This window comes from Tachypleus tridentatus, unplaced genomic scaffold (assembly GCF_004210375.1).
Source record: "Tachypleus tridentatus isolate NWPU-2018 unplaced genomic scaffold, ASM421037v1 Hic_cluster_1, whole genome shotgun sequence".
Lineage (NCBI taxonomy): Eukaryota > Metazoa > Arthropoda > Merostomata > Xiphosura > Limulidae > Tachypleus > Tachypleus tridentatus.
In genome coordinates, this window is record NW_027467777.1 from 23,885,253 (window position 1) to 24,029,431 (window position 144,179).

The window sequence follows — 144,179 nt, forward strand, 5'->3', positions numbered from 1 at the left end:
CAGGTCTACATCAAAACACCTACATTAACATTACTATATTCTACAGGACTAACATCAAAACACCTACATTAACATTACTATATTCTACAGGACTAACATCAAAACACCTACATTAACATTACTATATTCTACAGGTCTGACATCAAAACACCTACATTAACATTAAAACTATTACTATATTCTACAGGACTAACATCAAAACACCTACATTAACATTACTATATTCTACAGGTCTCTAACATCAAAACACCTACATTAACATTACTATATTCTACAGGACTAACATCAAAACACCTACATTAACATTACTATATTCTACAGGACTAACATCAAAACACCTACATTAACATTACTATATTCTACAGGTCTAACATCAAAACACCTACATTAACATTACTATATTCTACAGGTCTAACATCAAAACACCTACATTAACATTACTATATTCTACAGGACTAACATCAAAACACCTACATTAACATTACTATATTCTACAGGTCTAACATCAAAACACCTACATTAACATTACTATATTCTACAGGACTAACATCAAAACACCTACATTAACATTACTATATTCTACAGGTCTGACATCAAAACACCTACATTAACATTACTATATTCTACAGGACTAACATCAAAACACCTACATTAACATTACTATATTCTACAGGTCTAACATCAAAACACCTACATTAACATTACTATATTCTACAGGACTAACATCAAAACACCTACATTAACATTACTATATTCTACAGGTCTAACATCAAAACACCTACATTAACATTACTATATTCTACAGGTCTAACATCAAAACACCTACATTAACATTACTATATTCTACAGGACTAACATCAAAACACCTACATTAACATTACTATATTCTACAGGTCTAACATCAAAACACCTACATTAACATTACTATATTCTACAGGACTAACATCAAAACACCTACATTAACATTACTATATTCTACAGGTCTAACATCAAAACACCTACATTAACATTACTATATTCTACAGGACTAACATCAAAACACCTACATTAACATTACTATATTCTACAGGTCTAACATCAAAACACCTACATTAACATTACTATATTCTACAGGTCTAACATCAAAACACCTACATTAACATTACTATATTCTACAGGACTAACATCAAAACACCTACATTAACATTACTATATTCTACAGGTCTAACATCAAAACACCTACATTAACATTACTATATTCTACAGGTCTAACATCAAAACACCTACATTAACATTACTATATTCTACAGGTCTGACATCAAAACACCTACATTAACATTACTATATTCTACAGGACTAACATCAAAACACCTACATTAACATTACTATATTCTACAGGACTGACATCAAAACACCTACATTAACATTACTATATTCTACAGGACTAACATCAAAACACCTACATTAACATTACTATATTCTACAGGTCTGACATCAAAACACCTACATTAACATTACTATATTCTACAGGTCTAACATCAAAACACCTACATTAACATTACTATATTCTACAGGACTAACATCAAAACACCTACATTAACATTACTATATTCTACAGGACTAACATCAAAACACCTACATTAACATTACTATATTCTACAGGTCTGACATCAAAACACCTACATTAACATTACTATATTCTACAGGTCTAACATCAAAACACCTACATTAACATTACTATATTCTACAGGACTAACATCAAAACACCTACATTAACATTACTATATTCTACAGGACTAACATCAAAACACCTACATTAACATTACTATATTCTACAGGTCTACATCAAAACACCTACATTAACATTACTATATTCTACAGGACTAACATCAAAACACCTACATTAACATTACTATATTCTACAGGACTAACATCAAAACACCTACATTAACATTACTATATTCTACAGGACTAACATCAAAACACCTACATTAACATTACTATATTCTACAGGACTAACATCAAAACACCTACATTAACATTACTATATTCTACAGGTCTAACATCAAAACACCTACATTAACATTACTATATTCTACAGGACTAACATCAAAACACCTACATTAACATTACTATATTCTACAGGACTAACATCAAAACACCTACATTAACATTACTATATTCTACAGGACTAACATCAAAACACCTACATTAACATTACTATATTCTACAGGTCTAACATCAAAACACCTACATTAACATTACTATATTCTACAGGACTAACATCAAAACACCTACATTAACATTACTATATTCTACAGGTCTAACATCAAAACACCTACATTAACATTACTATATTCTACAGGACTAACATCAAAACACCTACATTAACATTACTATATTCTACAGGACTAACATCAAAACACCTACATTAACATTACTATATTCTACAGGTCTAACATCAAAACACCTACATTAACATTACTATATTCTACAGGTCTAACATCAAAACATCTTCATTAACATTACTATATTCTACAGGACTAACATCAAAACACCTACATTAACATTACTATATTCTACAGGTCTAACATCAAAACACCTACATTAACATTACTATATTCTACAGGACTAACATCAAAACACCTACATTAACATTACTATATTCTACAGGACTAACATCAAAACACCTACATTAACATTACTATATTCTACAGGTCTAACATCAAAACACCTACATTAACATTACTATATTCTACAGGACTAACATCAAAACACCTACATTAACATTACTATATTCTACAGGTCTGACATCAAAACACCTACATTAACATTACTATATTCTACAGGACTAACATCAAAACACCTACATTAACATTACTATATTCTACAGGTCTGACATCAAAACACCTACATTAACATTACTATATTCTACAGGTCTAACATCAAAACACCTACATTAACATTACTATATTCTACAGGTCTGACATCAAAACACCTACATTAACATTACTATATTCTACAGGACTAACATCAAAACACCTACATTAACATTACTATATTCTACAGGTCTAACATCAAAACACCTACATTAACATTACTATATTCTACAGGACTAACATCAAAACACCTACATTAACATTACTATATTCTACAGGACTAACATCAAAACACCTACATTAACATTACTATATTCTACAGGACTAACATCAAAACACCTACATTAACATTACTATATTCTACAGGACTAACATCAAAACACCTACATTAACATTACTATATTCTACAGGTCTGACATCAAAACACCTACATTAACATTACTATATTCTACAGGTCTGACATCAAAACACCTACATTAACATTACTATATTCTACAGGTCTAACATCAAAACACCTACATTAACATTACTATATTCTACAGGTCTAACATCAAAACACCTACATTAACATTACTATATTCTACAGGTCTGACATCAAAACACCTACATTAACATTACTATATTCTACAGGTCTAACATCAAAACACACCTACATTAACATTACTATATTCTACAGGTCTGACATCAAAACACCTACATTAACATTACTATATTCTACAGGTCTAACATCAAAACACCTACATTAACATTACTATATTCTACAGGACTAACATCAAAACACCTACATTAACATTACTATATTCTACAGGTCTGACATCAAAACACCTACATTAACATTACTATATTCTACATTCAAAACACCTACATTAACATTACTATATTCTACAGGACTAACATCAAAACACCTACATTAACATTACTATATTCTACAGGTCTGACATCAAAACACCTACATTAACATTACTATATTCTACAGGACTAACATCAAAACACCTACATTAACATTACTATATTCTACAGGACTAACATCAAAACACCTACATTAACATTACTATATTCTACAGGTCTAACATCAAAACACCTACATTAACATTACTATATTCTACAGGTCTGACATCAAAACACCTACATTAACATTACTATATTCTACAGGACTAACATCAAAACACCTACATTAACATTACTATATTCTACAGGTCTGACATCAAAACACCTACATTAACATTACTATATTCTACAGGACTAACATCAAAACACCTACATTAACATTACTATATTCTACAGGTCTAACATCAAAACACCTACATTAACATTACTATATTCTACAGGACTAACATCAAAACACCTACATTAACATTACTATATTCTACAGGACTAACATCAAAACACCTACATTAACATTACTATATTCTACAGGACTAACATCAAAACACCTACATTAACATTACTATATTCTACAGGTCTAACATCAAAACACCTACATTAACATTACTATATTCTACAGGACTAACATCAAAACACCTACATTAACATTACTATATTCTACAGGACTAACATCAAAACACCTACATTAACATTACTATATTCTACAGGTCTGACATCAAAACACCTACATTAACATTACTATATTCTACAGGACTAACATCAAAACACCTACATTAACATTACTATATTCTACAGGACTAACATCAAAACACCTACATTAACATTACTATATTCTACAGGACTAACATCAAAACACCTACATTAACATTACTATATTCTACAGGACTAACATCAAAACACCTACATTAACATTACTATATTCTACAGGTCTGACATCAAAACACCTACATTAACATTACTATATTCTACAGGACTAACATCAAAACACCTACATTAACATTACTATATTCTACAGGACTAACATCAAAACACCTACATTAACATTACTATATTCTACAGGACTAACATCAAAACACCTACATTAACATTACTATATTCTACAGGTCTGACATCAAAACACCTACATTAACATTACTATATTCTACAGGACTAACATCAAAACACCTACATTAACATTACTATATTCTACAGGTCTAACATCAAAACACCTACATTAACATTACTATATTCTACAGGACTAACATCAAAACACCTACATTAACATTACTATATTCATCAAAACACCTACTTAACATCAAAACACCTACATTAACATTACTATATTCTACAGGTCTAACATCAAAACACCTACATTAACATTACTATATTCTACAGGTCTAACATCAAAACACCTACATTAACATTACTATATTCTACAGGTCTGACATCAAAACACCTACATTAACATTACTATATTCTACAGGTCTGACATCAAAACACCTACATTAACATTACTATATTCTACAGGACTAACATCAAAACACCTACATTAACATTACTATATTCTACAGGTCTAACATCAAAACACCTACATTAACATTACTATATTCTACAGGTCTAACATCAAAACACCTACATTAACATTACTATATTCTACAGGTCTGACATCAAAACACCTACATTAACATTACTATATTCTACAGGTCTAACATCAAAACACCTACATTAACATTACTATATTCTACAGGACTAACATCAAAACACCTACATTAACATTACTATATTCTACAGGTCTAACATCAAAACACCTACATTAACATTACTATATTCTACAGGTCTAACATCAAAACACCTACATTAACATTACTATATTCTACAGGTCTGACATCAAAACACCTACATTAACATTACTATATTCTACAGGACTAACATCAAAACACCTACATTAACATTACTATATTCTACAGGTCTAACATCAAAACACCTACATTAACATTACTATATTCTACAGGACTAACATCAAAACACCTACATTAACATTACTATATTCTACAGGTCTAACATCAAAACACCTACATTAACATTACTATATTCTACAGGACTAACATCAAAACACCTACATTAACATTACTATATTCTACAGGTTAACATCAAAACACCTACATTAACATTACTATATTCTACAGGTCTGACATCAAAACACCTACATTAACATTACTATATTCTACAGGTCTGACATCAAAACACCTACATTAACATTACTATATTCTACAGGTCTGACATCAAAACACCTACATTAACATTACTATATTCTACAGGTCTAACATCAAAACACCTACATTAACATTACTATATTCTACAGGACTAACATCAAAACACCTACATTAACATTACTATATTCTACAGGACTAACATCAAAACACCTACATTAACATTACTATATTCTACAGGTCTGACATCAAAACACCTACATTAACATTACTATATTCTACAGGACTAACATCAAAACACCTACATTAACATTACTATATTCTACAGGTCTGACATCAAAACACCTACATTAACATTACTATATTCTACAGGACTAACATCAAAACACCTACATTAACATTACTATATTCTACAGGTCTAACATCAAAACACCTACATTAACATTACTATATTCTACAGGTCTAACATCAAAACACCTACATTAACATTACTATATTCTACAGGTCTAACATCAAAACACCTACATTAACATTACTATATTCTACAGGACTAACATCAAAACACCTACATTAACATTACTATATTCTACAGGACTAACATCAAAACACCTACATTAACATTACTATATTCTACAGGACTAACATCAAAACACCTACATTAACATTACTATATTCTACAGGACTAACATCAAAACACCTACATTAACATTACTATATTCTACAGGACTAACATCAAAACACCTACATTAACATTACTATATTCTACAGGTCTGAACATCAAAACACAAAACTACATTAACATTACTATATTCTACAGGACTAACATCAAAACACCTACATTAACATTACTTTATTCTACAGGTCTAACATCAAAACACCTACATTAACATTACTATATTCTACAGGACTAACATCAAAACACCTACATTAACATTACTATATTCTACAGGTCTAACATCAAAACACCTACATTAACATTACTATATTCTACAGGTCTGACATCAAAACACCTACATTAACATTACTATATTCTACAGGGACTAACATCAAAACACCTACATTAACATTACTATATTCTACAGGACTAACATCAAAACACCTACATTAACATTACTATATTCTACAGGACTAACATCAAAACACCTACATTAACATTACTATATTCTACAGGTCTGACATCAAAACACCTACATTAACATTACTATATTCTACAGGACTAACATCAAAACACCTACATTAACATTACTATATTCTACAGGTCTGACATCAAAACACCTACATTAACATTACTATATTCTACAGGTCTGACATCAAAACACCTACATTAACATTACTATATTCTACAGGACTAACATCAAAACACCTACATTAACATTACTATATTCTACAGGTCTAACATCAAAACACCTACATTAACATTACTATATTCTACAGGACTAACATCAAAACACCTACATTAACATTACTATATTCTACAGGACTAACATCAAAACACCTACATTAACATTACTATATTCTACAGGACTAACACATCAAAACACCTACATTAACATTACTATATTCTACAGGACTAACATCAAAACACCTACATTAACATTACTATATTCTACAGGTCTAACATCAAAACACCTACATTAACATTACTATATTCTTACATATTCTGGGTCTAACATCAAAACACCTACATTAACATTACTATATTCTACAGGTCTAACATCAAAACACCTACATTAACATTACTATATTCTACAGGTCTGACATCAAAACACCTACATTAACATTACTATATTCTACAGGTCTAACATCAAAACACCTACATTAACATTACTATATTCTACAGGTCTGACATCAAAACACCTACATTAACATTACTACAGGTCTAACATCAAAACACCTACATTAACATTACTATATTCTACAGGTCTAACATCAAAACACCTACATTAACATTACTATATTCTACAGGACTAACATCAAAACACCTACAAACATTACACCTACATCAAAACACCTAACATTACTATATTCTACAGGACTAACATCAAAACACCTACATTAACATTACTATATTCTACAGGACTAACATCAAAACACCTACATTAACATTACTATATTCTACAGGACTAACATCAAAACACCTACATTAACATTACTATATTCTACAGGTCTGACATCAAAACACCTACATTAACATTACTATATTCTACAGGACTAACATCAAAACACCTACATTAACATTACTATATTCTACAGGTCTGACATCAAAACACCTACATTAACATTACTATATTCTACAGGACTAACATCAAAACACCTACATTAACATTACTATATTCTACAGGTCTAACATCAAAACACCTACATTAACATTACTATATTCTACAGGACTAACATCAAAACACCTACATTAACATTACTATATTCTACAGGACTAACATCAAAACACCTACATTAACATTACTATATTCTACAGGACTAACATCAAAACACCTACATTAACATTACTATATTCTACAGGACTAACATCAAAACACCTACATTAACATTACTATATTCTACAGGACTAACATCAAAACACCTACATTAACATTACTATATTCTACAGGTCTAACATCAAAACACCTACATTAACATTACTATATTCTACAGGTCTGACATCAAAACACCTACATTAACATTACTATATTCTACAGGACTAACATCAAAACACCTACATTAACATTACTATATTCTACAGGTCTGACATCAAAACACCTACATTAACATTACTATATTCTACAGGACTAACATCAAAACACCTACATTAACATTACTATATTCTACAGGACTAACATCAAAACACCTACATTAACATTACTATATTCTACAGGACTAACATCAAAACACCTACATTAACATTACTATATTCTACAGGACTAACATCAAAACACCTACATTAACATTACTATATTCTACAGGTCTGACATCAAAACACCTACATTAACATTACTATATTCTACAGGACTAACATCAAAACACCTACATTAACATTACTATATTCTACAGGACTAACATCAAAACACCTACATTAACATTACTATATTCTACAGGACTAACATCAAAACACCTACATTAACATTACTATATTCTACAGGTCTGACATCAAAACACCTACATTAACATTACTATATTCTACAGGACTAACATCAAAACACCTACATTAACATTACTATATTCTACAGGTCTAACATCAAAACACCTACATTAACATTACTATATTCTACAGGTCTGACATCAAAACACCTACATTAACATTACTATATTCTACAGGACTAACATCAAAACACCTACATTAACATTACTATATTCTACAGGTACATCAAAACACCTACATTAACATTACTATATTCTACAGGTCTGACATCAAAACACCTACATTAACATTACTATATTCTACAGGTCATCAACATCAAAACACCTCTGACATCAAAACACCTAATTAACATTACTATATTCTACAGGTCAAAACACCTACATTAACATTACTATATTCTACAGGTCTAACATCAAAACACCTACATTAACATTACTATATTCTACAGGTCTGACATCAAAACACCTACATTAACATTACTATATTCTACAGGACTAACATCAAAACACCTACATTAACATTACTATATTCTACAGGACTAACATCAAAACACCTACATTAACATTACTATATTCTACAGGACTAACATCAAAACACCTACATTAACATTACTATATTCTACAGGTCTGACATCAAAACACCTACATTAACATTACTATATTCTACAGGTCTAACATCAAAACACCTACATTAACATTACTATATTCTACAGGTCTGACATCAAAACACCTACATTAACATTACTATATTCTACAGGACTAACATCAAAACACCTACATTAACATTACTATATTCTACAGGTCTAACATCAAAACACCTACATTAACATTACTATATTCTACAGGACTAACATCAAAACACCTACATTAACATTACTATATTCTACAGGTCTGACATCAAAACACCTACATTAACATTACTATATTCTAACTATATTCTACAGGTCTAACATCAAAACACCTACATTAACATTACTATATTCTACAGGTCTGACATCAAAACACCTACATTAACATTACTATATTCTACAGGTCTAACATCAAAACACCTACATTAACATTACTATATTCTACAGGTCTGACATCAAAACACCTACATTAACATTACTATATTCTACAGGACTAACATCAAAACACCTACATTAACATTACTATATTCTACAGGTCTAACATCAAAACACCTACATTAACATTACTATATTCTACAGGACTAACATCAAAACACCTACATTAACATTACTATATTCTACAGGACTAACATCAAAACACCTACATTAACATTACTATATTCTACAGGTCTGACATCAAAACACCTACATTAACATTACTATATTCTACAGGTCTAACATCAAAACACCTACATTAACATTACTATATTCTACAGGTCTGACATCAAAACACCTACATTAACATTACTATATTCTACAGGACTAACATCAAAACACCTACATTAACATTACTATATTCTACAGGTCTAACATCAAAACACCTACATTAACATTACTATATTCTACAGGTCTGACATCAAAACACCTACATTAACATTACTATATTCTACAGGTCTAACATCAAAACACCTACATTAACATTACTATATTCTACAGGACTAACATCAAAACACCTACATTAACATTACTATATTCTACAGGACTAACATCAAAACACCTACATTAACATTACTATATTCTACAGGTCTAACATCAAAACACCTACATTAACATTACTATATTCTACAGGACTAACATCAAAACACCTACATTAACATTACTATATTCTACAGGACTAACATCAAAACACCTACATTAACATTACTATATTCTATTAACTACAGGACTAACATCAAAACACCTACATTAACATTACTATATTCTACAGGACTAACATCAAAACACCTACATTAACATTACTATATTCTACAGGTCTGACATCAAAACACCTACATTAACATTAACATTACTATATTCTACAGGACTAACATCAAAACACCTACATTAACATTACTATATTCTACAGGGACTAACATCAAAATTACTATATTCACCTCAAAACACCTACATTAACATTACTATATTCTACAGGTCTGACATCAAAACACCTACATTAACATTACTATATTCTACAGGACTAACATCAAAACACCTACATTAACATTACTATATTCTACAGGTCTGACATCAAAACACCTACATTAACATTACTATATTCTACAGGTCTGACATCAAAACACCTACATTAACATTACTATATTCTACTACATCAAAACACCTACATTAACATTACTTTATTCTACAGGTCTAACATCAAAACACCTACATTAACATTACTATATTCTACAGGACTAACATCAAAACACCTACATTAACATTACTATATTCTACAGGACTAACATCAAAACACCTACATTAACATTACTATATTCTACAGGACTAACATCAAAACACCTACATTAACATTACTATATTCTACAGGACTCAAAACACATCAAAACACCTACATTAACATTACTATATTCTACAGGACTAACATCAAAACACCTACATTAACATTACTATATTCTACAGGTCTAACATCAAAACACCTACATTAACATTACTATATTCTACAGGTCTAACATCAAAACACCTACATTAACATTACTATATTCTACAGGTCTGACATCAAAACACCTACATTAACATTACTATATTCTATTAATCATTAACATTATATATTCTACAGGACTAACATCAAAACACCTACATTAACATTACTATATTCTACAGGACTAACATCAAAACACCTACATTAACATTACTATATTCTACAGGTCTAACATCAAAACACCTACATTAACATTACTATATTCTACAGGACTAACATCAAAACACCTACATTAACATTACTATATTCTACAGGTCTAACATCAAAACACCTACATTAACATTACTATATTCTACAGGTCTGACATCAAAACACCTACATTAACATTACTATATTCTACAGGTCTGACATCAAAACACCTACATTAACATTACTATATTCTACAGGACTGACTCAAAACACCTACATTAACATTACTATATTCTACAGGTCTAACATCAAAACACCTACATTAACATTACTATATTCTACAGGACTAACATCAAAACACCTACATTAACATTACTATATTCTACAGGTCTGACATCAAAACACCTACATTAACATTACTATATTCTACAGGACTAACATCAAAACACCTACATTAACATTACTATATTCTACAGGACTAACATCAAAACACCTACATTAACATTACTATATTCTATATTCTAGGTCTAACATCAAAACACCTACATTAACATTACTATATTCTACAGGTCTAACATCAAAACACCTACATTAACATTACTATATTCTACAGGTCTAACATCAAAACACCTACATTAACATTACTATATTCTACAGGACTAACATCAAAACACCTACATTAACATTACTATATTCTACAGGACTAACATCAAAACACCTACATTAACATTACTATATTCTACAGGACTAACATCAAAACACCTACATTAACATTACTATATTCTACAGGTCTGACATCAAAACACCTACATTAACATTACTATATTCTACAGGACTCAACATCAAAACACCTACATTAAAACATTACTATATATTCTACAGGTCTGACATCAAAACACCTACATTAACATTACTATATTCTACAGGTCTGACATCAAAACACCTACATTAACATTACTATATTCTACAGGACTAACATCAAAACACCTACATTAACATTACTATATTCTACAGGTCTAACATCAAAACACCTACATTAACATTACTATATTCTACAGGACTAACATCAAAACACCTACATTAACATTACTATATTCTACAGGTCTAACATCAAAACACCTACATTAACATTACTATATTCTACAGGGTCTGACATCAAAACACCTACATTAACATTACTATATTCTACAGGTCTGACATCAAAACACCTACATTAACATTACTATATTCTACAGGTCTGACATCAAAACACCTACATTAACATTACTATATTCTACAGGACTAACATCAAAACACCTACATTAACATTACTATATTCTACAGGTCTAACATCAAAACACCTACATTAACATTACTATATTCTACAGGTCTAACATCAAAACACCTACATTAACATTACTATATTCTACAGGACTAACATCAAAACACCTACATTAACATTACTATATTCTACAGGTCTAACATCAAAACACCTACATTAACATTACTATATTCTACAGGACTAACATCAAAACACCTACATTAACATTACTATATTCTACAGGACTAACATCAAAACACCTACATTAACATTACTATATTCTACAGGTCTGACATCAAAACACCTACATTAACATTACTATATTCTACAGGACTAACATCAAAACACCTACATTAACATTACTATATTCTACAGGTCTGACATCAAAACACCTACATTAACATTACTATATTCTACAGGTCTAACATCAAAACACCTACATTAACATTACTATATTCTACAGGACTAACATCAAAACACCTACATTAACATTACTATATTCTACAGGTCTAACATCAAAACACCTACATTAACATTACTATATTCTACAGGTCTAACTATCATCAAAACACCTACATTAACATTACTATATTCTACAGGTCTAACATCAAAACACCTACATTAACATTACTATATTCTACAGGACTAACATCAAAACACCTACATTAACATTACTATATTCTACAGGACTAACATCAAAACACCTACATTAACATTACTATATTCTACAGGACTAACATCAAAACACCTACATTAACATTACTATATTCTACAGGACTAACATCAAAACACCTACATTAACATTACTATATTCTACAGGTCTGACATCAAAACACCTACATTAACATTACTATATTCTACAGGTCTGACATCAAAACACCTACATTAACATTACTATATTCTACAGGTCTGACATCAAAACACCTACATTAACATTACTATATTCTACAGGTCTGACATCAAAACACCTACATTAACACCTACATTACATTATTACTATATTCTACAGGACTAACATCAAAACACCTACATTAACATTACTATATTCTACAGGTCTAACATCAAAACACCTACATTAACATTACTATATTCTACAGGACTAACATCAAAACACCTACATTAACATTACTATATTCTACAGGTCTAACATCAAAACACCTACATTAACATTACTATATTCTACAGGTCTAACATCAAAACACCTACATTAACATTACTATATTCTACAGGTCTGACATCAAAACACCTACATTAACATTACTATATTCTACAGGTCTAATCAAACATTACTATATTCTACAGGACTAACATCAAAACACCTACATTAACATTACTATATTCTACAGGTCTGACATCAAAACACCTACATTAACATTACTATATTCTACAGGTCTGACATCAAAACACCTACATTAACATTACTATATTCTACAGGGTCTAACATCAAAACACCTACATTAACATTACTATATTCTACAGGACTAACATCAAAACACCTACATTAACATTACTATATTCTACAGGTCTAACATCAAAACACCTACATTAACATTACTATATTCTACAGGACTAACATCAAAACACCTACATTAACATTACTATATTCTACAGGTCTAACATCAAAACACCTACATTAACATTACTATATTCTACAGGTCTGACATCAAAACACCTACATTAACATTACTATATTCTACAGGTCTGACATCAAAACACCTACATTAACATTACTATATTCTACAGGTCTAACATCAAAACACCTACATTAACATTACTATATTCTACAGGACTAACATCAAAACACCTACATTAACATTACTATATTCTACAGGTCTGACATCAAAACACCTACATTAACATTACTATATTCTACAGGTCTAACATCAAAACACCTACATTAACATTACTATATTCTACAGGACTAACATCAAAACACCTCAAAACATATTCTACTACATCAAAACACCTACTTAACATTACTATATTCTACAGGTCTAACATCAAAACACCTACATTAACATTACTATATTCTACAGGTCTAACATCAAAACACCTACATTAACATTACTATATTCTACAGGACTAACATCAAAACACCTACATTAACATTACTATATTCTACAGGTCTGACATCAAAACACCTACATTAACATTACTATATTCTACAGGACTAACATCAAAACACCTACATTAACATTACTATATTCTACAGGACTAACATCAAAACACCTACATTAACATTACTATATTCTACAGGACTAACATCAAAACACCTACATTAACATTACTATATTCTACAGGTCTGACATCAAAACACCTTAACATTACTATATTCTACAGGACTAACATCAAAACACCTACATTAACATTACTATATTCTACAGGTCTGACATCAAAACACCTACATTAACATTACTATATTCTACAGGTCTGACATCAAAACACCTACATTAACATTACTATATTCTACAGGACTAACATCAAAACACCTACATTAACATTACTATATTCTACAGGTCTAACATCAAAACACCTTACATTAACATTACTATATTCTACAGGGTCTAACATCAAAACACCTACATTAACATTACTATATTCTACAGGTCTAACATCAAAACACCTACATTAACATTACTATATTCTACAGGTCTGACATCAAAACACCTACATTAACATTACTATATTCTACAGGTCTGACATCAAAACACCTACATTAACATTACTATATTCTACAGGTCTGACATCAAAACACCTACATTAACATTACTATATTCTACAGGACTAACATCAAAACACCTACATTAACATTACTATATTCTACAGGTCTGACATCAAAACACCTACATTAACATTACTATATTCTACAGGTCTAACATCAAAACACCTACATTAACATTACTATATTCTACAGGACTAACATCAAAACACCTACATTAACATTACTATATTCTACAGGTCTAACATCAAAACACCTACATTAACATTACTATATTCTACAGGACTAACATCAAAACACCTACATTAACATTACTATATTCTACAGGTCTAACATCAAAACACCTACATTAACATTACTATATTCTACAGGGACTAACATCAAAACACCTACATTAACATTACTATATTCTACAGGTCTACATCAAAACACCTACATTAACATTACTATATTCTACAGGACTAACATCAAAACACCTACATTAACATTACTATATTCTACAGGTCTGACATCAAAACACCTACATTAACATTACTATATTCTACAGGTCTGACATCAAAACACCTACATTAACATTACTATATTCTACAGGTCTGACATCAAAACACCTTCATTAACATTACTATATTCTACAGGTCTAACATTACTATATTCTACAGGGTCTGACATCAAAACACCTACATTAACATTACTATATTCTACAGGACTAACATCAAAACACCTACATTAACATTACTATATTCTACAGGTCTGACATCAAAACACCTACATTAACATTACTATATTCTACAGGTCTAACATCAAAACACCTACATTAACATTACTATATTCTACAGGACTAACATCAAAACACCTACATTAACATTACTATATTCTACAGGTCTAACATCAAAACACCTACATTAACATTACTATATTCTACAGGTCTGACATCAAAACACCTACATTAACATTACTATATTCTACAGGTCTGACATCAAAACACCTACATTAACATTACTATATTCTACAGGACTAACATCAAAACACCTACATTAACATTACTATATTCTACAGGACTAACATCAAAACACCTACATTAACATTACTATATTCTACAGGACTAACATCAAAACACCTACATTAACATTACTATATTCTACAGGACTAACATCAAAACACCTACATTAACATTACTATATTCTACAGGTCTGACATCAAAACACCTACATTAACATTACTATATTCTACAGGACTAACATCAAAACACCTACATTAACATTACTATATTCTACAGGTCTAACATCAAAACACCTACATTAACATTACTATATTCTACAGGACTAACATCAAAACACCTACATTAACATTACTATATTCTACAGGACTAACATCAAAACACCTACATTAACATTACTATATTCTACAGGACTAACATCAAAACACCTACATTAACATTACTATATTCTACAGGACTAACATCAAAACACCTACATTAACATTACTATATTCTACAGGACTAACATCAAAACACCTACATTAACATTACTATATTCTACAGGACTAACATCAAAACACCTACATTAACATTACTATATTCTACAGGTCTAACATCAAAACACCTACATTAACATTACTATATTCTACAGGTCTAACATCAAAACACCTACATTAACATTACTATATTCTACAGGACTAACATCAAAACACCTACATTAACATTACTATATTCTACAGGTCTGACATCAAAACACCTACATTAACATTACTATATTCTACAGGTCTGACATCAAAACACCTACATTAACATTACTATATTCTACAGGACTAACATCAAAACACCTACATTAACATTACTATATTCTACAGGTTCTTCTACAGGTCTAACATCAAAACACCTACATTAACATTACTATATTCTACAGGACTAACATCAAAACACCTACATTAACATTACTATATTCTACAGGTCTAACATCAAAACACCTACATTAACATTACTATATTCTACAGGTCTAACATCAAAACACCTACATTAACATTACTATATTCTACAGGTCTGACATCAAAACACCTACATTAACATTACTATATTCTACAGGTCTGACATCAAAACACCTACATTAACATTACTATATTCTACAGGACTAACATCAAAACACCTACATTAACATTACTATATTCTACAGGTCTGACATCAAAACACCTACATTAACATTACTATATTCTACAGGACTAACATCAAAACACCTACATTAACATTACTATATTCTACAGGTCTGACATCAAAACACCTACATTAACATTACTATATTCTACAGGACTAACATCAAAACACCTACATTAACATTACTATATTCTACAGGACTAACATCAAAACACCTACATTAACATTACTATATTCTACAGGTCTAACATCAAAACACCTACATTAACATTACTATATTCTACAGGACTAACATCAAAACACCTACATTAACATTACTATATTCTACAGGACTAACATCAAAACACCTACATTAACATTACTATATTCTACAGGTCTGACATCAAAACACCTACATTAACATTACTATATTCTACAGGTCTGACATCAAAACACCTACATTAACATTACTATATTCTACAGGGTCTAACATCAAAACACCTACATTAACATTACTATATTCTACAGGTCTGACATCAAAACACCTACATTAACATTACTATATTCTACAGGTCTAACATCAAAACACCTACATTAACATTACTATATTCTACAGGTCTAACATCAAAACACCTACATTAACATTACTATATTCTACAGGTCTAACATCAAAACACCTACATTAACATTACTATATTCTACAGGTCTGACATCAAAACACCTACATTAACATTACTATATTCTACAGGTCTGACATCAAAACACCTACATTAACATTACTATATTCTACAGGTCTAACATCAAAACACCTACATTAACATTACTATATTCTACAGGTCTAACATCAAAACACCTACATTAACATTACTATATTCTACAGGTCTGACATCAAAACACCTACATTAACATTACTATATTCTACAGGTCTGACATCAAAACACCTACATTAACATTACTATATTCTACAGGACTAACATCAAAACACCTACATTAACATTACTATATTCTACAGGTCTAACATCAAAACACCTACATTAACATTACTATATTCTACAGGACTAACATCAAAACACCTACATTAACATTACTATATTCTACAGGTCTAACATCAAAACACCTACATTAACATTACTATATTCTACAGGTCTGACATCAAAACACCTACATTAACATTACTATATTCTACAGGTCTGACATCAAAACACCTACATTAACATTACTATATTCTACAGGTCTGACATCAAAACACCTACATTAACATTACTATATTCTACAGGACTAACATCAAAACACCTACATTAACATTACTATATTCTACAGGTCTAACATCAAAACACCTACATTAACATTACTATATTCTACAGGACTAACATCAAAACACCTACATTAACATTACTATATTCTACAGGTCTGACATCAAAACACCTACATTAACATTACTATATTCTACAGGACTAACATCAAAACACCTACATTAACATTACTATATTCTACAGGACTAACATCAAAACACCTACATTAACATTACTATATTCTACAGGTCTGACATCAAAACACCTACATTAACATTACTATATTCTACAGGACTAACATCAAAACACCTACATTAACATTACTATATTCTACAGGTCTGACATCAAAACACCTACATTAACATTACTATATTCTACAGGTCTGACATCAAAACACCTACATTAACATTACTATATTCTACAGGTCTAACATCAAAACACCTACATTAACATTACTATATTCTACAGGTCTGACATCAAAACACCTACATTAACATTACTATATTCTACAGGACTAACATCAAAACACCTACATTAACATTACTATATTCTACAGGTCTGACATCAAAACACCTACATTAACATTACTATATTCTACAGGACTAACATCAAAACACCTACATTAACATTACTATATTCTACAGGTCTGACATCAAAACACCTACATTAACATTACTATATTCTACAGGACTAACATCAAAACACCTACATTAACATTACTATATTCTACAGGTCTGACATCAAAACACCTACATTAACATTACTATATTCTACAGGACTAACATCAAAACACCTACATTAACATTACTATATTCTACAGGTCTGACATCAAAATAGCTATATTAACATTACTATATTCTATATTTCTGACATCAAAACACCTACATTAACATTACTATATTCTACAGTACTAACGTAAGAGAACCATATTCCAAAAGTCATAGATCTAAGATTAGATGTTTAATTTCCATAACTATCATGATATTAGATTCGATACATACTTTATTGTCTCGTACGTATTGTTCACTGATATTGTCTTATAGTAACATATATATAATAACCATAAGTGACATAACATAAGATTCGATATCTAGTTAGTGGTTTGGTATTTGACTTTTTGTAACTCTCAGATAATTAACCGTCATATGTTGCATATTTTGTTCAAATTTTGTGGTAAATGTCTTAAGGTCAACCGTTACAATAAACTACGTTTTATAACATTCCGGCGTAGTAATGGTGTATATTTGATTTTAATAAGAAACACAAGCTCAAGTTTAGCTTGGAAAGACTGACAGAGTTTGAATAGTAACATGTTATATGTTGTTCAACAGGGAAGCTTATTACACATCGGTATTGTTTTTGACTTGCATAGTGTTTAGCGTATCTGGCTGAGAATGCGTTATCAGAATTACAGTCCGCCCGTGTAATTGATTTAGAGTAGCCAACTTAAAGGCCAGCATAATTACAGTAATAACTAAGCTATTGAAAATTATTGTATTCAAACATCAACCTTGGCTAGTATTTAACAAGAAGGAATAACCACGTAAAATTATATAAACTAAACAAACACAAGATATTTAGAAACTACGTGTTACTTATTACCCGTGAGAACAGATGGAAACAAACTATTGTGCTAAAACTCTTTTAAAGATAATTCACTATAATAATAATATACTACAATATTTCTGAAAATAATGTTTTATTACCACCAGTAATAAAATAAGTAAATACATTTGTAGTAGAGGATTTTACACAAACAAAATTTTAGTGTAGATTTGTTACTTGTTAACCCAGGTCTAAGTGTATACAGAGGCCGAGTTAAGCCATATCCAAGTCTTAAGCGAGTCTTGTTAGGAGACTTAGAAACCAGTTGATGTGCTGTTGAACGATCTATTGCTCTGTGCTCGAGATATTCAGTGGCTTCTTTGGCTGAGACGTAGATTTTACGTTGTAAAATAAGAAATAAAAACGTTGATTTGAAACATGAACTTTTAAAGAGGAATAGTTCTACTGGTGTGTTTACTGGAACAGCATGGGGTGAATGGGTGTGTCTACCTTTATCCTAAAAAGGTGGGACTGTCACGTGCTACCTGTCCCATTGTCTCATTTTAAAATTATGTAACATTGAAATAACGAGTTCAAATAAATATTATTATAATTAATTTAGGTTATTATGTCATGAAATCAAACGGACTCAATGAAAACACCAATCATATAATTCACAACTGTAAGAAGTCTAATGGTATTTGTTTTGTTTGATGACGTAAGCTGTGATGATGATTCTGGCGAAACTGCAGTCCATAGAACGGCCCACCAAAGTGTTAACTAGGTCTTTACTTCGCAGAGTTGATTTTAAGTTTCACCTCTGATGAAACAGAACAAAATAAACAAATACAATTCGTGGCAGGTATTTAACACTTCTCAAGAAGAGATGTAAAACAATAGAGGTCGCTCAGAAGAGACCTTCTCTTCGCCTTACTCGTGAAGTTATATTTTGGTGGAATGATGATTAATAGCTGTACTTAAAAAATTTAAAGTTAACGAGATTATGCAGTCAACTGGTGGCAAAGGTCCATTGGTGTTTCGCGAGAGGTTAAATATTGACTCCATAAAAACAAAACACAACACGAGGGTAGGGATCTGTAAATCCTAATACCCGGTAATTTAACTGTGGGAGAAAACGGGAGTACCCGAGAAAAACCCACTTTCACCAACCAGAAAAATATATCTGGTTAGTGCCTGAGCTGTAAACAAAAAAAGGATAATTAGACATGATAATCATAAATAAATTGAGATAAAATACATTAGCGAATAGAGTTGAGTGTATTAAAGGGTGAAATGTGCTTTTGCCAAGAGGAGGGGGTGATGAAACAGAATATATATACATGTGTATATACACACAAACCGTGCTGTTTCCGTTGCAGATACGTGTATATGCACACCCACAAACTGTGTTATGTTTCCTTTGCAACTCTGAGTTAATTGTTATTGTTTAAGTTTTAAATATCCACAAGTTATTAACGACCACAAAACAACAACAAAAAGTACGTGCTATACACGATAAAAGCAGGAACGTATTTCGAACCATAACAATAATCGTTTTTATAATTTTATCAAGTTTCTTTGAAATAGATTTTTGCACAATCTGGACCAAGATGATAATGAAAACTCAGTAACTTTTTCGAAGAAGTTCGTTTCATCTTTTATTAGTTGTTTTAGAATTTTTTGCGCAAACTCATCACCAACTCTACTGCTGTCTGTGTGCCCAAATAGTTTGATCTGTTTTTTTTACAGAGTAGTGTGTTTTTTCTTATATAGGAACTCGAACCATGCATCCTTGTACTAAGAGTCCAACCATACTAACTAATAAGCCTTGCTGGGTCAGGTTTGGTCATATGAACCTTGAGAACGTCTGAAGACACGGGATATTCTCCTAGAAAAAGTTATTGTAGCTAACTACACAAGTTCATCAGAAAGTTTCAAACTGTCATGGATATTTTATTTAGTCAGTCACAAGATTAACATGAACTACACACTCAGACAGTTGTCACTTTGTACTGTTAGAACTGACTCATACAAACCCAGTTATTGTAGTGATGAGAAGAGATTAGAAACTAAATACAAACTGTCACCACATCTCTTATGAACATCATCCCACAGCTGGAGAGGGGTAAGAAAGGAACACATGATATTACTCACCATACCACAGCTGGAGAGGGGTAAGAAAGGAACACATGATATTACTCACCATACCACAGCTGGAGAGGGGTAAGAAAGGAACACATGATATTACTCATTCTAAACGTTTGATAAATTACATTGTTTTAAACAGATAATAAATACTTCGCAAGACATTTGTGTAAATAAGTGAACGAATGGGGTTTTGAGTTTGTTATTTATTTATAAAAACGAACTTCACACCAAGTTTATCAAATAATTTAATCAAACAGTTTCTTGACAAAACTTGTTTGTTGTCATTACTAACAAAAAAAAAAGGATTTATATCACACTAAAGATATATTACTTGTAGATGTGTGTATATCATCCTGAAGATGTTTTATTTGTAGATGTATTTATGTCACCCTGAGAATGTTTTACTTAAAGATGTATTTATGTCACACATTGTATCATAGAATGTAATTGGTCTTTCTTGTACAAAATAACATTTTCTGTATTACAGATTATGTTATAGAATGTCAGAAGTCTTGGTCTTTCTTGTACAGAATAACATTTTATGTATCATAGATTATATTATAGAATGTCATAAGTCTTGGTCTTGATTTGTTTACTGGGTAACTTCATACAAAGGACTGTTTTAACACTTTAAATTGGTTTGATTGATTAACAGCGTCACTACATACAAGAGAACTGTTTTGACACTTCAAGTTAGGTTTGATTTGTTTACTGGGTAACTTCATACAAAAGGACTGTTTTGACACTTCAAGTTAGGTTTCATTTGTTTACTGGGTCACTTCATACAAGAGGACTGTTTTGACACTTCAAGTTAGGTTTGATTTGTTTACTGGGTCACTTCATACAAGAGGACTGTTTTGACACTTCAAGTTAGGTTTGATTTGTTTACTGGGTCACTTCATACAAGAGGACTGTTTTAACACTTCAAGTTAGGTTTGATTGATTAATAGCGTCACTACATACAAGAGGACTGTTTTGACACTTCAAGTTAGGTTTGATTTGTTTACTGGGTCATTTCATACAAAAGGACTGTTTTAACACTTTAAATTGGTTTGATTGATTAACAGCGTCACTACATACAAGAGAACTGTTTTGACACTTCAAGTTAGGTTTGATTTGTTTACTGGGTCAGTTCATACAAAAGGACTGTTTTAACACTTTAAATTGGTTTGATTGATTAATAGCGTCACTACGCACAAGAAAACTGTTTTGACACTTCAAGTTAGGTTTGATTTGTTTACTGGGTCACTTCATACAAAAGGACTGTTTTAACACTTTAAATTGGTTTGATTGATTAATAGCGTCACTACATACAAGAGGACTGTTTTGACACTTCAAGTTAGGTTTGATTTGTATACTGGGTAACTTCATACAAAAGGACTGTTTTAACACTTTAAATTGGTTTGATTGATTAACAGCGTCACTACATACAAGAGAACTGTTTTGACACTTCAAGTTAGGTTTGATTTGTTTACTGGGTCACTTCATACAAAAGGACTGTTTTAACACTTTAAATTGGTTTGATTGATTAACAGCGTCACTACATACAAGAGGACTGTTTTGACACTTCAAGTTAGGTTTGATTTGTTTACTGGGTAACTTCATACAAAAGGACTGTTTTAACACTTTAAATTGGTTTGATTGATTAACAGCGTCACTACATACAAGAGAACTGTTTTGACACTTCAAGTTAGGTTTGATTTGTTTACTGGGTAACTTCATACAAAAGGACTGTTTTAACACTTCAAGTTAGGTTTGATTTGTTTACTGGGTCACTTCATACAAGAGGACTGTTTTAACACTTCAAGTTAGATTTGATTTGTTTACAGCGTTAATTTATTTAGGTTTGGTTTTAATCACGTGTAGGATAAAATACACTTCACTAATTTTGTTACGTATATCCAAAACTCTAGATTTCTAGTGATTTTTTCTAATATTATATATCCGTCCATGATATTCGAACACGTTTGAAGAGTCCAAGAAATGGACGAAAGACCTCCTTCGCTCTGAATATAAAAGATATACTATTATCCCCGCTGTTCACTGTCACTCGTTATTGTTTGATAGTTTTGGATTGATTTTGAATTTTTAATGGACTTCTAATCCGCTTATATATTTTATCTCCAGAAATACTCATTATAATGACTTGTTATTCATAGGGCTGATAAGACATTAGAACTGATGATTTGTGTGTTTGTTTATTGTATACAGTTACGTCAGAAAGTGTTCGTACACCTGCGTCGTGAGTATTGTTTTCCTCATAACTTAAAAAGTATCACGATTAGGATAACGAAAGTATAGTATATTATAAATATTATACTAACACACATCTACATAAACTTGTATGTAAATTAAACGACAAATAAACTGTTTATAAACAAATAACCAAAAATAGGAGGGGCAGAAAGTATTCGTGCGTCTACTTTAATGGTCAGTTGTGTAGCCTTTCAGGTGAATTACTTGGCGCAGTCTCTCCTCATAGCCCTCCATGATCGTTTGACAGAACTCGACTGGTATTTTCTTCCATTCTTCTTTACAGAAGGCCTCCAACTATTGCAATTTTTTCGGATGACGCTGATGAACCCTGGTCTTCAACTCATGCCAAACATTTTCAATTGGGTTGAGATCGGGTGACTGCGATGGTCACTCCAGAACACTTATATGATTCCTCTGCAACCAGGATTGCACATATTTCGATGTGTGCTTAGGGTCATTGTCGTGCTGGAAGATCCGACGATGCCCAAGCCGAAAGTTTTGAGCATCAATTTTTGACATAAGTGCCTAATATATCAACGTACTCTTCTTTTTTCATGATTCCGTTGATGCAGTGAAGGCTGCCAACACCAGAAGAGCTGAAGGAACCCCATAGCATGATCGAGCCACCTCCGTGTTTAACTGCAGGGACGGTGTTCTTTGGAAGATTTCATTCCCCCTTCTTACGGAAAATATAGCGAACATCGTTGTGGCCAGAAAGCTCGATTTTAGTCTTGGTTGACCAAAGAATACTCTTCCAATAGGTAAAGGGTTTATCTACATGTTTCCTTGCATACCTCAATCGTGCTTCTAAATGAACAGGTTTTAAATATGGAGTTTTACGAGGACATCATGCTTTGAACCCAGGAGAGCGTAACATGTTTGTAGTTGTAGAGGTGCTTACTTCAACCCCAGTTTCCCTTACCAGTTTCTGTATGTCATTACGTGTTAAACGAGGGTTCCTATTAACTTCTCTGAGAACCTTCCTCTTGGTTCTCTCTGGAATTTTGGTGGGGCGTCCGGAACGAGGGAAGTTAGCAGTTGATCCTGTAAGCTTAAACTTGGCAAATATGCTTTGAACATTAGATTTCGGCACATTAAGTTGTGTAGCAATACCGGAAAGAGACACACGAGACTTATATTTTACAATAATTTGGTTTTTTAAGTCACTGGACAGTTGTTTCCTATTTGTCATGATGACCAAGCAGATAATGACGGAGATGGTGCTAAAATGCCGGAAGTAAATTTTTTGCTGGCTAAATTCCAATAATTATGAACCCAGTGTCTAGTTCTGGAATGGTATAATGTAGTTTATTTGCCAAACTAAACAAACGTTTTACGGGAATATCAGTTTTTTCACACGTTCTGAACTGTACGAACACTTTCTGCTCCTCCTATTTTTGGTTATTTGTTTATAAACAATTGATTTGTCGTTTAATTTACATGAAAATTTATGTAAATGTGTGTTAGTATGATATTAATAATATATTATACTTCTGTTAGCCTAATCGTGATACTATTTAAGTTATGATCAAAAAATCACTCGTGACGCAGGGGTACCAACACTTTCTGTCGTCAGTGTCATAATAATATCAGAGTGCACTTGGATAGGTTTATGTCCACTATTCGTGTGAACTTATTCATGTTTCGTGTTTAAATTATGTGTCACTTTTCACCACATTAATCTGTTCTCAAGACGATTGGTATGGGTATTAAAATAAAGCACAGAACAATCTTTCGACCCTAATAGGTCATCTTCAGGTTAACAAAGAGGTCATGCCAGCCGTCTTAAAAATACATTTTTATTTGAAGTGGGTTCTTCGTCATCACGAACATTCACAACGTTTCTCTTGTTGTAGATTTTTTGTAGAAAGCATCGCCCACCTTCGTGATAATTCAACAATTGAAACTTACTACGACCAAGCTAAACATCTGATCTTCCAGGTGAGTCTTAACAGAATCGTTATCCTCCAATAAGAACTATTTTAACAAAAGTGTTTCGGGTTCTACAACAGAGTAATAATTTACAGATTGAAAAACAAATGTTTCCATTGGCTGTTACATAAAGAAGAATTTGTTCATTTATGTTTGTGTCAAGTTAAGAACTTTTATTTACTATACTCTAAATCTCATATTTCAGTTTGTTTATTTATGTTTGTCTCAAGTTAAGAACTTTTATTTACTATACTCTAAATTTCACATTTCAGTTTGTTTATTTATGTTTGTCTCAAGTTAAGAACTTTTATTTACTATACTCTAAATCTCACATTTCAGTTTGTTTATTTATGTTTGTGTCAAGTTAAGAACTTTTATTTACTATACTCTAAATCTCATATTTCAGTTTTTTTTCTATCTACAGTAAGAATAAACAGTTTTCTACTGACAGTAATTGTATGATATAATCAAATATTTTCGTACCATTAATTACGTGAAATGTTCTGTGGTGAATAAAATGTGCAGATAGGTACTATTGTTGACGTAACTAGGGTATTTTTAGTGTTGAACCAGAAAATATAATTTATTAATTAGAAACAACAGCAAATGTAACCCATCTAAAGAGCTGTACTTTCCAACTTGTAAATAAATCCGTTGCATGATGTAGAAACGTATTGTTTTCTTGCAATATACATCTGTAACTTGAATCTGTTAGTCAGTCATTAGACACAAAAATTACATCACATAAAGGATGCTTACCTTTGCAGTTTATACTGTTATGATGTCAGTAAGACATGCGCATGCCATGAAACACGAGAAGAATCATGCACTCTGTAGGCTACAATATATCATGACGTAAACTTCAAATAAGAATAAATATAGCTTTATTTATTGCTATTTATTGTGAAGGGTTGACAACCCCTGGACTATATGTACTTTCACAGAAAAAGAGCAATTTTTCTTTTTTGTATAAACCGAAACATTTTGAGAGCCTTAATGTACCCTACCAATCTAAAATAAAGATAAAAGTTTCCCAGAACGTTAAAATCAAAGGTTGAATTCCCGGCGTTGGACACAGCAAATAACTCCAGAGCCGCAGGTTACCAACCTCTAATCTATTCGATAGATACATATTTGTAAACCTATTTTAAAACAGTGGACTTAACATTAAATGTTTGCATATGCAACGGAAACAAAATGTTGAACTACATTATTGTTACCGGTGGAGACATAGCAATATATGGCTATACTAAAATAGCTGACATGTCAGTAGATATGTTGATATGGTGGACATAACGCTGGGGTAGTGTACTAAAATAGCTAACACGTCATTAGATACGTTGATACAATGGGCATAATACTATAAGGCTGTACTAATATGCTGATATGTCATATACAAATGACGTAGATAAACTAAACCAAAAACTCCTGTCTTTAGTGAACAGTCACATTATGTATAACACAGTATTACTGTACAAGTCACGTACATAAACTAAACCAACAACACCTGTCTTTGAGAGGAATCAGACTGTGTGGAACACAGTATTACTGTACAAGTCACGTAGATAAACTAAACCAACAACTCTCGTCCTTAATGAACAGTCAGACTGTGTTTAACACAGTATTACTGTACAAGTGACGTACATAAACTAAACCAACACCTCCTACCTTTAGTGAACAGTCATACTGTGTATAACACAGTATTACTGTACAAGTCACGTACATAAACTAAACCAACACCTCCTACCTTTAGTGAACAGTCATACTGTGTATAACACAGTATTACTGTACAAGTCACGTAGATAAATTAAACCAACAACTCCTACCTTTAGTGAACAGTCATACTGTGTATAACACAGTATTACTGTACAAGTGACATACATAAACTAAACCAAAACCTCCTACCTTTAGTGAACAGTCATACTGTGTATAACACAGTATTACTGTACAAGTCACGTAGATAAATTAAACCAACAACTCCTACCTTTAGTGAACAGTCATACTGTGTATAACACAGTATTACTGTACAAGTCACGTAGATAAATTAAACCAACAACTCCTACCTTTAGTGAACAGTCAGATTGTAAAAACACACAGTATTACTGTACAAGTGACGTAGATAAACTAAATTGACAACTCAAGTCCTTAATGAACAGTCAGACTGTGTTTAACACAGTATTACTGTACAAGTGACGTACATAAACTAAACCAACACCTCCTACCTTTAGTGAACAGTCATACTGTGTATAACACAGTATTACTGTATAAGTCACGTAGATAAATTAAACCAACAACTCCTACCTTTAGTGAACAGTCAGATTGTAAAAAACACAGTATTACTGTACAAGTGACGTAGATAAACTAAACCAACAACTCTCGTCCTTAATGAACAGTCAGACTGTGTTTAACACAGTATTACTGTACAAGTGACGTAGCTAAACTAAACCAACAACTCTTGTCCTTAATGAACAGTCAGACTGTGTTTAACACAGTATTACTGTACTATTAACTCAACACACAGATACACTTGTGGGGCTGGACACCTACTGATAAGGTAATATATAATACAGTATGGGTGTTGTAAAGTTTCCTCACGCTGTACTTACTATTAAATATTGTTTTTATTTGTTTATTTTTTGATGTGAAGTGTGTTTGTATATGTTTATTTTCTGATGTGAAGTATGTTTGTATGTTTATTTTGTGATGTGAAGTATGTTTGTATATGTTTATTTTGTGATGTGAAGTGTGTTTGTATATGTTTATTTTGTGATGTGAAGTGTGTTTGTATATGTTTATTTTGTGATGTGAAGTATGTTTGTATATGTTTATTTTCTGATGTGAAGTATGTTTGTATATGTTTATTTTCTGATGTGAAGTATGTTTGTATATGTTTATTTTGTGATGTGAAGTGTGTTTGTATATGTTTATTTTCTGATGTGAAGTATGTTTGTATATTTTGTGATTATTGTTTGTGATGTGATGTGAGTGTGTTTGTATATGTTTATTTTGTGATGTGAAGTGTGTTTGTATATGTTTATTTTGTGATGTGATGTTTGTATGTTTATGTTTGTATGTTTGTATATGTTTATTTTGTGATGTGAAGTATGTTTGTATATGTTTATTTTGTGATGTGAAGTGTGTTTGTTATGTTTATTTGTGATGTGATTTTGTGTGTTTGTATATGTTTATTTTGTGATGTGAAGTGTGTTTGTATATGTTTATTTTGTGATGTGAAGTATGTTTGTATATGTTTATTTTGTGATGTGAAGTATGTTTGTATATGTTTATTTTGTGATGTGTATATATGTTTATTTTCTGATGTGAAGTATGTTTGTATATGTTTATTTTCTGATGTGAAGTGTGTTTGTATATGTTTATTTTTTGATGTGAAGTGTGTTTGTATATGTTTATTTTCTGATGTGAAGTGTGTTTGTATATGTTTATTTTCTGATGTGAAGTATGTTTGTATATGTTTATTTTGTGATGTGAAGTGTGTTTGTATATGTTTATTTTGTGATGTGAAGTATGTTTGTATATGTTTATTTTGTGATGTGAAGTGTGTTTGTATATGTTTATTTTGTGATGTGAAGTGTGTTTGTATATGTTTATTTTGTGATGTGAAGTATGTTTGTATGTTTATTTTGTGATGTGAAGTATGTTTGTATATGTTTATTTTGTGGTGTGAAGTATGTTTGTATATGTTTATTTTGTGATGTGAAGTGTGTTTGTATATGTTTATTTTGTGATGTAAAGTGTGTTTGTATATGTTTATTTTGTGATGTGAAGTGTGTTTGTATATGTTTATTTTGTGATGTGAAGTGTGTTTGTATATGTTTATTTTGTGATGTGAAGTATGTTTGTATATGTTTATTTTGTGATGTGAAGTATGTTTGTATATGTTTATTTTGTGATGTGAAGTATGTTTGTATATGTTTATTTTCTGATGTGAAGTATGTTTGTATATGTTTATTTTGTGATGTGAAGTATGTTTGTATATGTTTATTTTGTGATGTGAAGTATGTTTGTATATGTTTATTTTGTGATGTGAAGTATGTTTGTATGTTTATTTTGTGATGTGAAGTATGTTTGTATATGTTTATTTTGTGGTGTGAAGTATGTTTGTATATGTTTATTTTGTGATGTGAAGTGTGTTTGTATATGTTTATTTTGTGATGTGAAGTGTGTTTGTATATGTTTATTTTTTGATGTGAAGTGTGTTTGTATATGTTTGTTTTGTGATGTGAAGTATGTTTGTATATGTTTATTTTCTGATGTGAAGTATGTTTGTATATGTTTATTTTCTGATGTGAAGTATGTTTGTATATGTTTATTTTCTGATGTGAAGTGTGTTTGTATATGTTTATTTTTTGATGTGAAGTGTGTTTGTATATGTTTATTTTGTGATGTGAAGTATGTTTGTATATTTTTTTTGTCATGTAAATTACTACATCGGTCGTGCAGTGTTATTATACAATGAATAACAGTTTACTATTGATTGTAGTAATATCCATTGTTATATTCTGTTATTTTATCAGTTATGTTGATTGTAGTAATATCCACTGTTATATTCTGTTATTTTATCAGTTATGTTTACCAGAACAACACGTATCTCTACCGTACCTTAGTGAACCGCTTGTTTGTGGGCTTTATTGTTCGAAGGAGAACACCGTAGTTCCTGGGCTGTGCTGATTCACCCTTTGTGGAATTCGAAATATTAGTGTTCAACGCTTGGATAAGTGTTGAAGAAATGTGTCTTTCAGTTGACCGGTTTCACTTTGATTAGTCCTATAATACTTTTCATCTCTGCTGCTGGTAACCCCGCACGTGCCCAGCGACGTATCAACCACGTGTGATTAGGCACCTTCTTTAAGGGATTTCCCGCAAGATATATATATATATATATATCCAACCGAAGTAATGTGAAAACAGGAAATTATTAAATGTGTAATGGTTTTATTTTTAAAAAGTTGACTTAACATTAAAAGGAATGAATGTAAAAATTACAACATTAACTTACCGTAATGGTATGAAATTACCGAAATGCAGAAGACATTATTATGTACATTATATGTTGTCCGTAATGGTATGAAATTACCGAAATACAGAAGACATTATTATGTACGTTATATGTTGTTTCTGGACGCTAACAGTGTCAGAGTACTCTGATGTTTTTGTAATTACGAAACTTAATCAGACATTTCAAGAGGTGTTCTTTCTCTCGGTGTACACAGCAGATGACCCACTGTGACTTTGCTGTAACAAAACTCACACATGCTTTCTCAGTTGAGTCTCCTGAAGGCTAAGTGGCAAGCCTTTGGGCTGACACTACTAAAAATTGGGTTTAGATACTTGTTGTGGACACAGCACAGATTGCCCACTGTGTAGCTTCATGCTTAACAACAACAAACAATCAGGTTGATTTAAAGAAGAATTGATATAGTGTTCACATATGAATATTTCTGTGCATGGAGCGCAGGAAGCATTATACAGTGAACCATTTCTTCTGCACAAGGAATCTAAGTGATTTACCTGAAAACTGTAAAACAAAACTATTGCACGTTTCAAAGCTTGACAGAGAGTGGTTAGACAGCACTGGTGGTGTTGCTTCTTGTTTACTGTGTCGTCCTGCGCAACAATGTCACTAAACATGATCAGAATTGTGAGTTGTGAAAAAACAAGTGTGACGGTCAGTCCTGTCCTTCGTAACTTTGTTTAGCACAAACCAGTTACCACGTTGAAAGCGAAACAAAATCTTTGTGGCCGTTGACTGGCTAGCTTCTCTCTTATCAGTAATTCGAAATTAGGGATGACTACACATGATCCAGGTGTCTTTCACCAGAAACGTCTACGAATGACCCAAAGATTTGTCATTATAAACAGATATACATGACCCACAGGTCTGTCATTAGACCGGGTTAGGTTTTTCATCAGGGACAGTTACAATGATCCAGGAGATTTTCATTAGGGACGGTTACATATGATCCAAGAGTCTCTCATTAGAAACGGTTACATATAACCCAGGAGTCTCTCATTAAGAACGGTTACATATAACCCAGGAGTATCTCATTAAGGACGGTTACATATAACCCAAGAGTCTCTCATTAGGGACGGTTACATATAACCAGGAGTATCTCATTAAGGACGGTTACATATAACCCAGGAGTCTCTCATTAGGGACGATTACATATAACCCAGGAGTATCTCATTAAGGACGGTTGCATATAACCCAGGAGTATCTCATTAAGAACGGTTACATATAACCCAGGAGTATCTCATTAAGGACGGTTACATATAACTCAGGAGTATCTCATTAGGGACGGTTCCATATAACCCAGGAGTATCTCATTAGGGACGGTTACATATAACTCAAGAGTCTCTCATTAGGGACGGTTACATATAACTCAGGAGTATCTCATTAAGGACGGTTACATATAACCCAGGAATCTCTCATTAGAGACAGCTACATGTAACCCTGGGATCTCTCATTAAGGACGGTCACATATGACTCCCAGGTATCTGGCTACGAACGTCTACAAACTTCTAGAAATATTAAAAACGAATAATTCACTGTTACAGGCAGACATTTCTAGAGGAGCGTTTAATACAACCAGACCATCATTTTAAAGTCAAAGAGTAATTCACTGTTACAGGCAGACATTTCTAGAGCGTTTGATACAACCAGACATCATCTTAATGTCAAAGAGTAATTCACTGTTACAGGCAGACATTTCTAGAACGTTTAATACAACCAGACCATCATCTTAATGTCAAAGAGTAATTCACTGTTACAAGCAGACATTTCTAGAGCGTTTGATACAACCAGACATCATCTTAATGTCAAGGAGTAATTCACTGTTACAGGCAGACATTTCTAGAGCGTTTGATACAACCAGACATCATCTTAATGTCAAAGAGTAATTCACTGTTACAGGCAGACATTTCTAGAACGTTTGATACAACCAGACATCATCTTAATGTCAAAGAGTAATTCACTGTCACAGGCAGACATTTCTAGAGCGTTTAATACAACCAGACATCATCTTAATGTCAAAGAGTAATTCACTGTCACAAGCAGACATTTCTAGAGCGTTTAATACAACCAGACCGTCATCTTAATGTCAAAGAGTAATTCACTGTCACAAGCAGACATTTCTAGAGCGTTTAATACAACCAGACATCATCTTAATGTCAAAGAGTAATTCACTGTCACAAGCAGACATTTCTAGAGCGTTTAATACAACCAGACCGTCATCTTAATGTCAAAGAGTAATTCACTGTCACAGGCAGACATTTCTAGAGCGTTTGATACAACCAGACATCATCTTAATGTCAAAGAGTAATTCACTATTACAGGCAGACATTTCTAGAGCGTTTGATACAACCAGACATCATTTTAATGTCAAAGAGTAATTCACTGTTACAGGCAGACATTTCTAGAGCGTTTAATACAACCAGACATCATCTTAATGTCAAAGAGTAATTCACTGTCACAGGCAGACATTTCTAGAGCGTTTAATACAACCAGACCATCATCTTAATGTCAAAGAGTAATTCACTGTTACAGGCAGACATTTCTAGAGCGTTTAATACAACCAGACCGTCATCTTAATGTCAAAGAGTAATTCACTGTCACAGGCAGACATTTCTAGAGCGTTTAATACAACCAGACCGTCATCTTAATGTCAAAGAGTAATTCACTATCACAGGCAGACATTTCTAGAGTGTTTGATACAACCAGACATCATCTTAATGTCAAAGAGTAATTCACTGTCACAAGCAGACATTTCTAGAGCGTTTGATACAACCAGACATCATCTTAATGTCAAAGAGTAATTCACTGTTACAGGCAGACATTTCTAGAGCGTTTGATACAACCAGACATCATCTTAATGTCAAAGAGTAATTCACTGTCACAGGCAGACATTTCTAGAGTGTTTGATACAACCAGACCGTCATCTTAATGTCAAAGAGTAATTCACTGTCACAAGCAGACATTTCTAGAGCGTTTGATACAACCAGACATCATCTCAATTTCAAAGAGTAATTCACTGTTACAGGCAGACATTTCTAGAGCGTTTGATACAACCAGACCATCATCTTAATGTGAAAGTTTCTTTGATATATCCACAGAATGAAACTTAGGAACTGACAACTGGAGATGAAATTTACAAACGAAGGCAGAAAGGCATGTAGATGCTTTCTTTAGTTGAAACAGCGGGCGTATTTAAAAATATTTCACTACCTTTTTATCGTGAGTGTGTGGGTCAACCATAATACTTTTCGTATCCTATAATATAACTAGTTCTTCTATTAATAATTCAAATATATAAGTACTATCGTAAACACACTTAGAAAATTAACGCTAACGGCTACAAAGGCAGATTATTGTGACCAGCATTAGGACCTCTTGAGACCATGTGGTATTCTAACCCAGACTAAGGCACTTCACATGAAGTATTCTAGTGACCAGTTTTAATCGATTTTTAAGAATTCATTGTTACTGTAACTTAGCTTTGCAACTTCGTTATAGTGAAACAAACACTACATTCAAGGTTAACATAGGAACTCTTTAAATTCCTGAAGGTTTAGTTGGAAAAGACCATTAGAAAAAATTAGCAAATGTGTTTTGTTTCATTGTAGAGAAAACAGTGAAGTTGGATGAATAGAGATAGTAGTGAAGTATTTAAATATTGTGAAGTTAGATAAATTGGGAAATTAGTGGAGTTAGATGAATAGAAAAACTTGGGAAATTAGATGAATAGAGAAATTATTGAAGTATTTAAATATAGAGAAGTTTTGTGAACAGAGAAACTAGTATAATATTTAAATATAGTGAAGTCACATGAATAGAGAAACTAGTGACATATTTAAATATAGAGAAGCTAGAGGAATAGAAAAACTGGTGAATCATTTAAATATAGTGAAGTCACATGAATAGAGAAACTAGTGACATATTTAAATATAGTGAAGCTAGAGGAATAGAAAAACTGGTGAATCATTTAAATATAGTGAAGTTTTGTGAATAGAGAAACAAGTGAAGTATTTAAATATAGTGAAGTTGACAGATGGATAGACTAGTGAATTATTCAAATATATATGAAGTAGACAGATGTAAGGAATAGTTAAGTATTGAAATATGGTGATGAAGACAGATGTAGAGGCTAGTGCAGTCCTTAAATGTGGTGAGGTAGACAAATGTAAAGACTGGTCAATTATTTATATGTAATGAAGTGTTTAAATATAGTGAAGTTAGATTAATAGAGAAACTAGTGTAGTGTTTAAATATAGTGAAGTTAGATGAATAGAGAAACTAGTGTAGTGTTTAAATATAGTGAAGTTAGATGAATAGAGAAACTAGTGTAGTGTTTAAATATAGTGAAGTTAGATGAATAGAGAAACTAGTGTAGTGTTTAAATATAGTGAAGTTTACAGAAGTAAATACTAGTGAAGTATTTAAATGTTGTGAAGCCAGATGAATATAGAAAGTAATGAAATATTTAAATGTAGTGAAGTAGACAGATGTAGAGACAGGTGAAGAAGATATTAGTATCCTTTCCAAAGTGTTACATGTGTTTTTTTTCTAAACTTCCATAAAGTACATTATGTTATTATCTTTTCTGAAGTTACAACGTGTTCTTATCTTCCATACTTCCATAAAGTGCATTATGTTATTATCTTTTCTGAAGTTACAACGTGTTCTTATCTTCCATACTTCCATAAAGTACATTATGATATTATCTTTTCTGAAGTTACAACGTGTTCTTATCTTCCATACTTCCATAAAGTGCATTATGTTATTATCTTTTCTGAAGTTACAACGTGTTCTTATCTTCCATACTTCCATAAAGTACATTATGATATTATCTTTTCTGAAGTTACAACGTGTTCTTATCTTCCATACTTCCATAAAGTACATTATGATATTATCTTTTCTGAAGTTACAACGTGTTCTTATCTTCCAAACTTCCATAAAGTACATTGTGTTATTATCTTTTCTGAAGTTACAACGTGTTCTTATCTTCCGTACTTCCATAAGGTACCTTATGTTATTATCCTTTCTAAAGTGTAACACGGCTTCTTATCTTCCGTACTTCCATAAGGTACCTTATGTTATTATCCTTTCTAAAGTGTAACACGTCTTCTTATCTTCCGTACTTCCATAAGCTAAATTATGTTTTTATCCTTTCTAAAGTATATGTGTTCTTATCTTCCGTACTTCCGTTATATACCTTATGTTATTATCTTTTCTGAAGTTACAACGTGTTCTTATCTTCCATACTTCCATAAAGTACATTATGTGTTCTTGTCTTCCGTACTTCCATAAGCTAAATTATGTTTTTATCCTTTCTAAAGTGTAACACGTTTTCTTATCTTCCATAAGCTACATTATGTTATTACAAGCTATATTATATTATTATCCTTTCTAAAGTGTTACTTGTATTCTTATATTCCCTAAGGTACATTATATTATTATCCTTCATAAGATATATTAGTGTTTAGATTTAGTTCGACTACTTGTTTGAATCAGTATTTCTCTTGTCTCCTTTCTCCACGTTTTGATATTAAATATTAATCTATGTCTAAATGTTTTGTTTGGAAATTTGGTTATTTTCCAAATTATAACATCCTTGAAAAGAACGTTTAATTACGTCTTCGAACGTTTGGGGCTAAATAATAGATTTATAAAAAAACACTGTGGTTAACCTCTTTGTATTGATAAATGTTGTATTTACTGATAGTTTTATTAAACATAAATATTTGGCATGGCAAGTTACCAAGACAGTTTCACTGACGGACGAAAATCTCCAACCTAATATAAATATTATCAAACTGAGACAAAAATAACACATTCTGCAATTAGAATAGAGACCCCAGAAAAACGAATAGACTCTTCCACTAGAAGCAGCCAGATATCGCGCACGTGTAGTTCTCTAGCGTTTTAAACTTGCTTCTTGGTAGCGGACGTTTGTAGAAGATAACGGTTTTAATATCTTGGTTCAGTGTCCCAGTCAATCTCTGTATTACAGCGGAAAGAGAGAACCTTAGATCTGTCTGTGAAAAACAGTAATCATTGAACACATAAACCTAAAACAGTTATATAAAAACTGTAAACTCGTATAGCTTACTCCAGAAGATAAACTGACCCTGTCAACTAATTACTAAGGTAAGCTTTATTCCAGTTTGGTACAACGATTAATGATTCTATTGTGATTCCATTTTATCATTATTTAATCGCAATCCTGGATCTATGTGACCACGAAGGGGTTGGATTTGGTGGTTTTGTTAACTGGACGTGATAGGTGAATTACAATTTTGAGTGTAGTACTTAGACTTTTAGGCTTGGAAGAAGGGATATCTGGTCCCTTTCCAAGGAACTAATGTGCTGAAACTAACAGTAAGTTGTAGACTCAACTAAACGTTTACATAGCTGTCTAGTCCTAGATTTTCCCACCCACATCACTTGTCTTTAATCACTTAAAGGATGGTACCATGAAACTGCTATATAAATGCGAGATGTTTGTCTCTGTTTCTTGTTATAAATAACGAAATTCTATGTCTACACATCTTACAGTTACAAAAGTGCATAATTCTTACTAGCACGAAGTTACGCTCTAAACATATTGTCGCTAGTTAATTAACAAATTGAAAATTGTTAATTGTTACCGACATTTATAGCTTAGTGTAACAAGCAACTGGTTCATTTGTAAGAGTATTGTTACCGACATTTATAGCTTACAGTGTAACAACAAAATGGTTCATTTGTAAGAGTATTGTTACCGACATTTATAGCTTACAATGTAACAAGAAACTGGTTCATTTGTAAGAGTATTGTTACCGACATTTATAGCTTACAGTGTAACAAGCAACTGGTTCATTTGTAAGAGTATTGTTACCGACATTTATAGCTTACAGTGTAACAAGAAACTGGTTCATTTGTAAGAGTATTGTTACCGACATTTATAGCTTACAGTGTAACAAGAAACTGGTTCATATGTAAGAGTATTGTTACCGACATTTATAGCTTAGTGTAACAAGCAACTGGTTCATTTGTAAGAGTATTGTTACTGACATTTATAGCTTACAGTGCAACAAGAAACTGGTTCATATGTAAGAGTATTGTTACCGACATTTATATCTTACAGTGTAACAAGAAACTGGTTCATTTGTAAGACTATTGTTACCAACATTTATAGCTTAGTGTAACAAGCAACTGGTTCATTTGTAAGAGTATTGTTACCGACATTTATAGCTTACAGTGTAACAACAAAATGGTTCATTTGTAAGAGTATTGTTACCGACATTTATAGCTTACAATGTAACAAGAAACTGGTTCATTTGTAAGAGTATTGTTACCGACATTTATAGCTTACAGTGTAACAAGCAACTGGTTCATTTGTAAGAGTATTGTTACCGACATTTATAGCTTACAGTGTAACAAGAAACTGGTTCATTTGTAAGAGTATTGTTACCGACATTTATAGCTTACAGTGTAACAAGAAACTGGTTCATATGTAAGAGTATTGTTACCGACATTTATAGCTTAGTGTAACAAGCAACTGGTTCATTTGTAAGAGTATTGTTACTGACATTTATAGCTTACAGTGCAACAAGAAACTGGTTCATATGTAAGAGTATTGTTACCGACATTTATATCTTACAGTGTAACAAGAAACTGGTTCATTTGTAAGACTATTGTTACCAACATTTATAGCTTAGTGTAACAAGCAACTGGTTCATTTGTAAGAGTATTGTTACCGACATTTATAGCTTACAGCATAACAAGAAACTGGTTCATTGTAAGAGTATTGTTACCGACATGTATAGCTTACAGTGTAACAAGAAACTGGTTCATATGTAAGAGTATTGTTACCGACATTTATAGCTTACAGCATAACAAGAAACTGGTTCATTTGTAAGAGTATTGTTACCGACATGTATAGCTTACAGTGTAACAAGCAACTGGTTCATTTGTAAGAGCATTGTTACCGATATTTATAGTTTACAGTGTAACAAGCAACTGGTTCATTTGTAAGAGTATTGTTACCGACATGTATAGCTTACAGTGTAACAAGAAACTGGTTCATTTGTAAGAGTATTGTTACCGATATTTATAGCTTACAGTGTAACAAGAAACTGGTTCATATGTAAGAGTATTGTTACCGACATTTATAGCTTACAGTGTAACAAGAAACTGGTTCATATGTAAGAGTATTGTTACCGACATTTATAGCTTACAGCATAACAAGAAACTGGTTCATTTGTAAGAGTATTGTTACCGACATGTATAGCTTACAGTGTAACAAGAAACTGGTTCATTTGTAAGAGCATTGTTACCGATATTTATAGCTTACAGTGTAACAAGCAACTGGTTCATTTGTAAGAGTATTGTTACCGATATTTATAGCTTACAGTGTAACAAGCAACTGGTTCATTTGTAAGAGTATTGCTACCGACATTTATAGCTTACAGCATAACAAGAAACTGGTTCATTTGTAAGAGTATTGTTACCGACATGTATAGCTTACAGTGTAACAAGAAACTGGTTCATTTGTAAGAGTATTGTTACCGATATTTATAGCTTACAGTGTAACAAGAAACTGGTTCATTTGTAAGACTATTGTTACCAACATTTATAGCTTAGTGTAACAAGCAACTGGTTCATTTGTAAGAGTATTGTTACCGACATGTATAGCTTACTGTGTAACAAGCAACTGGTTCATTTGTAAGAGTATTGTTACTGACATTTATAGCTTACAGTGTAACAAGCAACTGGTTCATTTGTAAGAGTATTGTTACCGACATTTATAGCTTACTGTGTAACAAGCAACTGGCTCATTTGTAAGAGTATTGTTACTGACATTTATAGCTTACAGTGTAACAAGAAACTGGTTCATATGTAAGAGTATTGTTACCGACATTTATATCTTACAGTGTAACAAGAAACTGGTTCATTTGTAAGAGTATTGTTACCGATATTTATAGCTTACAGTGTAACAAGAAACTGGTTCATTTGTAAGAGATTTGTTACCGACATGTATAGCTTACAGTGTAACAAGAAACTGGTTCATTTGTAAGACTATTGTTACCAACATTTATAGCTTAGTGTAACAAGCAACTGGTTCATTTGTAAGAGTATTGTTACCGACATGTATAGCTTACAGTGTAACAAGAAACTGGTTCATTTGTAAGAGTATTGTTACCGATATTTATAGCTTACAGTGTAACAAGAAACTGGTTCATTTGTAAGAGTATTGTTACCGATATTTATAGCTTACAGTGTAACAAGAAACTGGTTCATTTGTAAGACTATTGTTACCGACATTTATAGCTTAGTGTAACAAGAAACTGGTTCATTTGTAAGAGTATTGTTACCGACATTTATAGCTTACAGTGTAACAAGAAACTGGTTCATATGTAAGAGTATTGTTACCGACATTTATAGCTTACAGTGTAACAAGAAACTGGTTCATATGTAAGAGTATTGTTACCGACATTTATAGCTTACAGCATAACAAGAAACTGGTTCATTTGTAAGAGTATTGTTACCGACATGTATAGCTTACAGTGTAACAAGAAACTGGTTCATATGTAAGAGTATTGTTACCGACATTTATAGCTTACAGCATAACAAGAAACTGGTTCATTTGTAAGAGTATTGTTACCGACATGTATAGCTTACAGTGTAACAAGAAACTGGTTCATTTGTAAGAGCATTGTTACCGATATTTATAGCTTACAGTGTAACAAGCAACTGGTTCATTTGTAAGAGTATTGTTACCGACATGTATAGCTTACAGTGTAACAAGAAACTGGTTCATTTGTAAGAGTATTGTTACCGATATTTATAGCTTACAGTGTAACAAGAAACTGGTTCATTTGTAAGACTATTGTTACCAACATTTATAGCTTAGTGTAACAAGCAACTGGTTCATTTGTAAGAGTATTGTTACCGACATTTATAGCTTACAGTGTAACAAGAAACTGGTTCATATGTAAGAGTATTGTTACCGACATTTATAGCTTACAGTGTAACAAGAAACTGGTTCATATGTAAGAGTATTGTTACCGACATTTATAGCTTACAGCATAACAAGAAACTGGTTCATTTGTAAGACTATTGTTACCAACATTTATAGCTTAGTGTAACAAGCAACTGGTTCATTTGTAAGAGTATTGTTACCGACATTTATAGCTTACAGTGTAACAACAAAATGGTTCATTTGTAAGAGTATTGTTACCGACATTTATAGCTTACAATGTAACAAGAAACTGGTTCATTTGTAAGAGTATTGTTACCGACATTTATAGCTTACAGTGTAACAAGAAACTGGTTCATTTGTAAGAGTATTGTTACCGACATTTATAGCTTACAGTGTAACAAGAAACTGGTTCATTTGTAAGAGTATTGTTACCGACATTTATAGCTTACAGTGTAACAAGAAACTGGTTCATATGTAAGAGTATTGTTACCGACATTTATAGCTTAGTGTAACAAGCAACTGGTTCATTTGTAAGAGTATTGTTACTGACATTTATAGCTTACAGTGCAACAAGAAACTGGTTCATATGTAAGAGTATTGTTACCGACATTTATATCTTACAGTGTAACAAGAAACTGGTTCATTTGTAAGACTATTGTTACCGACATTTATAGCTTAGTGTAACAAGCAACTGGTTCATTTGTAAGAGTATTGTTACCGACATTTATAGCTTACAGCATAACAAGAAACTGGTTCATTGTAAGAGTATTGTTACCGACATGTATAGCTTACAGTGTAACAAGAAACTGGTTCATATGTAAGAGTATTGTTACCGACATTTATAGCTTACAGCATAACAAGAAACTGGTTCATTTGTAAGAGTATTGTTACCGACATGTATAGCTTACAGTGTAACAAGAAACTGGTTCATTTGTAAGAGCATTGTTACCGATATTTATAGTTTACAGTGTAACAAGCAACTGGTTCATTTGTAAGAGTATTGTTACCGACATGTATAGCTTACAGTGTAACAAGAAACTGGTTCATTTGTAAGAGTATTGTTACCGATATTTATAGCTTACAGTGTAACAAGAAACTGGTTCATATGTAAGAGTATTGTTACCGACATTTATAGCTTACAGTGTAACAAGAAACTGGTTCATATGTAAGAGTATTGTTACCGACATTTATAGCTTACAGCATAACAAGAAACTGGTTCATTTGTAAGAGTATTGTTACCGACATGTATAGCTTACAGTGTAACAAGAAACTGGTTCATTTGTAAGAGCATTGTTACCGATATTTATAGCTTACAGTGTAACAAGCAACTGGTTCATTTGTAAGAGTATTGTTACCGATATTTATAGCTTACAGTGTAACAAGCAACTGGTTCATTTGTAAGAGTATTGCTACCGACATTTATAGCTTACAGCATAACAAGAAACTGGTTCATTTGTAAGAGTATTGTTACCGACATGTATAGCTTACAGTGTAACAAGAAACTGGTTCATTTGTAAGAGTATTGTTACCGATATTTATAGCTTACAGTGTAACAAGAAACTGGTTCATTTGTAAGACTATTGTTACCAACATTTATAGCTTAGTGTAACAAGCAACTGGTTCATTTGTAAGAGTATTGTTACCGACATGTATAGCTTACTGTGTAACAAGCAACTGGTTCATTTGTAAGAGTATTGTTACTGACATTTATAGCTTACAGTGTAACAAGCAACTGGTTCATTTGTAAGAGTATTGTTACCGACATTTATAGCTTACTGTGTAACAAGCAACTGGCTCATTTGTAAGAGTATTGTTACTGACATTTATAGCTTACAGTGTAACAAGAAACTGGTTCATATGTAAGAGTATTGTTACCGACATTTATATCTTACAGTGTAACAAGAAACTGGTTCATTTGTAAGAGTATTGTTACCGATATTTATAGCTTACAGTGTAACAAGAAACTGGTTCATTTGTAAGAGATTTGTTACCGACATGTATAGCTTACAGTGTAACAAGAAACTGGTTCATTTGTAAGACTATTGTTACCAACATTTATAGCTTAGTGTAACAAGCAACTGGTTCATTTGTAAGAGTATTGTTACCGACATGTATAGCTTACAGTGTAACAAGAAACTGGTTCATTTGTAAGAGTATTGTTACCGATATTTATAGCTTACAGTGTAACAAGAAACTGGTTCATTTGTAAGAGTATTGTTACCGATATTTATAGCTTACAGTGTAACAAGAAACTGGTTCATTTGTAAGACTATTGTTACCGACATTTATAGCTTAGTGTAACAAGAAACTGGTTCATTTGTAAGAGTATTGTTACCGACATTTATAGCTTACAGTGTAACAAGAAACTGGTTCATATGTAAGAGTATTGTTACCGACATTTATAGCTTACAGTGTAACAAGAAACTGGTTCATATGTAAGAGTATTGTTACCGACATTTATAGCTTACAGCATAACAAGAAACTGGTTCATTTGTAAGAGTATTGTTACCGACATGTATAGCTTACAGTGTAACAAGAAACTGGTTCATATGTAAGAGTATTGTTACCGACATTTATAGCTTACAGCATAACAAGAAACTGGTTCATTTGTAAGAGTATTGTTACCGACATGTATAGCTTACAGTGTAACAAGAAACTGGTTCATTTGTAAGAGCATTGTTACCGATATTTATAGCTTACAGTGTAACAAGCAACTGGTTCATTTGTAAGAGTATTGTTACCGACATGTATAGCTTACAGTGTAACAAGAAACTGGTTCATTTGTAAGAGTATTGTTACCGATATTTATAGCTTACAGTGTAACAAGAAACTGGTTCATTTGTAAGACTATTGTTACCAACATTTATAGCTTAGTGTAACAAGCAACTGGTTCATTTGTAAGAGTATTGTTACCGACATTTATAGCTTACAGTGTAACAAGAAACTGGTTCATATGTAAGAGTATTGTTACCGACATTTATAGCTTACAGTGTAACAAGAAACTGGTTCATATGTAAGAGTATTGTTACCGACATTTATAGCTTACAGCATAACAAGAAACTGGTTCATTTGTAAGACTATTGTTACCAACATTTATAGCTTAGTGTAACAAGCAACTGGTTCATTTGTAAGAGTATTGTTACCGACATTTATAGCTTACAGTGTAACAAGAAACTGGTTCATATGTAAGAGTATTGTTACCGACATTTATAGCTTACAGTGTAACAAGAAACTGGTTCATATGTAAGAGTATTGTTACCGACATTTATAGCTTACAGCATAACAAGAAACTGGTTCATTTGTAAGAGTATTGTTACCGACATGTATAGCTTACAGTGTAACAAGAAACTGGTTCATTTGTAAGAGCATTGTTACCGATATTTATAGCTTACAGTGTAACAAGCAACTGGTTCATTTGTAAGAGTATTGTTACCGATATTTATAGCTTACAGTGTAACAAGCAACTGGTTCATTTGTAAGAGTATTGCTACCGACATTTATAGCTTACAGCATAACAAGAAACTGGTTCATTTGTAAGAGTATTGTTACCGACATGTATAGCTTACAGTGTAACAAGAAACTGGTTCATTTGTAAGAGTATTGTTACCGATATTTATAGCTTACAGTGTAACAAGAAACTGGTTCATTTGTAAGACTATTGTTACCAACATTTATAGCTTAGTGTAACAAGCAACTGGTTCATTTGTAAGAGTATTGTTACCGACATTTATATCTTACAGTGTAACAAGAAACTGGTTCATTTGTAAGAGTATTGTTACCGATATTTATAGCTTACAGTGTAACAAGAAACTGGTTCATTTGTAAGACTATTGTTACCGACATTTATAGCTTAGTGTAAGAAGCAACTGGTTCATTTGTAAGAGTATTGTTACCGACATTTATATCTTACAGTGTAACAAGAAACTGGTTCATATGTAAGAGTATTGTTACCGACATTTATATCTTACAGTGTAACAAGAAACTGGTTAGTTTGTAATATTATTGTTACTGACATTTATAGTCAGTAATTTATTCTGATTGTTCAATAACGAACAGTTAGGTAAATGAAATTAACAAAAAACATATGTTGATTAAAAACCAAACTTTTTCAACAGGGTTTCTATAATTATGGAATGCAAAGCTGTGAAAACGGAGAAAAAGTCGTCTTTAAACGATTATTTCTCAGGGGCTGTCTGATATTCCCAAAGTGTAGTGTAGTGAGACAAGTATTCCAGAATGAAGTTTTGTTATTGTTTTATTATGAGGATAATATTTCGACAGATCAAAAAGCTTTAATTACGAATAACAATAATGTAGGCTCCCGAAATGGTTATCAGTTTATATCCCTGACAAAACCCTATACAAATACTACTTATTAAAATACGAGCAAATAACACGAAAGAACATTAGGCCTACATGTGTGATTGCTTTTCTTACCAGCTTTTGGACATACGACCGTTTAAAATATCGGACTGTTACTATTATGGCTTTCTGGAATATCTCTTTGCATGTTTTTGAATTTCACTTACTTAATTTAGCAGTGTGAGACTAGAAAGGCAGCACCACCAACTCTCGGGCGAGCCTTTTACCAACAAATAGTGGGATTGACCATACACATTATAACGTCCTCACGGTAGAAAGGGTAAGCATGTTTGATGTTACAGGGATTCGACGTGTTTTTTTTATTATTATAATTTCTTTGATACAAATCTCATACAAAGTAGTTTTTGTTTTGTTTCTTAAGACAAATAGCTCATGTTCTGGAGAGTATAATATTCGTGTTTAAGACAAACAACCCCCGTTCTAGAGAGTATAATATTCGTGTTTAAGGCAAACAACCCCGTTCTAGAGAGTATAATGGTAGTGTTTAAGACAAACAACCCCCGTTCTAGAGAGTATAATGGTAGTGTTTAAGACAAACAACCCCCGTTCTAGAGAGTATAATGGTAGTGTTTAAGACAAACAACCCCCGTTCTAGAGAGTATAATGGTAGTGTTTAAGACAAACAACCCCTGTTCTAGAGAGTATAATGTTAGTGTTCAAGACAAACAACTTCTGTTCTAGAGAGTACAATGGTAGTGTTTGTTTCTTAAAATAAATAACTTTTGTTCTGGAGAGTATAATGGTTGTGTTTGTTTCTTAAGACAAACAACCTCTATGCTAGAGAATAGAAGACAAACATTTTATATTTTGTTATTTATTTTTACTAAATGTATCTTATTATATTCATATTTCCAACCATCTATGGATGCTCGGCTCTTAGCCGAGTGTGGAAATTGATTGAATACACGACTGGCTTGGGAAAAGTATGTTTTATTCTGTCCAATACTAAAGAAAGTAGTTAATTTAACGTGAAAGGAATCTTATATTTGTCCAACGGTAAACTAGACTAAAGTGAGTGAAGCCATAATACTAATGTAGTCGACTTTTACTTGTGACAGTAAAACAAACCTAACGTTTCACGGAAAACAACCAATATTACGTCTGACCAGGCGTGGTGATGCACATAGCGTGTTGGACTATGACTCTGAAAGTCCAAGTGTTGAGATGGAAACACATGATCCTCAAAATGATAGTTATGAGTAGCGCAAGAGGTGGAGGTGCCGACAATACCCCAAGCTCTCAGTTGTGGTTTTATAACTTTTAAAATTGGGTTTCTGTCCCCATAACAGACACAGTACAGACAACAAATAAACAATTTGTTCTCCATTTCCAAACTAAGGACAGGTATCACATATAATCCAGAATATTTTATATAGTTTTGCACACATTTCAGAAAACAACAAAAAATTACGTCACTTTCTCCAGTTGCACGTGACTGATACTAAAAAAAAAAGTGACGTCATGCTCTTAATAAAATTGGACGGGCTTAATGTTCGTGCGCGTAACCTTCCATACATACTTGTATTTTATGTCAATATTTATTTAAGTTTTAGAGTATGCAAAAACAGCTTAATCAAAAAGAAAAAATATTGTGGTACTTGTGGTTTCGTTTTCGTTTATTTTAGGAGATAGAGGTATGTATTCTCCTTTACTAATTCAGTGTCGTGTACACAAAACTTAGACAAGAAAAGTTTGCTATGGTACTTGTGGTTTCGTTGTTAGGGGTGGGTGGGTTCGCTGCCACTCTGTATGTAATACCTTACTGATCATTCAATCTCCAACTGTTTGTCTCATGATAAATATTGATTACGACATCACCACTACATTCGTGAGGCTTGGTGATTACATTTCTCAGCCTACCTAGATCCCACGCGGTTCGACCCCCGCTCTACCTTGGCCGCCTGACTTAAAACATGCCTCTAAAAGGACCAGCACTGTCTTCCGTTACGTGCTTGACCTATTATGTTGGTAACCCGGACAGTGTGCAAGAGCTTATGCGATTGAATAACCATATATCGTGTGTGCATGACAACGTATACCGCTAGAGGGCGTAAGTCTTAAGCTCCTCTACCATCATACACTTTGAATACACTAGGTCTTGTTTTATATACAGACTATACATCGTAAGTATTGTGTTATATAGACAGAAGGTACAGTATAACATAGGTGTTGTGTTGTGCAGACTATACATCGTAAGTATTGTGTTATATAGACAGAAGATACAGTATAACATAGGTGTTGTGTTATGCAGACAGAAGGTACACTATAACATAGGTGTTGTGTTATATAGACAGAAGGTACAGTATAACATAGGTGTTGTGTTATGCAGACAGAAGGTACAGTATAACATAGGTGTTGTGTTATGCAGACAGAAGGTACAGTATAACATAGGTGTTGTGTTATGCAGACAGAAGGTACACTATAACATAGGTGTTGTGTTATATAGACAGAAGGTACAATATAACATAGGTGTTGTGTTATGCAGACAGAAGGAACAGTATAACATAGGTGTTGTGTTATGCAGACAGAAGGTACAGTATAACATAGGTGTTGTGTTATGCAGACAGTAGGTCCAGTATAACATAGGTGTTGTGTTATGCAGACAGAAGGTACAGTATAACATAGGTGTTGTGTTATGCAGACAGAAGGTACAGTATAACATAGGTGTTGTGTTATGCAGACAGAAGGTACAGTATAACATAGGTGTTGTGTTATGCAGACAGAAGATACAGTATAACATATGTATTGTGTTATACAGACTAAAGGTCCAGTATAACATAGGTGTTGTGTGATAAAGACTGAAGGCCCCATATAACGTAGGTGTTGTGTTATAGAGACTAAAGGTGCAGTATAACACAGGTATTGTGTTATAGAGACTAAAAGTGCAGTATATAGCATAGGTATTGTGTTGTACAGACTAAAGGTCCACTATAAAATGGGTATTGTGTTATACAGAATCAAGGTCCAGTATCGCACGTCTGGTGTTATAGTTACACGTTATCTATTGCTTTCAATACCGTGCAAATATCATAATCAATAATGGGAACATTATGACGTCATGGTCACATCCACTATTCGTTGGTAAAGAACAGTTTAATAATTGGCGGTGGGTGTTGTTGATTAGGGACAACTACCGCAGATAACCCATCAGTAATTCAACACAACATTAAAGAGAAATAAAGCTTTAACCAGATACAGTGTAGTTGAAATACTCTTGAATAATCTTAACTTTTAGTACCTTTAACTAGATATAGTGTAGTTGAAATACTCTTGAATAATCTTTACTTTCAGTACCTTTAACTAGGTATAGTGTAGTTGAAATACTCTTGAATAATCTTTACTTTCAGTACCTTTAACTAGATACAGTGTAGTTGAAATACTCTTGAATAATCTTTACTTTCAGTGTCTTTAACTAGATATAGTGCAGTTGAAATACTCTTGAATAATCTTTACTTTCAGTACTTTTAACTAGATATAGTGTAGTTGAAATACTCTTGAATAATCTTTACTTTCAGTACCTTTAACTAGATATAGTGCAGTTGAAATACTCTTGAATAATCTTTACTTTCAGTACTTTTAACTAGATATAGTGTAGTTGAAATACTCTTGAATAATCTTTACTTTCAGTACCTTTAACTAGATATAGTGCAGTTGAAATACTCTTGAATAATCTTTACTTTCAGTACTTTTAACTAGATATAGTGTAGTTGAAATACTCTTGAATAATCTTTACTTTCAGTACCTTTAACTAGATATAGTGCAGTTGAAATACTCTTGAATAATCTTTACTTTCAGTACTTTTAACTAGATATAGTGTAGTTGAAATACTCTTGAATAATCTTTACTTTCAGTACCTTTAACTAGATATAGTGTAGTTGAAATACTCTTGAATAATCTTTACTTTCAGTGTCTTTAACTAGGTATAGTGTAGTTGAAATACTCTTGAATAATCTTTACTTTCAGTGTCTTTAACTAGATATAGTGCAGTTGAAATACTCTTGAATAATCTTTACTTTCAGTACCTTTAACTAGGTATAGTGTAGTTGAAATACTCTTGAATAATCTTTACTTTCAGTACCTTTAACTAGGTATAGTGTAGTTGAGAAACTGTGTGTTGATGACGGATGGTGTTTTAGTTGTACTGTTTATGTTTCTCAACTTTTGTTTTTTAAAGAATTATTTTAAAAATACTTAGACGTATTTAAAGTATGGCAATATTGGCTCTTGTCCAAGGCTGGAGCTTGTTGGCTGAGTTAGAAATATCTGTTGTTTTGTATAGGGAAATTTTCGTAATCCACCAAATAAAGACTGGATTGTACCTTTCTCTTCCGTAGGGTGTTATTGAACCGGAAAGTGAAACTGTATTCTCTCTGGCAGCTCTCGTGCTTCAGGAAGTTTCCGGAGATTACTGTGAGTAAGTATTGATAACCCTAACATGAAAAGAAACCAAAACCCACTTGTGTTGATGTTTGTATGCCCAGTTCGGTAAGTGCACGTTCTATCAAAACATGTCCTACTAAATCAATATTTGAAACAAAATATTTCGTATATATAGGTAACTATTTAGGTAAAGTGTATTAGTCTATAGAAATATTTTTTTTTAAGTTTCAGTTTTTTACGATAAAGGTGTATGCGTGTTTTATAAATAATCTAAAACGACAGGTGTGATTAAAGCTACGAGCGCACGTGGCTGTTTATAACTGTCTTTGTAACTTCTAATCAAGAATGATTATTGAATAACGTGCGGGTTTTCAAGGTGATTGAGAAGTTACATCGGTATTCTGAGTGGGCAGAGTTTTTAAGCAATAAACCTTCATGTCGGGTTTATCTTTATAAGAAACAACCTAAGAGATACCTACAAACAGTCTTACCTCGCATGCTCTAACTATTGTGTGGTGGTGTTTTCTCTTTTTCCTGCACTTAACTGTTCTCAGAGTTTATCCAGAGATTCTTTATTCTACACAGTTTTGTTTTGAACCAAAGTCGTCTTCTATTCCGTGTACTAACCTGACGTATCGTCTACTTCATGTCGTAAAGGCCCATCTCAAATTGAACGCCAATCGTACTTGTTAACCACAAGGATTCTATTCTTCAAGGTTTCGTATGAAGCATAATTCGTGAGTTTGTAGAGCTTTGTGTAGAAAGCGACACTTTTGACTTGCGTTAGAAACGTCACTGTGTTAAGACTAGTTTTATTTCAACTCGAGAAACACCAAGGAATAAAAACTCCGTTGATTTTAATTAAAAAGTGTTTTCTTCTGGTATGTTGCATTGACTTGTTTTATCTTCCACATCATTTTCCAATGGTGTATTCCATAAATATGAATTCAGGGTTTCAGTAACCGTGGTGGACATAGTATAGATCGTCCATTGTTCAGCTTTCGTTAAACGTCAAATATTTGATTAAAGAGGGCGTTCTAGGGCATCTTTTTTTTACATTTCTGGATATTATAAATACACTGTTGTCTTTCACATTGCACACACACAGAGAGAGAGAGAGAGAGAGACAAACATTACGCTGTGGAAACTAAATAAATGACGTTTTAAGTCGCTGGAGTAACTTCCTTCAATTACACAGCGTCCGTCATCGAAATGTAGTTGTGACGTCACTTTAAAAACTTCTCGTTACGACTAACAAGTTACAGTCTGTAGGGTAAGTATAACACTTTCAGCGTTGAGTTAGATGATGTCTTATCTCCTCAACATGGGTCAATCAAAGTGACATCTACGTGATTCTTGGGTATTCTGTTAAAGATAGGTAGTTCAATCAAAGTGACATCTACGTGATTCTTGGGTATTCTGTTAAAGATAGGTAGTTCAATCAAAGTGGCATCTACGTGATTCTTGGGTATTCTGTTAAAGATAGGTAGCTCAAACTAAAAGTAATGTTCATGGACTCCAAACTATCTCTAACTTCATTTGGTATACATGGTGTCGTGCTACCACCAATGTTATAAAAGACGATGGTGCAGGTTGATGTATTAGTTTAACCAACCGGAAATAACATGTTAATTAGAGACTTCTTTTGGGCACAGATTACGTGACATTCAGAAGCACTTACATTCAACTGATTTTCTTAGAACTTTGTGTGGTGTCGCTTGGTAACTACACAGGATTGTGGGGAATTCGAATTTTATTGTTGACATACAGCGGCTGTACATCATCGAATTTAATACTGTTAGCCTCAGATATCAGGCTATCTAAAAGTTCTAAATAAAACTTCAATAGAAATGAAATAGAGGGTGTGTAGAAAGGATAAACATGTATGTTATGTATATCACTAAAAACATTTAAAACAGACATGTGTTTGTCTTACCCTAGTTTTTGTATACTTTAGTACCAGCATAACATAGTCGTCACAAAATTTTATGTCCAAGAACACATCTTTATGACCAATATCTTGATGTCCAAAAACAAATTTTTATGACCAATATCTTGATAACAAAAGCACATATTTTTGACCTATACCTCGATAAACAAGAACACATCTCTATAACCAACATCTTGATAAACAAAAACACATATTTTTGACCAATACCTCGATAAACAAGAACACATCTTTATGTCCAATATCTCGATAAACAAAAACACATCTTTATGTCCAATATATTGATGTCCAAGAACACGTCTTTATAACCAATATCTTGATAACAAAAACACATCTTAATATCCAATATCTCGATAAACAAATACACATCTTTATCACCAATACTTCATGTCCAAGAATACATTTTAACAAACATTTGTTGGAAACCTATGACAACATGAATATTATATTTTCCTCTGAATATACCAAACTAACAGGTGCCATAGATTACCAGTGATTTCATACCAAACTAACAGGTGCCATAGATTACAAGTGATTTCATACCAAACTAACAGGTGCCATAGATTACCAGTGATTTCATACCAAACTAACAGGTGCCATAGATTACCAGTGATTTCATACCAAACTAACAGGTGCCATAGATTACAAGTGATTTCATACCAAACTAACAAATGCCATAGATTACAAGTGATTTCATACCAAACTAACAGGTGCCATAGATTACCAGTGATTTCATACCAAACTAACAGGTGCCACAGATTACCAATGATTTCATATTCAAATGGGATTACGTGAATTAAACCTTTATGAAAAGCCTCCAAACAGGAAATTGAATTAAGAACCCAAACGCTGATTGTAGTTAGCCATGTTTGTTGACCACGTTTGTTAATCGCGTTTGTTAACCATGTTTGTTGACCAACCACGTTTGTTAATTGTGTTTGTTAATCATGTTTGTTGACCACGTTTGTTAACCATGTTTGTTAATCACGTTTGTTAACCACGTTTGTTAACCATGTTTGTTAATCATGTTTGTTGACCAACCACGTTTGTTAATCGTGTTTGTTAATCACGTTTGTTAACCATGTTTGTTAATCATGTTTGTTGACCACGTTTGTTAACCATGTTTGTTAATCGTGTTTGTTAATCACATTTGTTAACCACGTTTGTTAACCATGTTTGTTAATCACGTTTGTCAACCATGTTTGTTGACCAACCACGTTTGTTAATCGTGTTTGTTAATCACGTTTGTTAGCCATGTTTGTTAATCGTGTTTGTTAATCACGTTTGTTAACCATGTTTGTTAATCGTGTTTGTTAATCACGTTTGTTAACCACGTTTGTTAACCATGTTTGTTAATCATGTTTGTTGACCAACCACGTTTGTTAATCACGTTTGTTAACCATGTTTGTTAATCACGTTTGTTAATCGTGTTTGTTAACCACGTTTGTTAATCATGTTTGTTAACCACGTTTGTTAACCATGTTTGTTGACCATGTTTGTTAATCATGTTTGTCACGTGTTTTATATATTTTATTTCTCCTTTGGTATTGAAATAGACACTTCAGATTTCCCAACGTTGATTTAGTTGACGTAACCTAGGTATTTCTATCTTTGTATTAAATAAACACTTCATCTTTGTTTATATTGTTTTAGTTGACGTAACCAAGGTATTTCTATCTTTGTATGAAATAAACACTTCACCTTTGTTTATATTGTTTTAGTTGACGTAACCTAGGTATTTCTATCTTTGTATTTAAATAAACACTTTACCTTTGTTTATATTGTTTTAGTTGACGTAACCAAGGTATTTCTATCTTTGTATGAAATAAACACTTCACCTTTGTTCATATTGTTTCAGTTGACGTAACCTAGGTATTTCTATCTTTGTATTTAAATAAACACTTTACCTTTGTTTATATTGTTTCAGTTGACGTAACCTAGGTCTTTTTATCTTTGTATTTAAATAAACACTTCAGCTTTGTTTATATTGTTTTAGTTGACGTAACCTAGGTCTTTTTATCTTTGTATTTAAATAATCACTTTACCTTTGTTTATATTGTTTCAGTTGACGTAACCTAGGTCTTTTTATCTTTGTATTTAAATAAACACTTTACCTTTGTTTATATTGTTTCAGTTGACGTAACCTAGGTCTTTTTATCTTTGTATTTAAATAAACACTTCAGCTTTGTTTATATTGTTTTAGTTGACGTAACCTAGGTATTTATATTTTGTGTTTAAATAAACACTTCATCTTTGTTTATATTGTTTTAGTTGGGGTAACCAAGGTATTTATATTTTGTGTTTAAATAAACATTTCAACTTTCTCAACAGAATAAATTTTTAGTTGTAAGTGTTTTGGCACATTTGTTTAATACAACGATACAGTGATCAGGTAAGTAACCAAAGTATTTATATTTTGTGTTTAAATAAACATTTCAACTTTCTCAATAGAATAAATTTTTAGTTGTAAGTGTTTTGGCACATTTGTTTAATACAACGATACAGCGATCAGGTAAGTAACCAAGGTATTTATATTTTGTGTTTAAATAAACATTTCAACTTTCTCAATAGAATAAATTTTTAGTTGTAAGTGTTTTGGCACATTTGTTTAATACAACGATCAGGTAAGTAAAACTCGATGATCTTTAAATAGTTTCTCAATACTGACTTTCTTCTAATAATTTAGTGACCAAAGTACCAAAGAACTACTAAAGGATTTACCAGTTTTACCAACAAGTGTACTGAAGACTTGCCCGTCTTTACATGTATGGTAAGATCTGATTGGTTTCTGTCTCTTTTACCATGCAGTTGTCACTCTTTATTTATTCAGATCTCTCCTGTGATAAATGGACAAATTTTTATCATGTTTGAATAAATATCTGACTAAAAATAGATACAATATTATAAGATGCTGATAAGACTTAACTGATTATCATAAAACTACACAACGAGTTGTTTGTACTCAACCCAACGTGAGTTTAGAAATCCTAATTTTAGCGTTTTAAGCTCTCAGCTTTACCAACGAGCTAAAGATACGTTTTTAGGTCTTACTTCATGTAGAGTTAGAATTTTAAAGCAGTTTGGAGACAGTTCTGTTTTTAAATGTCGAATAATTGATTGTCTTTAAAGTGATTTTAAACTGTTGTTTTCTGAGGAGGATTATTTGTTTAATTCTAAAACCTTGGCCAACATTCGAACTCTTCCTTAGTTGTTTTTCAGTCATCCTTGAAACGTCAAATATGTTACTTACACATCCTGCCATCTCTTGGGATATGTTTGAACTATATTAACTTTCGCTGTACTAGTGAAAGAGGGATAGAAAATCAGAGACCTACTTTAGGATAATTCTAAGGGTTATATTTTAGTCATCAAAATTCACCCTTTCATGATAAATTTTTGTGTTTACAGGAAATTTATCTTTCAGAGTTGTTCCTTTTTATTCATGTTTTAAAAAAATATTTCTCGCATTTTTTAAAAAATATATTATTATTAATCAAAATAGTGTTAACGTATTTACACTAATTCAGATTTCTCAACGACTTTCAAAATAAAAGTCACTTTGTTTTTATCTGGTCCTACTTTGTGGTCTGTGTATTAAACGTAAAGCAAGCACGTGCGCATAAGAATAAGGCATGGCTTTATTATTTATCAAGTTTACTTCTAGGAATTTCAACACCAAGATAAGAAAACAATTGTTGGTGTGTTAACAAACTATGAGCGTTGAGGATATAGTTCTGAGTAGTTTATGTTAATCTCAAAGATCTATTAAAAATTAATGTTTTTTTAGTAAAAAGTTACAATTTCTAAAATGTTAGAATAAATATTCTCTAAATTACATTAGGAATGTAGGCTTTTTTTTTAGTATTTAAAGCAAAAACTCACAATTTGTGCTTCAAATCAGGTTGGGTATGTTTAGTGAGCTCCAAATGTGGGTTGGAGATTTTCTTATTTATGTCCCTACGTCTCAGAAGCACTGCTTTGGGGCAGTGTGCACGTGATAAGAGTAACAGTCAAATCTCACTATTAAAGGGTCTAGTTGAAGAGTTAGCAGTAGGTGCAGTTCATCTTCTGTATACCTTTTAATCTCTCAGTTGTAAATTAGGGACAGTCAGTACAGATAGCTCTTTGTGTAGCTTTGAGAAATTTTCCAAACACCAACCACCACTGGTTGTGGTTATATATTTTTGTATAAATATTAAAGATTTCCAAATATTGTGTAAATCTATAGGAATTGTTTATATGAGAAGAGTTTTACTTTTGAATTTAGTGAAGACAAAGTTACAAAGATCTACAAGAACCTGAAAGGGACTTCTCGAGGAAGTGCTGTGGTGAAGTGAGTATTAAAACCGTGAATGTAAATGGTTTAGATAGTGATATGATAAGGCTTAATATAGCTCTTTAAGCTACTAGAATTCAGCCATATTTAAAAAATCAGATATCACGTAATGAATCAGAAATCTTATTTTAGTGCAAACTCACGTTCGGTCCACTGCAGAGAATCGAACGACATATTTTAACATTTTAAGTCCATAAACCTATAGCTAGTCCACTCAGACCCTGCTAACCATTATTTTAAATATTTCTAAAAAATCACAATTATCCTTTTCTTTCACAATTTGATAAATTTATTATTTATTGTAAGATAATTATCTAATTAGTGATGGATAGTACAGGTTAATTATGAAAAATTAAATACATTGTTACACAATAAACACCTAATGTATCACACGCCAGAGAGCACCTTATAAATATTAATCAGATTATTACCAGAATCCTAACTCTGATAAGAAATCTTATACTTAATGAAATTCTAACCCTTGTAAGAAATAACCTCATACTTGCGAGGTTTCAAATACTCACAATACAGCTTTTACAGTGATCACACAGTAAATTAAAACACATGCTGTTCTCGATATTTCAATGAGTGGAAAACTGTGATATATGTAAATATGTTAGACGAGAAACACTGCAGTTATTGATTTTATGAACCTTCACTTTGAAACAACCCTTTCTGTTTTTGTTTCTCTTGTCATTTGATATACTTACAACGTTTTTTAATCATTCATATCTTGGTTTTTAATTTTCAGAAACATATTTCTGGTAATAGAGAAGTATGAAAAATATTATTTGGTTTATTAAACGCTCTTAAAAGTATAGACTTTTGGTGTTGTTACCAACTCTTGAATTGTATGTAAATAACGTTTATCCATTTCATGTCTATTCCAATTCTAGACAATGACATATTAATTAAAACACAAATTAACATTAGTTTTCTCCTACTATAGATACATGAAAATTGTAGAACGTTTTCCAGCCTACGGTGTGCATTATTATGAAGTAAAGGTTAGTAGCATTCTTTTGAAACTGAATGAGCAAGAAAGAAGAAAAAACTTGAAGGAAATCTTATTTATTTTATTCAAAAATAAAAATCCTGACATTTAAACCCTTTCATTTTGTATTTAGGACAAAGAAGGATTCCCTTGGTGGATTGGATTGAGTTATAAAGGAATCGGTCAGTACGATTATATCGACAAGAAAACCCCCAGAAAGGTAAGTACATATCATATGTATAATTATAATCAACAAAACTACTTAACCCGTTTCAGATAATGTTGTCACATTATATGTATAATTATAATTAACAAAACTACTTAACCTGTTTCAGATAATGTTGTCATATCATATGTATAATTATAATCAACAAAACTACTTAACCTGTTTCAGATAATGTTGTCACATCATATGTATAATTATAATCAACAAAACTACTTAACCTGTTTCAGATAATGTTGTCACATCATATGTATAATTATAATCAACAAAACTACTTAACCCGTTTCAGATAATGTTGTCACATCATATGTATAATTATAATCAACAAAACTACTTAACCTGTTTCAGATAATGTTGTCACATCATATGTATAATTATAATCAACAAAACTACTTAACCCGTTTCAGATAATGTTGTCACATCATATGTATAATTATAATCAACAAAACTACTTAACCCGTTTCAGATAATGTTGTCACATCATATGTATAATTATAATCAACAAAACTACTTAACCAGTTTCAGATAATGTTGTCACATCATATGTATAATTATAATCAACAAAACTACTTAACCTGTTTCAGATAATGTTGTCACATCATATGTATAATTATAATCAACAAAACTACTTAACCTGTTTCAAATAATGTTGTCACATCATATGTATAATTATAATCAACAAAACTACTTAATCTATTCAAGGTAATCTTGTCCAATGGTATTAGCATAATTGTAATCAACAAAATTACTTAACCTGTTCCAGGTAATCTTATAAACTGTTCTAGGTAATCTTGTCTAATGGTATTAACACAATCATAATCAACAAAATTACTTAACCTGTTCCAGGTAATCTTGTCTAATGGTTTAAGTTACTAATTTCACTCTGGTACCCAATGCAACACTGCACTGTATAATCCCACATGGTGCAACATGGTGTCATATGGTACTACCTTATGCAATATACTGTCACATGGTGCTATTTAATACTGCATACTGTCACATGGTGCATCATAGTGTTAGTTGCAAGGTGACAAAAAACCCACTTGAAGTCAAAATGTATATCAGGATTTCTGGTATGGGTATTAGCACTTTTACTAATAAAGCAGAGAACAGTGTTACAGTTTTCGATATTTTGACCATTTTAGGTCATCTTCAGATTAACAAAGAGTGAAGATTAACCTGTTAACCTGAAGATGACCTAAAATGGTCAAAATATCATTCTTTTCTTTATTAGTAAAAGCGTTAATTTATATATATGAGCCCTCCTGAGATACATAGTGTCACATGATGCATCATAGTGTCATCTGTGGCTACATAATACTACATACTGCCACATGGTGCAACATAGTGTCATATGGTACTACAGTGTACTACATGGTGCATTGTAGTGTCATATGGTGCTACATAATATTACATACTGCCATGTGGTGCATTGTAGTGCCACATGGTGCTACATGATATTACATACTGCCATGTGGTGTGTCGTAGTGCCTTACAATCTTACAAAGCACCATATGTTACAACACACTTCTATATATTACTATATCTTCCTATATAAAATCTGTGCTCTGAAATACATTAAACTTTTATATTAGACATTTGAATTATTAGCCTAAATAACTGTATTTCTTTTTTATATTTCTACTGGTGTTGGATATTTGTGGAAATAGTTCTCAAAACATGCACAACAACAACTGTGACTTTTCATGTTCAATGATACCAATTACTTGAAGTGTTACTACAAATTAAATTGGTAAAATCTGAACACAAACTGATACATTTAAACAAATCAAATGTACCACTGACTGTTACATCTTGACTCTGGTGTTACTAAATATGTTGTATCAACTGCTACATCCTCAGAATGTTTCTTGTTACCAGCAGTCTTACAATTATTCTCTTCTTTCCAGTTGTTTCCGTGGGAGAAACTGGAAAACGTGTACTTTAAACAAAGGAAATTTTCCTTTGAAGTTCACAAGCGAAGAAGGTAAACTGTTTTATTTATTGTTCAGTTATTTTTTAATTACATTAGTGGAACCAGTTGGAGTTCATAATTTGTATCTGATTACGTGGTTTTTGCTTTGCTGTACATGCACAAATGTATGTATCTCATATTTATTATGTATTATTTCAAACTGTTTTTATTTTATTATTAAAGATGCTATTTTGCAGCTAAATGTGAAGTTATTTAAACCAGAAATAAATCTAAATTTTCATTTTGCTACACCCACTTGTACTTTATCTAATACTGTACATCTTAAACATCCACTCACACTTTATCTAACAACTGTACATCTTGAACATCCACTCATACTTTATCTAACAACTGTACATCTTGAACATCCACTCATACTTTATCTAACAACTGTACATCTTGAACATCCACTCACACTTTATCTAACAACTGTACATCTTGAACATCCACTCATACTTTATCTAACAACTGTACATCTTGAACATCCACTCATACTTTATCTAACAACTGTACATCTTGAACATCTACTCACACTTTATCTAACAACTGTACATCTTGAACATCCACTCATACTTTATCTAACAACTGTACATCTTGAACATCCACTCATACTTTATCTAACAACTGTACATCTTGATAAAGCCCTTTGGTGCAGTGTAGTTTCCATTACAGAGAACTGTGTTATGAGCTGTCATTTCCAAACTACACCACACTTTCCTGTATGGTTTTCATATTCTACCTAGCTTATGAGGATAAAGGGTTTGCAATGCACATAAATCCATAGGCACTGCATTTCGTTGCTTGATCTTATGTGTTTGTATAGAATAGCACGAGTAACAATTGGATTATCCAATGAATCGAAATATTCGACAACTGAACAGAATATATTGGGGAAGCAGTTCGTGGACATGTGGCTTCTGTCACTTTCAAGATAGAGATTTATATTTATTATGTTGCACACTGTTGCCTGGGGCATGTGGGGATTGGTGAATTCTCACCTTTTATAAGAAACTGTACTTTGCTTAACATAGTTAGGGTATAACTTGTTGTAGGTCTATGTCTAATTAACCCTTGTTTTGCAGAGTTTATTTGTATTTCTTTGATTACAAGTACCAGTAAGTACAAGTTGTATCCTAACCTTTTAAACTCTAAATCATGAAGTTGAACATATCTTTATAATCTGAATGTAGTTCTTATACAGAGATTTATACAGAGATATAGAGATTTATATTTATTATGTTGCACACTGTTGTCTGGGGCATGTGGGGATTGGTGAATTCTCACCTTTTATAAGAAACTGTACTTTGCTTAACATAGTTAGGGTATAACTTGTTGTAGGTCTATGTCTAATTAACCCTTGTTTTGCAGTGTTTATTTGTATTTCTTTGATTACAAGTACCAGTAAGTACAAGTTATATCCTAACCTTTTAAACTCTAAATCATGAAGTTGAACATATCTTTATAATCTGAATGTAGTTCTTATACATTCTATTCCAGCATTACATTACATAAACTGCAGTTGTCATGTTTCTTGTAATTCTGCATGTTCAAATTTGTTTTAAATAATACAAACTCAGCAATGTATTTATTATTATAGTTGTTTAAGTGTCATTATGTTTTAGACCACGTTGGATCAGTGGTAAGCCTAATGTCTTTTAACATTATAATACAAGTTTCAGTATTGGGCACAGTACAGATAGTCTGTGACATAGGTTCATGCTTGTCAGCAACAAACTAAATCTTGCATTATATTTTTACCAAAGTAAATAAACTTCATGGTCTAGCTTTCTTCAGGTAAGATAAATAGAATGAATAATTTTTACATGGATTGGGTTTCATAAGATACTGATTTAGGAACTTGGATATCATAGACTAATCTCTATAATTATCTAAAGTATAGCAAACTTTAACAACAGTCTCCCAATGGGTCAGTACTAAGTCTAAAAGCTCACAACTTAATAAAAATGGTTTGAATACTTGTGACAGGTACAGTACAGATAGTTTATTTTGTACTTTTGTGCTTAAAATCAAGCAAACTGTTCATACATTGTAGTGACTGGTCACTTTATCTTCTGTTGTATTCAAACCAAACTTTACCATCAATCTCTTTAACCCCTTAGAAAATATTTACACAGTAGTGGGTGAGGATTATCAAGTATTAAATATCTGTATATACAGTAGTGGATGACATCTTAATAGCATGAAGTAGATGTTTATATAGTAGTGGATGACATCTTAACAGCATGAAGTAGATGTTTATATAGTAGTGGATGACATCTTAATAGCACGAAGTAGATGTTTACACAGTAGTGGATGACATCTTAACAGCATGAAGTAGATGTTTATGCAGTAGTTATTGAAGGTTCCCTAGCACTAGTGTATTGAATTAACCAATAGATTTAGTATTTATTATGAATATGATTTTTCTTGCTCTTTGTAGAATCCAAACTACAAGAAGACCACTTGGACCAGGCAAACTCATTGTATATACATGGTTTGCCTCTGCTGCTTCCTTGGCAAAGACCATCTGGTTAATGGCTGTAGCACAACATCAGTTCTACTTGGACTGCAGTCATGGCAGGGTAAGTAAACAAGCACTGGATGTAGAGTAGGCTTAAATAACCTGGATATAGAATAGGTTTAGGTACACTGAGCTTGTAACAGTTATAATAACTAATAAGTTCAGTGCTTATACAGTAAAAGTTACATGTGAAAACTTATTCTTTTCTGCAATAAGCTACAATTGTTTTACTTACTTGTTTGCTATATCTTAAAGTATTTTTGTTAAAAAAATAAATATTTTGAATAATTGGGGTTGATGTGAGATTTGTGGGTGATACATTCACATTTTACTGTTTATCTGAAATTGGAACAAAGTGTTATTTATGTTTAAAACTATCATCCACTTCTTTATATAAAATCAAATAAACAATTTTGTATATACATTTTAAAGTAAACCCGTTTTCGTTTTTTAATTTTGTTTATCAATCTTCAGGTTATTGTGTTAAATAAAAACTAGATTCTATAAAACCTACGTGGAGATCTGGATTTCCGGTTAGTACATTGTTAATATTTTATTATTCTGTTAGATTAATTTAGTAAAATCTCAATTCTGTACAGTTACACATATAAAATCTGGATTGTTTATAAATGTTTTCTTTGTTTATCTGTTATAAAGTCATTACATGAATGTGTTAAAGCTTGACTGTGTACAAACCAACATTGACACTTAAGTTTGTTTTAGACTTTCCTGTTAGCTAGTTAGTTCTGAAAATTTAGTAATTTTTATCTTGTTTCTGATTTGAACAAAATTATTCCAAATAATGTTTTTGATAGAACCTGGAGCACACTGTAGATTGATTGGAAATTATTTTTACTGTATACATTCTATTGTAGATCATTTTGTAAACTATTTTTACTATCTACCTTCTATTGTAGATCATTTGATAAACTGTTTTTACTGTCTGCCTTCTATTGTAGATCATTTGATAAACTGTTTTTACTGTCTGCCTTCTACTGTAGATCATTTGGTAAACATTTTTACTGTCTGTTTTCTATTGTAGATCATTTGGTAAACTATTTTTATTGTCTGCCTTCTACTGTAGATCATTTGGTAAACATTTTTACTATCTGCCTTCTACTGTAGATCATTTGGTAAACATTTTTACTGTCTGTTTTCTATTGTAGATCATTTGATAAATTGTTTTTACTGTCTGCCTTCTAATGTAGATCATTTGATAAACTGTTTTTACTGTCTGCCCTCTATTGTAGATCCTTTGGTAAACTATTTACACTGTCTACCTTCTACCGTAGATCATTCGGTAAACATTTTTACTGTCTGCCTTCTATTGTAGATCATTTGACAAACTATTTTTACTATGTGCCTTCTACTGTAGATCATTTGGTAAACATTTTTACCGTCTGCCTTCTATTGTAGATCATTTGACAAACTATTTTTACTATGTGCCTTCTACTGTAGATCATTTGGTAAACATTTTTACTGTCTGCCTTGTACTGTAGATCATTTGGTAAACATTTTTACTGTCTGTCTTCTATTGTAGATCCTTTGGTAAACTGTTTTTGACTTTCTGCCTTCTGATAAGATTTCAAAAGGAACATATTATGTTAGTGACTAGGGTTCTAAGTCTCATTATTCTATCTCGTGTTTTTTTATTTTCAGGGTCCCATTAACTTATTACGTAACTATGAAGAAATAGCAGCTGAGCTATCAGGTAGTGTTACATGTTCTACACTGAGCTTGACAACAAGTAAGAGTTCGCCCAGCTTGTCGGTGTTCAAACATGAAGGCGAGTATATTTTGAGACCTATTGATGAAAACTCGAATTAGTTCAAGCTTTTTGTGTAGTTAGTTCATCTTTACATACATAACGATTTTATGTTTAATAGAAGTTAAACTGCATTAAAATGTGGTAAAGTCAGAATCTTGTGTGTCTAGATATGTAACACCATTATAATGAGACTAGAAATTATATTTTCTTCAATTACCAGTAATGTTTACGTCATAGCAGATAATGTCTGTAACCATAGCATCCAAACATGTTGGGGATATTCCATCTATCAGACAAGATCCAGACAGCAACTTTATTTTAACTGTTTTTGGTTCCTGTATCTCATATTAAATGTGGAGAACAATAATAATTAGATTCTTTAGTTTCATTATATTGTTTTGTTTGCTTTATATTGAGTTCATTATTGTTTTATAGTGGTGAGAGAATTACCCATTGAAAATTAATATATTTAACAGCATTAGAATTATTGATTTAAAATTATATATATATATATACATACATACATACATATATTAGTTTGTTATAACTTAAAAAACAACACCAAACAAAAATAAATTAAACAGAAAACAACTACACTAACTGAAAAAATCCCAGGTTACAAGCTATAATGTGGGATTATAAAATATACCCTAGGTTTTGAAGTGGAAAAGTAGGACCCAAATTGTGGTGGGGATACACCGTCTATAAGTCTTAACTTCTGTTTGCAAGTCTCACATAAGAAATAAAGAGTAGCAATAGATATAAAAATAAAAATTAGAAGAGCGAGATGTGGGTGCTCAAGCCCACAATGTTCCATATCTATATCAACCTTCACTGCCTGCAGACAGTTGTGGAAAGATGACTGCTCTTCCAAGTAAAGAATTAACTGAAATAAAAATAAGAAAATAAAGAAATAAGGTACTACCATATGGGGGTAAGTAGGTTGAAAACTTACCTCTTGAAGTTAGCATTCCAGCACCCAATATGGTAGAAAGGCACTAATTGACAGCACAGAAGATGTGTCAGATGTGTATAAAATAGACACAGACACATAAATAATATTGTTCAGCTAATAAGCTTATTAAATTTTCTGATTCAAATTACACTTCACTATCTCATTGCCACATTCATTATACAGTAGGAAACGTGTTTTTCTATAAAGAATCATATCTTGGTTATTACTGTATTATTAACACAAATATTTATAGTCTTACATATTATAATATATCCCAGATGAATCTCCTCTTTATTATGTTACATATTACAGTTTCAAGTAACCTGAAATTTTAATGTCAGTGTGTATCAAATTTATTATGTTTGCCAGTAAGATTGATATACAAAGTTTTCTTTATTAACACAAATATATCTTAATATTAAGAGTAATACAATTTATAATAATGGCTGTTACAAAGATTGATTTACATACGAAAGTTTTACAAACTCACAAACAATAATTAATCTCATATCTGGTTTAGAATTGAATATTTTATGGACAGTATCAGAGAGCAAATTATTTGTATGTTGATAGACAAATACACTTTATTTGACACTTACTCATGGAATTTGTTTCCTGACATACCTAATATTCTAATGTCTGAAGTTAATTCACTGTAGTTAAACTATTTGTAATATTCTATAAATGTTAATGTGGTCAAATATTAATATCACAGTTATAGCTTCCAAAGTTTATAGTATATTAACCATAGCAAACCAACAGTGTAAACTGTCTCTCATCGTGAAGTACCTAGCTACAGTATGTGTATATCATACTGTAGTACCTAGCTGCAGTGTACATAATCATACTGAAGTACCTAGCTACACTGCGTGTATGTCATGCTGAAGTACCTTGCTACAGTATATATAGTCACATTGAATAACCTAGCTACAGTTTGTATATTTCTTGCTGAAGTACTTAGCTATAATATGTATATATCACACTGAAGTACCTAGCTACACAGTGTATATATCATACTGAAATACCTAGTACAATGTGCACATATCATAGTAAAGTACCTAGCTACAGTGTGCATATATCATACTGAAGTACTTAGCTACAGTGTGAATATCATATTGAAGTACAGAGCTACACTATGTATATATGATACTAAAGTACCTTGTACAATGTATATCTATCATACTAATCTACCTCTCTACTGTGTGTATAAATAATACTGAAGTACCTAGCTACAATCTGTGTATACCATACTTAGATACCTAGCTAGACTCTGTGTATATCATACTGAAGTTCCTAGCTACAGTGTGTATATAATCATATTGAAGTACCTAGTTACAGTATGTATATATCATACTAAAGTACCTAGTTACTGAAGTACAGTGTACATCATGATGTTAAAGTACCTAGCTACAGTACGTATATAATCATATTAAAGTACCTAGTTACATTATGTATATATCATACTAAAGTACCTAGTTACTGAAGTACAGTGTATATAATGATGTTAAAGTACCGAGCTACAGTACGTATATAATCATATTGAAGTACCTAGTTACAGTATGTATATATCATACCAAAGTACCTGTTACTGAAGTACAGTGTATATAATGATGTTAAAGTACCTAGCTACAGTACGTATATAATCATATTAAAGTACCTAGTTACAGTATGTATATATCATACTAAAGTACCTAGTTACTGAAGTACAGTGTATATAATGATGTTAAAGTACCTAGCTACAGTACGTATATAATCATATTAAAGTACCTAGTTACAGTATGTATATATCATACTAAAGTACCTAGTTACTGAAGTACAGTGTATATAATGATGTTAAAGTACCTAGCTACAGTACGTATATAATCATATTAAAGTACCTAGTTACAGTATGTATATATCATACTAAAGTACCTAGTTACTGAAGTACAGTGTATATAATGATGTTAAAGTACCTAGCTACAGTACGTGTATAATTATATTAAAGTACCTAGTTACAGTATGTATATATCATTCTAAAATACCTAGTTACTGAAGTACAGTGTATATAATGATGTTAAAGTACCTAGCTATAGTACGTATACAATCATATTAAAGTTACCTAGTTACAGTACGTATATATCATATTAAAGTACCTAGTTACAGTATGTATATATCATACTAAAGTGCCTAGTTACTGAAGTACAGTGTATATATTGATGTTAAAGTACCTAGCTACAGTACTTATATAATCATATTAAAGTACCTAGTTACTGAAGTACAGTGTATATATTGATGTGAAAGTACCTAGCTACAGTACGTATATAATCATATTAAAGTACCTAGTTACATTATGTATATATCATACTAAAGTACCTAGTTACTGAAGTACAGTGTATATAATGATGTTAAAGTACCTAGCTACAGTACGTATATAATCATATTAAAGTACCTAGTTACATTATGTATATATCATACTAAAGTACCTAGTTACTGAAGTACAGTGTATATAATGATGTTAAAGTACCTAGCTACAGTACGTATATAATCATATTAAAGTACCTAGTTACAGTATGTATATATCATACTAAAGTACCTAGTTACTGAAGTACATTGTACATAATGATGTTAAAGTACCTAGCTACAGTACGTATATAATTATATTAAAGTACCTAGTTACAGTATGTATATATCATATTAAAGTACCTAGTTACAGTATGTATATATCATACTAAAGTGCCTAGTTAATGAAGTACAGTGTATATAATGATGTTAAAGTACCTAGCTACAGTAGTATATAATCATATTAAAGTACCTAGTTACAGTATGTATATATCATACTAAAGTACCTAGTTACTGAAGTACAGTGTATATAATGATGTTAAAGTACTTAGCTACAGTACCTATATAATCATATTAAAGTACCTAGTTACAGTATGTATATATCATACTAAAGTACCTAGTTACTGAAGTACAGTGTATATAATGATGTTAAAGTACCTGGCTACAGTACGTATATAATCATATTAAAGTACCTAGTAATATAATGTATATATCATACTAAAGTACCTAGTTACTGAAGTACAGTGTATATAATGATGTTAAAGTACCTAGCTACAGTACGTATATAATCATATTAAAGTACCTAGTTACAGTATGTATATATCATATTAAAGTACCTAGTTACAGTATGTATATATCATACTAAAGTGCCTAGTTAATGAAGTACAGTGTATATAATGATGTTAAAGTACCTAGCTACAGTACGTATATAATGATGTTAAAGTACCTAGCTACAGTACGCATACAATCATATTAAAGTACCTAGTTACTGAAGTACAGTGTATATATTGATGTGAAAGTACCTAGTTACAGTATGTATATATCATATTAAAGCACCTAGTTACAGTATGTATATATCATACTAAAGTGCCTAGTTAATGAAGTACAGTGTATATAATGATGTTAAAGTACCTAGCTACAGTAGTATATAATCATATTAAAGTACCTAGTTACAGTATGTATATATCATACTAAAGTACCTAGTTACTGAAGTACAGTGTATATAATGATGTTAAAGTACTTAGCTACAGTACCTATATAATCATATTAAAGTACCTAGTTACAGTATGTATATATCATACTAAAGTACCTAGTTACTGAAGTACAGTGTATATAATGATGTTAAAGTACCTGGCTACAGTACGTATATAATCATATTAAAGTACCTAGTTATATTATGTATATATCATACTAAAGTACCTAGTTACTGAAGTACAGTGTATATAATGATGTTAAAGTACCTAGCTACAGTAGTATATAATCATATTAAAGTACCTAGTTACAGTATGTATATATCATACTAAAGTGTCTAGTTAATGAAGTACAGTGTATATAATGATGTTAAAGTACCTAGCTACAGTACGTATATAATGATGTTAAAGTACCTAGCTACAGTACGTGTATAATCATATTAAAGTATCTAGTTACAATATGTATATATCATATTAAAGTACCTAGTTACACTATGTATATATCATACTAAAGTACCTAGTTACTGAAGTACAGTGTATATAATGATGTTAAAGTACCTAGCTACAGTACGTATATAATCATATTAAAGTACCTAGTTACAGTATGTATATATCATACTAAAGTACCTAGTTACTGAAGTACAGTGTATATAATGATGTTAAAGTTACCAGCTACAGTACCTATATAATCATATTAAAGTACCTAGTTACAGTATGTATATATCATACTAAAGTACCTAGTTACTGAAGTACAGTGTATATAATGATGTTAAAGTACCTGGCTACAGTACGTATATAATCATATTAAAGTACCTAGTAATATAATGTATATATCATACTAAAGTACCTAGTTACTGAAGTACAGTGTATATAATGATGTTAAAGTACCTAGCTACAGTACGTATATAATCATATTAAAGTACCTAGTTACAGTATGTATATATCATATTAAAGTACCTAGTTACAGTATGTATATATCATACTAAAGTACCTAGTTACTGAAGTACAGTGTATATAATGATGTTAAAGTACCTAGCTACAGTACGTGTATAATCATATTGAAGTACCTAGTTACATTATGTATATATCATACTAAAGTACCTAGTTACTGAAGTACAGTGTATATAATGATGTTAAAGTACCTAGTTACAGTATGTATATATCATATTAAAGTACCTAGTTACAGTATGTATATATCATACTAAAGTGCCTAGTTAATGAAATACAGTGTATATAATGATGTTAAAGTACCTAGCTACAGTAGTATATAATCATATTAAAGTACCTAGTTACAGTATGTATATATCATACTAAAGTACCTAGTTACTGAAGTACAGTGTATATAATGATGTTAAAGTACTTAGCTACAGTACCTATATAATCATATTAAAGTACCTAGTTACAGTATGTATATATCATACTAAAGTACCTAGTTACTGAAGTACAGTGTATATAATGATGTTAAAGTACCTAGCTACAGTACGTATATAATCATATTAAAGTACCTAGTTACAGTATGTATATATCATACTAAAGTGCCTAGTTAATGAAGTACAGTGTATATAATGATGTTAAAGTACCTAGCTACAGTACGTATATAATCATATTGAAGTACCTAGTTACATTATGTATATATCATACTAAAGTACCTAGTTACTGAAGTACAGTGTATATAATGATGTTAAAGTACTTAGCTACAGTACCTATATAATCATATTAAAGTACCTAGTTACAGTATGTATATATCATACTAAAGTACCTAGTTACTGAAGTACAGTGTACATAATGATGTTAAAGTACCTAGCTACAGTACGTATATAATCATATTAAAGTACCTAGTTACAGTATGTATATATCATATTAAAGTACCTAGTTACAGTATGTATATATCATACTAAAGTACCTAGTTACTGAAGTACAGTGTATATAATGATGTTAAAGTACCTAGCTACAGTACGTATATAATCATATTAAAGTACCTAGTTACAGTATGTATATATCATACTAAAGTTACCTAGTTACTGAAGTACAGTGTATTACCAGTGTATATAATGATGTTAAAGTACCTAGTTACAGTATGTATATATCATATTAAAAGTACCTAGTTACATTATGTATATATCATACTAAAGTACCTAGTTACTGAAATACAGTGTATATATGATGTTAAAGTACCTAGCTACAGTACGTATATATAATCATATTAAAGTACCTAGTTACATTATGTATATATCATACTAAAGTACCTAGTTACTGAAGTACAGTGTATATAATGATGTTAAAGTACCTAGCTACAGTACGTATATAATCATATTAAAGTACCTAGTTACAGTATGTATATATCATACTAAAGTACCTAGTTACTGAAGTACAGTGTATATAATGATGTTAAAGTACCTAGCTACAGTACGTATATAATCATATTAAAGCACCTAGTTACAGTATGTATATATCATATTAAAGTACCCTAGTTACAGTATGTATATATCATACTAAAGTACCTAGTTAATGAAGTACAGTGTATATAATGATGTTAAAGTACCTAGCTACAGTATGTATATAATCATATTAAAGTACCTAGTTACAGTATGTATATATCATACTAAAGTACCTAGTTACTGAAGTACAGTGTATATAATGATGTTAAAGTACCTAGCTACAGTACGTATATAATCATATTAAAGTACCTAGTTACAGTATGTATATATCATACTAAAGTACCTAGTTACTGAAGTACAGTGTATATAATGATGTTAAAGTACCTAGCTACAGTACGTATATAATCATATTAAAGTACCTAGTTACATTATGTATATATCATACTAAAGTTACCTAGTTACTGAAGTACAGTGTATATAATGATGTTAAAGTACCTAGCTACAGTACGTATATAATCATATTAAAGTACCTAGTTACAGTATGTATATATCATATTAAAAGTACCTAGTTACAGTATGTATATATCATACTAAAGTGCCTAGTTACTGAAGTACAGTGTATATAATGATGTTAAAGTACCTAGCTACAGTACGTATATAATCATATTAAAGTACCTAGTTACAGTATGTATATATCATACTAAAGTACCTAGTTACTGAAGTACAGTGTATATAATGATGTTAAAGTACCTTAGCTACAGTACGTATATAATCATATTAAAGTACCTAGTTACAGTATGTATATATCATACTAAAGTTACCTAGTTACTGAAGTACAGTGTATATAATGATGTTAAAGTACCTAGCTACAGTACAGTATATATATCATATTAAAATTACCTAGTTACAGTAATGTATATATCATACTAAAGTACCTAGTTACTGAGTACAGTGTATATAATGATGTTAAAGTACCTAGCTACAGTACGTATATAATCATATTAAAGTACCTAGTTACAGTATGTATATATCATATTAAAGTTACCTAGTTACAGTATGTATATATCATACTAAAGTACCTAGTTACTGAAGTACAGTGTATATAATGATGTTAAAGTACCTAGCTACAGTACGTATATAATCATATTAAAGTACCTAGTTACAGTATGTATATATCATACTAAAGTTACCTAGTTACTGAAGTACAGTGTATATAATGATGTTAAAGTACCTACTACAGTAGCTACAGTACATACTATATAATCATATTAAAGTACCTAGTTACAGTATGTATATATCATACTAAAGTACCTAGTTACTGAAGTACAGTGTATATAATGATGTTAAAGTACCTAGCTACAGTACGTATATAATCATATTAAAGTACCTAGTTACAGTATGTATATATCATACTAAAGTACCTAGTTACTGAAGTACAGTGTATATAATGATGTTAAAGTACCTAGCTACAGTACGTATATAATCATATTAAAGTACCTAGTTACAATATGTATATCATATTAAAGTACCTAGTTACAGTATGTATATATCATACTAAAGTACCTAGTTACTGAAGTACAGTGTATATAATGATGTTAAAGTACCTAGCTACAGTACGTATATAATCATATTAAAGTACCTAGTTACAGTATGTATATATCATACTAAAGTACCTAGTTACTGAAGTACAGTGTATATAATGATGTTAAAGTACCTAGCTACAGTACGTATATAATCATATTAAAGTACCTAGTTACAGTATGTATATATCATACTAAAGTACCTAGTTACTGAAGTACAGTGTATATAATGATGTTAAAGTACCTAGCTACAGTACGTATATAATCATATTAAAGTACCTAGTTACAGTATGTATATATCATATTAAAGTACCTAGTTACATTATGTATATATCATACTAAAGTACCTAGTTACTGAAGTACAGTGTATATAATGATGTTAAAGTACCTAGTTACAGTATGTATATATCATATTAAAGTACCTAGTTACATATATGTATATATCATACTAAAGTACCTAGTTACTGAAGTACAGTGTACATAATGATGTTAAAGTACCTAGCTACAGTAGTATATAATCATATTAAAGTACCTAGTTACAGTATGTATATATCATACTAAAGTACCTAGTTACTGAAGTACAGTGTATATAATGATGTTAAAGTACTTAGCTACAGTACCTATATAATCATATTAAAGTACCTAGTTACAGTATGTATATATCATACTAAAATTACCTAGTTACTGAAGTACAGTGTATATAATGATGTTAAAGTACCTAGCTACAGTACGTATATAATCATATTAAAGTACCTAGTTACAGTATGTATATATCATACTAAAGTACCTAGTTACTGAAGTACAGTGTATATAATGATGTTAAAGTACCTAGCTACAGTACGTATATAATCATATTAAAGTACCTAGTTACAGTATGTATATATCATACTAAAGTTACCTAGTTACTGACATACATGTATATATCATATGTAAAGTACCTAGTTACTGAGTACAGTGTATATAATGATGTTAAAATTACCTAGCTACAGTACGTATATAATCATATTAAAGTACCTAGTTACAGTATGTATATATCATACTAAAGTACCTAGTTACTGAAGTACAGTGTATATAATGATACAGTTAAAGTACCTAGCTACAGTACGTATATAATCATATTAAAGTACCTAGTTACATATGTATATATCATACTAAAGTACCTAGTTACAGTACAGTGTATATAATGATGTTAAAATTACAGCTACAGTACCTATATAATCATATTAAAGTACCTAGTTACAGTATGTATATATCATACTAAAGTTACCTAGTTACTGAAATTACAGTGTATATAATGATGTTAAAGTACCTAGCTACAGTACGTATATAATCATATTAAAGTACCTAGTTACAGTATGTATATATCATACTAAAGTACCTAGTTACTGAAGTACAGTGTATATAATGATGTTAAAGTACCTAGCTACAGTACGTATATAATCATATTAAAGTACCTAGTTACAGTATGTATGTATATATCATACTAAAGTACCTAGTTACTGAATATGTACCCTAGTTACAGTATGTATATCATATTAAAGTACCTAGTTACGGTATGTATATATCATACTAAAGTACCTAGTTACTGAAGTACAGTGTATATAATGATGTTAAAGTACCTAGCTACAGTATGTATATAATCATATTAAAGTACCTAGTTACAGTATGTATATATCATACTAAAGTACCTAGTTACTGAAAGTACAGTGTATATAATGATGTTAAAGTACCTAGCTACAGTACGTATATAATCATATTAAAGTACCTAGTTACAGTATGTATATATCATACTAAAGTACCTAGTTACTGAAGTACAGTGTATATAATGATGTTAAAAGTACCTAGCTACAGTACGTATATAATCATATTAAAGTACCTAGTTACACTATGTATATATCATACTAAATAATCATATTAAAGTACCTAGTTACTGAGTACAGTGTATATAATGATGTTAAAGTACCTAGCTACAGTACGTATATAATCATATTAAAGTACCTAGTTACAGTATGTATATATCATACTAAAGTACCTAGTTACTGAAGTACAGTGTATATAATGATGTTAAAGTACCTAGCTACAGTACCTATATAATCATATTAAAGTACCTAGTTACGGTATGTGTATATCATACTAAAGTACCTAGTTACTGAGTACAGTGTATATAATGATGTTAAAGTACCTAGTTACAGTACGTATATAATCATATTAAAGTACCTAGTTACAATATGTATATATCATATTAAAGTACCTAGTTACAGTATGTATATATCATACTAAAGTACCTAGTTACTGAAGTACAGTGTATATAATGATGTTAAAGTACCTAGCTACAGTACGTATATAATCATATTAAAGTACCTAGTTACGGTATGTATATATCATACTAAAGTACCTAGTTACTGAAGTACAGTGTATATAATGATGTTAAAGTACCTACCAGTAGTATATAATCATATTAAAGTACCTAGTATATATCATACTAAAGTATAGTTACTGAAGTACAGTGTATATAATGATTAAAGTACCTAGCTACAGTAAAGTACCTAGTTACAGTATAATATAATCATATTAAAGTACCTAGTTACAGTATGTATATATCATACTAAAGTACCTAGTTACTGAAGTACATATATAATGATGTTAAAGTACCTAGCTACAGTTACCTAGTTACAGTGTATATATCATATTAAAGTACCTAGTTACAGTATGTATATATCATACTAAAGTGCCTAGTTAATGAAGCTACAGTGTATATAATGATGTTAAAGTACCTAGCTACAGTAGTATATAATCATATTAAAGTACCTAGTTACAGTATGTATATATCATACTAAAGTACCTAGTTACTGAAGTACAGTGTATATAATGATGTTAAAGTACCTAGCTACAGTACCTATATAATCATATTAAAAGTACCTAGTTACAGTATGTATATATCATACTAAAGTACCTAGTTACTGAAGTTACAGTGTATATAATGATGTTAAAGTACCTAGCTACAGTACGTATATAATCATATTAAAGTACCTAGTTACAGTATGTATATATCATACTAAAGTACCTAGTTACTGAAGTACAGTGTATATAATGATGTTAAAGTACCTAGCTACAGTACGTATATAATATATTAAAGTACCTAGTTACAGTATGTATATATCATATTAAAGTACCTAGTTACACTATGTATATATCATACTAAAGTTAGTTACTGAAGTACAGTGTATATAATGATGTTAAAGTACCTAGCTACAGTACGTATATAATCATATTAAAGTACCTAGTTACAGTATGTATATATCATACTAAAGTACCTAGTTACTGAAGTACAGTGTATATAATGATGTTAAAGTACCTAGCTACAGTACGTATATAATCATATTAAAGTACCTAGTTACAGTATGTATATATCATACTAAAGTACCTAGTTACTGAAGTACAGTGTATATAATGATGTTAAAGTACTTAGCTACAGTACCTATATAATCATATTAAAGTACCTAGTTACAGTATGTATATATCATACTAAAGTACCTAGTTACTGAAGTACAGTGTATATAATGATGTTAAAGTACCTGGCTACAGTACGTATATAATCATATTAAAGTACCTAGTTACATATGTATATATCATACTAAAATTACCTAGTTACTGAAGTACAGTGTATATAATGATGTTAAAGTACCTAGCTACAGTACGTATATAATCATATTAAAGTACCTAGTTACAGTATGTATATATCATACTAAAGTTACCTAGTTACATTATGTGAAATTACAGTTACTGAGTATATATAATGATGTTAAAGTACCTAGCTACAGTATGTATATATATCATATTAAAGTTTACCTAGTTACAGTATGTATATATCATACTAAAGTACCTAGTTACTGAAGTACAGTGTATATAATGATGTTAAAGTACCTAGCTACAGTACGTATATAATCATATTAAAGTACCTAGTTACAGTATGTATATATCATACTAAAGTACCTAGTTACTGAAGTACAGTGTATATAATGATGTTAAAGTACCTAGCTACAGTACGTATATAATCATATTAAAGTACCTAGTTACAGTATGTATATATCATACTAAAGTACCTAGTTACTGAAGTACAGTGTATATAATGATGTTAAAGTACCTAGCTACAGTACGTATATAATCATATTAAAGTACCTAGTTACAGTATGTATATATCATATTAAAGTACCTAGTTACAGTATGTATATATCATACTAAAGTACCTAGTTACTGAAGTACAGTGTATATAATGATGTTAAAGTACCTAGCTACAGTACGTGTATAATCATATTGAAGTACCTAGTTACATTATGTATATATCATACTAAAGTACCTAGTTACTGAAGTACAGTGTATATAATGATGTTAAAGTACTTAGCTACAGTACCTATATAATCATATTAAAGTACCTAGTTACAGTATGTATATATCATACTAAAGTACCTAGTTACTGAAGTACAGTGTACATAATGATGTTAAAGTACCTAGCTACAGTACGTATATAATCATATTAAAGTACCTAGTTACAATATGTATATATCATATTAAAGTACCTAGTTACAGTATGTATATATCATACTAAAGTACCTAGTTACTGAAGTACAGTGTACATAATGATGTTAAAGTACTTAGCTACAGTACCTATATAATCATATTAAAGTTACCTAGTTACAGTATGTATATATCATACTAAAGTTACCTAGTTACTGAAGTACAGTGTATATAATGATGTTAAAGTACCTGGCTACAGTACGTATATAATCATATTAAAGTACCTAGTTACATTATGTATATATCATACTAAAGTACCTAGTTACTGAAGTACAGTGTATATAATGATGTTAAAGTACCTAGCTACAGTACGTATATAATCATATTAAAGTACCTAGTTACAGTATGTATATATCATATTAAAGTACCTAGTTACAGTATGTATATATCATACTAAAGTACCTAGTTACTGAAGTACAGTGTATATAATGATGTTAAAGTACCTAGCTACAGTACGTATATAATCATATTGAAGTACCTAGTTACAGTATGTATATATCATACTAAAGTACCTAGTTACTGAAGTACATTGTACATAATGATGTTAAAGTACCTAGCTACAGTACGTATATAATTATATTAAAGTACCTAGTTACAGTATGTATATATCATATTAAAGTACCTAGTTACAGTATGTATATATCATACTAAAGTGCCTAGTTAATGAAGTACAGTGTATATAATGATGTTAAAGTACCTAGCTACAGTAGTATATAATCATATTAAAGTACCTAGTAATATAATGTATATATCATACTAAAGTACCTAGTTACTGAAGTACAGTGTATATAATGATGTTAAAGTACTTAGCTACAGTACCTATATAATCATATTAAAGTACCTAGTTACAGTATGTATATATCATACTAAAGTACCTAGTTACTGAAGTACAGTGTATATAATGATGTTAAAGTATCTAGCTACAGTACGTATATAATCATATTAAAGTACCTAGTTACACTATGTATATATCATACTAAAGTACCTAGTTACTGAAGTACACTGTATATAATGATGTTAAAGTACCTAGCTACAGTACGTGTATAATCATATTGAAGTACCTAGTTACATTATGTATATATCATACTAAAGTACCTAGTTACTGAAGTACAGTGTATATAATGATGTTAAAGTACCTAGCTACAGTACGTATATAATCATATTAAAGTACCTAGTTACAGTATGTATATATCATACTAAAGTACCTAGTTACTGAAGTACAGTGTATATAATGATGTTAAAGTACCTAGCTACAGTACGTATATAATCATATTAAAGTACCTAGTTACAATATGTATATATCATATTAAAGTTACCTAGTTACAGTATGTATATATCATACTAAAGTTACCTAGTTACTGAAGTACAGTGTATATAATGATGTTAAAGTACCTAGCTACAGTAGTATATAATCATATTAAAGTACCTAGTTACAGTATGTATATATCATACTAAAGTACCTAGTTACTGAAGTACAGTGTATATAATGATGTTAAAGTACTTAGCTACAGTACCTATATAATCATATTAAAGTACCTAGTTACAGTATGTGTATATCATACTAAAGTTACCTAGTTACTGAGTACAGTGTATATAATGATGTTAAAGTACCTAGCTACAGTACGTATATAATCATATTAAAGTACCTAGTTACAATATGTATATATCATATTAAAGTACCTAGTTACAGTATGTATATATCATATTAAAGTACCTAACAGTATGTATATATCATACTAAAGTACCTAGTTACTGAAGTACAGTGTATATAATGATGTTAAAGTACCTAGCTACAGTACCTATATAATCATATTAAAGTACCTAGTTACAGGTATGTATATATCATACTAAAGTACCTAGTTACTGAAGTACAGTGTATATAATGATGTTAAAGTACCTAGCTACAGTACGTATATAATCATATTAAAGTACCTAGTTACAGTATGTATATATCATACTAAAGTACCTAGTTACTGAAGTACAGTGTATATAATGATGTTAAAGTACCTAGCTACAGTACGTATATAATCATATTAAAAGTACCTAGTTACAGTATGTATATATCATATTAAAGTACCTAGTTACAGTATGTATATATCATACTAAAGTACCTAGTTACTGAAGTACAGTGTATATAATGATGTTAAAGTACCTAGCTACAGTACGTATATAATCATATTAAAGTACCTAGTTACATTATGTATATATCATACTAAAGTACCTAGTTACTGAAGTACAGTGTATATAATGATGTTAAAGTACCTAGCTACAGTACGTATATAATCATATTAAAGTACCTAGTTACAGTATGTATATATCATATATAAAACCTAGTTACAGTATGTATATATCATATTAAAGTAAAGTTACTGATGTATACAGTGTATATAATGATGTTAAAATGATGTTACCTAGCTACAGTACGTATATAATCATATTAAAGTACCTAGTTACAGTATGTATATATCATACTAAAGTACCTAGTTACTGAAGTACAGTGTATATAATGATGTTAAAGTACCTAGCTACAGTACGTATATAATCATATTAAAGTACCTAGTTACAGTATGTATATATCATACTAAAGTACCTAGTTACTGAAGTACAGTGTATATAATGATGTTAAAGTACCTAGCTACAGTACGTATATAATCATATTAAAGTACCTAGTTACATTATGTATATATCATACTAAAGTACCTAGTTACTGAAGTACAGTGTATATAATGATGTTAAAGTACCTAGCTACAGTACGTATATAATCATATTAAAGTACCTAGTTACAGTATGTATATATCATACTAAAGTACCTAGTTACTGAAGTACAGTGTACATAATGATGTTAAAGTACCTAGCTACAGTACGTATATAATCATATTAAAGTACCTAGTTACAGTATGTATATATCATATTAAAGTACCTAGTTACAGTATGTATATATCATACTAAAGTACCTAGTTACTGAAGTACAGTGTATATAATGATGTTAAAGTACCTAGCTACAGTACGTATATAATCATATTAAAGTACCTAGTTACAGTATGTATATATCATACTAAAGTACCTAGTTACTGAAGTACAGTGTATATAATGATGTTAAAGTACCTAGCTACAGTATGTATATAATCATATTAAAGTACCTAGTTACATATTAAAGTTACAGTATGTATATATCATACTAAAGTACCTAGTTACTGAAGTACAGTGTATATAATGATGTTAAAGTACCTAGCTACAGTACGTATATAATCATATTAAAGTACCTAGTTACAGTATGTATATATCATACTAAAGTACCTAGTTACTGAAGTACAGTGTATATAATGATGTTAAAGTACCTAGCTACAGTACGTATATAATCATATTAAAGTACCTAGTTACAGTATGTATATATCATACTAAAGTACCTAGTTACTGAAGTACAGTGTATATAATGATGTTAAAGTACCTAGTTACAGTATGTATATAATCATATTAAAGTACCTAGTTACAGTATGTATATATCATATTAAAGTACCTAGTTACAGTATGTATATATCATACTAAAGTGCCTAGTTAATGAAGTACAGTGTATATAATGATGTTAAAGTACCTAGCTACAGTAGTATATAATCATATTAAAGTACCTAGTTACAGTATGTATATATCATACTAAAGTACCTAGTTACTGAAGTACAGTGTATATAATGATGTTAAAGTACCTAGCTACAGTACCTATATAATCATATTAAAGTACCTAGTTACAGTATGTATATATCATACTAAAGTACCTAGTTACTGAAGTACAGTGTATATAATGATGTTAAAGTACCTAGCTACAGTACGTATATAATCATATTAAAGTACCTAGTTACAGTATGTATATATCATACTAAAGTACCTAGTTACTGAAGTACAGTGTATATAATGATGTTAAAGTACCTAGCTACAGTACGTATATAATCATATTAAAGTACCTAGTTACAGTATGTATATATCATATTAAAGTACCTAGTTACAGTATGTATATATCATACTAAAGTGCCTAGTTACTGAAGTACAGTGTATATAATGATGTTAAAGTACCTAGCTACAGTACGTATATAATCATATTAAAGTACCTAGTTACAGTATGTATATATCATACTAAAGTACCTAGTTACTGAAGTACAGTGTATATAATGATGTTAAAGTACCTAGCTACAGTACGTATATAATCATATTAAAGTACCTAGTTACAGTATGTATATATCATACTAAAGTGCCTAGTTAATGAAGCACAGTGTATATAATGATGTTAAAGTACCTAGCTACAGTACGTATATAATCATATTAAAGCACCTAGTTACAGTATGTATATATCATATTAAAGTACCTAGTTACTGAAGTACAGTGTATATATTGATGTGAAAGTACCTAGCTACAGTACCTATATAATCATATTAAAGTACCTAGTTACAGTATGTATATATCATACTAAAGTACCTAGTTACTGAAGTACAGTGTATATAATGATGTTAAAGTACCTAGCTACAGTACGTATATAATCATATTAAAGTACCTAGTTACAGTATGTATATATCATATTAAAGTACCTAGTTACAGTATGTATATATCATACTAAAGTACCTAGTTACTGAAGTACAGTGTATATAATGATGTTAAAGTACTTAGCTACAGTACCTATATAATCATATTAAAGTACCTAGTTACAGTATGTATATATCATACTAAAGTACCTAGTTACTGAAGTACAGTGTATATAATGATGTTAAAGTACCTGGCTACAGTACGTATATAATCATATTAAAGTACCTAGTAATATATGTATATATCATACTAAAGTACCTAGTTACTGAAGTACAGTGTATATAATGATGTTAAAGTACCTAGCTACAGTACGTATATAATCATATTAAAGTACCTAGTTACAGTATGTATATATCATATTAAAGTACCTAGTTACAGTATGTATATATCATACTAAAGTACCTAGTTACTGAAGTACAGTGTATATAATGATGTTAAAGTACCTAGCTACAGTACGTATATAATCATATTAAAGTACCTAGTTACATTATGTATATATCATACTAAAGTACCTAGTTACTGAAGTACAGTGTATATAATGATGTTAAAGTACCTAGTTACAGTATGTATATATCATATTAAAGTACCTAGTTACAGTATGTATATATCATACTAAAGTGCCTAGTTAATGAAGTACAGTGTATATAATGATGTTAAAGTACCTAGCTACAGTAGTATATAATCATATTAAAGTACCTAGTTACAGTATGTATATATCATACTAAAGTAACTAGTTACTGAAGTACAGTGTATATAATGATGTTAAAGTACTTAGCTACAGTACCTATATAATCATATTAAAGTACCTAGTTACAGTATGTATATATCATACTAAAGTACCTAGTTACTGAAGTACAGTGTATATAATGATGTTAAAGTACCTAGCTACAGTACGTATATAATCATATTAAAGTACCTAGTTACAGTATGTATATATCATACTAAAGTGCCTAGTTAATGAAGTACAGTGTATATAATGATGTTAAAGTACCTAGCTACAGTACGTGTATAATCATATTGAAGTACCTAGTTACATTATGTATATATCATACTAAAGTACCTAGTTACTGAAGTACAGTGTATATAATGATGTTAAAGTACTTAGCTACAGTACCTATATAATCATATTAAAGTACCTAGTTACAGTATGTGTATATCATACTAAAGTACCTAGTTACTGAAGTACAGTGTACATAATGATGTTAAAGTACCTAGCTACAGTACGTATATAATCATATTAAAGTACCTAGTTACAATATGTATATATCATATTAAAGTACCTAGTTACAGTATGTATATATCATACTAAAGTACCTAGTTACTGAAGTACAGTGTATATAATGATGTTAAAGTACCTAGCTACAGTACGTATATAATCATATTAAAGTACCTAGTTACAGTATGTATATATCATACTAAAGTACCTAGTTACTGAAGTACAGTGTATATAATGATGTTAAAGTACCTAGCTACAGTACGTATATAATCATATTAAAGTACCTAGTTACATTATGTATATATCATACTAAAGTACCTAGTTACTGAAGTACAGTGTATATAATGATGTTAAAGTACCTAGCTACAGTACGTATATAATCATATTAAAGTACCTAGTTACAGTATGTATATATCATACTAAAGTACCTAGTTACTGAAGTACAGTGTATATAATGATGTTAAAGTACCTAGCTACAGTACGTATATAATCATATTGAAGTACCTAGTTACAGTATGTATATATCATACTAAAGTACCTAGTTACTGAAGTACATTGTACATAATGATGTTAAAGTACCTAGCTACAGTACGTATATAATTATATTAAAGTACCTAGTTACAGTATGTATATATCATATTAAAGTACCTAGTTACAGTATGTATATATCATACTAAAGTGCCTAGTTAATGAAGTACAGTGTATATAATGATGTTAAAGTACCTAGCTACAGTAGTATATAATCATATTAAAGTACCTAGTTACAGTATGTATATATCATACTAAAGTACCTAGTTACTGAAGTACAGTGTATATAATGATGTTAAAGTACTTAGCTACAGTACCTATATAATCATATTAAAGTACCTAGTTACAGTATGTATATATCATACTAAAGTACCTAGTTACTGAGTACAGTGTATATAATGATGTTAAAGTACCTAGCTACAGTACGTATATAATCATATTAAAGTACCTAGTTATATTATGTATATATCATACTAAAGTACCTAGTTACTGAAGTACAGTGTATATAATGATGTTAAAGTACCTAGCTACAGTACGTATATAATCATATTAAAGTACCTAGTTACAGTATGTATATATCATATTAAAGTACCTAGTTACAGTATGTATATATCATACTAAAGTGCCTAGTTAATGAAGTACAGTGTATATAATGATGTTAAAGTACCTAGCTACAGTACGTATATAATGATGTTAAAGTACCTAGTTACAGTATGTATATATCATATTAAAGTACCTAGTTACTGAAGTACAGTGTATATAATGATGTTAAAGTACCTAGCTACAGTACGTATATAATCATATTAAAGTACCTAGTTACAGTATGTATATATCATACTAAAGTACCTAGTTACTGAAGTACAGTGTATATAATGATGTTAAAGTACCTAGCTACAGTACGTATATAATCATATTAAAGTACCTAGTTACAGTATGTATATATCATACTAAAGTACCTAGTTACTGAAGTACAGTGTATATAATGATGTTAAAGTACCTAGCTACAGTACCTATATAATCATATTAAAGTACCTAGTTACAGTATGTATATATCATACTAAAGTACCTAGTTACTGAAGTACAGTGTATATAATGATGTTAAAGTACCTAGCTACAGTACGTATATAATCATATTAAAGTACCTAGTTATATTATGTATATATCATACTAAAGTACCTAGTTACTGAAGTACAGTGTATATAATGATGTTAAAGTACCTAGCTACAGTACGTATATAATCATATTAAAGTACCTAGTTACATTATGTATATATCATACTAAAGTACCTAGTTACTGAAGTACAGTGTATATAATGATGTTAAAGTACCTAGCTACAGTACGTATATAATCATATTAAAGTACCTAGTTACAGTATGTATATATCATATTAAAGTACCTAGTTACAGTATGTATATATCATACTAAAGTGCCTAGTTATGAAGTACAGTGTATATAATGATGTTAAAGTACCTAGCTACAGTATATATAATGATTAAAGTACCTAGCTACAGTACGTGTATAATCATATTAAAGCACATACAGTATGTATATATCATATTAAAGTACCTAGTTACAGTATGTATATATCATACTAAAGTGCCTAGTTACTGAAGTACAGTGTATATAATGATGTTAAAGTACCTAGCTACAGTAGTATATAATCATATTAAAGTACCTAGTTACAGTATGTATATATCATACTAAAGTTACCTAGTTACTGAAGTACAGTGTATATAATGATGTTAAAGTACTTAGCTACAGTACCTATATAATCATATTAAAGTACCTAGTTACAGTATGTATATATCATACTAAAGTACCTAGTTACTGAAGTACAGTGTATATAATGATGTTAAAGTACCTGGCTACAGTACGTATATAATCATATTAAAGTACCTAGTAATATAATGTATATATCATACTAAAGTACCTAGTTACTGAAGTACAGTGTATATAATGATGTTAAAGTACCTAGCTACAGTACGTATATAATCATATTAAAGTACCTAGTTACAGTATGTATATATCATATTAAAGTACCTAGTTACAGTATGTATATATCATACTAAAGTACCTAGTCACTGAAGTACAGTGTATATAATGATGTTAAAGTACCTAGCTACAGTACGTGTATAATCATATTGAAGTACCTAGTTACATTATGTATATATCATACTAAAGTACCTAGTTACTGAAGTACAGTGTATATAATGATGTTAAAGTACCTAGCTACAGTACCTATATAATCATATTAAAGTACCTAGTTACAGTATGTATATATCATACTAAAGTACCTAGTTACTGAAGTACAGTGTATATAATGATGTTAAAGTACCTAGCTACAGTAGTATATAATCATATTAAAGTACCTAGTTACAGTATGTATATATCATACTAAAGTACCTACCTAGTTACTGAAGTACAGTGTATATAATGATGTTAAAGTACTTAGCTACAGTACCTATATAATCATATTAAAGTACCTAGTTACAGTATGTGTATATCATACTAAAGTACCTAGTTACTGAAGTACAGTGTATATAATGATGTTAAAGTACCTGGCTACAGTACGTATATAATCATATTAAAGTACCTAGTTATATTATGTATATATCATACTAAAGTACCTAGTTACTGAAGTACAGTGTATATAATGATGTTAAAGTACCTAGCTACAGTACGTATATAATCATATTAAAGTACCTAGTTACAGTATGTATATATCATATTAAAGTACCTAGTTACAGTATGTATATATCATACTAAAGTACCTAGTTACTGAAGTACAGTGTATATAATGATGTTAAAGTACCTAGCTACAGTACGTATATAATCATATTAAAGTACCTAGTTACAGTATGTATATATCATACTAAAGTACCTAGTTACTGAAGTACAGTGTATATAATGATGTTAAAGTACCTAGCTACAGTACGTATATAATCATATTAAAGTACCTAGTTACAGTATGTATATATCATATTAAAGTACCTAGTTACAGTATGTATATATCATACTAAAGTGCCTAGTTAATGAAGTACAGTGTATATAATGATGTTAAAGTACCTAGCTACAGTACGTGTATAATCATATTGAAGTACCTAGTTACATTATGTATATATCATACTAAAGTACCTAGTTACTGAAGTACAGTGTATATAATGATGTTAAAGTACTTAGCTACAGTACCTATATAATCATATTAAAGTACCTAGTTACAGTATGTATATATCATACTAAAGTACCTAGTTACTGAAGTACAGTGTATATAATGATGTTAAAGTACCTAGCTACAGTACGTATATAATCATATTAAAGTACCTAGTTACATTATGTATATATCATACTAAAGTACCTAGTTACTGAAGTACAGTGTATATAATGATGTTAAAGTACCTAGCTACAGTACGTATATAATCATATTAAAGTACCTAGTTACAGTATGTATATATCATATTAAAGTTACCTAGTTACATTATGTATATATCATACTAAAGTTACCTAGTTACTGAAGTACAGTGTATATAATGATGTTAAAGTACCTAGCTACAGTACGTATATAATCATATTAAAGTACCTAGTTACATTATGTATATATCATACTAAAGTACCTAGTTACTGAAGTACAGTGTATATAATGATGTTAAAGTACCTAGCTACAGTACGTATATAATCATATTAAAGTACCTAGTTACAGTATGTATATATCATACTAAAGTACCTAGTTACTGAAGTACAGTGTATATAATGATGTTAAAGTACCTAGCTACAGTACGTATATAATCATATTAAAGTACCTAGTTACAGTATGTATATATCATATTAAAAGTACCTAGTTACAGTATGTATATATCATACTAAAGTGTTAAAGTTAATGAAGTACAGTGTATATAATGATGTTAAAGTACCTAGCTACAGTAGTATATAATCATATTAAAGTACCTAGTTACAGTATGTATATATCATACTAAAGTACCTAGTTACTGAAGTACAGTGTATATAATGATGTTAAAGTACTTAGCTACAGTACCTATATAATCATATTAAAGTACCTAGTTACAGTATGTATATATCATACTAAAGTACCTAGTTACTGAAGTACAGTGTATATAATGATGTTAAAGTACCTAGCTACAGTACGTATATAATCATATTAAAGTACCTAGTTACATATGTATATATCATACTAAAGTACCTAGTTACTGAAGTACAGTGTATATAATGATGTTAAAGCACCTAGCTACAGTACGTATATAATCATATTAAAGCACCTAGTTACAGTATGTATATATCATATTAAAGTACCTAGTTACAGTATGTATATATCATACTAAAGTGCCTAGTTAATGAAGTACAGTGTATATAATGATGTTAAAGCACCTAGCTACAGTATGTATATAATCATATTAAAGTACCTAGTTACTGAAGTTACAGTGTATATAATGATGTTAAAGTACCTAGCTACAGTACGTATATAATCATATTAAAGTACCTAGTTACATTATGTATATATCATACTAAAGTACCTAGTTACTGAAGTACAGTGTATATAATGATGTTAAAGTACCTAGCTACAGTACGTATATAATCATATTAAAGTACCTAGTTACAGTATGTATATATCATATTAAAGTACCTAGTTACAGTATGTATATATCATACTAAAGTGCCTAGTTACTGAAGTACAGTGTATATAATGATGTTAAAGTACCTAGCTACAGTACGTATATAATCATATTAAAGTACCTAGTTACATTATGTATATATCATACTAAAGTACCTAGTTACTGAAGTACAGTGTATATAATGATGTTAAAGTACCTAGCTACAGTACCTATATAATCATATTAAAGTACCTAGTTACAGTATGTGTATATCATACTAAAGTACCTAGTTACTGAAGTACAGTGTATATAATGATGTTAAAGTACCTAGCTACAGTACGTATATAATCATATTAAAGTACCTAGTTACAGTATGTATATATCATATTAAAGTACCTAGTTACAGTATGTATATATCATACTAAAGTACCTAGTTACTGAAGTACAGTGTATATAATGATGTTAAAGTACCTAGCTACAGTACGTATATAATCATATTAAAGTACCTAGTTACAGTATGTATATATCATACTAAAGTACCTAGTTACTGAAGTACAGTGTATATAATGATGTTAAAGTACCTAGCTACAGTACGTATATAATCATATTAAAGTACCTAGTTACAGTATGTATATATCATACTAAAGTACCTAGTTACTGAAGTACAGTGTATATAATGATGTTAAAGTACCTAGCTACAGTACGTATATAATCATATTAAAGTACCTAGTTACAGTATGTATATATCATACTAAAGTACCTAGTTACTGAAGTACAGTGTATATAATGATGTTAAAGTACCTAGCTACAGTACGTATATAATCATATTAAAGTACCTAGTTACAGTATGTATATATCATACTAAAGTACCTAGTTACTGAAGTACAGTGTATATAATGATGTTAAAGTACCTAGCTACAGTACGTATATAATCATATTAAAGCACCTAGTTACAGTATGTATATATCATACTAAAGTACCTAGTTACTGAAGTACAGTGTATATAATGATGTTAAAGTACCTAGCTACAGTACGTATATAATCATATTAAAGTACCTAGTTACAGTATGTATATATCATACTAAAGTACCTAGTTACTGAAGTACAGTGTATATAATGATGTTAAAGTACCTGGCTACAGTACGTATATAATCATATTAAAGTACCTAGTTATATTATGTATATATCATACTAAAGTACCTAGTTACTGAAGTACAGTGTATATAATGATGTTAAAGTACCTAGCTACAGTACGTATATAATCATATTAAAGTACCTAGTTACAGTATGTATATATCATATTAAAGCACCTAGTTACATTATGTATATATCATACTAAAGCACCTAGTTACTGAAGTACAGTGTACATAATGATGTTAAAGTACCTAGCTACAGTACGTATATAATCATATTAAAGTACCTAGTTACAGTATGTATATATCATACTAAAGTACCTAGTTACTGAAGTACAGTGTATATAATGATGTTAAAGTACCTAGCTACAGTACGTATATAATCATATTAAAGTACCTAGTTACAGTATGTATATATCATATTAAAGCACCTAGTTACAGTATGTATATATCATACTAAAGTGCCTAGTTAATGAAGTACAGTGTATATAATGATGTTAAAGTACCTAGCTACAGTACGTATATAATCATATTGAAGTACCTAGTTACAGTATGTATATATCATACTAAAGTACCTAGTTACTGAAGTACAGTGTATATAATGATGTTAAAGTACTTAGCTACAGTACCTATATAATCATATTAAAGTACCTAGTTACAGTATGTATATATCATACTAAAGTACCTAGTTACTGAAGTACAGTGTATATAATGATGTTAAAGTACCTGGCTACAGTACGTATATAATCATATTAAAGTACCTAGTTACATTATGTATATATCATACTAAAAGTACCTAGTTACTGAAGTACAGTGTATATAATGATGTTAAAGTACCTAGCTACAGTACGTATATAATCATATTAAAGTACCTAGTTACAGTATGTATATATCATATTAAAGTACCTAGTTACATTATGTATATATCATACTAAAGTACCTAGTTACTGAAGTACAGTGTATATAATGATGTTAAAGTACCTAGCTACAGTACGTATATAATCATATTAAAGTACCTAGTTACATTATGTATATATCATACTAAAGTACCTAGTTACTGAAGTACAGTGTATATAATGATGTTAAAGTACCTAGCTACAGTACGTATATAATCATATTGAAGTACCTAGTTACAGTATGTATATATCATACTAAAGTACCTAGTTACTGAAGTACATTGTACATAATGATGTTAAAGTACCTAGCTACAGTACGTATATAATTATATTAAAGTACCTAGTTACAGTATGTATATATCATATTAAAGTACCTAGTTACAGTATGTATATATCATACTAAAGTGCCTAGTTAATGAAGTACAGTGTATATAATGATGTTAAAGTACCTAGCTACAGTAGTATATAATCATATTAAAGTACCTAGTTACAGTATGTATATATCATACTAAAGTACCTAGTTACTGAAGTACAGTGTATATAATGATGTTAAAGTACTTAGCTACAGTACCTATATAATCATATTAAAGTACCTAGTTACAGTATGTATATATCATACTAAAGTACCTAGTTACTGAAGTACAGTGTATATAATGATGTTAAAGTACCTGGCTACAGTACGTATATAATCATATTAAAGTACCTAGTAATATAATGTATATATCATACTAAAGTACCTAGTTACTGAAGTACAGTGTATATAATGATGTTAAAGTACCTAGCTACAGTACGTATATAATCATATTAAAGTACCTAGTTACAGTATGTATATATCATATTAAAGTACCTAGTTACAGTATGTATATATCATACTAAACTGCCTAGTTAATGAAGTACAGTGTATATAATGATGTTAAAGTACCTAGCTACAGTACGCATACAATCATATTAAAGTACCTAGTTACTGAAGTACAGTGTATATATTGATGTTAAAGTACCTAGCTACAGTACGTATATAATCATATTAAAGTACCTAGTTACATTATGTATATATCATACTAAAGTACCTAGTTACTGAAGTACAGTGTATATAATGATGTTAAAGTACCTAGCTACAGTACCGTATATAATCATATTAAAGTACCTAGTTACAGTATGTATATATCATATTAAAGTTACCTAGTTACAGTATGTATATATCATACTAAAGTGCCTAGTTACTGAAGTACAGTGTATATGATGATGTTAAAGTACCTAGCTACAGTACGTGTATAATCATATTGAAGTACCTAGTTACATTATGTATATATCATACTAAAGTACCTAGTTACTGAAGTACAGTGTATATAATGATGTTAAAGTAATTAGCTACAGTACCTATATAATCATATTAAAGTACCTAGTTACAGTATGTGTATATCATACTAAAGTACCTAGTTACTGAAGTACAGTGTACATAATGATGTTAAAGTACCTAGCTACAGTACGTATATAATCATATTAAAGTACCTAGTTACAGTATGTATATATCATATTAAAGTACCTAGTTACAGTATGTATATATCATACTAAAGTACCTAGTTACTGAAGTACAGTGTATATAATGATGTTAAAGTACCTAGCTACAGTACGTATATAATCATATTAAAGTACCTAGTTACAGTATGTATATATCATACTAAAGTACCTAGTTACTGAAGTACAGTGTATATAATGATGTTAAAGTACCTAGCTACAGTACGTATATAATCATATTAAAGTACCTAGTTACAGTATGTATATATCATATTAAAGTACCTAGTTACAGTATGTATATATCATACTAAAGTGCCTAGTTAATGAAGTACAGTGTATATAATGATGTTAAAGTACCTAGCTACAGTACGTATATAATCATATTAAAGTACCTAGTTACAGTATGTATATATCATACTAAAGTACCTAGTTACTGAAGTACAGTGTATATAATGATGTTAAAGTACTTAGCTACAGTACCTATATAATCATATTAAAGTACCTAGTTACAGTATGTGTATATCATACTAAAGTACCTAGTTACTGAAGTACAGTGTATATAATGATGTTAAAGTACCTGGCTACAGTACGTATATAATCATATTAAAGTACCTAGTTATATTATGTATATATCATACTAAAGTACCTAGTTACTGAAGTACAGTGTATATAATGATGTTAAAGTACCTAGCTACAGTACGTATATAATCATATTAAAGTACCTAGTTACAGTATGTATATATCATATTAAAGTACCTAGTTACAGTATGTATATATCATACTAAAGTACCTAGTTACTGAAGTACAGTGTATATAATGATGTTAAAGTACCTAGCTACAGTACGTATATAATCATATTAAAGTACCTAGTTACATTATGTATATATCATACTAAAGTACCTAGTTACTGAAGTACAGTGTATATAATGATGTTAAAGTACCTAGCTACAGTACGTATATAATCATATTAAAGTACCTAGTTACAGTATGTATATATCATACTAAAGTACCTAGTTACTGAAGTACAGTGTACATAATGATGTTAAAGTACCTAGCTACAGTACGTATATAATCATATTAAAGTACCTAGTTACAGTATGTATATATCATATTAAAGTACCTAGTTACAGTATGTATATATCATACTAAAGTGCCTAGTTAATGAAGTACAGTGTATATAATGATGTTAAAGTACCTAGCTACAGTAGTATATAATCATATTAAAGTACCTAGTTATAGTATGTATATATCATACTAAAGTACCTAGTTACTGAAGTACAGTGTATATAATGATGTTAAAGTACCTGGCTACAGTTATATAATCATATTAAAGTACCTAGTTACAGTATGTATATATCATACTAAAGTACCTAGTTACTGAAGTACAGTGTATATAATGATGTTAAAGTACTTAGCTACAGTACCTATATAATCATATTAAAGTACCTAGTTACAGTATGTATATATCATACTAAAGTACCTAGTTACTGAAGTACAGTGTATATAATGATGTTAAAGTACCTGGCTACAGTACGTATATAATCATATTAAAGTACCTAGTAATATAATGTATATATCATACTAAAGTACCTAGTTACTGAAGTACAGTGTATATAATGACGTTAAAGTACCTAGCTACAGTACGTATATAATCATATTAAAGTACCTAGTTACAGTATGTATATATCATATTAAAGTACCTAGTTACAGTATGTATATATCATACTAAAGTGCCTAGTTAATGAAGTACAGTGTATATAATGATGTTAAAGTACCTAGCTACAGTACGTATATAATCATATTAAAGTACCTAGTTACAGTATGTATATATCATACTAAAGTACCTAGTTACTGAAGTACAGTGTATATAATGATGTTAAAGTACCTAGCTACAGTACGTATATAATCATATTAAAGTACCTAGTTATATTATGTATATATCATACTAAAGTACCTAGTTACTGAAGTACAGTGTATATAATGATGTTAAAGTACCTAGCTACAGTACGTATATAATCATATTAAAGTACCTAGTTACAGTATGTATATATCATATTAAAGTACCTAGTTACAGTATGTATATATCATACTAAAGTGCCTAGTTAATGAAGTACAGTGTATATAATGATGTTAAAGTACCTAGCTACAGTACGTATATAATCATATTAAAGTACCTAGTTACAGTATGTATATATCATACTAAAGTACCTAGTTACTGAAGTACAGTGTATATAATGATGTTAAAGTACTTAGCTACAGTACCTATATAATCATATTAAAGTACCTAGTTACAGTATGTATATATCATACTAAAGTACCTAGTTACTGAAGTACAGTGTATATAATGATGTTAAAGTACCTAGCTACAGTACGTATATAATCATATTAAAGTACCTAGTTACAGTATGTATATATCATATTAAAGTACCTAGTTACAGTATGTATATATCATACTAAAGTACCTAGTTACTGAAGTACAGTGTATATAATGATGTTAAAGTACCTAGCTACAGTACGTATATAATCATATTAAAGTACCTAGTTACAGTATGTATATATCATACTAAAGTACCTAGTTACTGAAGTACAGTGTATATAATGATGTTAAAGTACCTAGCTACAGTACCTATATAATCATATTAAAGTACCTAGTTACAGTATGTATATATCATACTAAAGTACCTAGTTACTGAAGTACAGTGTATATAATGATGTTAAAGTACCTAGCTACAGTACGTATATAATCATATTAAAGTACCTAGTTATATTATGTATATATCATACTAAAGTACCTAGTTACTGAAGTACAGTGTATATAATGATGTTAAAGTACCTAGCTACAGTACGTATATAATCATATTAAAGTACCTAGTTACAGTATGTATATATCATATTAAAGTACCTAGTTACAGTATGTATATATCATACTAAAGTACCTAGTTACTGAAGTACAGTGTATATAATGATGTTAAAGTACCTAGCTACAGTACGTATATAATCATATTAAAGTACCTAGTTACATTATGTATATATCATACTAAAGTACCTAGTTACTGAAGTACAGTGTATATAATGATGTTAAAGCACCTAGCTACAGTACGTATATAATCATATTAAAGTACCTAGTTACAGTATGTATATATCATACTAAAAGTACCTAGTTACTGAAGTACAGTGTATATAATGATGTTAAAGTACTTAGCTACAGTACGTATATAATCATATTAAAGTACCTAGTTACAGTATGTATATATCATATTAAAGTACCTAGTTACAGTATGTATATATCATACTAAAGTGCCTAGTTAATGAAGTACAGTGTATATAATGATGTTAAAGTACCTAGCTACAGTAGTATATAATCATATTAAAGTACCTAGTTATAGTATGTATATATCATACTAAAGTACCTAGTTACTGAAGTACAGTGTATATAATGATGTTAAAGTACCTAGCACAGTACCTATATAATCATATTAAAGTACCTAGTTACATTATGTATATATCATACTAAAGTACCTAGTTACTGAAGTACAGTGTATATAATGATGTTAAAGTACCTAGCTACAGTACGTATATAATCATATTAAAGTACCTAGTAATATAATGTATATATCATACTAAAGTACCTAGTTACTGAAGTACAGTGTATATAATGATGTTAAAGTACCTAGCTACAGTATGTATATAATCATATTAAAGTACCTAGTTACAGTATGTATATATCATATTAAAGTACCTAGTTACAGTATGTATATATCATACTAAAGTGCCTAGTTAATGAAGTACAGTGTATATAATGATGTTAAAGTACCTAGCTACAGTACGTATATAATCATATTAAAGTACCTAGCTACAGTACGCATACAATCATATTAAAGTACCTAGTTACTGAAGTACAGTGTATATATTGATGTTAAAGTACCTAGCTACAGTACGTATATAATCATATTAAAGTACCTAGTTACAGTATGTATATATCATACTAAAGTACCTAGTTACTGAAGTACAGTGTATATAATGATGTTAAAGTACCTAGCTACAGTACGTATATAATCATATTAAAGTACCTAGTTACAGTATGTATATATCATATTAAAGTACCTAGTTACAGTATGTATATATCATACTAAAGTACCTAGTTACTGAAGTACAGTGTATATAATGATGTTAAAGTACTTAGCTACAGTACCTATATAATCATATTAAAGTTAGTTACAGTATGTATATATCATACTAAAGTACCTAGTTACTGAAGTACAGTGTATATAATGATGTTAAAGTACCTAGCTACAGTACGTATATAATCATATTAAAGTACCTAGTTACAGTATGTATATATCATATTAAAGTACCTAGTTACAGTATGTATATATCATACTAAAGTGCCTAGTTAATGAAGTACAGTGTATATAATGATGTTAAAGTACCTAGCTACAGTACGTATATAATGATGTTAAAGTACCTAGCTACAGTACGTGTATAATCATATTAAAGTATCTAGTTACAATATGTATATATCATATTAAAGTACCTAGTTACAGTATGTATATATCATACTAAAGTACCTAGTTACTGAAGTACAGTGTATATAATGATGTTAAAGTACCTAGCTACAGTACGTATATAATCATATTGAAGTACCTAGTTACATTATGTATATATCATACTAAAGTACCTAGTTACTGAAGTACAGTGTATATAATGATGTTAAAGTACTTAGCTACAGTACCTATATAATCATATTAAAGTACCTAGTTACAGTATGTGTATATCATACTAAAGTACCTAGTTACTGAAGTACAGTGTACATAATGATGTTAAAGTACCTAGCTACAGTACGTATATAATCATATTAAAGTACCTAGTTACAATATGTATATATCATATTAAAGTACCTAGTTACAGTATGTATATATCATACTAAAGTACCTAGTTACTGAGTACAGTGTATAATGATGTTAAAGTACCTAGCTACAGTAGTATATAATCATATTAAAGTACCTAGTTACAGTATGTATATATCATACTAAAGTACCTAGTTACTGTACATGTATATAATGATGTTAAAGTACTTAGCTACAGTACCTATATAATCATATTAAAGTACCTAGTTACAGTATGTATATATCATACTAAAGTACCTAGTTACTGAAGTACAGTGTATATAATGATGTTAAAGTACCTGGCTACAGTACGTATATAATCATATTAAAGTACCTAGTAATATAATGTATATATCATACTAAAGTACCTAGTTACTGAAGTACAGTGTATATAATGATGTTAAAGTACCTAGCTACAGTACGTATATAATCATATTAAAGTACCTAGTTACAGTATGTATATATCATATTAAAGTACCTAGTTACAGTATGTATATATCATACTAAAGTACCTAGTTACTGAAGTACAGTGTATATAATGATGTTAAAGTACCTAGCTACAGTACGTATATAATCATATTGAAGTACCTAGTTACAGTATGTATATATCATACTAAAGTACCTAGTTACTGAAGTACATTGTACATAATGATGTTAAAGTACCTAGCTACAGTACGTATATAATTATATTAAAGTACCTAGTTACAGTATGTATATATCATATTAAAGTACCTAGTTACAGTATGTATATATCATACTAAAGTGCCTAGTTAATGAAGTACAGTGTATATAATGATGTTAAAGTACCTAGCTACAGTAGTATATAATCATATTAAAGTACCTAGTTACAGTATGTATATATCATACTAAAGTACCTAGTTACTGAAGTACAGTGTATATAATGATGTTAAAGTACTTAGCTACAGTACCTATATAATCATATTAAAGTACCTAGTTACAGTATGTATATATCATACTAAAGTACCTAGTTACTGAAGTACAGTGTATATAATGATGTTAAAGTACCTAGCTACAGTACGTATATAATCATATTAAAGTACCTAGTTATATTATGTATATATCATATTAAAGTACCTAGTTACAGTATGTATATATCATACTAAAGTGCCTAGTTAATGAAGTACAGTGTATATAATGATGTTAAAGTACCTAGCTACAGTACGTGTATAATCATATTGAAGTACCTAGTTACATTATGTATATATCATACTAAAGTACCTAGTTACTGAAGTACAGTGTATATAATGATGTTAAAGTACTTAGCTACAGTACCTATATAATCATATTAAAGTACCTAGTTACAGTATGTGTATATCATACTAAAGTACCTAGTTACTGAAGTACAGTGTACATAATGATGTTAAAGTACCTAGCTACAGTACATATATAATCATATTAAAGTACCTAGTTACAATATGTATATATCATATTAAAGTACCTAGTTACAGTATGTATATATCATACTAAAGTACCTAGTTACTGAAGTACAGTGTACATAATGATGTTAAAGTACCTAGTTACAGTATGTATATATCATATTAAAGTACCTAGTTACTGAAGTACAGTGTATATAATGATGTTAAAGTACTTAGCTACAGTACCTATATAATCATATTAAAGTACCTGGCTACAGTACGTATATAATCATATTAAAGTACCTAGTAATATAATGTATATATCATACTAAAGTACCTAGTTACTGAAGTACAGTGTATATAATGATGTTAAAGTACCTAGCTACAGTACGTATATAATCATATTAAAGTACCTAGTTATATTTTGTATATATCCTAGACCTAGTTACAAGTGTGTATGTAAATGATGTTAAAGTACCTAGCTACAGTAGGTATATAATCATATATATATATTATATAATACTAAAGTACCTAGCTACGGTGTGAATGCCACACTCAAGTACCTAGCTATTGTATATGTCATACTGAAGTACCTGGGTGTAGTGTATATATCATACTGAAGCACCTAGCAACAGTGTTTGTTATACTGAAGTACCTAACTATAGTGTGTATATATCATGCTGGAGTACCTAGCTACAGTATATATATATATGATAATGAAGTACCTAGCTACAGTGTGTATATATCATTGTGAAGTACCTAGTTACAGTGTGTGTGTATCATACTAAAGCACCTAGCTACAATTTCTATCTAAAGTTTTTAAAAGAATCTGGAGGATAGAAAATTATTATTGATTATTCACTGCCAACTTTGAACTACAAATTTACTAAATTTTATGAAATTATCCTTCTTAAAGAGTGTTTAGTGTGAATTGATATATGCTCAAGCTAGTAGGAAAAATAATGATGTTTGATACGGCTCTACAGAGTGCATGTTGGTAATGGCAAGAAACTGTTTATCTAAATTCCATGGCGTGACTCTAAAGGAAGCTATTAATAATGCTACCCCCTCCAGTGGCCTAGCAGTATGTCTGCAGACTTACACTGGTAGAAACTGGGTTTTGGTATACCCATAATGGACAGAGTGTAGAGAGCCAATTGTATAAACTTGTGCTGAGCTACAAACAAACAAATACAATTAACACTGATTTAGAGAGAGAACTACTATCATATATTTTATTGAAGCTGGTTTGTTCTGTAAAATACAGGTCTGTTCAGATTAATAGGCTTGTGATGCTCTAACTAATGTTGGTTACTAATGAGTATAACTTTGTTGCTTGCTTTGGTTGGCTTGTATTCACTATAAGTTAAGATATCTAACCAAAAACACTTTAGATGTGAAAAATGGTTTGGATGGAAAAAGGAGTGTGTGATTTGAAAGAATGAAATCAAAATTGGCAGCTAAACTGGCAGTCACATTTATAACATTGATGAGAATTGTTCAGCAAATATTGATATATTAGTTAGCTAAGCCACGTTTTTTACCCACTGTCATCCCTCAAGTTGAAGAAAAACCAAATCTAATTAATGAATTAACTTTTACTGTACAATTGATATCAATGTTATAATTTTAAGTACCAGTTTGACCATTTATTTTGATTTCATTTCATTTGTAGCACACTTGATATTTTTTGGCTGTACCTTTTTGTCACACCTGAATTTTTATTAGAGATTACTCTCAGTTATTTTCTAATGATTATATAAGTCATTTCACTTTTAGATACTCTTTTTCCAATGAGGCAGAATAACATAATTTTTCCTATTCATGCCATGAGAGCAGGTTATACCCTTGCTATAACAAGTGAGATTCAGCAGATATTTAGAGGATTAGGTAACAGACCAATAGACATTCCAAAACACCACACTAAACTAGATATTGTAACATTCTCTACGTAAGGCTTGAGCCAGTTCCTACAGAATATATATCCAACTTTTAGGTTTAAGACAGTTCTAAAACATACATTTCACTTTTAGGCTTGAGCCAATTCTTATGAAATGAATCTTTCACTTTTGGCTTAAGCCATTTTTTCGAAAACATGAATCTCACTTTTAGGCTTAAGCCGGTTCTTCTGAAAGTATATTTCACTTTTAAGGGAAGTGGTGAACCAAATTTATATTTTTGTAAATGGCTGAAATTTAAAATGTCAACCTCATTTTATAAACGACTTTGAAATGTTTTTTGTTTTGTTTTTTGTCAAATGTGAAATTGTGAAGAAATATGAGCATTATTCTCTCTCAGTCTATACCATAATTTTCATTTATAATCCTTTATACTAAGATGTCTGTGATTTTAGTTAGGTATTGTTTGTTAAATATATTTTCTTGACCCCAATAACTTTAATGATAATCAAGAATTATTTCATTTCTCTGGAAAAGGTTTAAATGGGGTGATAAAGCAAACCAACCAACGTGACATAATGATAGCTTTGAAAGCACGGAAGGAAGTTTTGGAAGAGACGTTAAGACACAAAATGAACGAATTAAAACAGCTATGCATCAGAGAAGCAGTAATTATTTGTTCCTTACATTTGATTTGTCTTTGTAAAATGTTTTTATTGTTAAGTAGAAAGTTTGTTTCACAATGAAAAGTTTAATATTTCTTATGTCAACTTTAGAACCAGTTTTAACTTTATAACACTGACCTCTTGTGTGAATAATGCTATAATAACAATAAAGAGAGTTAAGTTAAACAACATATTCTATTTTAAGAGATGGTATTTTATTATACTACAGTAGAGAAATGTACATTTTGTGAATAATGTAATTCTGTATGCACTGTTGTTTTAATTCTCTTGTACAATAACATTAAACTCCATGTACACAAATATTGTTTTCCAAAATTAACAAAGTATAAAATAGATAAAAATACAGTGTCTGTCTGTCTATGTTTCTTATTCTTAAACTGACTTATATTAAATTATATCAGGAACTCACAGGTGAGGTTCCAACTGATATTCCACTGGCACCTGGTGAAGAGCCACCTCGAGTGAGAAGACGTGTCGGAACTTCATTTGCCCTTAATGATAAATTGTTTCACAAGGCTCGATCAAAAAAGGTTTGTTAGATAACTAATGTATTTATGTAGATTACCAGTCTTTGTTTCTATTGCTTCAAAATTTGTTGTAAAAAGAAAAAAAAATTTTTGTTAAACATGTAAAGCAGAATGAAGTGAAAAATTAAACTTACTATTAGCTTCTATCTTACAATATCTTACTGTGTGTACTCACACTGTATAATTAAAGAGCATACAGTGTATATATGTGCCAAAGCGATGATGTAAGGAAGTTACTTGTTTACCGTTGTTATGAGATAAAATTTAAGTTTCACATGAAATCATTTTCATATGGAGATATAGAAATGGTCGTTATATATTAACTTCTAATTGTTATACACTTAAACAAAACCATGATAATACAAGTTTGGGAAACTCCTCAGACAAAGTCTAAAGATGTTCCCCTGCTACACTTCATCATGAAACTAATAAGAGTCGACAAACTCCTACCACATGTCAGGCTAAAAGATATTTCATTGATGCTGACATTGGCAATAAGTAAATCTGTTTGAATATAAGTTAAAGTGTTCCAATGTTTACAGGAATGTCGAATACTTCAGTTGTAATATCGGTAAAGCTTCCTTTAGGTTTGCTTAGGAATTCGACATGCCTTCAACTGTGTAAACCTACCTTGTATGACTCAACTGGTACATGTGAAGTGGGTAGATCTCTTTTAACCCATTCCAAAGTTGATGACCACATGTAAAAGTGAGTATAACCATGAGAAGACAGACACAACATTTTAAAAGTTTTCATTGGATATCGTGAGTTTTTAAAAACTGTTTTGTCACTTATTCAGATATGGGACATAACTTGGAGATTTAAAACAGATGTACAATGAAAATAAGATATGTATTATAAAGCAGAGGTGCCACATAACTGAAAGAATATACTATGAACCAGATACATGACATAACTAAAAGATTTATTATAAACCAGATGGACAATGTAACCAAAAGATGCATTATAAACCAGATGTATGGTGTAACCAAGAGATGCATTATAAACCAGATGTACAATGTAACCGAGAGATGCATTATAAATCAGATGCACGATGTAACCGAGAGATTATTATAAACCAGATGGACAATGTAACCAAAAGATGCATTATCAACCAGATGGACAATGTAACCAAAAGATGCATTATCAACCAGATGTACTGTAACCAAGAGATGCATTATAAACCAGATGTAGGATGTAACCGAGAGATGCATTATAAACCAGATGTACAATGTAACCGAGAGATTATTATAAACCAGATGTACAATGTAACCAAGAGATGCATTATAAACCAGATGTACAATGTAACCGAGAGATTATTATAAACCAGATGTACAGTGCAACCAAGAGATGTATTATAAACCAGATGTACAATGTAACCAATGTTAACTATTTTTTCAAGGTTGATAAAAGTGTGACATGCATTGTAATACTTAAACTGCTTTCTATTCTTGGTGTATTCTTTTTCAGGAGGAAGCCTTAACAAAATTGGAGTTAGAATATGAAATCCAGACAAAGATTACTAGTGCAGTGTTAAAGCTTGCTAGTGACACAACTGTGAAGAGAAATGTGAGAAAACAAAGAAAAACTGCTTATGAACAGGCGCTGATCAAGGTTTGTGGTTACTAAGGGTGTGAGAAGAGAAAATTATAGATAAATAAATCACAAGTAGGTTTAGTTTGGTTTCTAGATATACAGAGTTAAGCATAATTCTGTGGTATTTGCTTGTGGTTATGAAAAAAAATATCATTTGTTACTGATATACATCAAGCATTTCATCAAATATGTTTCAGTCGTTGTTATTGCTGTGTACTTGGAGTCTGAAAATATTTACACTGCTGTTATTGCAATGCATATCAAGTGCTAAGATGATTGTTATATATTTAAATTTTGAAAGAGCTATTTATTATATTTTAGAATGTATAATTCAACATTAGAGTACAAATTTACCCTATTTTAGTACTAAGTGTGTTATATACATACTTAATGTATTAATACTGTGTGTGGTATGTACATACTTAATGTATTAATACTGTGTGTGGTATGTACATACTTAATGTATTAATACTGTGTGTGGTATGTACATACTTAATGTATTAATACTGGGTATGGTATGTACATACTTAATGTATTAATACTGGGCATGGTATGTACATACTTAATGTATTAATACTGGGCATGGTATGTACATACTTAATGTATTAATACTGAGTGTGGTATGTACATACTTAATGTATTAATACTGGGCATGGTATGTACATACTTAATGTATTAATACTGGGCATGGTATGTACATACTTAATGTATTAATACTGAGTGTGGTATGTACATACTTAATGTATTAATACTGAGTGTGGTATGTACATACTTAATGTATTAATACTGTGTGTGGTATGTACATATTTCATGTATTAATACTGGGCATGGTATGTACATACTTAATGTATTAATACTGGGCATGGTATGTACATACTTAATGTATTAATACTGGGCATGGTATGTACATACTTAATGTATTAATACTGAGTGTGGTATGTACATACTTAATGCATTAATGAAAAGTGTGCAACAACATTACACTTATTTCTCTTATTTCTTCAGCTTAAAGACTTGGAACAAAAGTTATCTACACTGAAGAAACAAACAGAAATCATGAAAGCCAAGCAAAGAAAACCATTATCTGATGGAGGTAAGTCATTGAACAACATGATTTGGTAGAATACAAAATCTCTAAGATTTCCCTTTGTTGGTAGGATATAAATATTTCAGGATGATGGTTATTGTTTGTTTCATATAAAATCTCCTTTAATTTTCTTGTCGACTGATGTGGTAATAGGACAATCCTCTAAAGTCTCAATCACTAGAAACAGTAGATATTTTGTTAATTTGATAACGTTCAGAGGGATTATTCATCTATGAATAAACATTTTATCCACTTCCTCTTTCTAATAAACAAATGGAAACATTCTAGAATGTCATTTCATTATATATTTGATAGTTGTTAATATTGCTTTGTGACTATGCATCTTTGAATAATTGTTAACAGTACCTTGTGGTTAAGCATGTTTGGATAGGATAGTTGTTAATAGTACCTTGTAGTTAAGCATGCTTGGATAGTTGTTAGTAGTGCCTTGTGGTTAAGCATGTTTGGATAGTTGTTAGTGGTACCTTGTGGTTAAGCATGTGTGGACAGTTGTTAATAGTACCTTGTGGTTAAACACGTTTAGATATTTGTTAGTGGTACCTTGTGGCTAAGCATGTTTGGATAGGACAGTTGTTAGTAGTACCTTGTGGTTAAGCATATTTGAATAGTTGTTAATAGTACCTTGTGGTGAAGCATGTTTTAATATTTTTAGTGGTACTTTGTGGTTACGCATGTTTTGATATTTTTTAGTGGTACTTTGTGGTTAAGCATGCCTGGATAGTTGTTAGTATTACCTTGTGGTTAACCATGTTTGGATTGTTGTTAGTAGTAACTTGTGGTTAAGCATACTTGGATAGTTGTCAATAGTGACTTATAGACTTTGTAGCAATGGTGCGTCATTGAGTTGTGTAGTTTATCTGACATTGCTTGTTAGGCTAACAGAGTTTCTTTTTTTCTAGAACCAAGTGAAGACAGTGTCAGTCACTCTACTGATGATAATGGTGAGACATCAAATATTTTTATACTGTGTTGTGATTGGTCCAGTATCACTAACTTTTATAAACCTTACCAAACTGTTTTTATCAGTCAGATGGTAACACTGTCTAGGTAGGGATGACTTAGAGCTGTTCTTATCAATCAGATTGTAACACTGTCTAAGTAGGGAGGACTTAGAGCTGTTCTTATCAATCAGATGGTAACACTGTCTATGTAGGAATGACTTAGAGCTGTTCTTATTAATCAGATGGTAAAACTGTCTCTGTATGGTTGACTTAGAACTGTTCTTATCAGTCAGATGGTAACACTGTCTATGTAGGGATGACTTAGAGCTGTTCTTATCAATCAGATGGTAACATTGTCTATGTAGGGATGACTTAGAGCTGTTCTTATCTATCAGATGGTAACACTGTCTATGTAGGGATGACTTAGAGCTGTTCTTATCAATCAGATGGTAACATTGTCTATGTAGGAATGACTTAGAGCTGTTCTTATCAGTCATATTGTAACACTGTCTATGTAGGGATGACTTACAACTGTTCTTATCAGTCAGATGGTAGGACTGTCTCTGTAGGGATGACTTAGAACTCTTCTTATCAATCAGATGGTAACACTGTTTATGTAGGGATGACTTAGAGCTGTTCTTAACAATCAGATGGTAACACTGTTTATGTAGGAATGACTTAGATCTGTTCTTATCAGTCAGATTGTAACACTGTTTATGTAGGGATGACTTACAACTGTTCTTATCAGTCAGATGGTAACACTGTCTATGTAGGGATGACTTATAACTGTTCTTATCAGTCAGATGGTAGGACTGTCTCTGTAGGGATGACTTAGAACTCTTCTTATCAATCAGATGGTAACACTGTTATGTAGGGTTGATGTTTCAAATATTTTTTTCCTCTTTATGGTGTTACTATAATTATTTAACGATATTTTATAATGATTTCTGATGTAATGACTTGGTCACAAGTTTTGAGAATGTCTGTTAATATTGTAGTTTTAATTTTCCGTTCTTTTTTCATAATTTTTGTTACGTTATAACTCAAAAACTGAAACAGTGGTGTCAACCAGTTTTACTGACATGAAATAGTTTTAAACAGATAATTCACTTTTGTAGGTATTATTAATAAAAAAAGTCACGATTTTAGTGTGTTATTATTAGTTCTTGAAGTTAGCTTTCTTACAGAAATGTGGTGTTCCTTGAGAAAGCTAAAGTATTTGGTGAAACCAGAATTGTCAGCCAATAACAGATAAACAATGAATATTACAGTTGAAATCTCACTGTGTTTAGAATCTTGTTATGAATGAAACCTTCCTATGTCTACTGAAATACTGCATTAGAGAAAAATGCAAACAAACAGTTAGAAACATGTCAATAAAGTAAGTAAATATATTAATGGCATTTTTATCATCTTTACCTTAATGGTTTGGCTGGAATTAGAGTTTAGCAACATATATAACCAATGAGTTAATTTATGCTATTTTTGTATGTAAACGTTGTATTACATTGTATGCCTGTTCTATTATGGAGGGATGATGGAAATGCCATCCTTGCTATCCTACTTGCATAATAATACCCATCCCTATATTTACTTCTGTTTATGAACAGTATTTGGTTGTTTTTATGACTGGTATTATTTATTTCTAACACATGATAATTTATAGCTAGTTACGTTTTGTGTATGATGCATTGTCTTAATGAAATATTCTAAATCAACCAAACTTGTTGCTTGGTAATGTTCTTACATATAAAAGATGGAATTGTATTGGCTATTAAAATCTTTATAAATTTAATTTTTTCACATTCTTCTATAACAAGCATGCATTAGTGCTGAATTTACTCCATCACTGTGTACTTTTCAACAGGTGATAAATGTTTCTTGAGTGAAGAAAATAGTTTGTGTGGTGATAAACCCAGGCTTCAAACTAAGCCTAATGAAAAGAACAGCAGGAACTTGGTTCACAGAGAATGTTCAGTGAGTACTGATTTGTTACATATGCTTGATCCCCTTAGTAACTTCAAATAAATCGAAAGAAGTTGGCTTTTCCCATATACCTCTAACAATACGTTTTTGGATGACAATAATTCTCTTACACTATCAAGTCACATTGGAGAGAAAATTTGACTGAGTCACAAAATTAGAAACCTGATAACTTATGCAATTTCTGGAGACAATTTACTTTAGGTAAAATTAGGAATGATTAGAAAGCTGATAATGTATATTGTTAAGCATACAATTGTATGGTTAGAAAGCAGACAGTGTGTTTTGTTAAGCATACAATTGTATGGTTAGAAAGCCGACAGTGTGTTTTCTTAAGCATACGATTGTATGGTTAGAAAGCCGACAGTGTGTATTGTTAAGCATACAATTGTATGGTTAGAAAGCAGACAGTGTGTTTTGTTAAGCATACAATTGTATGGTTAGAAAGCCGACAGTGTGTTTTCTTAAGCATACGATTGTATGGTTAGAAAGCCGACAGTGTGTATTGTTAAGCATACAATTGTATGGTTACAAAGCCGACAGTGTGTATTGTTAAGCATACGATTGAATGGTTACAAAGCCGACAGTGTGTTTTGTTAAGCATACGATTGAATGGTTACAAAGCCGACAGTGTGTATTGTTAAGCATACAATTGTATGGTTAGAAAGCCAACAGTGTGTTTTGTTAAGCATACAATTGTATGGTTAGAAAGCCGACAGTGTGTTTTCTTAAGCATACGATTGAATGGTTAGAAAGCCGACAGTGTGTATTGTTAAGCATACAATTGTATGGTTAGAAAGCCGACAGTGTGTTTTGTTAAGCATACAATTGTATGGTTAGAAAGCCGACAGTGTGTTTTGTTAAGCATACAATTGTATGGTTAGAAAGCCGACAGTGTGTATTGTTAAGCATACAATTGTATGGTTAGAAAGCCGACAGTGTGTATTGTTAAGCATACGATTGAATGGTTACAAAGCCGACAGTGTGTTTTGTTAAGCATACGATTGAATGGTTACAAAGCCGACAGTGTGTATTGTTAAGCATACAATTGTATGGTTAGAAAGTGTATTGTTAAGCAACAGTGTGTTTTGTTAAGCATACAACTGTATGGTTAGAAAGTCGACAGTGTGTTTTGTTAAGCATACAATTGAATGGTTAGAAAGCCGACAGTGTGTTTTGTTAAGCATACAATTGAATGGTTAGAAAGCCGACAGTGTGTATTGTTAAGCATACAATTGTATGGTTAGAAAGCCGACAGTGTGTTTTGTTAAGCATACAATTGTATGGTTAGAAAGCCGACAGTGTGTTTTGTTAAGCATACAATTGTATGGTTAGAAAGCCGACAGTGTGTTTTGTTAAGCATACAATTGTATGGTTAGAAAGCCGACAGTGTGTTTTGTTAAGCATACAATTGTATGGTTAGAAAGTCGACAGTGTGTTTTGTTAAGCACGTCAATTGTATGGTTAGAAAGTCGACAGTGTGTATTGTTAAGCATACGATCAGTATGGTTAGAAAGTCGACAGTGTGTTTTGTTAAGCATACAATTGTATGGTTAGAAAGTCGACAGTGTGTTGTGTTTTGTTAATGGTTATACAATTGTATGGTTAGAAAGCCGACAGTGTGTTTTGTTAAGCATACAATTGTATGGTTAGAAAGCCGACAGTGTGTATTGTTAAGCATACAATTGTATGGTTAGAAAGCCGACAGTGTGTATTGTTAAGCATACAATTGTATGGTTAGAAAGCCGACAGTGTGTTTTGTTACGCATACAATTGTATGGTTGGTTAGAAAGCCGACAGTGTGTTTTGTTAAGCATACAATTGTATGGTTAGAAAGCCGACAGTGTGTTTTGTTAAGCATACAATTGTATGGTTAGAAAGCCGACAGTGTGTTTTGTTAAGCATACAATTGTATGGTTAGAAAGCCGACAATGTGTTTTGTTAAGCATACAATTGTATGGTTAGAAAGCCGACAGTGTGTATTGTTAAGCATACAATTGTATGGTTAGAAAGCCGACAGTGTGTTTTGTTAATCATACAATTGTATGGTTAGAAAGCCGCCAGTGTGTTTTGTTAAGCATACAATTGTATGGTTAGAAAGCCGACAGTGTGTTTTGTTAAGCATACAATTGTATGGTTAGAAAGCCGACAGTGTGTTTTGTTAAGCATACAATTGTATGGTTAGAAAGCCGACAGTGTGTTTTGTTAAGCATACAATTGTATGGTTAGAAAGCCGACAGTGTGTTTTGTTAAGCATACAATTGTATGGTTAGAAAGCCGACAGTGTGTATTGTTAAGCATACAATTGTATGGTTAGAAAGCCGACAGTGTCTATTGTTAAGCATACAATTGTATGGTTAGAAAGCCGACAGTGTCTATTGTTAAGCATACAATTGTATGGTTAGAAAGCCGACAGTGTGTATTGTTAAGCATACAATTGTATGGTTAGAAAGCCGACAGTGTGTATTGTTAAGCATACAATTGTATGGTTAGAAAGCCGACAGTGTGTATTGTTAAGCATACAATTGTATGGTTAGAAAGCCGACAGTGTGTATTGTTAAGCATACAATTGTATGGTTAGAAAGTCGCCAGTGTGTATTGTTAAGCATACAATTGTACACAATCAGGCTGGTTAGAAAGTCGACAGTGTGTTTTGTTAAAGCATACAATTGTATGGTTAGAAAGTCGACAGTGTGTATTGTTAAGCATACAATCAGTATGGTTAGAAAGTCGACAGTGTATTGTTAGAATGTAGGCTGGTTAGAAAGTCGACAGTGTGTATTGTTAAGCATACAATTGTATGGTTAGAAAGCCGACAGTGTGTATTGTTAAGCATACGATTGTATGGTTAGAAAGCCGACAGTGTGTATTGTTAAGCATACAATTGTATGGTTAGAAAGCCGACAGTGTGTAATGTTAAGCATACAATTGTATGGTTAGAAAGCCGACAGTGTGTATTGTTAAGCATACGATTGTATGGTTAGAAAGTCGACAGTGTGTATTGTTTAATCCATACAATTGTATGGTTAGAAAGTCGACAGTGTGTATTGTTAAACGCATACAATTGTATGGTTAGAAAGTCGACAGTGTGTTTTGTTACGCATACAATTGTATGGTTAGAAAGCCGACAGTGTGTTTTGTTAAGCATACAATTGTATGGTTAGAAAGCCGACAGTGTGTATTGTTAAGCATACGATTGTATGGTTAGAAAGTCGACAGTGTGTTTTGTTAACATACGATCAGGCTGGTTAGAAAGTCGACAGTGTGTATTGTTACGCATACGATTGTATGGTTAGAAAGTCGACAGTGTGTATTGTTGTTACGCATATGGTTAAAAGTCGACAGTATGGTTAGACAAGTCGACAGTGTGTATTGTTAAGCATACAATTGTATGGTTAGAAAGTCGACAGTGTGTATTGTTAAGCACACAATTGTATGGTTAGAAAGTCGACAGTGTGTGTTGTTAGCATACGATTGTATGGTTAGAAAGCAGACAGTGTGTTTTGTTAAGCATACGATTGTATGGTTAGAAAGCCGACAGTGTGTATTGTTAAGCATACGATTGTATGGTTAGAAAGCCGACAGTGTGTTTTGTTAAGCATACAATTGTATGGTTAGAAAGCCGACAGTGTGTTTTGTTACGCATACAATTGTATGGTTAGAAAGCCGACAGTGTGTTTTGTTACGCATACAATTGTATGGTTAGAAAGTCGACAGTGTGTTTTGTTAAGGTTATAAATTGTATGGTTAGAAAGCCGACAGTGTGTTTTGTTAAGCATACAATTGTATGGTTAGAAAGCTGACAGTGTGCATTGTTAAGCATACAATTGTATAGGTAGAAAACCAACAGTGCGTATTTATTTTTCTACCTTGTATATTTCAGTTGTCAACAGATCTCAAGAATGTTCCCTTTTCATAGTATGATAATTTCTCAGTAACATGACAATCTTCTTGATATTTTGTTTATTTTATATTTTCTTCATGTATATATATATGTTATCTCTTCACTTTATAATTAATATCTTTATTTGTAAATGTTTCAGTCTGGCATATTGTGTGAGGTTTCCACCATGGTTCTGATAAGACCACCAGTTTTCAATTAAAATCAAAACAGTAATGGGTTTGTAACTCCTTCTGAATGACCAATAAAGTAGCCAAAAATAATTTATATATATGTATAATGTTGGAGCTTGTGCCTAAATCATTATTTCACGTTATATATCAGGCCAGTTATTTGGTAATTATGTAAATGTGTTAGAGATTACAGTTTCATCAAAGGCCTCCATGTTGCAGATTCTCTTTTCCATTTTACCTTTGGGGAAATTCAAAAGAAATCTGAAACATATACATATGTGTGTTTAAAACTTTAATCATTCACTATTGTTTTGTTCAGCTTATTGTTACTTTAGTTCTCTGTTTTAATATCTGAAACTTTGTTTTATCAGCAAAGGATTTAAACAAATCTGAAACTGGTGGCAAAATGAGATGTCATATATATATATAGATAAGTTTCATACATGTATATTATAGAATTACAGAAATTTCAAATTATGGAGGAGTCATCAGATGTAGAACATGACAAGTGATTAGTTTCATACATGTATATTATAAAATTACAGAAATCTGAAATTATGGAGAAGTCATCGGACATATAACGTAAACAGTTTCATACATGTATATTATAAAATTACAGAAATCTGAAATTATGGAGAAGTTATCAGATGTAGAACATGAACAGTTTCATACATGTATATTATAGAATTACACAAATCTGAAACTATGGAGGAGTCATCAGACATAGAACATGAACAGTTTCATACGTGTATATTATAGAATTACAGAAATCTGAAAATCAGATGTAGAACATGAACAGTTTCATACATGTATATTACAGAAATCTGACAGAAATCAGACGTAGAACATGAAACTATGCAGAATTACAGAAATCTGAAACTATGTAGGAGTCATCAGACATAGAACATGAACAGTTTCATACGTGTATATTATAGAATTACACAAATCTGAAACTATGCAGGAGTCATCAGACATAGAACATGAACAGTTTCATACGTGTATATTATAGAATTACAGAAATCTGAAAATCAGATGTAGAACATGAACAGTTTCATACATGTATATTACAGAATTACAGAAACCTGAAACTATGCAGGAGTCATCAGACATAGAACATGAACAGTTTCATACATGTATATTACAGAATTACAGAAACCTGAAACTATGCAGGAGTCATCAGACATAGAACATGAACAGTTTCATACGTGTATATTATAGAATTACTGAAATCTGAAAATCAGATGTAGAACATGAACAGTTTCATACATGTATATTACAGAATTACAGAAATCTGAAACTATGCAGGAGTCATCAGACATAGAACATGAACAGTTTCATATGTGTATATTACAGAATTACAGAAATCTGAAACTATGCAGGAGTCATCAGACGCAGAACATAAACAGTTTCATACGTGTATATTATAGAATTACACAAATCTGTAACTATGCAGGAGTCATCAGACGTAGAACATGAACAGTTTCATACGTGTATATTATAGAATTACACAAATCTGAAACTATGCAGGAGTCATCAGATGTAGAACATGAACAGTGATTAGTTTCATACATTAAGTCACTTTGTAACCATTAAAATAATGATTATCTGGACATTTAATTGTCAAAATACCAAATTTGACATCCTAATGTCTCCAAGAGATATTCTCATGAATAAAGTGGACAACAGTTTGCAGTCCATTGTTTTATGAGGTCTTCATTAAGTGAGACAGGAATTCATAAAGTATTTGCTCAAACAAATTTATTAATTCATGTTTCAGTGAATAACAACTTTATGGAACCTAATTTTACTAACAAAAGTAAAAGTTCCTTTGTAACACTAAAATTAAAAACTTGTTTGAATGTGAAAACAGCGATAATATTATATTTATTTTACCAGGTTCCAAGAAGTTTATCAACACCAAGTTCTTTATCTTCAGCTGATGTACCAACAAGCCCTTGTTCTGCCCCATCAAGTCCAACTAAGTATCGACAGTCTACTTTGGAGCAGAGAAGACATTGCAGTGTATCACTACCAAGAAGTTCTTTCCAAATTTTAGATGGTAGAACAATGCCAGCACACACATTCAATGAACAGCGTAAAAAAAATGTTTTGAGACAGGTGAAAACCTCCCCAGTTGTTCGGACGCTCTCCAAGGAACACAGCTCTGGCTGTCCCTCAACGTGCTCAGACTACGAAACTGTCAGCTCTGAAGGTGCTGTATCCCTACAGACCAGTCTTCGTTGCCCTGGGTAATTTGTTTGTTTTTACATCAGATGTGTCCCAGTATTCCATCATAATCTGTCAAGTCATGTGTACTGTTCCAAACCACTTTCTCCATACACTCCAGTGTTAATGATCCAAGCTAAAGCTGTGTTATTGTTCCATTTATATTTATCTATAACACATGAATATAGTTGAGATTTGTGATTGATATGTAGACTCGTTTTATGTATCACAGTAAACTGTTGGCTACTGATATATACACACTTCATACTACAGTAAACTATTAGTATCCATTTTAATGGATTGTAGATAGAAGATACTATTAGTATCCATTTTAATGAATTATACATACAAGATACTATTAGTAGCCATTTTAATGGATTATACATAGAAGATACTATTAGTATCCATTCTAATGGATTGTACATACAAGATACTATTAGTATCCATTCTAATGGATTGTACATACAAGATACTATTAGTATCCATTTTAATGGATTGTACATACAAGATATTAGTACATACAATGGATATACATACAAGATACTATTAGTATCCATTTTAATGGATTATACATACAAGATACTATTAGTATCCATTTTAATGGATTGTACATACAAGATACTATTAGTATCCATTCTCATGGATTGTACATAGAAGATACGTTATTGTGTTAAATATAAGACCTTGAAATGGTCCTTAACTCTTTGTGTATGCAAAGCAACATATGTCTCTTACATGTTTCGATACTGTATATATTGATTCTTTCCTTTTTCAGATTTGGGTTATGCAATGATACAGAGATCTCTAACTTGTACAATGTAAGCAGTCAGAGAACCAGCACAGTGTTTGATAGCCAGGATGACCTTTTCACCTTCTCTCTGAAGAATAATGATACAAAGAGTTGTTTGGCAGATGATGGGTTTTTAGAAAGTCAGCCTGGTCTCTCAGATCGTCCAAGTCGTTCCAGATGTTTCTCATTAGATTTCTCTTCCCACTCTAACAGTTGTAAGAAACTCCTTAGTGTTCCAAAAGAAATACAGAAACACCGAAAACATTATGACTCTTCAATATGCAGCGTTTTTCAAGATGAATGTAGTAAAAGCTATTCTCCAGGTATATTGTCTGCAAACACCAGTTCCAAAGAAAATGATAGTAGTGGATGTAACAAAGATCAAAGTATTTCAGAAAACAAGCCTTTTAAAATTGTGAAAATAATTCCAAAATCGTTTTCTACCTCCAAAGAAAAGCTTACAGTTGATGAAATCAATAACTCTAACAGAGAGAAGGTTTTATGTAACAAAGGGGTTTTTAATGAATGTTCTCCACATAATAACAATATGGATTATTTTACAAACCCCAATAAATTGGACAATGACCAGAGTAAAGTACCTGAAAGTTCTTATCTTGTTTCTTCTGTTGAACCTTATACTTCAAACTCTGTTTCAGACAATAAAAGTCAGAATATTTCAGTGAACAAGAAACATTCTCTACATATTAGTTTCCTGGACCATAAACGTGGTACTAACAACTGCAGCTCTCCAAATAATCTGACAAACAGAAGAAAAGGTTCCTTTACTTCATGGAAGGGAACAGAACTGACAGGGATAAACCGATCTGTTGAAATGAAGTCGTTGCTTTCATTCTGGTCATCACTGAATTCAGCAACCAATCAGCATCGTTCATGTAATGCATCATTTAATCAACTTCAATCATCAGAAACATTTACTAATCACCACTCATCTGTAAATTTACAAACCAATCAGCATACTTCACAGAATTTGGCATCCAATCAGCATTTGTCACAAAGTTCGTCATCCAATCAGCATATGTTAAAAAATTCGTCAGCCAATCAGCATGTATCACAAAAATCGTCATCTCATCAACAGACAATGTTAAGCTCACCCAATAATCAAAATTCACCTCTACAAGGAATGCAAAGCTCCTGTTGTCATTCTAACAGCAGAGGAAACCAAAATAGTGCTCGTCTGTTACCATCTAAGAGAATAATACAAAACGCATACAACACCAAACTAGAGAGTGGGGGACAGTTACCTGTTGCCTCCATAGAAAGAAATTACTCTTATTCAGATCTTGAAAAAGTCAAAAAAGTATCTACAGAGTCCCCAAGAACCTTTTCAGTCAAAAATCCAAATAATACTTTAAAGTATTTTAAAGTCTACTGTGAGACACCTCAAAGTAAAGTTTTTTCAAAAACAAAATCAGCAAATACTGGTTTGGTCAGAAACTCATCAGCTCAGCTTACTAACCAATCTCAAGAAGTGCCAAAGATCACAGTTTCTTCTCCAGATGAACAAGTAACAGGGTCAGTGTAAGTTATTTGTTGTTAGGTTTATTCATCATCAAAACTACAGTAAACTTACATTTTCGTGTAATTCTTTAAAATAAGTATTCTGACCATAATTTAAAAATAAAATTATATATATAATTTATAACTTTCAGGTTAAAAACTGGTATGTTTACATAACATATACCTTGTGTTCTGTAAGACGAGATAAAAACATGTTGATGTTAAATTTATAATTCACAATTACGGTTATAGTAACAACTCAGAAAATTATACTTATGTTGAACATAAAACATTGTGGCTGTCTTCCCTTCAAAACTGAACATAACAAACAGTAGCTCTCTTCCCTCCTATAGTGAAGGTAACAACAGTGGCTCTCTTTCCTACTATACTCAACTTAACAAACAGTGGCTCTCTTCCCTTGTATACGAGACAACAAACACTGGCTGTATTCCACAATATATTGAAGGTAACAAACAGTGGCTCTCTTCACTTGTATAATGAATGTAACAAACAGTAGCTCTCTATACTAAACGTAGCAGACAGTACTCTCTCCCCTTGTATAGTAAACGAAACAGACAGTGGCTCTCTTACCTTCTATAATAAACGTAACAAACGGTAGTTGTCTTCCCTTCTCTAGTGAACGTAACAGACAATGGCTCTCTTCCCTAGTATACGTAATATAACAAACAATGACTCCCTTCTCTTGTATAGTGAACGTAACAGACAATGGCTCTCTTCCCTAGTATACGTAATATAACAAACAATGACTCCCTTCTCTTGTATAGTGAACGTAACAAGCAGTGGCTATCTTACCTTCTATAATAATCATAACTAACAGTTGCTGTTTTGCCTTCTATACTGCACATAACAGACAGTGGCTCTCTTCTCTTATACACTGCACGTAACAAACACCTAGCTCTCTTCCCTTCTATATTGAAGGTAATAAGCAGTAGCTCTCTTCCCTTCTACATTGAAGGTAACAAACAGTGGCTCTCTTCTCTTGTGTATGGAGCATGACAAATATTGGCTCTCTTTCCTTGTATACAGAACATAACAAACAGTGGTTCTCTTCATTTCTATACTAAACGTAATAAACAGTGGCTCTCTTCCTTTGTAAACTGAAAGTAACAAACAGTGGCTCTATTCTCCTGTATATTGAAAGTAGCAAACAGTGGCTCTATTCTCCTGTATACTGAAAGTAACAAACAGTGGCTCTATTCTCCTATATATTGAAAGTAACAAACAGTGGCTTTATTCTTCTGTATATTGAAAGTAACAAACAGTAGCTCTATTCTCTTGTATACTGAATGTAACAAACAGTAGCTCTCTTCTCTTGTGTATGGAGCATGACAAATATTGGCTCTCTTACCTTGTATACAGAACATAACAAACAGTGGTTCTCTTCATTTCTATACTAAACGTAATAAACAGTGGCTCTCTTCCTTTGTAAACTGAAAGTAACAAACAGTGGCTCTATTCTCCTGTATATTGAAAGTAACAAACAGTGGCTCTATTCTCCTGTATACTGAAAGTAACAAACAGTGGCTCTATTCTCCTGTATATTGAAAGTAACAAACAGTGGCTCTATTCTCCTGTATACTGAAAGTAACAAACAGTGGCTCTACTCTCCTCAATATTGAAAGTATCAAACAGTGGCTCTATTCTCCTGTATACTGAAAGTAACAAACAGTGGCTCTGTTCTCCTGTATACTGAAAGTAACAAACAGTAGCTCTATTCTCTTGTATACTGAATGTAACAAACAGTGGCTCTCTTCTCTTGTGTATGGAGCATGACAAACATTGGCTCTCTTCCTTGTATACAGAACATAACAAACAGTGGTTCTCTTCATTTCTATACTAAACGTAATAAACAGTGGCTCTCTTCCCTTGTAAACTGAAAGTAACAAACAGTGGCTCTATTCTCCTGTATATTGAAAGTAACAAACAGTGGCTCTATTCTTCCTGTATACTGAAAGTAACAAACAGTGGCTCTATTCCTCCTGTATATTGAAAGTAACAAACAGTGGCTCTATTCTCCTGTATATTGAAAGTAACAAACAGTGGCTCTATTCTCCTGTATACTGAAAGTAACAAACAGTGGCTCTATTCTCCTGTATACTGAAAGTAACAAACAGTGGCTCTATTCTCCTGTATATTGAAAGTAACAAACAGTGGCTCTATTCTCCTGTATACTGAAAGTAACAAACAGTGGCTCTATTCTCCTGTATATTGAAAGTAACAAACAGTGGCTCTATTCTCCTGTATACTGAAAGTAACAAACAGTGGCTCTATTCTCCTGTATACTGAAAGTAACAAACAGTGGCTCTACTTTCCTCAATATTGAAAGTAACAAACAGTGGCTCTATTCTCCTGTATACTGAAAGTAACAAACAGTGGCTCTATTCTCCTGTATACTGAAAGTAACAAACAGTGGCTCTGTTCTCCTGTATACTGAAAGTAACAAACAGTGGCTCTATTCTCCTGTATACTGAAAGTAACAAACAGTGGCTCTACTTTCCTCAATATTGAAAGTATCAAACAGTGGCTCTATTCTCCTGTATACTGAAAGTAACAAACAGTGGCTCTATTCTCCTGTATACTGAAAGTAACAAACAGTGGCTCTATTCTCCTGTATATTGAAAGTAACAAAGAGTGGCTCTATTCTCCTGTTTACTGAAAGTAACAAACAATGGCTTTATTCTCTTGTATACTGAACTTAACAAACAGTGGCTCTCTTCCCTTGTATACGAGACAACAAACACTGGCTGTATTCCACAATATATTGAAGGTAACAAACAGTGGCTCTCTTACCTTGTATACGAGACAACAAACACTGGCTGTATTCCACAATATATTGAAGGTAACAAACAGTGGTTCTCTTCATTTCTATACTAAACGTAATAAACAGTGGCTCTCTTCCTTTGTAAACTGAAAGTAACAAACAGTGGCTCTATTCTCCTGTATATTGAAAGTAGCAAACAGTGGCTCTATTCTTCTGTATACTGAAAGTAACAAACAGTGGCTCTAACCTCCTGTATATTGAAAGTAACAAACAGTGGCTCTATTCTCCTGTATATTGAAAGTAGCAAACAGTGGCTCTATTCTCCTGTATACTGAAAGTAACAAACAGTGGCTCTATTCTCCTGTATATTCAAAGTAACAAACAGTGGCTCTATTCTCCTGTATACTGAAAGTAACAAACAGTGGCTCTATTCTCCTGTATACTGAAAGTAACAAACAGTGGCTCTACTCTCCTGTATATTGAAAGTAACAAACAGTGGCTCTATTCTCCTGTATACTGAAAGTAACAAACAGTGGCTCTATTCTCCTGTATACTGAAAGTAACAAACAGTGGCTCTATTCTCCTGTATACTGAAAGTAACAAACAGTGGCTCTATTCTCCTGTATACTGAAAGTAACAAACAGTGGCTCTATTCTCCTGTATACTGAAAGTAACAAACAGTGGCTCTATTCTCCTGTATACTGAAAGTAACAAACAGTGGCTCTATTCTCCTGTATACTGAAAGTAACAAACAGTGGCTCTATTCTCCTGTATACTGAAAGTAACAAACAGTGGCTCTGTTCTCCTGTATACTGAAAGTAACAAACAGTGGCTCTATTCTCCTGTATATTGAAAGTAACAAACAGTGGCTCTATTCTCCTGTATACTGAAAGTAACAAACAGTGGCTCTATTCTCCTGTATACTGAAAGTAACAAACAGTGGCTCTATTCTCCTGTATACTGAAAGTAACAAACACTGGCTCTATTCTCCTGTATACTGAAAGTAACAATCAGTGTCTCTATTCTCCTGTATACTGAAAGTAACAAACAGTGGCTCTATTCTCCTGTTTACTGAAAGTAACAAACAATGGCTCTATTCTCTTGTATACTGAACTTAACAAACAGTGGCTCTCTTCCCTTGTATACGAGACAACAAACACTGGCTGTATTCCACAATATATTGAAGGTAACAAACAGTGGCTCTCTTACCTTGTATACTGAAGGTAACAAGCAGTGGCTCTCTTCACTTGTATAATGAATGTAACAAACAGTGGCTCTCTACCCATCTATACTGAAGTTAACAAACAGTAGCTCTCTATATTGAACGTAGCAGACAGTACTCTCTCCCCTTGTATAGTAAACGAAACAGACAGTGGCTCTCTTACCTTCTATAATAAACGTAACAAACGGTAGCTGTCTTCCCTTCTCTAGTGAACGTAACAGACAATGGCTCTCTTCCCTAGTATACGTAATATAACAAACAATGGCTCCCTTCTCTTGTATAGTAAACGTAACAAGCAGTGGCTATCTTACCTTCTATAATAATCATAACTAACAGTTGCTGTTTTGCCTTCTATACTGCACATAACAGACAGTGGCTTTCTTCTCTTATACACTGCACGTAACAAACACCTAGCTCTCTTCCCTTCTGCATTGAAGGTAACAAACAGTGGCTCTCTTCTCTTGTGTATGGAGCATGACAAATATTGGCTCTCTTTCCTTGTATACAGAACATAACAAACAGTGGTTCTCTTCATTTCTATACTAAACGTAATAAACAGTGGCTCTCTTCCTTTGTAAACTGAAAGTAACAAACAGTGGCTCTATTCTCCTGTATATTGAAAGTAGCAAACAGTGGCTCTATTCTCCTGTATACTGAAAGTAACAAACAGTGGCTCTATTCTCCTGTATATTGAAAGTAACAAACAGTGGCTCTATTCTCCTGTATATTGAAAGTAGCAAACAGTGGCTCTATTCTCCTGTATACTGAAAGTAACAAACAGTGGCTCTATTCTCCTGTATACTGAAAGTAACAAACAGTGGCTCTATTCTCCTGTATATTGAAAGTAACAAACAGTGGCTCTATTCTCCTGTATACTGAAAGTAACAAACAGTGGCTCTATTCTCCTGTATACTGAAAGTAACAAACAGTGGCTCTATTCTCCTGTATATTGAAAGTAACAAACAGTGGCTCTATTCTCCTGTATACTGAAAGTAACAAACAGTGGCTCTACTTCTCCTCAATATTGAAAGTAACAAACAGTGGCTCTATTCTCCTGTATACTGAAAGTAACAAACAGTGGCTCTATTCTCCTGTATACTGAAAGTAACAAACAGTGGCTCTACTTTCCTCAATATTGAAAGTATCAAACAGTGGCTCTATTCTCCTGTATACTGAAAGTAACAAACAGTGGCTCTATTCTCCTGTATACTGAAAGTAACAAACAGTGGCTCTATTCTCCTGTATACTGAAAGTAACAAACAGTGGCTCTATTCTCCTGTATACTGAAAGTAACAAACAGTGGCTCTATTCTCCTGTATACTGAAAGTAACAAACAGTGGCTCTATTCTCCTGTATACTGAAAGTAACAAACAGTGGCTCTGTTCTCCTGTATACTGAAAGTAACAAACAGTGGCTCTATTCTCCTGTATACTGAAAGTAACAAACAGTGGCTCTGTTCTCCTGTATACTGAAAGTAACAAACAGTGGCTCTATTCTCTTGTATACTGAACTTAACAAACAGTGGCTCTCTTCCCTTGTATACGAGACAACAAACACTGGCTGTATTCCACAATATATTGAAGGTAACAAACAGTGGCTCTCTTACCTTGTATACTGAAGGTAACAAGCAGTGGCTCTCTTCACTTGTATAATGAATGTAACAAACAGTGGCTCTCTACCCATCTATACTGAAGTTAACAAACAGTAGCTCTCTATACTGAACGTAGCAGACAGTACTCTCTCCCCTTGTATAATAAACGAAACAGACAGTGGCTCTCTTACCTTCTATAATAAACGTAAAAAACGGTAGCTGTCTTCCCTTCTCTAGTGAACGTAACAGACAATGGCTCTCTTCCCTAGTATACGTAATATAACAAACAATGGCTCCCTTCTCTTGTATAGTAAACGTAACAAGCAGTGGCTATCTTACCTTCTATAATAATCATAACTAACAGTTGCTGTTTTGCCTTCTATACTGCACATAACAGACAGTGGCTCTCTTCTCTTATACACTGCACGTAACAAACACCTAGCTCTCTTCTCTTATACACTGCACGTAACAAACACCTAGCTCTCTTCCCTTCTATATTGAAGGTAATAAGCAGTAGCTCTCTTCCCTTCTACATTGAAGGTAACAAACAGTGGCTCTCTTCTCTTGTGTATGGAGCATGACAAACAGTGGCTCTCTTTCCTTGTATACAGAACATAACAAACAGTGGTTCTCTTCATTTCTATACTAAACGTAACAAACAGTGGCTCTCTTCCTCCTGTATACTGAAAGTAACAAACAGTGGCTCTATTCTCCTGTATATTGAAAGTAACAAACAGTGGCTCTATTCTCCTGTATACTGAAAGTAACAAACAGTGGCTCTATTCTCCTGTATACTGAAAGTACCAAACAGTGGCTCTATTCTCCTGTATACTGAAAGTAACAATCAGTGTCTCTATTCTTTTGTATACTGAAAGTAACAAACAGTGGCTCTATTCTCCTGTTTACTGAAAGTAACAAACAATGGCTCTATTCTCTTGTATACTGAACTTAACAAACAGTGGCTCTCTTCCCTTGTATACGAGACAACAAACACTGGCTGTATTCCACAATATATTGAAGGTAACAAACAGTGGCTCTCTTACCTTGTATACTGAAGGTAACAAGCAGTGGCTCTCTTCACTTGTATAATGAATGTAACAAACAGTGGCTCTCTACCCATCTATACTGAAGTTAACAAACAGTAGCTCTCTATACTGAACGTAGCAGACAGTACTCTCTCCCCTTGTATAGTAAACGAAACAGACAGTGGCTCTCTTACCTTCTATAATAAACGTAACAAACGGTAGCTGTCTTCCCTTCTCTAGTGAACGTAACAGACAATGGCTCTCTTCCCTAGTATACGTAATATAACAAACAATGGCTCCCTTCTCTTGTATAGTAAACGTAACAAGCAGTGGCTATCTTACCTTCTATAATAATCATAACTAACAGTTGCTGTTTTGCCTTCTATACTGCACATAACAGACAGTGGCTTTCTTCTCTTATACACTGCACGTAACAAACACCTAGCTCTCTTCCCTTCTGCATTGAAGGTAACAAACAGTGGCTCTCTTCTCTTGTGTATGGAAGTATGACAAACATTGGCTCTCTTTCCTTGTATACAGAACATAACAAACAGTGGTTCTCTTCATTTCTATACTAAACGTAACAAACAGTGGCTCTCTTCCTTTGTAAACTGAAAGTAACAAACAGTGGCTCTATTCTCCTGTATATTGAAAGTAACAAACAGTGGCTCTATTCTCCTGTATACTGAAAGTAACAAACAGTGGCTCTATTCTCCTGTATACTGAAAGTAACAAACAGTGGCTCTATTCTCCTGTATACTGAAAGTAACAAACAGTGGCTCTATTCTCCTGTATACTGAAAGTAACAAACAGTGGCTCTATTCTCCTGTATACTGAAAGTAACAAACAGTGGCTCTATTCTCCTGTATACTGAAAGTAACAAACAGTGGCTCTATTCTCCTGTATACTGAAAGTAACAAACAGTGGCTCTATTCTCCTGTATACTGAAAGTAACAAACAGTGGCTCTATTCTCCTGTATATTGAAAGTAACAAACAGTGGCTCTATTCTCCTGTATACTGAAAGTAACAAACAGTGGCTCTATTCCTCCTATATTGAAAGTAACAAACAGTGGCTCTATTCTCCTGTATACTGAAAGTAACAAACAGTGGCTCTATTCTCCTGTATACTGAAAGTAACAAACAGTGGCTCTATTTCCTGTATATTGAAAGTAACAAACAGTGGCTCTATTCTCCTGTATACTGAAAGTAACAAACAGTGGCTCTATTCTCCTGTATACTGAAAGTAACAAACAGTGGCTCTATTCTCCTGTATACTGAAAGTAACAAACAGTGGCTCTATTCTCCTGTATATTGAAAGTAACAAACAGTGGCTCTATTCTCCTGTATACTGAAAGTAACAAACAGTGGCTCTATTCTCCTGTATACTGAAAGTAACAAACAGTGGCTCTATTCTCCTGTATACTGAAAGTAACAAACAGTGGCTCTATTCTCCTGTATACTGAAAGTAACAAACAGTGGCTCTATTCTCCTGTATACTGAATGTAACAAACAGTGGCTCTATTCTCTTGTATACTGAAAGTAACAAACAGTGGCTCTCTTCCCTTGTATACTGAGACAACAAACACTGGCTCTATTCCACAATATATTGAAGGTAACAAACAGTGGCTCTCTTCTCTTGTATACTGAAGGTAACAAACAGTGGCTCTCTTCACTTGTATAATGAATGTAACAAACAGTGGCTCTCTACCCATCTATACTGAAGTTAACAAACAGTAGCTCTCTATACTGAACGTAGCAGACAGTACTCTCTCCCCTTGTATAGTAAACGAAACAGACAGTGGCTCTCTTCTCCTTCTATAATAAACGTAACAAACGGTAGCTGTCTTCCTTCTCTAGTGAACGTAACAGACAATGGCTCTCTTCCCTAGTATACGTAATATAACAAACAATGGCTCCCTTCTCTTGTATAGTAAACGTAACAAACAGTGGCTATCTTACCTTCTATAATAATCATAACTAACAGTTGCTGTTTTGCCTTCTATACTGCACATAACAGACAGTGGCTCTCTTCTCTTATACACTGCACGTAACAAACACCTAGCTCTCTTCTCTTATACACTGAACGTAACAAACAGTAGCTCTCTTCCCTTCTATATTGAAAGTAACAAACAGTGGCTCTCTTCCCTCCTACATTGAAGGTAACAAACAGTGGCTCTCTTCTCTTGTGTATGGAAATGACAAACATTGGCTCTATTCCTTGTATACAGAACATAACAAACAGTGGTTCTCTTCTCCTGTATACTAAAGTAACAAACAGTGGCTCTCTTCTCCTGTAAACTGAAAGTAACAAACAGTGGCTCTATTCTCCTGTATATTGAAAGTAGCAAACAGTGGCTCTATTCTCCTGTATACTGAAAGTAACAAACAGTGGCTCTATTCTCCTGTATACTGAAAGTACCAAGCACTGGCTCTATTCTCCTGTATACTGAAAGTAACAATCAGTGTCTCTATTCTTTTGTATACTGAAAGTAACAAACAGTGGCTCTATTCTCCTGTTTACTGAAAGTAACAAACAATGGCTCTATTCTCTTGTATACTGAACTTAACAAACAGTGGCTCTCTTCCCTTGTATACGAGACAACAAACACTGGCTGTATTCCACAATATATTGAAGGTAACAAACAGTGGCTCTCTTACCTTGTATACTGAAGGTAACAAGCAGTGGCTCTCTTCACTTGTATAATGAATGTAACAAACAGTGGCTCTCTACCCATCTATACTGAAGTTAAGAAACAGTAGCTCTCTATACTGAACGTAGCAGACAGTACTCTCTCCCCTTGTATAGTAAACGAAACAGACAGTGGCTCTCTTACCTTCTATAATAAACGTAACAAACGGTAGCTGTCTTCCCTTCTCTAGTGAACGTAACAGACAATGGCTCTCTTCCCTAGTATACGTAATATAACAAACAATGGCTCCCTTCTCTTGTATAGTAAACGTAACAAGCAGTGGCTATCTTACCTTCTATAATAATCATAACTAACAGTTGCTGTTTTGCCTTCTATACTGCACATAACAGACAGTGGCTCTCTTCTCTTATACACTGCACGTAACAAACACCTAGCTCTCTTCCCGTCTATATTGAAGGTAATAAGCAGTAGCTCTCTTCCCTCTCTACATTGAAGGTAACAAACAGTGGCTCTCTTCTCTTGTGTATGGGGCATGACAAATATTGGCTCTCTTTCCTTGTATACAGAACATAACAAACAGTGGTTCTCTTCATTTCTATACTAAACGTAATAAACAGTGGCTCTCTTCCTTTGTAAACTGAAAGTAACAAACAGTGGCTCTATTCTCCTGTATATTGAAAGTAGCAAACAGTGGCTCTATTCTCCTGTATACTGAAAGTAACAAACAGTGGCTCTATTCTCCTGTATATTGAAAGTAACAAACAGTGGCTCTATTCTCCTGTATATTGAAAGTAGCAAACAGTGGCTCTATTCTCCTGTATACTGAAAGTAACAAACAGTGGCTCTATTCTCTTGTATACTGAAAGTAACAAACAGTGGCTCTATTCTCCTGTATATTGAAAGTAACAAACAGTGGCTCTATTCTCCTGTATACTGAAAGTAAAAAACAGTGGCTCTATTCTCCTGTATATTCAAAGTAACAAACAGTGGCTCTATTCTCCTGTATACTGAAAGTAACAAACAGTGGCTCTATTCTCCTGTATACTGAAAGTAACAAACAGTGGCTCTACTTCTCCTCAATATTGAAAGTATCAAACAGTGGCTCTATTCTCCTGTAACAAACAGTGGCTCTATTCTCCTGTATACTGAAAGTAACAAACAGTGGCTCTATTCTCCTCAAACAGTGGCTCTATTCTCCTGTATACTGAAAGTAACAAACAGTGGCTCTATTCTCCTGTATACTGAAAGTAACAAACAGTGGCTCTATTCTCCTGTATACTGAAAGTAACAAACAGTGGCTCTATTCTCCTGTATACTGAAAGTAACAAACAGTGGCTCTATTCTCCTGTATACTGAAAGTAACAAACAGTGGCTCTATTCTCCTGTATACTGAAAGTAACAAACAGTGGCTCTATTCTCCTGTATACTGAAAGTAACAAACAGTGGCTCTATTCTCCTGTATACTGAAAGTAACAAACAGTGGCTCTATTCTCCTGTATACTGAAAGTAACAAACAGTGGCTCTATTCTCCTGTATACTGAAAGTAACAAACAGTGGCTCTATTCTCCTGTATACTGAAAGTAACAAACAGTGTCTCTATTCTTTTGTATACTGAAAGTAACAAACAGTGGCTCTATTCTCCTGTATACTGAAAGTAACAAACAGTGGCTCTATTCTCCTGTATACTGAAAGTAACAAACAGTGGCTCTCTTCCCTTGTATACTGAAAGTAACAAACAGTGGCTCTATTCTCCTGTATACTGAAAGTAACAAACAGTGGCTCTATTCCTTGTATACTGAAAGTAACAAACAGTGGCTCTATTCTCCTGTATACTGAAAGTAACAAACAGTGGCTCTATTCTCCTGTATACTGAAAGTAACAAACAGTGGCTCTATTCTCCTGTATACTGAAAGTAACAAACAGTGGCTCTATTCTCCTGTATACTGAAAGTAACAAACAGTGGCTCTATTCTCCTGTATACTGAAAGTAACAAACAGTGGCTCTATTCTCTTGTATACTGAAAGTAACAAACAGTGGCTCTCTTCCCCAAACTGTATACTGAAACAAACAAACAGTGGCTCTATTCCCAATATATTGAAAGTAACAAACAGTGGCTCTCTTCTCCTGTATACTGAAAGTAACAAACAGTGGCTCTATTCTCCTGTATACTGAAAGTAACAAACAGTGGCTCTATTCTCCTGTATACTGAAAGTAACAAACAGTGGCTCTATTCTCCTGTATACTGAAAGTAACAAACAGTGGCTCTATTCTCCTGTATACTGAAAGTAACAAACAGTGGCTCTATTCTCCTGTATACTGAAAGTAACAAACAGTGGCTCTATTCTCCTGTATATTCTCCTGTATACTGAAAGTAACAAACAGTGGCTCTATTCTCCTGTATACTGAAAGTAACAAACAGTGGCTCTATTCTCCTGTATACTGAAAGTAACAAACAGTGGCTCTATTCTCCTGTATATTGAAAGTAACAAACAGTGGCTCTATTCTCCTGTATACTGAAAGTAACAAACAGTGGCTCTATTCTCCTGTATACTGAAAGTAACAAACAGTGGCTCTATTCTCCTGTATACTGAAAGTAACAAACAGTGGCTCTATTCTCCTGTATACTGAAAGTAACAAACAGTGGCTCTATTCTCCTGTATACTGAAAGTAACAAACAGTGGCTCTACTCTCCTGTATATTGAAAGTAACAAACAGTGGCTCTATTCTCCTGTATACTGAAAGTAACAAACAGTGGCTCTATTCTCCTGTATACTAAAAGTACCAAACACTGGCTCTATTCTCCTGTATACTGAAAGTAACAATCAGTGTCTCTATTCTTTTGTATACTGAAAGTAACAAACAGTGGCTCTATTCTCCTGTTTACTGAAAGTAACAAACAATGGCTCTATTCTCTTGTATACTGAACTTAACAAACAGTGGCTCTCTTCCCTTGTATACGAGACAACAAACACTGGCTGTATTCCACAATATATTGAAGGTAACAAACAGTGGCTCTCTTACCTTGTATACTGAAGGTAACAAGCAGTGGCTCTCTTCACTTGTATAATGAATGTAACAAACAGTGGCTCTCTACCCATCTATACTGAAGTTAACAAACAGTAGCTCTCTATACTGAACGTAGCAGACAGTACTCTCTCCCCTTGTATAGTAAACGAAACAGACAGTGGCTCTCTTACCTTCTATAATAAACGTAACAAACGGTAGCTGTCTTCCCTCTCTAGTGAACGTAACAGACAATGGCTCTCTTCCCTAGTATACGTAATATAACAAACAATGGCTCCCTCTCTTGTATAGTAAACGTAACAAGCAGTGGCTATCTTACCTTCTATAATAATCATAACTAACAGTTGCTGTTTTGCCTTCTATACTGCACATAACAGACAGTGGCTCTCTTCTCTTATACACTGCACGTAACAAACACCTAGCTCTCTTCCCGTCTATATTGAAGGTAATAAGCAGTAGCTCTCTTCCCTTCTACATTGAAGGTAACAAACAGTGGCTCTCTTCTCTTGTGTATGGGGCATGACAAATATTGGCTCTCTTTCCTTGTATACAGAACATAACAAACAGTGGTTCTCTTCATTTCTATACTAAACGTAATAAACAGTGGCTCTCTTCCTTTGTAAACTGAAAGTAACAAACAGTGGCTCTATTCTCCTGTATATTGAAAGTAGCAAACAGTGGCTCTATTCTCCTGTATACTGAAAGTAACAAACAGTGGCTCTATTCTCCTGTATATTGAAAGTAACAAACAGTGGCTCTATTCTCCTGTATATTGAAAGTAGCAAACAGTGGCTCTATTCTCCTGTATACTGAAAGTAACAAACAGTGGCTCTATTCTCTTGTATACTGAAAGTAACAAACAGTGGCTCTATTCTCCTGTATATTGAAAGTAACAAACAGTGGCTCTATTCTCCTGTATACTGAAAGTAAAAAACAGTGGCTCTATTCTCCTGTATATTCAAAGTAACAAACAGTGGCTCTATTCTCCTGTATACTGAAAGTAACAAACAGTGGCTCTATTCTCCTGTATACTGAAAGTAACAAACAGTGGCTCTACTTTCCTCAATATTGAAAGTATCAAACAGTGGCTCTATTCTCCTGTATACTGAAAGTAACAAACAGTGGCTCTATTCTCCTGTATACTGAAAGTAACAAACAGTGGCTCTATTCTCCTGTATACTGAAAGTAACAAACAGTGGCTCTACTTTCCTCAATATTGAAAGTATCAAACAGTGGCTCTATTCTCCTGTATACTGAAAGTAACAAACAGTGGCTCTATTCTCCTGTATACTGAAAGTAACAAACAGTGGCTCTATTCTCCTGTATACTGAAAGTAACAAACAGTGGCTCTATTCTCCTGTATACTGAAAGTAACAAACAGTGGCTCTATTCTCCTGTATACTGAAAGTAACAAACAGTGGCTCTATTCTCCTGTATACTGAAAGTAACAAACAGTGGCTCTATTCTCCTGTATACTGAAAGTAACAAACAGTGGCTCTATTCTCCTGTATACTGAAAGTAACAAACAGTGGCTCTATTCTCCTGTATACTGAAAGTAACAAACAGTGGCTCTATTCTCCTGTATACTAAAAGTACCAAACACTGGCTCTATTCTCCTGTATACTGAAAGTAACAATCAGTGTCTCTATTCTTTTGTATACTGAAAGTAACAAACAGTGGCTCTATTCTCCTGTTTACTGAAAGTAACAAACAATGGCTCTATTCTCTTGTATACTGAACTTAACAAACAGTGGCTCTATTCTCCTGTATACTGAAAGTAACAAACAGTGGCTCTATTCCCAAACAGTGGCTCTATTCTCCTGTATATTGAAAGTAACAAACAGTGGCTCTATTCTCTTGTATACTGAAAGTAACAAACAGTGGCTCTATTCTCCTGTATACTGAAAGTAACAAACAGTGGCTCTATTCTCCTGTATACTGAACAGTAACAAACAGTGGCTCTATTCTCCTGTATACTGAAAGTAACAAACAGTGGCTCTATTCTCCTGTATACTGAAAGTAACAAACAGTGGCTCTATTCTCCTGTATACTGAAAGTAACAAACAGTGGCTCTATTCTCCTGTATATTCTGAAAGTAACAAACAGTGGCTCTATTCTCCTGTATACTGAAAGTAACAAACAGTGGCTCTATTCTCCTGTATACTGAAAGTAACAAACAGTGGCTCTATTCTCCTGTATACTGAAAGTAACAAACAGTGGCTCTATTCTCCTGTATACTGAAAGTAACAAACAGTGGCTCTATTCTCCTGTATACTGAAAGTAACAAACAGTGGCTCTATTCTCCTGTATACTGAAAGTAACAAACAGTGGCTCTATTCTCCTGTATACTGAAAGTAACAAACAGTGGCTCTATTCTCCTGTATACTGAAAGTAACAAACAGTGGCTCTATTCTCCTGTATACTGAAAGTAACAAACAGTGGCTCTATTCTCCTGTATACTGAAAGTAACAAACAGTGGCTCTATTCTCCTGTTTACTGAAAGTAACAAACAGTGGCTCTATTCTCTTGTATACTGAACTTAACAAACAGTGGCTCTCTTCCCTTGTATACGAGACAACAAACACTGGCTGTATTCCACAATATATTGAAGGTAACAAACAGTGGCTCTCTTACCTTGTATACTGAAGGTAACAAGCAGTGGCTCTCTTCACTTGTATAATGAATGTAACAAACAGTGGCTCTCTACCCATCTATACTGAAGTTAACAAACAGTAGCTCTCTATACTGAACGTAGCAGACAGTACTCTCTCCCTTGTATAGTAAACGAAACAGACAGTGGCTCTCTTACCTTCTATAATAAACGTAACAAACGGTAGCTGTCTTCCCTTCTCTAGTGAACGTAACAGACAATGGCTCTCTTCCCTAGTATACGTAATATAACAAACAATGGCTCCCTCTCTTGTATAGTAAACGTAACAAGCAGTGGCTATCTTACCTTCTATAATAATCATAACTAACAGTTGCTGTTTTGCCTTCTATACTGCACATAACAGACAGTGGCTCTCTTCTCTTATACACTGCACGTAACAAACACCTAGCTCTCTTCCCTTCTATATTGAAGGTAATAAGCAGTAGCTCTCTTCCCTTCTACATTGAAGGTAACAAACAGTGGCTCTCTTCTCTTGTGTATGGAGCATGACAAATATTGGCTCTCTTTCCTTGTATACAGAACATAACAAACAGTGGTTCTCTTCATTTCTATACTAAACGTAATAAACAGTGGCTCTCTTCCTTTGTAAACTGAAAGTAACAAACAGTGGCTCTATTCTCCTGTATATTGAAAGTAACAAACAGTGGCTCTATTCTCCAAACAGTGTATACTGAAAGTAACAAACAGTGGCTCTATTCTCCTGTATATTGAAAGTAACAAACAGTGGCTCTATTCTCCTGTATACTGAAAGTAGCAAACAGTGGCTCTATTCTCCTGTATACTGAAAGTAACAAACAGTGGCTCTATTCTCCTGTATACTGAAAGTAACAAACAGTGGCTCTATTCTCCTGTATACTGAAAGTAACAAACAGTGGCTCTATTCTCTTGTATACTGAAAGTAACAAACAGTGGCTCTCTTCTCTCTGTATACTGAAAGTAACAAACAGTGGCTCTCTTCCTTGTATACTGAACATAACAAACAGTGGCTCTATTCTCCTCTATACTGAAAGTAACAAACAGTGGCTCTCTTCTCCTGTAACAAACAGTGGCTCTATTCTCCTGTATACTGAAAGTAACAAACAGTGGCTCTATTCTCCTGTATACTGAAAGTAACAAACAGTGGCTCTATTCTCCTGTATACTGAAAGTAACAAACAGTGGCTCTATTCTCCTGTATACTGAAAGTAACAAACAGTGGCTCTATTCTCCTGTATACTGAAAGTAACAAACAGTGGCTCTATTCTCCTGTATACTGAAAGTAACAAACAGTGGCTCTATTCTCCTGTATACTGAAAGTAACAAACAGTGGCTCTACATACTGAAAGTAACAAACAGTGGCTCTATTCTCCTGTATACTGAAAGTAACAAACAGTGGCTCTATTCTCCTGTATACTGAAAGTAACAAACAGTGGCTCTATTCTCCTGTATACTGAAAGTAACAAACAGTGGCTCTATTCTCCTGTATACTGAAAGTAACAAACAGTGGCTCTATTCTCCTGTATACTGAAAGTAACAAACAGTGGCTCTATTCTCCTGTATACTGAAAGTAACAAACAGTGGCTCTATTCTCCTGTATACTGAAAGTAACAAACAGTGGCTCTATTCTCCTGTATACTGAAAGTAACAAACAGTGGCTCTATTCTCCTGTATACTGAAAGTAACAAACAGTGGCTCTATTCTCCTGTATACTGAAAGTAACAAACAGTGGCTCTATTCTCCTGTATACTGAAAGTAACAAACAGTGGCTCTATTCTCCTGTATACTGAAAGTAACAAACAGTGGCTCTATTCTCCTGTATACTGAAAGTAACAAACAGTGGCTCTATTCTCCTGAAAGTATAAACAGTGGCTCTATTCTCCTGATACTGAAAGTAACAAACAGTGGCTCTATTCTCCTGTATACTGAAAGTAACAAACAGTGGCTCTATTCTCCTGTATACTGAAAGTAACAAACAGTGGCTCTATTCTCCTGTATACTGAAAGTAACAAACAGTGGCTCTATTCTCCTGTATACTGAAAGTAACAAACAGTGGCTCTATTCTCCTGTATACTGAAAGTAACAAACAGTGGCTCTATTCTCCTGTATACTGAAAGTAACAAACAGTGGCTCTATTCTCCTGTATACTGAAAGTAACAAACAGTGGCTCTATTCTCCTGTATACTGAAAGTAACAAACAGTGGCTCTATTCTCCTGTATACTGAAAGTAACAAACAGTGGCTCTATTCTCCTGTATACTGAAAGTAACAAACAGTGGCTCTATTCTCCTGTATACTGAAAGTAACAAACAGTGGCTCTATTCTCCTGTATACTGAAAGTAACAAACAGTGGCTCTATTCTCCTGTATACTGAAAGTAACAAACAGTGGCTCTATTCTCCTGTATACTGAAAGTAACAAACAGTGGCTCTATTCTCCTGTATACTGAAAGTAACAAACAGTGGCTCTATTCTCCTGTATACTGAAAGTAACAAACAGTGGCTCTATTCTCCTGTATACTGAAAGTAACAAACAGTGGCTCTATTCTCCTGTATACTGAAAGTAACAAACAGTGGCTCTATTCTCCTGTATACTGAAAGTAACAAACAGTGGCTCTATTCTCCTGTATACTGAAAGTAACAAACAGTGGCTCTATTCTCCTGTATATTGAAAGTAACAAACAGTGGCTCTATTCTCCTGTGGCTACTGAAAGTAACAAACAGTGGCTCTATTCTCCTGTATACTGAAAGTAACAAACAGTGGCTCTATTCTCCTGTATACTGAAAGTAACAAACAGTGGCTCTATTCTCCTGTATACTGAAAGTAACAAACAGTGGCTCTATTCTCCTGTATACTGAAAGTAACAAACAGTGGCTCTATTCTCCTGTATACTGAAAGTAACAAACAGTGGCTCTATTCTCCTGTATACTGAAAGTAACAAACAGTGGCTCTATTCTCCTGTATATTGAAAGTAACAAACAGTGGCTCTATTCTCCTGTATACTGAAAGTAACAAACAGTGGCTCTATTCTCCTGTATACTGAAAGTAACAAACAGTGGCTCTGTTCTCCTGTATACTGAAAGTAACAAACAGTGGCTCTATTCTCTTGTATACTGAACTTAACAAACAGTGGCTCTCTTCCCTTGTATACGAGACAACAAACACTGGCTGTATTCCACAATATATTGAAGGTAACAAACAGTGGCTCTCTTACCTTGTATACTGAAGGTAACAAGCAGTGGCTCTCTTCACTTGTATAATGAATGTAACAAACAGTGGCTCTCTACCCATCTATACTGAAGTTAACAAACAGTAGCTCTCTATACTGAACGTAGCAGACAGTACTCTCTCCCCTTGTATAGTAAACGAAACAGACAGTGGCTCTCTTACCTTCTATAATAAACGTAACAAACGGTAGCTGTCTTCCCTTCTCTAGTGAACGTAACAGACAATGGCTCTCTTCCCTAGTATACGTAATATAACAAACAATGGCTCCCTTCTCTTGTATAGTAAACGTAACAAGCAGTGGCTATCTTACCTTCTATAATAATCATAACTAACAGTTGCTGTTTTGCCTTCTATACTGCACATAACAGACAGTGGCTCTCTCTCTTATACACTGCACGTAACAAACACCTAGCTCTCTTCCCTTCTATATTGAAGGTAATAAGCAGTAGCTCTCTTCCCTTCTACATTGAAGGTAACAAACAGTGGCTCTCTTCTCTTGTGTATGGAGCATGACAAATATTGGCTCTCTTTCCTTGTATACAGAACATAACAAACAGTGGTTCTCTTCATTTCTATACTAAACGTAATAAACAGTGGCTCTCTTCCTTTGTAAACTGAAAGTAACAAACAGTGGCTCTATTCTCCTGTATATTGAAAGTAACAAACAGTGGCTCTATTCTCCTGTATACTGAAAGTAACAAACAGTGGCTCTATTCTCCTGTATACTGAAAGTAACAAACAGTGGCTCTATTCTCCTGTATACTGAAAGTAACAAACAGTGGCTCTATTCTCCTGTATACTGAAAGTAACAAACAGTGGCTCTATTCTCCTGTATACTGAAAGTAACAAACAGTGGCTCTATTCTCCTGTATACTGAAAGTAACAAACAGTGGCTCTATTCTCCTGTATACTGAAAGTAACAAACAGTGGCTCTATTCTCCTGTATACTGAAAGTAACAAACAGTGGCTCTATTCTCCTGTCTATACTATAAAGTAACAAACAGTGGCTCTATTCTCCTGTATACTGAAAGTAACAAACAGTGGCTCTATTCTCCTGTATACTGAAAGTAACAAACAGTGGCTCTATTCTCCTGTATACTGAAAGTAACAAACAGTGGCTCTATTCTCCTGTATACTGAAAGTAACAAACAGTGGCTCTATTCTCCTGTATACTGAAAGTAACAAACAGTGGCTCTATTCTCCTGTATATTGAAAGTAACAAACAGTGGCTCTATTCTCCTGTATACTGAAAGTAACAAACAGTGGCTCTATTCTCCTGTATATACTGAAAGTAACAAACAGTGGCTCTATTCTCCTGTATACTGAAAGTAACAAACAGTGGCTCTATTCTCCTGTATACTGAAAGTAACAAACAGTGGCTCTATTCTCCTGTATACTGAAAGTAACAAACAGTGGCTCTATTCTCCTGTATACTGAAAGTAACAAACAGTGGCTCTATTCTCCTGTATACTGAAAGTAACAAACAGTGGCTCTATTCTCCTGTATACTGAAAGTAACAAACAGTGGCTCTATTCTCCTGTATACTGAAAGTAACAAACAGTGGCTCTATTCTCCTGTATACTGAAAGTAACAAACAGTGGCTCTATTCTCCTGTATACTGAAAGTAACAAACAGTGGCTCTATTCTCCTGTATACTGAAAGTAACAAACAGTGGCTCTATTCTCCTGTATACTGAAAGTAACAAACAGTGGCTCTATTCTCCTGTATACTGAAAGTAACAAACAGTGGCTCTATTCTCCTGTATACTGAAAGTAACAAACAGTGGCTCTATTCTCCTGTATACTGAAAGTAACAAACAGTGGCTCTATTCTCCTGTATACTGAAAGTAACAAACAGTGGCTCTATTCTCCTGTATACTGAAAGTAACAAACAGTGGCTCTATTCTCCTGTATACTGAAAGTAACAAACAGTGGCTCTATTCTCCTGTATACTGAAAGTAACAAACAGTGGCTCTATTCTCCTGTATACTGAAAGTAACAAACAGTGGCTCTATTCTCCTGTATACTGAAAGTAACAAACAGTGGCTCTATTCTCCTGTATACTGAAAGTAACAAACAGTGGCTCTATTCTCCTGTATACTGAAAGTAACAAACAGTGGCTCTATTCTCCTGTATACTGAAAGTAACAAACAGTGGCTCTATTCTCCTGTATACTGAAAGTAACAAACAGTGGCTCTATTCTCCTGTATACTGAAAGTAACAAACAGTGGCTCTATTCTCCTGTATACTGAAAGTAACAAACAGTGGCTCTATTCTCCTGTATACTGAAAGTAACAAACAGTGGCTCTATTCTCCTGTATACTGAAAGTAACAAACAGTGGCTCTATTCTCCTGTATACTGAAAGTAACAAACAATGGCTCTATTCTCTTGTATACTGAACTTAACAAACAGTGGCTCTCTTCCCTTGTATACGAGACAACAAACACTGGCTGTATTCCACAATATATTGAAGGTAACAAACAGTGGCTCTCTTACCTTGTATACTGAAGGTAACAAGCAGTGGCTCTCTTCACTTGTATAATGAATGTAACAAACAGTGGCTCTCTACCCATCTATACTGAAGTTAACAAACAGTAGCTCTCTATACTGAACGTAGCAGACAGTACTCTCTCCCTTGTATAGTAAACGAAACAGACAGTGGCTCTCTTACCTTCTATAATAAACGTAACAAACGGTAGCTGTCTTCCCTTCTCTAGTGAACGTAACAGACAATGGCTCTCTTCCCTAGTATACGTAATATAACAAACAATGGCTCCCTTCTCTTGTATAGTAAACGTAACAAGCAGTGGCTATCTTACCTTCTATAATAATCATAACTAACAGTTGCTGTTTTGCCTTCTATACTGCACATAACAGACAGTGGCTCTCTTCTCTTATACACTGCACACTGTAACAAACACCTAGCTCTCTTCCCTTCTATATTGAAGGTAATAAACAGTAGCTCTCTTCCCTTCTACATTGAAGGTAACAAACAGTGGCTCTCTTCTCTTGTGTATGGAGCATGACAAACATTGGCTCTCTTTCCTTGTATACAGAACATAACAAACAGTGGTTCTCTTCATTTCTATACTAAACGTAATAAACAGTGGCTCTCTTCCTTTGTAAACTGAAAGTAACAAACAGTGGCTCTATTCTCCTGTATATTGAAAGTAGCAAACAGTGGCTCTATTCTCCTGTATACTGAAAGTAACAAACAGTGGCTCTATTCTCCTGTATATTGAAAGTAACAAACAGTGGCTCTATTCTCCTGTATACTGAAAGTAACAAACAGTGGCTCTATTCTCCTGTATACTGAAAGTAACAAACAGTGGCTCTATTCTCCTGTATACTGAAAGTAACAAACAGTGGCTCTATTCTCCTGTATACTGAAAGTAACAAACAGTGGCTCTATTCTCCTGTATACTGAAAGTAACAAACAGTGGCTCTATTCTCCTGTATACTGAAAGTAACAAACAGTGGCTCTATTCTCCTGTATACTGAAAGTAACAAACAGTGGCTCTATTCTCCTGTATACTGAAAGTAACAAACAGTGGCTCTATTCTCCTGTATACTGAAAGTAACAAACAGTGGCTCTATTCTCCTGTATACTGAAAGTAACAAACAGTGGCTCTATTCTCCTGTATATTCATTGAAAGTAACAAACAGTGGCTCTATTCTCCTGTATACTGAAAGTAACAAACAGTGGCTCTATTCTCCTGTATACTCCTGTATACTGAAAGTAACAAACAGTGGCTCTATTCTCCTGTATGGCTCTACTGAAAGTAACAAACAGTGGCTCTATTCTCCTGTATACTGAAAGTAACAAACAGTGGCTCTATTCTCCTGTATACTGAATAGTAACAAACAGTGGCTCTATTCTCCTGTATACTGAAAGTAACAAACAGTGGCTCTATTCTCCTGTATACTGAAAGTAACAAACAGTGGCTCTATTCTCCTGTATACTGAAAGTAACAAACAGTGGCTCTATTCTCCTGTATACTGAAAGTAACAAACAGTGGCTCTATTCTCCTGTATACTGAAAGTAACAAACAGTGGCTCTATTCTCCTGTATACTGAAAGTAACAAACAGTGGCTCTATTCTCCTGTATACTGAAAGTAACAAACAGTGGCTCTATTCTCCTGTATACTGAAAGTAACAAACAGTGGCTCTATTCTCCTGTATACTGAAAGTATAAACAGTGGCTCTAAAGTAACAAACAGTGGCTCTATTCTCCTGTATACTGAAAGTAACAAACAGTGGCTCTATTCTCTTGTATACTGAAAGTAACAAACAGTGGCTCTATTCTCCTGTATACTGAAAGTAACAAACAGTGGCTCTATTCTCCTGTATACTGAAAGTAACAAACAGTGGCTCTATTCTCCTAACAAACAGTGGCTCTATATACTGAAAGTAACAAACAGTGGCTCTATTCTCCTGTATACTGAAAGTAACAAACAGTGGCTCTATTCTCCTGTATACTGAAAGTAACAAACAGTGGCTCTATTCTCCTGTATACTGAAAGTAACAAACAGTGGCTCTATTCTCCTGTATACTGAAAGTAACAAACAGTGGCTCTATTCTCCTGTATACTGAAAGTAACAAACAGTGGCTCTATTCTCCTGTATACTGAAAGTAACAAACAGTGGCTCTATTCCCTGTATACTGAAAGTAACAAACAGTGGCTCTATTCTCTCTCTGTATACTGAAAGTAACAAACAGTGGCTCTATTCTCCTGTATACTGAAAGTAACAAACAGTGGCTCTATTCTCCTGTATACTGAAAGTAACACTGAAAGTAACAAACAGTGGCTCTATTCTCCTGTATACTGAAAGTAACAAACAGTGGCTCTATTCTCCTGTATACTGAAAGTAACAAACAGTGGCTCTATTCTCCTGTATACTGAAAGTAACAAACAGTGGCTCTAATATTGAAAGTAACAAACAGTGGCTCTATTCTCCTGTATACTGAAAGTAACAAACAGTGGCTCTATTCTCCTGTATACTAAAAGTACCAAACACTGGCTCTATTCTCCTGTATACTGAAAGTAACAATCAGTGTCTCTATTCTTTTGTATACTGAAAGTAACAAACAGTGGCTCTATTCTCCTGTTTACTGAAAGTAACAAACAATGGCTCTATTCTCTTGTATACTGAACTTAACAAACAGTGGCTCTCTTCCCTTGTATACGAGACAACAAACACTGGCTGTATTCCACAATATATTGAAGGTAACAAACAGTGGCTCTCTTACCTTGTATACTGAAGGTAACAAGCAGTGGCTCTTTTCACTTGTATAATGAATGTAACAAACAGTGGCTCTCTACCCATCTATACTGAAGTTAAGAAACAGTAGCTCTCTATACTGAACGTAGCAGACAGTACTCTCTCCCCTTGTATAGTAAACGAAACAGACAGTGGCTCTCTTACCTTCTATAATAAACGTAACAAACGGTAGCTGTCTTCCCTTCTCTAGTGAACGTAACAGACAATGGCTCTCTTCCCTAGTATACGTAATATAACAAACAATGGCTCCTTTCTCTTGTATAGTAAACGTAACAAGCAGTGGCTATCTTACCTTCTATAATAATCATAACTAACAGTTGCTGTTTTGCCTTCTATACTGCACATAACAGACAGTGGCTCTCTTCTCTTATACACTGCACGTAACAAACACCTAGCTCTCTTCCCGTCTATATTGAAGGTAATAAGCAGTAGCTCTCTTCCCTTCTACATTGAAGGTAACAAACAGTGGCTCTCTTCTCTTGTGTATGGGGCATGACAAATATTGGCTCTCTTCCTTGTATACAGAACATAACAAACAGTGGTTCTCTTCATTTCTATACTAAACGTAATAAACAGTGGCTCTCTTCCTTTGTAAACTGAAAGTAACAAACAGTGGCTCTATTCTCCTGTATATTGAAAGTAGCAAACAGTGGCTCTATTCTCCTGTATACTGAAAGTAACAAACAGTGGCTCTATTCTCCTGTATATTGAAAGTAACAAACAGTGGCTCTATTCTCCTGTATATTGAAAGTAACAAACAGTGGCTCTATTCTCCTGTATACTGAAAGTAACAAACAGTGGCTCTATTCTCTTGTATACTGAAAGTAACAAACAGTGGCTCTATTCTCCTGTATATTGAAAGTAACAAACAGTGGCTCTATTCTCCTGTATACTGAAAGTAAAAAACAGTGGCTCTATTCTCCTGTATATTCAAAGTAACAAACAGTGGCTCTATTCTCCTGTATACTGAAAGTAACAAACAGTGGCTCTATTCTCCTGTATACTGAAAGTAACAAACAGTGGCTCTACTTTCCTCAATATTGAAAGTAACAAACAGTGGCTCTATTCTCCTGTATACTGAAAGTAACAAACAGTGGCTCTATTCTCCTGTATACTGAAAGTAACAAACAGTGGCTCTATTCTCCTGTATACTGAAAGTAACAAACAGTGGCTCTATTCTCCTGTAATATTGTACTGGCTCTATTCTCCTGAAAGTAACAAACAGTGGCTCTATTCTCCTGTATACTGAAAGTAACAAACAGTGGCTCTATTCTCCTGTATACTGAAAGTAACAAACAGTGGCTCTATTCTCCTGTATACTGAAAGTAACAAACAGTGGCTCTATTCTCCTGTATACTGAAAGTAACAAACAGTGGCTCTATTCTCCTGTATACTGAAAGTAACAAACAGTGGCTCTATTCTCCTGTATACTGAAAGTAACAAACAGTGGCTCTATTCTCCTGTATACTGAAAGTAACAAACAGTGGCTCTATTCTCCTGTATACTGAAAGTAACAAACAGTGGCTCTATTCTCCTGTATACTGAAAGTAACAAACAGTGTCTCTATTCTTTTGTATACTGAAAGTAGCAAACAGTGGCTCTATTCTCCTGTTTACTGAAAGTAACAAACAATGGCTCTATTCTCTTGTATACTGAACTTAACAAACAGTGGCTCTATTCTCCTGTATACTGAAAGTAACAAACAGTGGCTCTACTTTCCTCAATATTGAAAGTATCAAACAGTGGCTCTATTCTCCTGTATACTGAAAGTAACAAACAGTGGCTCTATTCTCCTGTATACTGAAAGTAACAAACAGTGGCTCTATTCTCCTGTATACTGAAAGTAACAAACAGTGGCTCTATTCTCCCTATACTGAAAGTAACAAACAGTGGCTCTATTCTCCTGTATACTGAAAGTAACAAACAGTGGCTCTATTCTCCTGTATACTGAAAGTAACAAACAGTGGCTCTATTCTCCTGTATACTGAAAGTAACAAACAGTGGCTCTATTCTCCTGTATACTGAAAGTAACAAACAGTGGCTCTATTCTCCTGTATACTGAAAGTAACAAACAGTGGCTCTATTCTCCTGTATACTGAAAGTAACAAACAGTGGCTCTATTCTCCTGTATACTGAAAGTAACAAACACTGGCTCTATTCTCCTGTATACTGAAAGTAACAATCAGTGTCTCTATTCTCCTGTATACTGAAAGTAACAAACAGTGGCTCTATTCTCCTGTTTACTGAAAGTAACAAACAATGGCTCTATTCTCTTGTATACTGAACTTAACAAACAGTGGCTCTCTTCCCTTGTATACGAGACAACAAACACTGGCTGTATTCCACAATATATTGAAGGTAACAAACAGTGGCTCTCTTACCTTGTATACTGAAGGTAACAAGCAGTGGCTCTCTTCACTTGTATACTGAAAGTAACAAACAGTGGCTCTCACCCATCTATACTGAAGTTAACAAACAGTAGCTCTCTATACTGAACGTAGCAGACAGTACTCTCTCCCCTTGTATAGTAAACGAAACAGACAGTGGCTCTCTTACCTTCTATAATAAACGTAACAAACGGTAGCTGTCTTCCCTTCTCTAGTGAACGTAACAGACAATGGCTCTCTTCCTAGTATACGTAATATAACAAACAATGGCTCCCTTCTCTTGTATAGTAAACGTAACAAGCAGTGGCTATCTTACCTTCTATAATAATCATAACTAACAGTTGCTGTTTTGCCTTCTATACTGCACATAACAGACAGTGGCTCTCTTCTCTTATACACTGCACGTAACAAACACCTAGCTCTCTTCCCGTCTATATTGAAGGTAATAAGCAGTAGCTCTCTTCCCTTCTACATTGAAGGTAACAAACAGTGGCTCTCTTCTCTTGTGTATGGGGCATGACAAATATTGGCTCTCTTTCCTTGTATACAGAACATAACAAACAGTGGTTCTCTTCATTTCTATACTAAACGTAATAAACAGTGGCTCTCTTCCTTTGTAAACTGAAAGTAACAAACAGTGGCTCTATTCTCCTGTATACTGAAAGTAACAAACAGTGGCTCTATTCTCCTGTATACTGAAAGTAACAAACAGTGGCTCTATTCTCCTGTATATTGAAAGTAACAAACAGTGGCTCTATTCTCCTGTATACTGAAAGTAACAAACAGTGGCTCTATTCTCCTGTATACTGAAAGTAACAAACAGTGGCTCTATTCTCTTGTATACTGAAAGTAACAAACAGTGGCTATATACTGAAAGTAACAAACAGTGGCTCTATTCTCCTGTATACTGAAAGTAACAAACAGTGGCTCTGTTCTCCTGTATAGTGAAAGTAACAAACAGTGGCTCTATTCTCCTGTATAATGAAAGTAACAAACAGTGGCTCTATTCTCCTGTATACTGAAAGTAACAAACAGTGGCTCTATTCTCCTGTATACTGAAAGTAACAAACAGTGGCTCTATTCTCTGTATACTGAAAGTAACAAACAGTGGCTCTATTCTTCTGTATACTGAAAGTAACAAACAGTGGCTCTATTCTCCTGTATACTGAAAGTAACAAACAGTGGCTCTATTCTCTATATACTGAACGTAACAAACAGTGGCTCTCTTCTTCTTGGCTCTCTTGTCTTACAATATACTGAAGGTAACAAACAGTGGCTCTCTTACCTTGTATACTGAAGGTAACAAGCAGTGGCTCTCTTCACTTGTATACTGAAAGTAACAAACAATGACTCTATTCTCCTGTATACTGAAAGTAACAAACAGTGGCTCTATTCTCCTGTATACTGAAAGTAACAAACAGTGGCTCTATTCTCCTGTATACTGAAAGTAACAAACAGTGGCTCTGTTCTCCTGTATACTGAAAGTAACAAACAGTGGCTCTATTCTCCTGTATATTGAAAGTAACAAACAGTGGCTCTATTCTCCTGTATACTGAAAGTAACAAACAGTGGCTCTATTCTCCTGTATACTGAAAGTAACAAACAGTGGCTCTATTCTCCTGTATACTGAAAGTAACAATCAGTGTCTCTATTCTTTTGTATACTGAAAGTAACAAACAGTGGCTCTATTCTCCTGTTTACTGAAAGTAACAAACAATGGCTCTATTCTCTTGTATACTGAACTTAACAAACAGTGGCTCTCTTCCCTTGTATACGAGACAACAAACACTGGCTGTATTCCACAATATATTGAAGGTAACAAACAGTGGCTCTCTTACCTTGTATACTGAAGGTAACAAGCAGTGGCTCTCTTCACTTGTATAATGAATGTAACAAACAGTGGCTCTCTACCCATCTATACTGAAGTTAAGAAACAGTAGCTCTCTATACTGAACGTAGCAGACAGTACTCTCTCCCCTTGTATAGTAAACGAAGCAGACAGTGGCTCTCTTACCTTCTATAATAAACGTAACAAACGGTAGCTGTCTTCCCTTCTCTAGTGAACGTAACAGACAATGGCTCTCTTCCCTAGTATACGTAATATAACAAACAATGGCTCCCTTCTCTTGTATAGTAAACGTAACAAGCAGTGGCTATCTTACCTTCTATAATAATCATAACTAACAGTTGCTGTTTTGCCTTCTATACTGCACATAACAGACAGTGGCTCTCTTCTCTTATACACTGCACGTAACAAACACCTAGCTCTCTTCCCGTCTATATTGAAGGTAATAAGCAGTAGCTCTCTTCCCTCTACATTGAAGGTAACAAACAGTGGCTCTCTCTCTTGTGTATGGGGCATGACAAATATTGGCTCTCTTTCCTTGTATACAGAACATAACAAACAGTGGTTCTCTTCATTTCTATACTAAACGTATAAACAGAAACTGAAAGTAACAAACAGTGGCTCTATTCTCCTGTATATTGAAAGTAACAAACAGTGGCTCTATTCTCCTGTATACTGAAAGTAACAAACAGTGGCTCTATTCTCCTGTATACTGAAAGTAACAAACAGTGGCTCTATTCTCCTGTATATTGAAAGTAACAAACAGTGG

The 144,179-nt window shown here is 32.3% G+C and overlaps 1 protein-coding gene across 1 annotated transcript; it reads left to right on the forward strand.

Moving 5' to 3' along the window:
- Window positions 1-22,832: 22,832 nt before the first annotated feature.
- Window positions 22,833-115,751, forward strand: LOC143241719 (uncharacterized). The gene is made up of 18 exons (XM_076484945.1): window positions 22,833-23,037; window positions 27,075-27,159; window positions 50,849-50,928; window positions 55,529-55,612; window positions 57,110-57,175; window positions 58,128-58,185; window positions 58,306-58,392; window positions 60,306-60,382; window positions 62,811-62,952; window positions 64,551-64,677; window positions 100,815-100,945; window positions 101,365-101,493; window positions 102,961-103,104; window positions 104,092-104,179; window positions 105,094-105,135; window positions 107,003-107,112; window positions 113,089-113,441; window positions 114,194-115,751. Exons 1-18 carry the CDS (start codon window positions 22,955-22,957, stop codon window positions 115,749-115,751), a joined length of 3,444 nt encoding a protein of 1,147 aa, XP_076341060.1. The 5' UTR covers window positions 22,833-22,954.
- The last annotated feature ends 28,428 nt before the right edge of the window (window positions 115,752-144,179 follow it).

What these genes read in the sequence shown, in the direction of transcription:
- LOC143241719 (XM_076484945.1), top strand. Translation starts at nt 22,955, where the DNA reads ATGATATTACTCACCATACCACAGCTGGAGAGGGGTAAGAAAGGAACA. An exon ending in TGCATTATTATGAAGTAAAG is followed by an intron (nt 58,186 to 58,305) that starts GTTAGTAGCATT and finishes TTTTGTATTTAG; the next exon opens with GACAAAGAAGGATTCCCTTG. An exon ending in TGGACTGCAGTCATGGCAGG is followed by an intron (nt 62,953 to 64,550) that starts GTAAGTAAACAA and finishes TTTTATTTTCAG; the next exon opens with GGTCCCATTAACTTATTACG.